This window comes from Macrobrachium rosenbergii, chromosome 55, assembly GCF_040412425.1.
Source record: "Macrobrachium rosenbergii isolate ZJJX-2024 chromosome 55, ASM4041242v1, whole genome shotgun sequence".
Classification (NCBI taxonomy): Eukaryota; Metazoa; Arthropoda; class Malacostraca; order Decapoda; family Palaemonidae; genus Macrobrachium; species Macrobrachium rosenbergii.
This window is the reverse complement of record NC_089795.1, coordinates 87,612,032-87,756,210: the sequence shown is the minus strand read 5'-3', so window position 1 is coordinate 87,756,210 and position 144,179 is coordinate 87,612,032. Positions and strand designations below refer to the sequence as shown.

Genomic DNA, 144,179 nt, shown 5'->3' with positions numbered 1-144,179 from the left:
GGAAAAATGACCCAGGAACAAAAGACAGAAAAATTAATCTGGAACAAAATACGGAAAAATGACTCAGGGACAAAAGACAGAAAATGAATCTGGAACAAAAGACAGAAAAATTACTCAGGAACAACAGAAAGGAAAATGAATCTGGAACAATGTACAGAAAAATTACTCTGGAACAAAAGAAAGAAAAATGAATCTGGAACAAAACACAGAAAGTGACTCTGGAACAAAATACGGAAAAGTGACTCTGGAACAAAATACAGAAAAATGACTCTGGAACCAAATACAGAAAACTCTTGGAGACAAAGATGAAAGCATGAACAGAATTGTGCAAAAACTCACACGGGAGAAATTAGTGCCCAATATGGCAAGAGGCTAGAGAGAGATAATGTGATGATAGGAATAACTTGGAAAGGCTACGAAGAAACAGAAAATGAAGGGGAAGGAAGTCAATGGACTGCAAAAGGAAATATTTAGGAATTCCGGTAAACAAAACTAAATATTTCCTTTCTCAATCCATTTACTTCCTTTTCCTTCATTTTCTACCTCCGAATGAGGAGTTACGACACATTACCTTAATTCACGCAATCAATAAAGATTTACGACACGAACATGTGAAAACTTAAATAGGGTGATAATTTAATTACCATCAACGTGAGACAATTACACCTGCCTAAGAAAAATACAAAATTGACAGATTTCTTCTAAAGAACCTATGATCATTCTGAACGATAATGAAAATAATAATTAAGAAGAACAAGAATGAGAAAATATGATACAAGAAAAGGCTGACCAGAGAGAGAAACGATAACCAGTAAAAAATGCCCAAGTTTCTTCGGCGCAACCGAGTTTTCTGTACAGCCGCTACAGCGTATAATCAAGGCCACCGAAAACAGATCTATCTTTCGGTAGCCTCGGTATAATGCTGTGTTCCGCGGCCCATCAAACTTTAACCACGACTCGGTGGTGGCCTATCCTCTATCGTTGCCAGATGCACGATTACGGCTAACTTTAACCTTAAATAAAATCACAACTACTCAGGCTAGAGGGCTGCAATTTGGTCTGTTTGATGACTGGAGGGTGGATGATCAACATACTCATTTGCAGCCCTCTAGCCTTAGAAGGTTTTAAGATTTGAGGGAGGACAGAAAAAGTGCGGACGGACAGACAAAGACATTTTTATCTATTTATTTATTAATTCATTAATTAAGTTTTTTTTTTCTAATAACTGATTTCTCCTTTCTTTATCTCCCATTACCTCTAAGTTACTTCTTTCAAATGAACACCATAATATTCTTTGGAAGCTTGAATCTCAAGTCGGTGGGCCCTGTGGTGGGCTTGTTCCATAAGAATAGGTTTCATCTTCTGAATAATAATAATAATAATAATAATAATAATAATAATAACAGGAATCTCAGGCTTACATCATTTTTATGTAAGCTGCTTACACAATTCTAATGTAAGCTGCTTACAAAGTACAGCGCAACATTTAAATTCACAGAGGAAAATGTATTATACTTTTGCTGATCAACTGAGGGTACTGTACAGTCTCTTAATCATTTCCAAATAATGCACAGTGAATAATCAACGAGTACATCAATTTTTTGTTTTCTGTAAAAGAAACTATTGAGATGGCTTTGTCTGTCCGTCCGCACTTTTTCAGTCCACCCTCAGATCTTAAAAACTACAGAGGCTAGAGGGCTGCAAATTGCTATGTTGATCATCCACCCTCCAATCATCAAACATACCAAACTGCAGCCTTCTATCCTCAGTAGTTTTTATTTTATTTAAGGTTAAAGTTATCCATAATCGTGCGTCTGACAACGTTTTAGGAGAGGCCACCACCTGGCCATGGTTAAAGTTTCATGGGCTGCTGCTCATATTATACCGAGACCACCGAAAGATAGATCTATTTTCGATGGCCTTGATTATACGATGTACAGAAAACTTGATTGCGCCGAAGAAACTTCGGCGCATTTTTTGCTTTTTATTACCATTAATTTTACTTTCACTAGGTTTCTTATGTTTATACTTTGAACATTGTTTTATTTAGGTTCCTGCATTATTTTCATTTTTCACTGGAGATTTCAAAAACCACAATCTGACAATAATGGAGAATCATCCTACCCCAACTACGGATAGAATTGTAATTTCACTTATTGTACATCTTCCCTTAACTATGTTATCCCCGTAAGGGGATAGTGCCGTCAGTGCACCTCGCGAGGTGTACTGCAGGCATTACTAAGGTTCTCCGCATCGTCCCTTCGGCCCCTAGTTGAAACCCCTTTCATACCTTTTACTGTACGTCCGTTCATATTCTCTTTCTTCCATCTTCCTTCCCACTGTCTCCAAACAATTGGTTCATAGTGCAACTGCGAGGTCTTCCTCCTGTTACACCTTTCAAACTTTTTACTTTCGATTTCCCTCTCAGCGCCGAATGACCTCATAGGTTCCAGCGTTAGGCCTCCTAAATCTTATGTTCCAATCCTAATTTGGGCTCCTCCATTCCTTTCACTTTTCAATTAAGTCCTTGTCGAAGTATTAAGACCAAAAGGGCTGGCTGCTTAATTCCTTCCGAACAATTAGGGAGACGGTAATTTAACCTTGTTACGCCATTTGGATCTTTCTCCTTCTTCTTCTTCTTCTTCTTCTTCTTCTTCTTCTTCTTCTTCTTCTTCTTCTTCTTCTTCTTCTTCTTCTTCTTCTTCTTCTTCTTCTTCTTCCCTTGAAGTTCCTTTGTCACCAGCTGCGAGAAAAATGTTCACGAGGAAGAGGCAACTGGGGCGAATTAGCTTTTACAAAGGGGTGACAAATTGGTTGCCCCCCATTTTTGTTTCTCACTGTTGTCTGGGATTGCAGCTCTCTTTTTAGCACCCTGACAGGTGCGAGCTTGTCCGTACGTTGTGCATACCCTCACACTCAATATATAAATATATATATATATATATATATATATATATATATATATATATATATATATATATATATATATATATATATATATATATATATATATATATATATGATAACAGGACATACTCCACTTTATACCGTCTTGTTTAGATGAGGTCCTGTCATTAATTGTATTAATCAACAGAAGAATTATGCATTTAATAAAATTATATACATATATATATATATATATATATATATATATATATATATATATATATATAAACACTGTTTGGACGAACGACCTCACATTTCTCAGATCGGAAAAAACAGATTCAATCCCGGGCAGAAAGGAGCGATAAAAGAAAACGGAGATACAAAGAAAACGGGCAACCAATTTGGCACCTTTGTAAAAGCACCTCGCTCAATTGCCACTTCCTCCTAAACATTTTTCTCGCAGCGAGTGACAAAGGAACTTCAAGAAGAAGAAGAAGAAGAAGAAGAAGAAGAAGAAAGGTCCAAATGGCGTAACAAGGTTAAATTACCTTCTCCCTAATTATTTGGGAGGAATTCCAGCAGCCAGCGCTTTTTAGTCCTGCTTCGACAAGGACTTAATTATACCGAACTTTACACTTAATCAGAATTGGATTAATGGTAACTCTAGAACAACACCTTTCAAGGAATGGAATGGAATGGAAACAAGTAAAAAGTGCGCCGAAATTTCTTCGGCGCAATCGAGTTTTCTGTACAGCCGCTACAGCTCATAATCAAGGCCACCGAAAATGGATCTATCTTTCGGTGGTCTCGGTATAATGCTGTATGAGCCGCGGTCCATCAAACTTCAACCACGGCCGGGTGGTGGCCTGGCCTTTATCGCTGCCAGACGCACGATTATGGTTAACTTTAACTTTAAATCAAATAAAAAACTACTAAGGCTAGAGGGCTGCAATTTGGTATGTTTGATGACTTGAGGGTGGATGATCAACATACCAATCTGCAGCCCTCTAGCCTCGGTAGTTTTTAAGATCTGTGGACGGACAGAAATTGTGCGGACAGAATAAAGTGCGGACGGACAGACAAAGCCGGCACAATAGTTTTCTTTTACAGAAAACTAAAAAAAAGCCGTACGCATATTTTTCTACTCAAAAGTGAACCCAACCTCACTTTACACAGAAAAACTCGATACAAACTCCCTAACCAAAAGCGAACCCAAGTTCATTTTATGCACAAAAATTTAAAAAAAACTGCACCGACCATTCAAAAACGAACCCAAGACGACTCGAAAAACACCCACACGGACGGAGAGTACGAACATGCCTTTTTCTTAAAAAAAAAAAAAAAAAAAAAAAACTCGTTGATTCGTCCGGAAGTGTAATATGCAAATCACGAACACGCACAGACGGGCTAACGAGAACGTCCCGCCGTGTCACCGGATCGGAAACAAGAGTGATTCTGCTTGGCGCAAGCAGCCTGACATCGCCCGAATTATCGGTGAAAAACCATTTTCAGAATCTCTCTCTCTCTCCCATACCACGAGTTTGAATTGAATTGACTCATGTAGAATTTAGGCCAAAGGCCAAGCACTGGGACATATGAGGTCATTCAGCGCTGAAACGGAAATTGACAGCAAAAAGGTTTGAAAGGCGTAACAGGAGGAAGACCTCAAAGCAGTTGCACAATGAATCAATTGTTAGGAGAGGGTTGAGGAAAGTAAGACGGAAGAAAGAGAATATGAAAGGAGGTACAGTAAAAGGAACGAAAGGGGTTGCAGCTAGGGGCCGAAGATACGAAGAGTAGCGACGGAATTCGCTCGTCTTCTCGTGAAAACATTAAACGCGTCATTGGGGGTTGAGGTTTGGTAGTTACAACAACAAGGAACAACGTCAATTGACTTTTGTTTCTCTGGCAGGTGACGTCATCCATATTATTATATACGTCTGTCTATTTACTCTTTTTCTAAGCGTTTCAACCTCTTTTATTTCATATTCATTATATTTTCATCATCCCATAGTTTCGTCTTTCTTTCTTTTTATTTGTGCAGATGACATCAATTCTGCAAAAGCTATACAAAATAATAGCATTCATTCCCACGACAATAACATCAGATTTAACTGTTCTCACAAAAGTAACCTGAACAAAAAATCAACTAATCATTACAATGCCACAAAACTCAATAATTAAAAACCAACAGAAAACAGGTTATTCTTCTAAACATTACGAACGTCATCTTTCAAAAAGGCAGGAGATTATTCTGGTGCAAATTACAAATGTCAAAACGTCATCTTTTTAAAAAAAAAAGGAAGGACACATCACTCCACGTAGAGAACAGAAGTAAAGAAGTAAGAAATAGGTTATAATTTCTCTCCTCCAGCAAAAGCGCTCTTAAAACCACATCTCCCGCGCCTACTCGACCTGAAGAAACCAATATCATATAAATGACGTACCCTCTACTACGTTACATACAAGATGTAATCATTCCGGGACAAGAGTCTGAGGAAACTGTTTCACATTTATATAAAAAAAACATTTACGACGCCGAGCCGCGAGAGGTAGCGATCTTGTCCGGTCAAAACATCACGTTTCGCTGGCCCTCTGGCGGCAGAAATATGCAAGCAGGCAAAATGGTGTTGGTTACGATGGGCCTGCCTTTCGCTGCCTGCGTCGTGGTTAATAGGATTCGACACCAAACATTCTCTTGGGAATAGGCCACTCGCACTGAAGGGCTTGTCCTTGGTCTCCAAGGTGGAAAGTAAAAACTATTTCAGAGGAAATTGTGTCACTCTGACAGTGTTTTTACGTGAATTGGTAGTGTTACTTTCATTTCATTTTGAAAGTGGATTTCGTCTGTTTTTTGTTGACTTTTTCGCGTCGGAATCAGGGCTAATAGACTATAGAAAAGTCAGATTACAAAGTCTAGGAGCCAATAAATCACGGCAATAGTTAAGTGTCAATTTTGAAGGCTAGAATATTATGTCAACACAAAGTCTGAAAAGTGGAATTTTTAATATTCTCTCAAAGCGATAATGAAATCATTTTGATTTCCCTGACAAAAGCGACGTCTCTCTCTCTCTCTCTCTCTCTCTCTCTCTCTCTCTCTCTCTCTCTCTCTCTCTCTCTCTCTCTATTTTATTACCAGCATTAAATACTGCTCAGCTAACAAACTAAACACACCCTACAAGACTTAATACTATTGCACGTGACAAAACCCTTTCGAGATTTAAGGAGAGAAGTCGACGAAAAATAAGAGTATATGGAATGGAATCGAATGGAATGAAATATAGAGTTTACGCCAAAGGCCAAGCGCTGGGACCTATGAGGTCATCCAGCGCTGAAATGGAAATTGAAAGGTGTAACAGGAGGGCAAACTTCGCAGTTGCACTATGGAACTACCGTGAGGAGAGGGTTAAGGAAAGTAAGATGGAAGAGAGAGAGAGAGAATGTGAACGGAGGCACAGTAAAAGGAATGAAAGGGATTGCAGCTAGGGGTCGAAGGGACGCTGCAAATAAGCATCTGAGAATGGAAAATTGCTGGAGGTATCCTGAAAAAGAATCACGACATTTAATGACTTATACAGGACTTGGGCCACGAGTGAGATCGCAAACCGTGGCTTCTACTGACTTTACAGGACTTGGGCCATGAGTGAAATCGCAAACCAAGGCTTCTACCGAATATCTGTAAGCTCTAGTTTCCAGGAATTTTTGCAGAATGTTTACAACGTAAATTTTCTACAAATTACAACCTATAACTTATCATGTAACCGAGTTTTCTGTACAGCCGCTACAGCGTATAATCAAGGCCACTGAAAATAGACCTGTCTTTCGGTGGTCTCGGTATAATGCTGTATGAGCCGCGGCCCATGAGACTTTAACCACTGGCCGGTGGTGGCCTGTCCTATATCGTTGCCAGAAGCACGATTATGACTAACTTTAACCTTAAATAAAATACAAACTACTGAGGCTAGAGGGCTGCAATTTGGTATGTTTGATGACTGGAGGGTGGATGATCAACATGCCAATTTGCAGCCCTCTAGCCTTAGTAGTTTTTAAGATATGAGGGCGGACAGAAAAAAGTGTGGACAGAATAAAGTGCGGACGGACAGATAAAGCCGGTACAATAGTTTTCTTTCACAGAAAGTTAAAAATCAGTCCATTATCCCGACATCATCACTCAAAAAAACAAAAACCTCTGTTGCTAGCATATAATTTCAAGTCGCTCATTTACTACCTGAATTCCAATTTCGATTTCTGCCTACTCAGCAATTTCAGTCTACGCTGCCCTCTAAAATAAAAAGGGAAAAAATCACTAATTCGCCTGACGAAGACCTTCAGTTTTTCCCCTCGCCGAGAGCTGAAATATTTTGCGTTCGATTTCCAGCGAAGCACATTTTCCCCTTCATTTCATATACTCGACCGCTTGGGGAAAGGTTTTCCTCTCTCTCTCTCTCTCTCTCTCTTGCTCTTTCTCTCTCTTGTTCTCTCTCTCTCCCCACTGGGGAACTCTCTCTCTCTCTCTCTCTCTCTCTCTCTCTCTGGGAAAGCTCTCTCTTCTCCTCTCTCTCTCTCTCTCTCTCTCTCTCTCTCCCTCTCTCTCTCTCTCTCAGGAAACCTTCTCTCTCTCTCTCTCTCTCTCTCTCTCTCTCTCTCTCTTTCTCTCTCTCTCTCTCTCTCTCAGGGAAAGCCTTTTCCCCTCTCTCTCTCTCTCTATCTGGGAAGTCTCTCTCTCTGGGAAAGCCTCTCTCTCTCTCTCTCTCTCTCTCTCTCTCTCTCTCTCTCTCTCTCTCTCTCTCTCTCTCTCTCTCTCTGGGAAAGTCTTCTATCTCTTTGTTCGCTCTTAGGGAAAACTCTCTCTCTCTCTCTCTCTCTCTCTCTCTCTCTCTAGGGGAAAGTCTTCTCTTTTTTTCCTCTTAAGGAAAACCTCTCTCTCTCTCTCTCTCTCTCTCCCCCCCCCAAAACAACCTTCCATACAGTGAACAGAATCAATGAGATTTACCAAGCCAATGTCCATCCCTTTTACTCTTAGATCTATCCACTTAACAGCGGCAATGTCGCCATTACTATGCACCTTTTCACTCATTTTCACTCTGAGGCATTGAGAGATTACCGTTCTTAATACAGGTGTTGTTGTCTTGTTTTTCATTGGAGCCACCCTGGATGAGAGGAAATGTCACGGTGATGTGATAAATATATAATATATATATATATATATATATATATATATATATATATATATATACATTTATATATATATATATATATATATATATATATATATATATATATATATAGCCAAAGCAATAGGAGTAAGCTTACAAATCCTTTCTTGGGTCCGAGTTTATTACCTATGTAAGTTTCTACAAATAGTAGGAGGTTGAATTAGTAAAAAAAAAAACTATCTTTATCGCTCCCAGAAGAGAGAGAGAGAGAGAGAGAGAGAGAGAGAGAGAGAGAGAGAGATCTGAAAGTATGCCCTGTTGGTGCGTTTTACTCAATTCTGTCAATGCTTTCTTTTGAAACTGAATAGGCCTAATACCATTCCACAGAATACACAACTCACACCTTCCCTTACAACATTCTTAGTTATCAAAACCGATCAATATCTGAAGATGTATTCCAGTTTCCCCCAATCTAAAGTATTTCACTGTACCAGACAGAAATTTCCATTCAAAGTATCTGGGAAAACAGCAAATTACCGTCCACATCTCGGCACCTGGAAAAGATCAAACGAACTTTCACCCACCCACGACTACGACACTCCACTGACGTGGGCCTAACAGACAAGAGGAACAGACGGCATGCCCAGTCTGACAGACAAGAGGAACAGACTGGGCCTAACAGACAAGAGGAACAGACTGGATGCCCAGTCTGACAGACAAGAGGAACAGACTGGGTCTAACAGACAAGAGGAACAGACTGGGTCTAACAGACAAGAGGAACAGACTGGGTCTGACAGACAAGAGGAACAGACTGGGCCTAACAGACAAGAGGAACAGACTGGGCCTAACAGACAAGAGGAACAGACTGGGCCTAACAGACAAGAGGAACAGACAGAATTCCATTCGTCCAAATATTATGAGACCAACGTGGAACTCCATTAGGCCTAGCCTATGTCAAATCTGTCAACGTAGCAGAACAGTTTCCAGCTATATTAGCAACCCGTGGCTGGGTTCATTTGGTAACTCCATCTTTTTCTGTTGAATGTTAAACAGACTTCCCTCTATTATTATTATTATTATTATTATTATTATTATTATTATTATTATTATTATTATTATTATTATTATTATTGAAACAGTTTCACCAGACCACTTAAGCTGATTATCAGCACTGAATGTTATAAGATCCTATTGAAAGCATATAAAACAAGTAAAAAATGCGCAGAAGTTTCTTCGGCGCAATCGAGTTTTCTGTACAGCCGCTACAGCGCATAATCAAGGCCACCGAAAATGGATCTGTCTTTCGGTGGTCTCGGTATAATGCTGTATGAGCTGCGGCCCATGAAACTTTAACCACGGCCCGGTGGTGGCCTAGCCCACGCCGTTGCCAGAAGCACGATTATGGCCAACTTTAACGTTAAATGAAATCAAAATTACTGAGGCTAGAGGGCTGCAATTTGGTATGTTTGATGATTGGAGGGTAGAAGATCAACAAACCAATTTGCAGCCCTCTAGCCTCAGTAGTTTTTAAGAACTGAAGACGGACAGAATAAAGTGCGGACGGACAGTTAAAGCCGGCACAATAGTTTTCTTTTACAGAAAACTAAAAATGTGACAAGCGTACGTTCTATACTGTTAAGCAGGACTTACAAGAATGAAGAGTAACGTAAATATTGGCTTCCAAAGCGCATGCGTCACAAAAGTGGTGGCCTTTATCTCCTTACCAAGAGAAGTCTATGAAAGAAAAGTCTTGAAAGAACCACGGATTAGAGAACAAATATACTCTTTGCCTGGCCTCCCACCGCCCCCTCAAAACCCTTTACAGCCTTTTTTAAGCTGCTAAGCAGTGTTACCGACAATACCTTTAGGTCTGTGCAGCATCACCAACAATCTATGAGGAAGTTTTAGAAATTGTTTTGAAATTTTATCATTTTATGCTTACAGAAACCACTTACAATGTGGAGACACTGAAATTTTTAGTGTCTCCACACTGAAGGGGGAGCATGAAGCTCCCAAACCGTATGTGGATTTTGTAAATATATTTATTCTCTAGTTTGCAGTTTTTTTTTTTTTTTTTTTTTCAAGGTTCAAAGTTCGATACTGATCTGTTATCATCAAACACCATAATATTCTTGGAAAGCTTGAATTTCAAGTCAGTGGCACCTGCAGTGGGCTTGTTCCATATAAATAGGGTTCATCTTCTGAATAATAATAATAATAATAATAATAATAATAATAATAATAATAATAATAATAATAATAATAATATCCCTTGGGACTATGGTATCAGAACAGATAGGGTGATACGTGCCAATAGACCAGACGAGACGTTGATTGACAAAATCAAGAAGAAAGTATCACTCATCGATGTCGCAATACCATGGGACACCAGAGTAGATGAGAAAGAAAGAGAGAAAATTGATAAGTATCAAGACATGAAAATAGAAATAAGAAGGATATGAGATATGCCAGTAGGAACTGCACCTTAATCGTGGGAACACTAGGCACGATCCCAAGATCCCTGAGAAGGAACCTGCAAAAACTAGTTGCCGAAGTAGCTCCAGGACTCACGCAGAAGAGTGTGCTACTAGTAGAAACAGCGCACATAGTGAGAAAAGTGATGGACTCCTAAGGAGGCAGGATGCAACCAGGAACCCCCACACTATAAAAACGACCCAGTCGAACGGGATGACTGTGATAGACCAAAAAAAATAAATTAATTAATAATAATAATAATAATAATAATAATAATAATAATAATAATAATATAGCATTCGAAGATAAAAGAAAACAAATAACTACGAACTCAACTTGACTCCATAAATGATCCTGAGGCTACTATATGTGATAAAGAAACCGCAAGCTTTCACTTCAAACTACCAAAATTAATTCAAAAGAAGCAGTGTCACATTACACTATGCAACTGAAGTGAGGTGAAAATATCACTTGTCCCATTTACATAAATTTACAAAAGTCATTTAGAACATACACAAAATCACCAACGGTTTTACATGAAGGAAACTGCAGAGCCCTAAAATTATTATTATTATTATTATTATTATTATTATTATTATTATTATTATTATTATTATTATTATTATTATTATTATTATTATTATTCAGAAGATGAACCCTATTCATATGGAACAAGCCCACAAGGATCATTCACTTGAAATTCAAGCTTCCAAAGAATATTATGGTGTTCATTCGAAAGAAACAACAGAAAGTAATAGGAAATTCAGAAAAAGAGATCAGTTTTTAGAAAAGAAAAATAAATTAACCAATAAATAAATAGATAAAAATGTACGTAATTTATAAAATACAAGGAGAATTGTTTTAGGGTAGCAATGCATCGCATCTTCATTTGAACTTTTGAGATTCCAGTTGCACAATATAGCAAAATAGAATAAGAAAAATATATATATAAACCTACACGACAAACCCCAAATCTCTGACCAAAAATGCAAAATGCAACGCGACAAGAGAGGCCATTGCTCACTCTCTCTCTCTCTCTCTCTCTGTCTCCGGAAGTTTCTCTCTCTCTCTCTCTCTCTCTCTCTCTCTCTCTCTCTCTCTCTCTCTTCTCTCTCTCTCTCTCTCTCTCTCTCTCTCTCTCTCTCTCTCTCTCATTCAGGGGAAAGTTTTATCTCTCCCTCTCTCTCTCTCTCTCTCTCTCTCTCTCTTTCTGGGAGTCGCTCTCTCTCTCTCATTCGGGGAAAGTTTTCTCTCTCTCTCTCTCTCTCATTCGGGGAAAGTTCTCTCTATCTCTCTCTCTCTTTCTGGAAGTCTCTGCTCTCTCTCTCACTCGGGGAAAGTTTCCTCTCTCTCATTGGGAGTCTCTTTCTCTCTCTCATTCGGGGAAAATTTCCTCTCTCTCTCTCTCTCTCTCCTCGGCCCACAAGAAGCCTCAAAACGGAAGGATCAAATCAAGGTTCATACGAAGAGGGCGGGACATGAAAGGGACCAGGGACCACAAAATCTTCCCAAAAGCTGGTGGCCCCCCCCAAGTACCCTTCGGAAGAAGCCCCGAAGGACCGGGGGGAGGAATGAAAGCAGTGATCCCCGGGGGAAATCAAGAAGAAAGACGCATATTCCAGAACGGCCCCGAAATCCTCCAAAGGGCCATAGTCAACGAGTGTTACCTTAGACGAATACGCGGACTTTTTTTCTTTCTCTCTCTCTCTCGCTTTTTCAGTTTTCTGTGAAAGAAAACTATTGTGCCGGCTTTGCCTGTCCGTCCTCACTTTATTCTGTCCGCAATTTTTTCTGTCCACACTTTTTTCCGTCCGCATTCTTTCTGTCCGCCCTCAGATCTTAAAAACTCCTCAGATTAGAGGGCTGCAAATTGGTATGTTGATCATCCACCCTCCAATCATCAAACATACCAAATTGCAGCCCTCTAGCCTCGTTAGTTTTGATTTTATTTAAGGTTAAAGTTAGCCATAATCGTGCTTCTGGCAATGATATAGGATAGGCCACCACCAAGCCATGGTTAAAGTTTCATGGGCCGCGACTCATACAGCATTATGCCGAGACCACCTAAAGATAGATCCATTTTCGGTGGCCTTGATTATACGCTGTAGCGGCTGTACAGAAAACCAGATTGCGCAGAAGAAACTTCGGCGCATTTTTTACTTGTTTTGTTTTAAATCACCATAACGACGATAAATTCATTCTATTAAAGTAAAACGTAACTCGACGTACTTAATAAATAGTGTCCTATAAAACTAAACAAAATTGAGGGAAAAATCTATAAAAAAAAAAAAAAAACTGAAGTAGTAAGTGAATAAACTTTTAATTTATCTGGAACCAAAATATTGTGTAGCGGATAAACCCTGTAGATGGACATTTAACTATACAATCAATCAGCTCTTATTATTATTATTATTATTATTATTATTATTATTATTATTATTATTATTATTATTATTATTATTATTATTATTATTATATATTTTCATTATTATTATTATCATCATCATTATCATTATTCATATTATTATTATTATTATTATTATTATTATTATTATTATTATTATTATTATTACTATTATTGTTATTATTATTACTATTATTATTATTATCATTATTCCTATTATTATTATTATTACTATTATTATTATTGTTATATATTTTTATTATTATTATTATCATTATCATTATTCCTATTACTATTATTATTATTATTATTATTATCATCATTACTATTATTATTATTATTATTATTATTATTATTATTATTATTATTATTATTATTATTATTATTATTATTATTATTATTATTATTATTATTATTATTCCAGCAGACACGTTTTTGTAAGGAACCTCTTTTTTTTCTTTCGTGTCAGACCACCAGGATTATCAATCTCGGCAGAACCATAAATAGAAACTTGGTATTCGGAATCAATTTCGAACCCGCTTTTCAAAGGGGTGACTGTCAGCAAAAGAGGAGAGAGAGAGAGAGAGAGAGAGAGAGAGAGAGAGAGAGAGAGAGAGAGAGAGAGAGGACAACCAACACCAATTTCGATAACTTGTGGAAAATAAAATTATTAATTTTTTCGTCAAAAAACCAACATGAGAGATGAGAGAGAGAGAGAGAGAGAGAGAGAGAGAGAGAGAGAGAGAGAGAGAGAGAGAGAGAGAGAGAGAGAGAGGACAACCAACACCAATTTCGATAACTTGTGGAAAATAAAATTATTCATTTTTTCGTCAAAAAACCAACATGAGAGAGAGAGAGAGAGAGAGAGAGAGAGAGAGAGAGAGAGAGAGAGAGAGAGAGAGAGAGAGAGCACAACCAACACCAATTTCGATAACTTGTGGAAAATGAAATTATTAATTTTTTCATCAAAATGACCAAGAGAGAGAGAGAGAGAGAGAGAGAGAGAGAGAGAGAGAGAGAGAGAGAGAGTATCTGGAGTAACCTCATCATACATAACCTCTAAAATATTTACACGACATTAAAACTAATGAGTCAATTAATATAGGCGCTAAAATCAACGACACAAATTTAGCAATTTCTTGAAGCGTGAGTGCTCATCGATTTACCAAGCAAAAAAAAAAAAAATTATCACCCAAGTACCAACCAAAAAAAAAAAAAAAAATGCGCAGGAGTGTCTTCGGCGCAATCGAGTTTTCTGTACAGCCGCTACAGCGTGTAATCAAGGCCACCAAAAATGGATCTATCTATCGGTGGTCTCGGTATGATGCTGTATGAGCCGCGGCCCATCAAACTTTAACCACGGCTCGGTGGTGGCCTAGCCTATATCGTTGCCAGATGCACGATTACGGCTAACTTTAACCTTCAATAGAATAAAAACTACCAAGGCTAGAGGGCTGCAATTTGGTATGTTTGATGACTGGAGGGTGGATAATCAACTTGCCAATTTGCAGCCATCTAGCCTCAGTAGCTTTTAAGATCTGAGGGCGGACAGAAAAAGTGCGGACGGACAGACAAAGCCGGCACAATAGTTTTCTTTTACAGAAAAAATAAGAAGAAAAAATCAAAATAATCTTTCGCCAAACAAGACCGAAATCGCCTCAGAGCCGTTTCACACCAGTTCGAGAATCTTGGTCTTTGCTATAGAGAGGGTTAAGGAAAGTCAGATGGAAGAAAAAGAATAAGAACGAAGATACAGTAAAAGGAATGAAAGGGGTTGCAGCTAGGTGCCGAGGGAACGCCGCTAAGAACTTTAAGTAATGCCTAGAGTGCACCGCGCGGGGTGCACTGACGGCACTACCCCCACCTACCCCGTTCGAGAACCTGGAAGACAAGGACAGATCGAGAGGGCGAACGGCCCATCGAGAATTTGCCGCTTCTGCCGAGCCAGCAAGTTACATCTACAGCCCAGGAACTAATCCAATATAAACTTACAAGTTTGCAAGAAGAGCGTACAGACACGCACACACACAGACAGACAAGTCCAGACAAAGGATAATATACAGACCGGGGATTCACTGCTTCGTATATCGTGGGATGAGCGAGTAGCCAGCCATCACGACTCTCAAGAATTCGGTTACTTCAGGTAATGTTGGATTTGGTATAAAAGAGTGGTATTTAATGTCAGAGAAAATGTTCGTATTTAACTGTTTGCGTGAGTTTCCCCTTGCTGGGTCTGTCACTACCTTGGTTCTGAGAGAGAGAGAGAGAGAGAGAGAGAGAGAGAGAGAGAGAGAGAGAGAGAGAGAGAGAGAGAGAGAGAGAGAGAGAGAGAGAATGTTTTATGCAGGGTTTCACTCCAAGAGAGAGAGAAACAATCTGAAAAAAGTGAGGGAAAATAGTTAATGGTTTCACTTAGAGAGAGAGAGAGAGAGAGAGAGAGAGAGAGAGAGAGAGAGAGAGAGAGAGAGAAACAATCTGAGAAAAAAGTTTTATGGAATGGTTTCACTCCAAGAGAGAGAGAGAAACAATCTGAAAAAGAGAGAGAAAAGAGTTAATGGTTTCAGAGAGAGAGAGAGAGAGAGAGAGAGAACATTTAATGAAGGGTTTCACTCAGAGAGAGAGAGAGAAAGATAGAGAGAAAGAGAGAGAAAACGTTTAATGAAGGGTTTCACTCAGAGAGAGAGAGAGAGAGAGAGAGAGAGAGAGAGAGAGAGAGAGAGAACATTTAATGAAGGGTTTAATGAAGAGAGAGAGAGAGAGAGAGAGAGAGAGAGAGAGAGAGAGAGAGAGAGAGAGAGAGAGAGCCCAGCAGACAGCACCGCCATCTATCGTAGATTAATCACGTTACTGCCGAGATCTAATTCAGCTGACTGAACGAAAGGGTGACGGTGGGTGCTAATACCCAAATGGGAATATTCCATACCAATACTCGCATCGGCCTTAACGGGATGGGAATCCCGTGAAAGGGTTATATGGAAGGTGGGGGGGCGTTGTCGCATGGGGAAACTTTGAAGGGAAGTGAGAGCAGTGGTGGCATATCAGAGAGAGCTGTTCGATCTGCATATTGCATTTTCTTCTAGGCCTAAAATGAAGCTTTACTGTCATAGGCAAAAATTAGAAGCTTTTCACGTTGTCAGTGTCCATTTCTGAGCAGATCAGACCAATAACAGCGTATGCCATTTATAATTTTAAAAACACACACACAAACACACAAAAACTCAAGTCAAACTTCAAATTACGACGGGCGTGAAGACCATCACATAAAAAAAAAAGTCCTAACGATGCCTAACCCTAAACGGAACTTGAAAATAAGTCTTTCATCAACTTTGTCTTCAAATAGCTTAGTTTGGAGACCGTCTTCTTAAAAGAAAAAAAAATAACAGCCTTTTACAAAAGGGTTTCGAGGCAGAGGAACGAAGATAAATGAATGCGAGGACGAGGGAAACGGAGAAAAAGTAACTTGGTCCTAAAGGTAACTACGTTCAGTAAGAATGTTTTCTCAATTGTCTGTGCACTTAAGCATAATTATCTCTTTTTTTACAAAATATTTTTTTCGTAATAACTGTTCTGGGGAAGAATAAAGACTTCATATAATTCGTTTTCAGAAAATTTTTAAATCTTTTATCGGTTGAACTGAATAGAATTTAGGCCAAAGGCCAAGCACTTAAACAATTAAAAAATAATTAGCAACTAGTTTAAGACAGTTTCCATTCCCATAATACATGAAAATATTAACCATCTCAATTTCTTGCCTACATAGCCTACTCAGTTCTGAATAGGCTAACTATAGCTAATAGCTACTGGCTACCACCTGTACAATCTTTGTATATGAAACTTCGTTTAATATTGTTTAATTTTTTGTGCCAGATAAAAAAATAATATATAAATTTACCAGTATGAAACTTAAAAAAGAAAAAAAAAGTTTACAGTAGTCCATGGAAAGCCATTTTCCATTTGACAAGTACCATACTAGTTTCGTGGCAAACTGAAGATAATTCTATAATACAAAGACTTAAAACATCAAAGACGGCTTTATACACAACGAGAGCCATGATTTACGCACCGTAATGCATTTCATATGGAAAAGCAATCTGGCTCTCTTTACCTAAGAGCAGCAGCTCTTTCAAATGGGAAGGTAAAGTTAAGGAGAAACGTTCGCTGCCAGCCTTTTAAAAAATATAAACGCCCTTTAATCATCCTAATGAACCCCAAATCCTCAAAGAGCCAAGAAAAAGAATTAATCATCTTTCTAAGAACTCGCTAAAGAATGTCCTGACACAAGGCATCAAAGAGGAGGAGTGAATGGGAACCACTAGAAACATTATCCAAAATAAGCTGGTAGCGTTCATTGCTCGAGAGAAAAAGCAATGCATGTTTTTTTTTTTTTTTTTTTTTGTATTACGACAGGTTAGGAGCCTAATAAGGTAGAATTTCCTTCTGTCTCGAATGAAATTAGTAAAAGACATTAGCGAGACTGTCAGGTGGCAAAAAAAAAAAAAATTACACTTCACTGGATGCACTGTATTAATGGCTCTATCGAGCTTTACTGCGTATGATGTGAGCGCAATTTATGCTCTCCTCCTCACACCTCCTACAATGCAGCCTTAATCTGTTCCTCAGTCTCCAAAGGCTTCCATCCAAATTCCAAAAAGAAATGGCTATTGGTTCAACCATCGAGCAAACGACCTATGGCTAAAAATTATTGTTCTCCAATTGGAAACAAATCAAGGTACAGTAGTTATTAAAAATCTTAGTAAGTTCCTCGTTGTCCTCGTTGGACGTGTCGGTAGCGTTGTCAGCTAACACTCGCTAGGCCCGAGTTCGATTCTCCAGCCGGCTAATGAGAAATTAGAGGAGTTTATTTCTGGTGATAGAAATTCATTTCTCGCTATAATGTGGTTCGGATTCCACAATAAGCTGTAGGTCCCGTTGCTAGGTAACAATTGGTTCTTAGCCACGTAAAATAAGTCTAATCCTTCGGGCCAGCCCTAGGAGAGCTGTTAATCAGCTCAGTGGTCTGGTAAAACTAAGGTATACTTAACTTTTGTTTGAGTAATACACTCCAACGGAAGGACAAAACACAAAACACGGACTTAATATTTAACCTTATAGCATAAATATTATCTAATGTTATGAGACAATGAATGTTAATTATATCAATTTATTATTCCATGGACTAATATATCCCCTTGACATATTAGTCAGGTCATGCTTGACACACATAACAACCCTAATTACCTCTAATGACTAGCTAAATTGCAAATATCATTATCAACGATGGTACTCATAGGGTTTAAAGACACACGAACAACTTAATCTTAAAATTTCAATAAACAGTTTGGGAATAACACACATACAGCACGCACACACACACACACACACACACACCATGATTGCCCAATGATTTGGCAGATATTCTACAACATACTAGAGCCTCTCAAGCAATATGGTAACAGCATTAACAAATTAATTTCAAGCACTATAAACAAATGCTGCAAAACAGCAAACAAAACATAAAAACTGATTATTTATGATATTCAAGTTTATATTTCACATTACTTAGGCCTACATTGTATATTACTGAATGAACTCAACCAAAGTAGGCTACATGCTTAATGAGCACTTACAGTACCAGACTCTCACAAAACATATTGATACCTATCCAATTACTGTAAGCGCAGGCAAAGAAATTAGTGGAATAAATGAGCTCAGACCTATTCACATGAAAAGGTTAGAAATCCATTCAAAGCAGGTTGATTTAGAGTTCACACCCTTGAAGCAATGTCAAAATAGATGAGAAATGCATTCAAATTTTAAGCTATTGAAGAAACACTGAGTCTAGTAATAATGTTATACATACATACATATATATATATATATATATATATATATATATATATATATATATATATATATATATATATATATATATATATATATATATTTTTATAGATTCAGGCCCTCTACCATCTTAATGCAAAACCTTAAGAAATATTTAACTAACTTAAGTAGAACAGAGTGTACAGGCATAGTTTTCCAGCCAAAGTGGACAGGAAATGCTTCATGCTATTGTCCTCCCCCTATGTCAAATTCCATCTCTATTATTTGCCGCTCCCTTAAGCCTTAATCGCCTTTCCTGTTTTCGACTTTGTACTGGGCAGAAAATCCCTCTATTCCAGATTGCATCAGTACAGATGAGATTAAACTGGCTCACCAACCCAGTCATGTGACCCAAGAGAGGTCGAACAATGCCCTGAGAGGGAAGCAGCAGACATGTTGGCACAGAGCTAGGGAAGAAACATCTCCTGAGAGCTGAGATAGCTCTTAACCTTGTGAAGTGGGCCAGCCCCCCAAGCCTAAGACAATGCCATACCACTAATGACTGCTGCAGTGGATACACCCATACGGAGGGCTAACTGGAAGGCATCTTTACTTGCTAACTACGAGAGTAAGCCATAATTCAAGCAGGTACGTGTCTGATGGGGGGGGGGTTGCACATTCGGTTTCACATAATTCTCTGGTCTTCCCAACTCGAAGTTTTCCTTTCTTGTAAATTTCCTACATCTGGCATTTCAGTGATTTAACGTCCCTTTCTTGATAAGTTCCATTTGCCAAATTTAATAAGTGAAATTAAGTGCCTTCTCCAACCTTAGACTTTGTTCATTTCATTTGATAGGCCTGCATGTTAATTTTAATAATCAACAGAATCTCTCTCCATTTCAGGAGACGCTTTTGCGGGACTACTATGTCCGCACTCCCTGTTCCAAGTTTGCCGAATAAGCTCCCTCTGCTGTGGAGTCTGCGTTCACATTCAACTCCGTTGCCAATGTGGGATATACTCCCCTTATAATTCAACTGACCTGGATCTAATTTCCCCTTTGTAACTAGCCGTATTTATATATGCTTTCCCCTGTAATTCATCTGTGATTAATTGTGAGCCCCTTTGTAAATTACTTGTACTTAATTTTCTATCTGTTCTTTGTGAAAATAAAACCCTAGAAGTGTATTATCCGGGTCTCACTGGCGACCTTTCCACTACATTCCCCCACTTCCATTACAAGTAACGAGTCAAGTAATAACAAGGCTAACTAAATTTTACACACTATCGCTTCCCGGGCTTGGAACTTGTAACAATATATACTGTATATATATATATGCAACTTATGATATATATATATATATATATATATATATATATAAGCAAAATACAAGTAAAAATACAAGTAAAAATGAAAATATATATATATAAATATATATATATATATATATATATATATATATATATATATATATATATATACATAAGGAAAATACAAGTAAAAATTAAACAAAAAGTATGGTCTTGGCTGGTTTCATCTATTCACCTTGGGATTTTGTCTCATTAATTTCTTATTAAGTGATACATCAAATACTGTAATATCATGACAAATGAAGCATTTTCCATCACTGTTCAAAAGACAACTACGTTTCAACCAACGGTCAAGCACCTCATTAACATAAATCTGGATGGAAATAGCTGGGAAATGGCTATTTGCTGCCTTTAATATTACAGTTTATGCAAATAACCAACTTAATATAGTTCTCTGCAGAAACATTAACAGACTCTAGGCCTAGTCAGCCATGATAAGCTGACACTATTGCTATTTTCACATTAAAGAACGGGGTTCCCGCTGCGAGAACGCCAAGGTTAGGTTAGGGTAGGCGGTTATTTTTTGAAGACCCCACGTTATAATTTATATTTTTCTTGGGTAAAACACATCAAAACGAAAAATTCTCCTCAATACATAACCTTCGCAACAGACCAAAACAATTAATCAAATTACGAATTATAAGGTAAAGCAATACTGGCCCCCCACCCACTTCCATAGCTAATATGGCAAAATTGTAACCAGTAAACAACTCTTGGTTACGTTAGGTTGGTATTTTTAGATTACGTTATGGTAGAACTAAGTCATAGGTACACGGCGGGTATTTAGCGAGAAATGGCAGTTTCTTATAGTTTTTTGGATGCTTATTTAACAATTTAACGTTAATTTACAATTTACCCTTGAAATCTACCCTACGATAAGGGGGACCCCGATGGGAATCCGGGGTTTCCATACGCGATCTTCACGAGACAAAGCACCGGTACGTCTGTTTCGAACGGTTCATATCCCGTCTGGCAAGTGCAATAACTTGTTAACGTATGGGTAACACACACCCCCTCCCCGGGCCAGTATTAAACACGGCGAAGGGACAGTCCATTTGGCCGACAACAAACAAATGCACCGCCAGTGTCAGAAGCCCTAAAAGTGTCGAAAAAACCAGTTTCCAAGGTACTGCACTTGCCGGACGGGATATGAACCGTTCGAAACAGACGTAGCCGTGCTCTGTCTTGTGAAGATCGCGTTAGGAAACCCCTTGTTGGACGGACTTCAGGGGTCAATTACATGTTAATTACAGCCGACCGTCAAAAAATAACGTTGAATTGTAAATAAGCAACCAAAATACTATAAGAAACTGACATTTCTCGCTAAATACGACGGGATATGAACAGTTCGAAACAGACGTAGCGTGCTCTTGTCTTGTGAAGATCGCGTTAGGAAACCCCTTGTTGGACGGACTTCAGGGGACAATTACATGTTAATTACAGCCGACCGCCAAAAAATAACGTTGAATTGTAAATAAGCAACCAAAATACTATAAGAAACTGCCATTTCTCGCTAAATACCCGCGGTGTATCTATTACTTAGTCGCTGGATCATTTCGAAATGGCTGGCTGGAGTCTTCAAAAAAAAAATTACCGGGTTGGCAGGCTTGGGTTAGGTTAGGTTAGGTTATTCCTATGTAACAATCAAAATTTCAAACCAGTGTAAACAAAATCTTAAAAAAAAAACTCCGGTAAGCACTAACTTATCACAGTACAGGAAAGCAGGGGATTCCAATAGGCCTAAGGCAATCATTAACCAGTCTGAGGGAGATTTACGATAAAGCAATCATTAACCAGCATGAGGGTGAATCACAACGAGGCAATCATCAACCAGTCTGAAGGAGAAGGAGACCTAATGTTAAATTACTGTTAAATACAAATCCAATGCAAATCCTACCTTCGTTGGCCACTGAAGAAGTCTTGATATTGCAAAATCTTCCAATAAAATCAACTTATACCTTGGCTGGGACCTTAAATTATCCAAAGGGTCTGAGCATATTAAGCATCCTGTCTATCATGAGTAAAATTAGGCCCTTAACTAAAATAAGCTGTATTTTGAGTGTGACCTAACCTCCATCTGTGCAGACCAGGTAAGATATAGTGGCAGTTGTACACAAGTGTTCGTCCACTGTAGATTAATTTTATAAACTTATCTTTGCAGTGAAATGGATGTCTGATATTTCAAGTAGAACTTGTTTCCCATCTGCTATTAACCTTGGCAATAATTTCAAAGTCTAAGCCAATTTAAAACGGGCCTATGGATGAATCTGGGACAAAATCAATGGATTCATAGAATTTCACGGGATAAGAGCCCCCAAAAGCTATGAAAAGACTGTACAACACTATTCTGACGCCAATTTTCGTTTGTTTATCATCTTTGGTTTATTTATATGCTAATTCACTCATTATATGCATTTTGACCATTAAGACTACGTCCAAAACATGTTCTTAACACTATAATGACAATGCCTTTAACTATTAACACATATAATACGATGGCTGCGGCCAGACTACTGAATGAATCCTTGGTAGTGAATGAATGACTAAAGTAGTTACCAAGTAGCAAATATATTTTCTCTATATTTGCGTACAATCGAAGATACATGGATTTGTTGCAATGATGAGGTGCAATCGAAACTTTAGTGAACTAAATTCCCGTCACCATTTTAGGTTATTGGCTACTTGGTCTAAATGTGCTGCCAGGATGCTAAAAGATGCTGGAAATAGTGTATGTGTGACACTGACCTAAAATGTAACCAAAAGAAGTTATGGTTACTGTTTATGCCTTATATATATATATATATATATATATATATATATATATATATATATATATATATATATATGTGTGTGTGTGTGTGTGTGTGTGTGTGTGTGTGTATATGTATATATATATATATATATATATATATATATATATATATATATATATATATATATATATATATATATATATATATTTATATACTATATACTGTATATGTAAAGGTCCACGTTAAGTGGTGTTCACACGGATCTGAAATTGTAGGCCTATGTTGTTTTTAGCACTTAAAAATCTGAAAAGTATTTAGGTTATAGGAAATAAACCAATGCAGTAACACAGGATATCTTTTTACCAATACCGACCTATCACGAAGTTCCTCTTTTGTTGTTTTGTTTTTACATTATATAAGATCCAGCTCACATTTGCAGTTCAGACTTTACTAATGATTTCTTAAAAGCCACCTTTCTGGTACCATTCGGTCATTTTGAATTTTTTGTTAGATTTCGCTCCAGGACTCAAGGTTGCCTACAGACTTTGCTTATTTCCAGAATTTAGATTCTGTTTTGTAAATTATGAATGGAGACATCGTTCTTATAGCTTTGCTAAAATAACCTAATTATACTTCGACTGTGCTGTTTTTATACTCCTGATGTGCTGATTTTCCTCACATTATTGTCATCAGATTCTCACTCCCTTTATCACTGATATTAAGAAAAATGAATGATATTAAGAAAAAGGAAGCTGCCTTTGATAAATTTATTTATTCACCCATGTCAAATCTAGATGACTATTGTTTTTTTAGAAATGGCAACATTTAACTCAAAATCATACTGACGAGGGACACTGTAGGCATTAGGCTACCCTACTATGGGTCACAAAGGAAAATGTTTTTAACAATTTTACCACTGCCAACAAAGTTGGTAGAGGCTATGCTTTTACCTGCCACTGTGTGAACATTAATTGGAAATCTCAGGAAGAGCTGAACAGAATTTGATGAAATTTAAACAACGTATTCAACAAGTGGCTGTCTGAAGATGAATCATTTTTTCGAAGAAATAGGTTGGCAGTTGAGGATTCTCCCTAAAGTTAATTATCTGGAAAATTATGCTGTGTAATAAGTGCTATTATTATCTATACTATGTCATTTTGCCCGTTCGTTTTCATAGCAATTATGCTTGATGAATTTAGTGTATTATAATAAGAACCCAACTCTTGAAACCAATCATCTTCAACGTTCAGCTCGATAAAACCATCAGTAACTCCAAAACAAACTTCTCATGAATCTTCAGTTTTTATTTTTTTTTTATCAAAGATACAATGCCCTTTAGGCAGGCGGATTAAAAGAAGGTGGTAGTGAAGGACCCTTGTCACTTCTGGTTAAGTAAGTAAGGGAAATTGCGCACTTATAAGCTTAAGTGACAATACTGTTTCCGTTAAAAGTGGCCCAGAGAGTATTTACTCAGCAACAGTGTATTCCATTTGTGGCCCTACCTGAACTTTAGGCAATGTTCATAGAACTTTAGGCCTGAAGACATTCAAAGTGCATTTGTTTTTATGTTGATTACATGAATCACTAGTTATGTAATCCGGTGGTGTAACAACAAGGAATTAAAATAGCTGATAGCGCGGGCAGACATTATCAGTGATGAAGGTCATTATGAGATTTATTGTAGGGCGTCTTTGTTTTCAAAGTTTATCGATGAATTTATCAAACTTTTTTACTATTTAAAGCTTCTTTTCACTCAGCATTTCATTCATGTCTGTTGCCATTAATCAGTATATTACTTTTTTAACAATAAATGTATCCAAAACGTGTTTCTCATAAAAAATAAACTCATGCACAGTTTTGTTATGAACATCTGCTGAACCATAATATTCTGATCACCTGACACCTTGACGCATAGACTTATCCTTGACCTTCATTCGACCCCAGTGACAGATTAATCTTTGTGGATAATTATAGCATAAAGATCAAGAATAAGGAATCACTTGTATCTTATCAGCCTGTTATCACATTAAGACTTGACCATAAACGACTGTCAGTGCTACCTTTACTTTTTGTCGCCTACCCAACTCGGTAAGTCCTGAGGCTCTTTAACTCTGTTTCCCCGCAAAATCCATGGCTACAGTTTAAAGTACATTTTATTACAGTTTACTGTTCTCAATATTATAGCGCTAATTCATGTTGCGCAACGTTAGTTATAATTGTAAAGCCAAGCAAGGATCTGGGCAGAACAAACGCATCATGTAAACAATAATTTCTAGGGATCATCTTAGGGTTGCCACCTTGAGCTCAGAAAAATACAGAACATACAGTAATTGCATAACGAGGAAAAGTTATGGCGGGCGGAGCGAGCCCTTTCAGCTGGGGCATTCTGATCTGCAGCTGACATGAAGACATGTTTCTGTTGAGGACTGGAAGATCACTTCTCAAGTTGTCAGTTATCAGTGAAGTGACAAGTCTATAGAAATTCAAAACTAAATGACATGCTGTGACACAGACAATGAAATAATATATAAAAGTATACCATCAGTTTATTTTATCAGTTCCTCGTTGGACGGGTCGATATCGTTCTCGGTAACTTTGCTGGGCCTGCGTTCGATTCTCCGACCGGCCAATGAAGAAGAAGTTATTTCTGGTGATAGAAATTCATTTCTCGCTATAATGTGGTTCGGTTTTAACCTGTAGGTCCTGTTTAGGTAACCAACTGGTTCTTAGCCACGTAAAATAAGTCTAAATCCAGCCCTAGGAGTTAATCAGCTCAGTGGTCTGGTCAAACTAAGGTATACTTAACTTTATTCCTTCAGAACTATACGAAAATGCAGGATTTATTTCACTGCTAAACTACAGCCATTGAAAAGTAACATCATAGAAATTTTCAGTGAATCAGGAAACAGGCTATCAGGGGTGGGGGCTAAGGGTAATGGTTTTGGGTGGCGAGACTGACCTCTCGTCGCTCACAATGAGTCATATTTGCCATCTTATTTTACATCGAAGGCAACCATCGACAAACACATAATTTTGCAGTCTGGGAAGATTCTGAAAAAATAAGCTCATGTAATTTTAAAATAATAACGTTCAGACATCCAAAACAGAACAAATGGCGTTCTGTATTGGTTCAATAGAGAACGCAACATCTCGCTCTCCAATACAGAACGAATCTGTATTTTCTAGATCATCATCTTCTTCTGTAGATTATGATCTTAACACCAAGCCCGTGTTATGCACTACTGTAGTCTTATTTCTAGACTAGATGATATATTTCTTGTTTTCATTTTCGGTTAATCGATGACAAATTAAGATAGACTTTAACTGTTTACAGTCTTAATGTTACTGAATAGTATTTCGAATTGACATGTACAACTTCTGTGACCTGAAACGAAAGCAATTTACAAATACTCTCTCTTATGCTATTACTAGTAGCTTATAAATGCACTATTACATAAGATGCTGTAATTACGACATAAAATTTCTACTAAATATATAAGTTATCTGTAAATTTTTATAATATTACAAATATTGTAGACACCACTACTGTCTCGCATATTTTTAATCTTAGATGTCAAGCCATGGTTCCTCATGCTGCAGTATTTCCATGCTAACCATTCCTCTAATGTCCCCATTTTCTCATTTTTTGTTTCCTATTACAAGTGCAAGCAGCTTCTATGAATTAGTGCAAAAAGTATTTTTTTTATTATCTCCTTCAAATTATGCAGTTGCTTAAAGTTACCTTTGCTCTTTCTTTCTTATAATATGGAAAAATTATATCATCTGCGGGCAGATGTACCACTGGTAAAAAGGAAACGCTTGGTTACATCCTGACCAGTTACAGTTTTAGTTTTTTTAAAGAAATTTCTGTGTTTTGGTGATTTCAAACACATTATCCACATACATCAAGGTTTCTGTTCTAGTATTTCTGATCTTTCCTGACTAATGTATTCACTTTGTATGTTACAGATTAACATAACTTTCTTATGAATATTAAACCCCTTGTAACATTTCCCTCAGTAATTATTCCTTATGTAAAACAGTTTTTAGAATCCCTTATCTTTCCGGCTTAATGTATTCACTTTGCATGTTATAGATTAACATAATTTCGGCCAAAATATTGTGCCCTATGTAACAGTTCCCTCAATCAACACCCATTTTGTAAAACAGTATCTAGAATTCTGGGGACCTCATTAAAATGAAAGAAGAAGACGCTCTTATGTAACTGTTCGAGTAAGAGCCGAGCCATAGGCAATACATACTTTCTTATCGTTCCTGCTTATTTCATTCACTTTACCTATTACAAGTGAACATTGTAGTGAAACAGATATCAAACCATATCTAACAATTCCCTCAATCATTACTCCCTTTGTAAAACAGTATCTAGGCTTCTGGGTGCCTCATTAAAAGAAGAAGATTGTTATGTAACTGTATGCGTAAGAGCCGGGCCAGAGGCAACACCAACTCGTAAGAATTGCCATAACCGAAGTAACATCTTAGCAACAGGTTCCACACGTATTACGTATTCTCTCGGCTTGTAATTATACAAATGGAAGTTGTCAGGGCCTAGAGCGCAACGTCATTGCCTGGTCCAGATATAAAACGCATTCTGCCGTAAGTCAAATTAAGGCTTTGGAACTTAGAATGAGAAATTATAAGTAAACTTTGATTTTAGGTCTCGGCTGCTTAGGGTCAACAAACCATCCTGATTTGCATGTGTCCTAGCTTTATTTGATCTTAGTTTGGCTTATTGACATCTTAATGGTGTATGACAGTGCTTTACAAATATATGACGGTTTGTATAAGCCACTAATTACCTAAAGTTAGGGATGTGTCCGGTTAATTGGACGTATTTTCGCCCCAACCTCAACAGCCGAAAACTGACGACATAATTTGCCTTTTTTTTCATTAATAATTTCCTCTAATGAACACAAGGGAATAAAGGTTATCCCCAATTTATTTATTAAATTGCTTCTTAAGTGGTAGGCCCTAACCGTTAGCTTACCTTAACCTTACTCCGTACTTTGGCTATTTATTGCTTCCTGGTAACCTTTAGCTTGGTTTAGCTTACAGCGATTTTCGCTCTCCTTTTCGGCAGTTCGCTTTTCTATCTCTTTATCATTTTCATCATATTTGCAAACATGTAGCCTATCATCTTCTACGGCCTTCCTCTCTTCACTCCTTTGTCGTGTCCTCCATTTTTAGGATTAGCAATAAGAGACCCTGTGTGAATCTTTGGTGGATAGCAAAATTTATCAGAAATTCTTCAGCAACTCCTGCCACTGTTTTTGCCGTAATTCTTGTATTATGTAGTAATATCACTGGCTCAATTAATCTTTGTGGCGTATCCTTATATTCCCCCTCCTTTTGTAATGCCCGTGTAGGCTAATCACTTATCGTGTTACCTCGTCACATGCCTTTTCAAGATCCACAAAGATTTTGGACAGCCACTTTCTTTACATGGTACTTTTCTCATATATTGGTTGCAGGGGGGTACATAGTAATGATTTCACCTGATGCATTTCCTTGGACATCATCTATCTTTACAGTAGAGCTGGATGGTACTCTAACTACGATTAAAAAATTTATCTCTAATGGTGGAAGGTAATTTTACCAAGCTAGTGATGTAAAGAGTACTTTACAGGCTTTAAAAAATCATAATCCAACAAATCCATTAGCTTTGAACATTTGAGAGAGACTTTGTAGCCCATTATCAAACACAGAGGCATGAAAGTTCATGCAGGTGTTCCTGGGTATGAACAGACAGGCAGAGTAGCAAAAGAAGCTGATGCCCAGCTGCCCACTTTTGTGTGGGCCCTAATGTCTCCCTGCAAAGTATCAAGGAATTCCTAAGATTACAGAAAAATGAACGAGATTTATATTTGTAAATTGAATTACCAATTTTGACCTTCTTGTAAGTGTGTTAGCTGTCATTTACTTTGTTCCCCTCAAAGTAGAATGTCACCAAACTTTGTTTCCCTCTCCTATTTCTCAAGTATTATCTGAAGGCCCAATTACTAGGTTCCTGTTAACACCTTGAAAGGGTAAATGTGTTTATAATGCAAAATCTTTATTACAAAAATGCTGCTCTTTAGTGCCAGGGATAACAAGAATTTCACTTCTTTTGTATTCAGATGCAATTATTAAACTTGATTATGTTGAGCAAATAGATAACAAGAATTTCACCTCTTTTGTACTCATATGCAATTATTAAACATGATGATTATGTTGAGCAAATACTATGTATTCTGACTTAAGAGTGACTGACAACCTTTTTAGGGTCCCTTGGTATTTGTTTACTTTTCAGGAATTGAATAATGGCTATTGGAGTCCTACCGCTGCTGATAGCTGCAGCTGCAGCTTTTGTGGTGGTTAAACTTTTGATGTTTGTTTTCTCAAAACCGTCTTCAGCCAACCCATTTGAAAAACGATGCACTGCAGAAATAAGGCCCAAAGTTATTGATCAGAAACAGAGAGATCAAGTTCTTAAGCAAGGTGGGTTGATTAGATTTTTTTTTTTTTTTTTGTCTAGTCTATTTGAGGGCTTTTGAAACTGTTCCTGTATAGATGACTGGCTTGGAATCTACACTTTAGCAAGATAATGATTTTAATTTCACAAGAAGAAAGTAAAGTATATCTGTAAAAGGAATACTGTGCTTGGGAAATAAAGTCCATAACTTACTTTGCTAGACTAGACATGAAATTGCACACATTTTGATATATATAACTTTATGTAACGCCTAATATAAAACGGCCCGAAAATTACGACAGTGTGACTCAAGTCTGTAAAAGGAATACTGTGCTTGGGAAATAAAGTCCATAACTTACTTTGCTAGACTAGTTGTTGCAGGAAGTATAGATTATTCAATATTAGAAATATTATTACCCTCTATGTAATAAACAGATGTATTGTAAAACAGCATTTTGCTTCTTGTGTGTAACATCTGACTACTGCATTTATATTTTTTGAACTAGTGAGATATGATAATACATTTAATTTATTGCAAAAAAGCAGATTGTTGAAACTTTGATTTCCATTGGGTTACTCTGTCATTTGGAAACTAAAGACTTAAATAAATTGTCATCACAGTAGTATGTTAATATCATTTGATATGTAATCTTGGATGAAAGCAAAGTGGCAGGTTGATTTTTAAATGAGGTAAATGAGAATACAGTACTGTATTCTTTATGGTGTATGAGATTAAGTAAAAAGAAATTGGTTTTGTTAATAAAGCAAGTGGTATCATGACTAGGTGAACTGAAAAAATGATAAATGTGAAAAGAGGAAAACCTAAATTAAAGGAGAATATATGCACTAGATGCCAAAGAAAAACCTTTCCTTACTCTTTTTAAATGCAGTTGATACACCCATAATAGGCTAAGCAATGTTTGAATGTGTGTACAATGGAGAATAATATATGTCCAAGAAATGCTTTAGACCTTTACTTCATTTGTTAAGACTTTTTTTAGTGGTGGTCTCATTATTTCATTCATAATTTGTTTTCTTGTAATTTATTATGCAGTTTTTGTAAATCAAAATGGGTTTTTGTGTGTTTGGGTGTGTTTCTGTTAACTTACTTTGTTATAAACATTTTAAAATTGGATAACTGTTTTTGTGTTACGTCACTGATGAGATTTATGTATGAGACCTTTAGATATTTAGTAAGTTGACAGTTACTGTAGCCTTTTAATACCTTTGAGCTGCGTATCTTTATGGTCCCAGGTCATCATGGCATTACGTTCTTAAGACCTTTGAATTACTTCTTTTTATCTAGGAAATTACCTCCAGTAAATATTTAACTTGCAATGTAATGCTCTCTTTTTCAATATTTCAGGGTTCAACAGAGACAAAGTCCCAGAGGGATTAGATGCAATCGTGATAGGCAGCGGGATTGGAGGTCTCGCGACAGCTGCTTTATTATCCAAAGCTGGGAAGAGAGTGCTGGTTTTGGAACAGCATGATCAGGTGAGGATTAGCCCATATTTTCCTCCCAAGAAGTAGAATGACCAGGAAGGATTGGTTCCGGGAATGGTTTTTGTGGAAAGTGCTACGTGACTACAATGTATTATTGCCAGATATTACTTTGTTGTAATGGAATGTACTTCATTTGTATGTTTTCATGATAATTGAATGTATCCATAATACTATCATGTATTTGTAAAGAGATGATGGATTAAGAAAAAGTTCTTTTCCTTTTATGCATTTTCTTATAAAAACAGTAATAGCTATTTCGGTCCATGAGCACTTTATAGATTTTATTTCTGATTTAGAGGTTTAGCTGTTTAATAATTTGGAAATTTCAAATCTTCTTTTCCTTTTATGCATTTTCTTATAAAAACAGTAATAGCTATTTCGGTCCATGAACACTTTATAGATTTTATTTCTGATTTAGAGGTTTAGCTGTTTAATAATTTGGAAATTTCAGATCTTCTTTTCCTTTTATGCATTTTCTTATAAAAACAGTAATAGCTATTTCGGTCCATGAACACTTTATAGATTTGATTTCTGATTTAGAGATTTAGCTGTTTAATAATTTGGAAATTTTAAAGTTTGTCTTGTAAACCCTTCCTTTTTTCCTTTATATACATATTTCTTTCTCTTTTCCATACTTTATTTATAGCGCAGCATCTGCAGTACATTTTGTAATGTAGAAGGTGAAGTGCAAAAAAGTATTACCCTTCAGATGATCCAGCAATCATCAATTAATTGCAGTGTTTTTGCTCATCAGTTGTAGCTTTTCTTTCTCTTCTCTCACAAGGGAAGATAATTTTGTCTGAAGAGTTGCTGCAATTATTAAGTAATTGTGTTCTGTTTTGGTAGCATCAATTACATCATTGATGATTTCACCCTCTCTCTAATGTTCGTTGAGCTTTAAAATCTTTAAACTCTTTTATTTCTTCTCAGGCTGGAGGTTGCTGTCATACTTTCATTGATAAAGGGTATGAGTTTGATGTTGGAATTCATTACATTGGTGAAATGCATTACCAGTCCGTGACTAAAACATTTGTGGATCACATCACTAATAGGCAGCTGGAATGGACACCTCTTGGTAAGATGCTAGAGAATGCAGCTGCTTTTTTCAGTTTTACATGCTGATTCTTGTATTTTTTCATCTGCTTAGTCCCACGACTTTCCTTGGTTCAGAAAACAGGTGCATTGTCCCGTAAGGGAATCATCCCTTCACTCACTGCAAATTCAGCTGTACCTTGTTATCAAGCTCTTTGCGTGAAGGAAACCCCCATTACATAAAGTCATGGTTGTATATTTATGAAAATGCAATTTACTCTAAGAAAAATTGCAGATTTTTTGTTAATTCATCTGTTTATTGTGAAAACATTATCTTGAGTATATTGCTACATCATCTGCTAGGTTAGAAATAAATAAGTATATACTGTGCTATGAAAATTGATGTTTTTCAGAGGATGACTTTGATGAAATAGTTTTTGCTGAAAAGGATAAGGAACTTCGTAGATATCCTGTCTACTCGGGGAAAGAAAATTGGTCAGCAAGCCTCAAAAAGCATTTCCCAGATGAAGCAGATAATATTGACAAGTAGGCCTTATTATTTGTTTTGTATATTTACAATTTATAGAAAATGCACTTTTAAAATTTTTATTTTAAGAACTTATTTCTGCACCAACAAGTTTTATCTTCCTCAAATATAAAATATAAATTTGTGGTCTTTGAATTACTCCCCCACTAATTCATGTATATGTCAAGGCCATTTTTCAAGATTAAGGGGGAATTAGAGCATTACCGTGTTCTGTAATGTATACATTATTTAGAATGCGTTAATTGTCCTTTTTAGTGCATGCCATTTTTTTTTTAGCCTTGGAAGATTTTAGACCTGTTAGTAGTGCCATAGCACATGTTGATTACTTGCATTTTGCATATGCTCCTAATTAGTATTCTAAATGTCATTTCTCCCAAAGATTCTTCAGCATAATGGATGACGTACGACGCAACAGCCGTACTGCAATGTTGGTAAAGTTCATTCCTCTGTGGTGTGTGAAGATCTTGCAAACAACTGGACTTATTAACTTGATCACAAATTTCTACAAATGGAATGCATTGACAGTCAAAGATGTATTGTCGGTAAGTATAGTAACAGTAGCAAATGAAGATGTTCTGTATGTTTCTTTTGTTTATACCTTATTTTATATAAATATTAAGTAATTAACATGGGCAGTGTCAGGTTGCACATGACCCTGTCATGGGAACTCAATGTCATATAAAAAGCTTTTTGAAAACAGAAAGAAAACATAATAGCCGCCCATTCCAAGGAAAGGAGTCACATAGATGGAAAAGGTCAATCGGTTGTTTGTTAACAAAACTGTTGCCAGGATATGAAAGTTTGAGACTGAGAAAAAAGCTGTACATGTATGCAACAAAGCTATTTTCTGTTTCAAACTTGTGAAGGGATTAGGTAGCACTGATGTGATGGAGATGCAATATGAAGGGTGTTGGATATGTACTTTGTAGAAGATATGTGTTAAGGGCAATAAGTTTTATGACAAAAGTAAAGCTTGTGTTAGGGTGCATAGACAAGAGAGGGACTGACTTGGTGTGAAACTAGGTCTAAAGCAAGGATGTCTTGTGATGCCATGTACATTTAATGTTTTTATGGAGTTAGTAATGAGAGAAGTGAGAGAAAGGCAGGTGATGTAGGTGCAGAAGTGATGATAAGAAAAGTGATCAAGAATGGCATATGGAATAGCTGAAGTTCGCTGGTGATATAAAGTTGATTGGCGATAGTAAAGAGAAGCTACAGAGATTTGTAAGAGTCTGAAGTGCCATAAAGCATTTTCAAGAAGAAAAATTTGAAAGTAAATGATAAAAGTAAAGTAACACATGTAAGGGTAAATCGAATCCAGGAAGATAGAAGAATGAATATGAGTTTAGGTGGTGGAGGGCCAACTATACTGTATTTTATTCACTGTGTGATAAAAATAGTTTTGAATTTATATAACTCATGTTTCTCTATATTTGTAACAGGCTATAATAGGGAATCAGGAGCTGAGAGACATTCTATGTTATAATTTTGGAGATTTTGGCACTCCCCCAAGCAAATCCGGTCTTCCCATGCAAACGCTACTTCATTCACATTTTGCTGCAGGTAAGTTTTACCTATTCACACTAATTAGTATTTCGTTAAATAATGTTGGCCTCGTGATAATATTTCAGCAGTGAATGAAATTCTAATTTGCTTAGATGCATGTGAATAATGATGATTTCCTTTTGTGACCAAATTGTTTTCATAACATTTAGTGATACAGTCAGCCCTTGACTTACACAGGATTTAATCATTAGAGTTTGATACATTGGGGGTGAAAAATAAGGGGAAAATAGATTCAAGGATATTCCAGATTAAAAACTTGAATTTACTGTAATGTATTCTGAACACTTAACAGAATCCACACGAAGTAGGTGATATGAAAGCATCATCGTCCTCATTCTCAGAATGTTGTCAAGCTGAGAACTAGGGTGTTAGTGAGTGTTAACACTGAGAGAGTGACAGAGAGAAAGATAGAGTGAATTTATATCTTCCCTCTGCAGTACGGGCATTCCCTGGTTTACGGCAGTTTATCCGTTCCCGGCGGCACACTGTAACCTGAAAAACGGCGTAAACCAGATTATAATAATATAATGAGAATGAATAAATGGCACTTACAGCGGTATAAAACCGGGTACAGAACTATGAACCCGCTGTAAAGTTGGACTGCTGCAACCCAAGACCACTGTAACCCGGGGACTGCCTGTATATTGATCAGTACAGTATTCTGTACTGAATTCTATATTTACAGTTCCTCTTCCAAGTGAGCAAACAAAAGGCGTCTGTAAATTTTGAATGAAAAAAATATGTCGCTGTTACTTGAGAGCATTTGTGTATATAAGTTTCGATTGAGATGATTGCATTAGTACTTGATATCTTTCATCTTGTCATCGCTGTATTCTTGTAAAAAGTTCCCCACTTTTTACAGGGTTAGGATCTGACAAACTTGTTGTAAGTCAGATTTAGTGTAGGGTAATTGGATAGTTAATGGACTGTGTTGTAGTAACCTGTTGTATGCAGTAGAATAGTTTACTGCAATCAGACTCCAACTCTAAATAGAAAATTTATTGTTTTGATAAATGGCAGTAGAAATAAGGGGTTGAGCATTATAAACATGGAAACCTAACAGCTAAGGTTGAATGGTCGCTGTTGTAAGTAGCTGTTAAACTATAAGTAAAAGTAACAGGTCTGTAATATGTATGAACACAAAAAAGTTAGCAATTTTTTTATGTTTCACCATAAAACCTTATACTGTTTAGTAACTTTTTTTAATCTAGTTATGTGAGACCAGCGAGATCTACTTCTAGTTGAAATTAGATTCGTTTGACAGTTAGATAGGAAACAAAATAGAATGAATGAAAAGTAACAGGCAGAAAGATGGAGTTGAGGTCAGATGTAAAGCTTTATTACTGCCTGCAAGATGCTGCATAAGGAACACTGTAGGTATTACCCCTTTATACAGTAGGCCTTACCAACATAACTGCTATATTAATTGGTATTCTGTGGTGACCCACTTGTGACCCAAGGAGTAAGTAATTTTAGCTGGTGAGATATGGATTCTTTCCAGTTGGGAGTTATCACATCTCTCAATGACCACCTCACTCATTTTAACCAGTGATGTGCTGTAGTACATTGTGACGAAGTGGATGGTAAGGTTTTAAAATGTTATGTTCATTTCTGCAAAAGTGGTTTAATTTTGTCTTATGTTTAAGGAATGTCTTTCTTTTTTTATCTTTAACATAGGTGCTAGTTATCCAGTTGGGGGAGCATCAGAGATTGCATTTCATATAATTCCAATTATTGAAGAATCTGGAGGCAAAGTTTTAGTCAGAGCTGAGGTATGTTTTCTATAATTATCACGATTCATTTTTTAAGAAAACATTTCTCGTATTATATTTATGGTTTAATCTTGAAACACAGAGTTGCAACATCTCTGGAAAACATTGGAAGATAGTGTGAGCACCATTTCTTGAATAATTTCATCATAGATTTCATTTTTATTTCTCAGGTCGAGCACATTTTATTGGACTCTGAGGGTAAAGCGTGTGGAGTACAAGTGAAAAAAGGAAGTTCATCTGTGGATGTCAATGCACCTTTGGTCATCTCAGATGCAGGTAGTACAGTATTAAAATATCTGTATAATGGGTAATGCCCACATCTGCATTTTTTAACATCCCCTAGACTCAGCCCTTATTTAACAGACAGAGAAGAATGTTAGTCTCATGGTACATGTACCTTTTTGACCCATCAATCACCCTCCTCACTTTTGATGAGTTTGTAGCACTGTTAATAGCTCTGCCCAAAATTCTGCAGCTTGTTTCGTCATTGTAGGATTGCCCTTTTTTTCCATTTTTTAACGATTACCTCATTATACATAAGGTGATTAATTATTTTTCAAACCCTTTCACTTCTCTTTTCTTGATAAGTGATGCAAGTGTGGTTTCTACTTGCTTTGCCATCTACCTGCCCCCCTGTTGATATTCCAGTTGCTGACAAGGCTGATACCAATCCATTTTGTTTATTCATTAGTCTGATAGACAGCATTTAAGGCTGTTGATAGACAGCATTTAAGGCTGTTGATCGACATAACCAAACCCACCATGCAGTAATTGTGCCTCCATCATTAACACCTTCTCCATCTTTGTCGACAGCATCAGTAGTAACCACACCTGCTGCCCAGGCTTGAGGGTATTCCATGCCAAGGACCCACCTTATTAGTGTTCACCTTCTGAAAACCCAACAACAGTCACAATTCAGGCAGAAATCCACAGCAATATATACGATTGATGGTGTTGTACTTAGTAGTGAACTAATGTTTATGACACAAAAGACAAGATTTTAGTAATATACATCAGCTTGTGCTCTTACGGAAGTCAAGAAGGCCAGAATAGATCTCTGTATGCGAGTAAAAAAACAGATGAAATTAGTTATGGAAAATAAGAAAATAAACAATGTAAATACATGTAGAAAAGAAAAGTTAAGGATTGGTTGATTGTATAGGGTTAAGCTGTTCATGCACTTATAATATTATGGATTCTTATTGAACAAGTCTGGAGGGCTGAGAAATAAAAGAATGAAATCTGAAGGGCTTATTTTAACTTTTACGACTGCTGTCTGTTGATGACCCCAAACCAAAATGAGCATTTGCTTGCATGAACTAGATCTAATTGCTTTCTCTCTAAATACTGTATAGCATTTAAATTTGAATTGTTACAGTACTGTGAAATTTTGGCAGAAATTTGTTATGCCTACAATTTTCAGTAGGTTATCCAGTATTTATTTGGTAAGTGTCATTGAAAGGTCTGACATCTTTTATATTTTCACCAGGTGTTTACAACACTTACAAGAAGTTGTTGCCCTTGGAAGTAGCATCAGCATCAAACCTGTGGCCTGTGTTTAAGAGTTGTGAGTCTGGACCTGGTTGCATGTCAGTCTTTGTGGGCCTTGATTGTTCTGCTGAAGACCTTGACATATATCACAGGAAGAATGTTTGGGCCTTTTCAGACAATGACGTTGATAAGGTAAAAAAAACTTATGTTTTTTTTTTTAAAGTTGATACTATTGACTCTATCAATAACTTTTCCCAGAAATTCTTATTTTTTGTGAGAAAATTCAAAATATTGTTCAGTTTTTCATTCCTTACTCATCAGTATAAAGCTGAAGCTACTTTTAATTCTTTGTATGCTCCTTTTTGCCTCCTATCATTCAGCTGCACAGCTGAAAATTCTCCCCCTCCCAACTTCCACCTCTGAGCCCTGTGAAAGTCCAGAAATGTGCCTCAGTAATATTTATATGCTACTTTACAATAATAACAGTAATTATCCAGTGTTTGAAAACATGTTATCCCCATAGGATGTTCTGAGATTTCCTTTCACAACTGTTTTCTTGACAGGTTTTTATTTTTTCCCTTACAGTTGGCTCTCGATTATCTTAGCATGACCCGTGAGGAAGCAGAAAATGTTGATGTACCATTAATCTTCATATCCTTTCCCTCGACGAAAGACCCCGAATGGAACAAGAAATATCCAGGTACTGTACTGTATTTCTCAAGTATTGCATTTTCAGGATTCCTACTGTGCATTAGGTAGTGCCATTTATCTTTTGTTTATAGAATAGAGTTTTGTCACTGTTTAGTTTAAATCAGCGACTTCCACCTCAGAAAAGTCTCATCACAAGAAGCTGCAGTGCTGACCTTAGATTTATTCATTCATTGGTTCATGTTTCCCTGCAGTAAGATAGTATATGGTTAGAAGTCTCTTCCATTACCTGTTATTTTAAAATGTGCCTATACCTACAGTACATGCATGTGCTTGTTTCATCATTGGATATCCATCTGTAGCATCATTGTGAGAGTGATTGTAGTAATCTTTGTTGTAAGCTGCTTTGCTGTGCCTGTTAAACTTTTATAAGCAATAGTAATAGTAATAATTATAATAAAACTATTTACTATGATGAAATGTTTATAAGTGAACATGAAATTGACAGCAATTTTATTACATATTGTTAGTTTTGTATGAGTATCACTGAAATCAAGCCATCAGCCATTTTTTGTTTTATATTGATGATTTACAAGTAAATTGTAGATCATCTCCACCATTTATTAGTAATAATTTAGTGTGTGAAACTGGCATAGATTGCTTGACCATCTTTCCCTTTTAGTCTTGTTTAGGATTATCCAGTCACCACTATTCAAAGTACATTCAATTTAAGTTTCTTCATTTGTTTTCTCCACTGTAGGGCTTTATCTTCCCTAATTCATACAACGGTTAGACAAGTTTTCCCAGACCCTTTTTGCATTTGAAGTGTGACGCCCTTTTTAAATTTTATAATTTGTCAGTGATCTGAGGCTATCGGATCTTCTGAACCCATTCCTGTTACAGGAAAGTTTAATCAAGGAACTCTTGGAGAACTTGATGTTAAGATCCCGGGGCTTACATCTTCACCCTAAATAGTCAAGGTTCTAGTTGGTCATCACAGCTGGGGGATCCTGGCAGCAGAGGATGCCAGATATGACAGGCAGATTATAGTTGTAAAGGGAAGAATTTGCCAAGACTCAGGCCTAAGTTTACCATGCAATTTTTCATTGGTGTGGTTTATATCTTCTTCATTGATTTTACATAAGGATTCTGTTTAAATCTATAATAGATTTTTTTTGTAATACTAACAGTTATCATTACAGTATTATTATTATTATTGCTATTTCTTCAAAGTTTTGCCAGTGGTATTGTTCTAAATCCAGTTATTTGTTTCCAATTGCAGGCAAAACAACCATGGCTTTAGTAACATTTATTCCATATGAATGGTTCTCAGACTGGGAGAATGAACGTGTCATGAAGAGAGGGGATGAGTACGAAAGCATTAAGAAAGTTTTTGGTTATAAAGCGATAGACCAGGCATGCAGACTGTTCCCCTCTATTAAGGTAAGTTTAATCAAATTTTTTTCTCGTAATTCGAATTTTGAAAGAGTGAGTATTGCTTTTAATGGTGACAGTGCAGTGTTAATTGTGTGCAGGTTTGAGTATCCTTTAAAGCAATACCTCATCTATTACTGGCATATTGGAAAAATGTGAAAATCTCCAGGTTGTCCCAGGAATGCATTGAGACTTTCATCTTCCATGCAGCTGGATCGAGTAGAACTTAGAAATAAATTAGTAGCACACTCTTGAGTTTGGTTATGAAATTGGTACAACGAAGTAAAGAAAGTCGGACTTGGAGAAGATTGACAAGAAATAGCAACAGTTTACAACTTTAGCACAAAAGACAGAGTGAACCAGTTTAGCAGTTTTGGGAACCCATTGATCTAGCTCACTTACTTGCCTACCACAGTTTTTTGTCCTTTGGAGAATTGTTTGAGAACACAGTGGCCTACTTGATGGGCATAACTTTATAAGTAATGGGTTTGTTATAAAACTTACTTTTCTCTCCCCATGAAGACCCATAGAGTACTTTGTTCTTATGTAAGTTTGTGTAAGCTTTGTACCATAATAGTTGATTTTTTCATAGTTGTAACTAATAATGGATTGTTTTTTTACAGGATCATATTGATTATGTATCAATTGGAACACCTGTGACAAACAAACATTACATTGCTGCACCAAAAGGGGAAATTTATGGACTAGACCACACTTCTGCAAGGTTCTCATTGTGGAATAATGCTCTGTTGAGGCCTAAGACCGATATACCAGGTGAGTCGTTTTACATCATTTTCAAATATTAAACTTCTCACACAATCTTGTATTTTGTGTGGCCATGAATTTTCAGTGCAGCTCAAAGGACTTTTCTCAGTTGATCACTTAACTTCAGTACACTACTTAAAGCATCTGCTAATCACTTCAACAATTAACAGTGGTGGAATACTCACCTATACATGGTTGGCCAAACCACACCAAAAAAAAATCAATAAAAAATCTCATATTACCTTCTGCTTGTTCATTTACATAAATTTGCACCCAGCATATGCATGTCTGTCAGTTCCAAGACATACACACATTGTAAGGTACAATTTTTAAAGAAAACTTTACAGTTAGGTACACTGGTGAAGAAGGAAATTCAGTACACTGGCAAGTATTTATTAGCAGGACTAATGTTTTCTGTGACAGAAAAAAATGCACTGTTCAATTAGCTTAGGCCATAATTAACTTGTACACAACCAGTTCATCTAAAAGACTAAGTTTATGTGCATGGAATAATTACAGGAGACTAAGGGGGGTTTATTTGCTTCACCAGGCAGGCCTTGACTCCTGGAGGAGGTTTGATTAATGTTATGCCTGTCTGAACATTTTATGCCTATTTCTGAGCCATGGTTTGACTCTTTGATGTCCTCGAAATCAGTCCCTTATCTGTTGGTTAATTATTAAGTTTCAGAAGATTCAAGCACTTACATCATGAGTCAGATGTTGATTTTTAATTTATATTTCTTTCTGGTTCTTGGAGATCCTGACATTTTCGAAATGTAACCTCCTTCTCTGATATTAGTGGATAAGCAAGTAACCCAATTTTCTCAAGACCTGCCACTCTCTCTCTCCCATCATCTGTTTTGTACAGCAATTGTAAAATAAACTTCAGGATTTTTGTAATTTACAAAGGTATTTTCAGCTTTCAACTCTTAGCAAAATCAGATGTTTTCGGGAATCAACAAAGAATTCACGTGGATAGAAATTTTTAAAATTAGTTAGCGTTAATCTCAGTTTAACAGTAAAGCAAAGGCAAATCACTACATCCAAATTATTGTTCAGTCAACCAACATTGAACTTGAAATACTGGAGCAAGGAAATAACAAAATCCAGCGTTGTCATTCTTTCTCGTCTGAGCTTAATACCTAGTCAGGATTGCGGTTTTCAGTGAAGCTTTTCTGGTGTTTCTTTCTTGTGTCTTTATGTCTATGTCTTCGTCTCTCATATTTATTGAATGCTCATTTCATAATTATTTTTGGCAGATGTTTTACAAACAGACACACTTCCAGACCTCTTGCTTAAAATTCATAAAAGATCAATGTGAACAATGCACTGTGGAAAATTAAAGGCTAAATTTCTGGAACAAATAACACTTAAATGTTGCCAGGACATTCACAGTTTAGGTGTTATTAATGTCATTTGTATTAGGAAGTTTTAACTGGACCAGTGAGAAATTTTGCCAGTTTTATGTGAGTAGTGAATATAAGAAAGGTAATACATGTAGTGCAAGCAGCTCCTATTTATGCATAATTTTTTCAGTTATTGCCTTTCATCAAGAATGTAAACGTTTTTAGGTCAGGCACTATTTACGGTATAACGTATTAAGTTTCATAAACACCAAAATAAAACAAAAACAGCTATCCAGTAAATATAATTCATATTTTGCATTTGTCTTTTTCATCTGCTAATACATGGCAAAATATTTTCAGGACTTTTCCTGACTGGACAGGATATATGTTCATGTGGATTTTCTGGAGCTCTGTGGGGAGGTTTTCTGTGTGCTGGAGCCGTCTTACAGCGGAATATTATGAATGATCTGACTGTACTCCATAGGCGTGTCAAGTTGGAGGCAGGTCTACAGAAAAAGTGTTAGAATTTATGTTGAAGTGTCTTCTCTCCCAAAAGAACTTATCACAATTCTCTTGTCCCAATAGGTGGCATTACACGTGAATTTTTTTACCAGCAGGAGCGGTGCTTTGCTCAGCAGAACAATATAACATTTCACTATCATGTTTCAAAAACTGAGAAAGAGCAAAGGCCTCACATTCACTGAACAGCATTGAATATCTCCCTAAGTTACACTTGTTGTCTTCATAGAAGGAAAAGTAAATGCAGGTGGATCAACAAAGCTTAGCTTGGACTGAAATTGTAATTTTTAATTACAAAAAAAATTAATAATACTGTATAATCATTCATATTAACAATTCATTACAAAGTATTTAGGAGCTTGAGTGAATTTTATCGTGGCTGGTGGGCTGCTGCTCCTCAAGATTTTTGAAGGGAAAATCAGTTGATTTTGATGTGCTTCTGCGCAGACACTGCAGGTGAGTCAATTCTTCTGGAAAAATTGTAGTGTAATGCCATCTTTATTAGGGCATTCCTCTGTTAGGTATTGGTTTCTGTTTTACGAATTTTAGAAAATATATGAATGCATTAGGAACCCACACACAGTGGTGGCTATCAGATGGTGTGCTAAAGTTTAGTAGTACCATATATTTTGACTTAGAGATTATAGCAAATCATGTCAAGGTGATTATTTGGGTTGCTAATAGTTTTTAATTAATATAATTTTTTTACTAAATGATGTAAGGGATTGTGAGGTTTTATTAAAAGAATCAGTTATTGTTGTCGTTATATTATTAGCTATATAGTCAATTTGATGACCAGGAGCCCAAATAGTACCAGTGTTTAATTTTAAGGAAATCTTTTATAATATATGCCTGAAGATAAATTATTTTTTCATCCTTTACTGGCTGGAGATAGAGGGCTTTAGAGATGTGATAGGGATCAGTGGTTCATATTACTGTTGTAGTAAAGATGAAGGAATCAGATATAAGCCACATGGACCCTTTTGATGTGAGTTGGATTGGATACCACATTAATCAGTAAATCTTTCAAATAACTGACATATCCTGGCATTGTAAATGTGTAAAGCTATATGTCAGGAGTATTCTGGACCCTTATCATCTACATAAAATTTATTCAGTGTACATCTTACCAATCGTAATGAGCCTCTGTCTATGGTGGACATAGATGATGAAGTCTTATATGAGTTTTTATGCATTTACTTCACTGTACAAGGCTTATGTTGTTATTTCATGTTTATTAAGGTAATTATGAATTTGGCTTCTGTTTACCCATTGTATAGAATTATGAATTATTCAAAAAATATTGGTGGCTTTCATTAACAGTAAGTTAGAAGATACTTTTGCATTTATTTAATGTTTAATATAGAATTAAAACAAATGTACTCAATTTGTTCAGTATGCATTTTTATTCAACTTCAGTAAGGCAGGAGCTATTTAATCAGCTCACTTCTTTCATAGTTCATATGCTATGCAAGGGCTTTTTAGCAAACTCAAAGCATAAAGCAGCTAAAATTTGTAATAATTCTGTATTAAAAAAGTTGAAATGAAAGCTTTTGGTGCTACTAAGTTCATTTATGCCAGTGGTGTTTTAGTAAGAAAGCTCTTCTAAATTAATTATTTATATAGCTCTTTTATAGAATTTAGTATTTGTGGTTTTAGCTAGAGGTTTCATGATGGTAAACGCACAAATTCATGTGTCAGTAACTGATGCATAATCACAAAGTTTTTGGTTGATACTTTTGTTACGTTTGATGTTCTTAACTTTTACTGTACAGTAATTGTATGCTTGGCTGTGCTTTGCTGATGTGCTATATGCATTATTTTTATATATAGGATCTAAGACTATAAATCTGTCAACCATACGCCAATAATATAGACAGTTCACATTACTGTATCTCTACAGGCTTAGGTGCATTTTAATTATTTTCCCTTTGTTATTGTTGAGAGATTAACCTGATCTTATGCCTTTTAAAGGCTATTGCTTGTACAAACAGAATTAATTTATTTTTTTGACTGAGATAAACATCCGAGTCAAAAGTTAAATAATGCAGTGTGGTTGCTGATGCTATTTGTCAGTCTTTCTGAGTTACCCGTGTATAGAAGATGAGTAGTAGCAGTTTTATTATCACTATATCTGACACCTGGTTGAATAGTAACATCAGATATGATTCTTACACAGGATATATTAATCCTTTGATCATCCGGATTAATAGAGCCAAGTCCCCATTGGGTAATGGCAAAATCCAGATAAGGGTGAGTGAAAAACTCTACTGGTGTTCAAGGGCAACTGTGTACCCTTCCTCACCTACCATTGTCAATACCACATAATCATAAGCACTCAGTATGCTTATGAACAACAACCATCACACTTTTAATTGAAGACTTTATGCAAAAGGGGATTATCTACCTTTTCCCCCATATTTGTAACAAAATGTACTTCATAAATACACTTTGAAAAAATGCAACGCCTTTTTTCCTCTCTCTTGTAAATGGCACAATTTGGTTGGTTGGTAGCCTACCTGTGTTTACCCACAGCTTACCATGGTTTTATCACCATTAATGCATTTTTATACAGCAACTTTCTTATTGTTACCTTATTGTATTACCATACACAAGATACAAAATGTGTATGCGTGAACTGTTGACCTAGGCTAGTTGTTACACTCACAGTATCCATCTGCAAAAAGTCAAATAGGCTATTACAGCTGTCTCGAAGATAAAGCTAATGGTAATGAAACTGGTATTTTACTTACTGAATCTATTTATATTGTACTGTATTATTATCATGTTATATCATGATCGTAATATGTTTAAAAAAATTATCATCTACCATAACCATTTCTGTAGGCTAGGCTGTTTACACTAGTAGTGGGCTCAGTCAGCTGATTGAGTCTACTAGTGAAAGAATTAAGAGATTCATTGTTTAGCTCCTTAAAGAAATGAATGTATTACTGGAATTATTATTTTTATTTTTATACAGTTCTGTAAAATGGCTATACAATGGTAAAATAACATACTGTATGTTAAAGTCAAATCCCTCAGAATTGCAAAACAGCTGTTTTCCAGTTCATTTGTTGACATCATACTCGATGTTGTTTTGTGTCAGTTCTTTGGCAAGTGGTTGTTATTATAAGAGATGGTTATGAATTGTTATATAGCCATAAGTTTGGTAGTCTTGTTTGAAAGCCTAGCCTAGTACAATGTACCAAAAATGAAATTTGCTTTACAAGCATATCCTAGTACTGTATGATCTACCAAAAATTAAATTCAGCCTCTAAGCATAGCCTAGTAGAGTATGATTACTGAAAATTAAATTTGTTTAGTAAGTAAAGACTATTTTTATTTTTTACTTTCATTTATTTTACAAGAAGATGGATTACTGAGAAAAAGAGGTTAGCCTTATGTTATCTGGGCTATCGAAAATGTAACTTGCATGCTACATGAATTATGTATATAATGAAATCATGTTTAGGAGATGAAATTTCAAGGGTCTACCATATCTCCTCTTTCAAATATATTCATCAGAAATTTTTTTTTTTTTTGCTTTGTTATAGTACACTAAAATGTAATTTGATTTGCTCATTTTGCCCTATCATGGAACTTTGTTTGCGTAAAGCACCCTATGTTTACATCTTTAGTGCATATGGCGTTTCTCAATGACGTCTGTCCAAAGTATTCATTGTAAGAATATTACTGTAAAGTAGTTGATCGTTTTCTGTTTCATTGGAATTAATGATTTTTCATTTCACTTCATCATATCACAGAAGCTGTACTTGTATGCCCCGTGTGTGCGTGTTTGTGTATTTACCTCTACCTGTGGCATTTCATCGTTGTTGACGTCACTGTCTCCAGTAGTGTGAGCATTCTTGTGTGTGTTTATTTGATAAGTATCACTTGCTGCCATTTTCGTTTTCATTTTCTTGATTTACTGTACTGTGCAGTATTTCATTACAAATTTAGTGAACTCTAAATATGATTAGCACACTTACCATAGAAAGAGAATACAGTACAGTCCACCATCCAAAGCAACCCCTTCTCTGAATGAGTTCCTCTACACAGCCTTACTGCCCCTCCTCTCCATGGCTCCCAGCCATCTGAATGCCCCCAGCTTTGGAAACTTCTCCGGGCCTCCCCTGGCCCCCAAATCCTTTCTCAGTCTCTTCATGAGTGTAAGCATTGTTACCAACATTCTCCTTAGGACACACAGCATTGCCAACCATCAGAGTGTGGTTTTTTTCAATTTTTAAAAACTTATATTGTATAACTTTGGGACTTGGTCCTTGGTCCGGGTGTGTCGGATAATGTCAAGTTCCGGATGAAGAAGATCTGGATAATCTAGGGATTACTAGAAAGCAGGAGATTAAGATAAAGGAACCATTAACCAGTGTCAGGGGGGGAATTACCATAAAGCAATCAATAACCAATCTGAGGGGAATTAAGAAAAAGCAGTCATTAACCAATCTGAGGGAGAATTACGATTAGGCAATCATTAACCATTCTGTGGGGAAATTACAGTAAGGCAATCATAAACCAGTCTGAGGGGGAATTGCAATAAAACAATCATTAACCAGTCTGAAGGGGAATTATGATAAAGCAATCATAAACCAGTCTGACGGGAATTACGATAAGGCAATCATTAACCAGTCGGAGGGGAATTGCGATAAAGCAATCATTAACCAGTCGGAGGGGGAATTACAATAAAGCAATACTTAGTCAGTCTGATGGGGAATCACAATAAAGCAATAATTAATCGGTCTGACGGGGAATTACGATAAAGTAATCATTAACCAGTCTGAGGGGCATTATGATGTAGCAGTCATTGACCAGTCTGATGGGATTAGGGCCTAATCAGTTATATTAACCCCTTGAGTTTAGGAGACATCAAATGACATCCATATTAACTTCATAGTGAATTCCAGGTTACATCATATGACATATTAATTTTCCCGCCAAACAATTTAAACAGAATTGGCAAAATTTTTATTTGTACAACACGAGTAGAGTATTTGTGACAAATAGGCAACTCAATTAACCACAGTCATATCCAGCAGTAGGATACCAATCCTCCATAGGAAGTGAAGGTGGAAGGTTCTGCTGCCCCCTTTTCTGATCAACCAAGCACTTCCCAGGGCGGGGATGGGGTTGGCACGCGAGGATGAAGCGCTAAATGACCCTACCTATATACAAGATCGTGATTTTAATAGTGATCAGCATGAAGGAGAAATTATTGGTGAAGAAAAGAATCCTTTGTGGTAGAGGGTCTGTTCGCAGTCAGCAACAGGAGAGGATTGGGTTCTCCCCATCGCAATCATTGTCAAGTGGACGCAGTGTTCGTATGTGTCATTTGGCACTGGCACCAGATAGTGGTTGGACTGATGGCCATAATTTTGTCCCAAATAATTTTGTGTTTTCTGGATCAGCTGGAGGGACACACGATTTTTTTAATTGAATCCAAATAGCCAAGAATCTGACAATTTTTGCAGCCCTTTGTTGTTTATAGTCATTCGATGGGCGGAGTTCGATGAAGTAGTGCATTTCGCTATAATGGTCGGATTCCACAAAACCAATTGGTATCGTAAAATAAGTCTTCAAGCCCTAGGAGAGCTGTTGCACTGCTGATTGACCTCTAATTATGGGGAAAATGAAGAAATGGGTTGATGTTTGCTTGTAAGAGATGATTGTTTTTCTTGCTTTCACTTTACTGATGCCTTGCTATTTTAAATGAGAGAGAGAATATGATTTTTTCAGTGTACTTGGGATAGCCTTCATACTTTTTTTTTTTTGTAAACTTGTAAACGTTTTTTACATGAATAGATAAATTTCAGATATACAGTTGTATTTATGTACAGTATGTTACTTTCAAAGAGAGAGAGAGATTTTTTCAGTGAATGTTGGATAGATTTTAATACATTCTTTTGTGGGTAAACATTTTTTTGTGTTTTTGTGTATAATTTTTCTTTGGATAAAAATAATAATTTAGATTATTTACTGTATACAACTGCAAACATGTAGAGTATGTTGATTTGCGTGGTGTATTATTTGAGCATGTAGGCGAAGAAGCCCACCCTGGGCCAAAGCACTTCAGCCAGCTGTGCACTGCGCACCACCTATCGCTCACTTCAGCCAGCTGTGACACCTCGTACCACCTGTCTCTCACTTCAGCCAGCTGTGATACTGCGTACCGCCTATCGCTCACTTCAGCCAGCCATGACACTGCATACCACCTATTGCTTATCATTGTGGTGAGTACAGAAAATTTTTTTTTATTTTTTCCATGTGCATGTGCATGCTACTTTCTTTGCATTCATGTGTATAGTTCTTAAATTAGCAACAGTCAATTTTAGCCCGACATAGGCCTCCCATCTAATATAGAAGCAAAATTAGGCTCTAATTAACATAAGCTGCATCTTGACTGAGTTTGACTCTACTTTTATCTGCATAGATTAGGTAAATACAGTGGCAGATGTAAATACAAGTTGGTCTCTGTAGATTAAATTTATAAACTTATCTGAGCAGTGAAATGGACATTGGACATCAGTGTCTAATGGAAACACAAAATAGGCCTACAGATTGGATTTTAACAAGTTCAATGGCTTCATTAGAAGGTCACAGGCTAAAAGCCCCAAGGCTTTGAAAAGACATGACAAAACTATTCTGACGCCCAATTATTGTTTGGTTATCATTTTTAGGTGATTCGTATGCTAATTCTTTTCCAGTGCTTTACCTATATGACCAGTATAAAAGTTATCACAGGACTTACATATGTACATTCTTTTGTATTGTTGGGAAAGCTGTTTGTAAGTACATGTTTCATTAACACCAAAGTTCTTAAGGAGATGGGGGATATCTTTCATATTATTATTATATGGCAGTACAAGATAATTTTTAGTTCTTGTAAGATTCTTTTTGTTTTGATAAAGTCTTTTTTTTTGCATTTCTAATGCATTGTTTATTACACTGTCAGGGTATTTCAATTTTGTGCCTGTATTCCTAATCTTATCTACAGTATTTCATCATGATTATGTCAGATCTACATATAGGTGATGCTCGTAAAAACATAGATGTGAACACTGATTTCTTAACCTCACCTGTTTTGACCAGAATAAAAATGCACATACAAAGAAATATTAGTAGGTTTTCTGTAAACACTGGATTTGAACCCTTTACGATTTATGTGTCTTAGCCAGTCCAAAACAGGTAGGCACCCATCCTTTTCCATTTCTGTAGTGATATATATATATATATATATATATATATATATATATATATATATATATATATATATATATATATATATATATATATATATATATATATATAAATATATATATATATATATATATATATATATATATATATATATATATATATATATATATATATATATATATATATATATATATATATATATATATATATATATATATATATATACCAATTCTAAATTAAGTGATGTTCATACACATCTAAAACTGTAGGCCTGTGTTAATTTTTAGCACAGAAAAAACTCGAGAAAGTAGACAGTAGAGTTAGACAGAATATTTTTCTAGCATTGCCAGCCAACCACAAATTTCCTCTTTTATTGTTTTGTGTTTACATTATATAAGAACCAGCCAACATTTATAATTCAGACTTCATGTTTTCCTAAAATCTTCCTTTCTGCCACCATTCAGTATTTTGGACTCGGTTTTTGTTAGACTTCTCTCCAAACCTCAAGGTTGCGTAAAGTGTTCGACTAATTGTGAAACTAATAAGATGGTCATTCTTATAGCTTAGTTAAAATAATTTAATTATACTTCGTCTTTGCTGATGTTTTTATACTTCGACTGTGATGGTTGTACTCATATTACTGTCATAAGATTCTTCTTACTTCCTTTAGGGAAGAGATCACTGTGATAAAAAAAAAAAAACAAAGATATTAAAAAAAGGAAGCTTCCTATAATTCACTCTTAACAAATCTACATGACTCTGATGTCCTAGTTATAAACTGTAACGCTTAAAAATGATAGTGATAGGAGACACTTCAGCACTACCCAGCTACGGATAAGGGAGGGAAAAGTTTTTCACTATTTTTACCACTTCCAACAAAGTTAGCAGGAGGCTACACTTTTACCTGTGACTGTGTGAATGTTAGCTGTATATCTCAAGTATGACTGAAGCAGAATTTGATGAAACTTTAAAGTTTTATTCAAAGGGTGACTATCTGAAGATAATTTTTGGAAGGTCTATGTCCCCATTTGACGAACTGTTGACACAAAGACCGTCTTCGGTCACAGTGTTTCTCCCGAGTTTAATTATCAGGAAAGGTATGCTGCATAATGAATGCTATCATTATCTATACTATATCATTTTGCATGCATGTCTGCGTTGTTTTTGATGAATTCAGTGTATCAAAATTAATATATCAAAATTAGAAGTTGGGTTCTCTTGAAGCCAATCAAAAAACCAGTTAGCTCGATAAAATCATCAGTAACTTCAAAACAAACTTCTCATAAATCTTCAGTGTTTTTTTTTCTCATCTAATATACAATGACATTTTGGCAGGTAGATTAAAAAAATTAGTCACTGCATCTTGAGTAATTAAAAGAAATCGTTCATATAAAAATGAACAATACATCCAAATAACCTTTATGGCCGTACCTGAACTTCAGAATGTTCGTGGGACTGTGGCCCTGAAGACATATCCAAAGTACATTTTTCTTTTTTTTATGTGATTACAATGAATCACAAATAACGTAAACCGGTGTAAACAGCAAGCACTTGAAATAGCTGATAGCAAGGGCTGACATTATCAGAGGTGAAGGTCATTATGAAATTTATTGTTGGGCGTCTTTGTTTTCAGTTTATCAATGGATTTATCGAACTTTTTTCCTTTTAAAAGCTTTTATCGACCAACATTTACCTTTGTTTTCAGTTTATCAATGGATTTATCGAGCTTTTGTCTTTTTGAAGCTTTTCTTGACCAACTTTTTTTTTCTACTGCAGTTAAACTGACGCAACATTCTTTTCTATATTGCCTAAGCAGTTTGTATTTTATTAACATAAAACATATCCGAAATTTTGAAGTGGGAACAAATCTAAAATATTCTTTGAAAAGTCTAGCAGAAAATGCTACCTCTCGGAAACTATTTTTGCTTACGTTTCTCATAAAAAAAAAAAAAAACATATGCACGGTTATGTTTTGAACATTGTGGAACGATATGCTGATCCCCTCGCACTTTGACACAAACTTATCAGGGACCGTCATTCGACTCCAGTGACAGGTTAACCATTGTGTTTAATTATAGCATATTGATCAAGCAAAAGGTAGTACTCATATCTTATCAGCCTGTTATCACCTTTATAAGACGGCACTGGTGACAGTCAATGTTGCCTTCACTTCTTGTCGCCTACCCAACTCGGTAAGTCCTGAAGTTCTATAAAACGCTGTTTCCCATAAAACCATGGCTGAAGTTTAAAGTATATTTTTTTTACAGTTTATATTTATAAATATTATAGGCCTAATGTATGTTTCGCACTTTTAAGATATAATTCTCTAGTAAAAAAACTTTTGACTAATGTCTTTCATTCTAATCAGCATGGCAAGGATCTGTGCAGAACAAACGCATCTTGTAAACAACGCCAATATCTAGGGTCATTTTCGTCTGTGCATTATGTTCTTAATAACACAAATCTTATCTCCAAACCAGACTATATATTTCTTGTTTTCCATTTTCGGTGAGTGAATAACAAATTTTAATATTAAAAGTTAAACTTTTTTACTGCAAGCTCTGCAACCTGAAACGAATGGTATTACGAGTGTTAAAATTTGTTGTTTGCTACTTTAAGAGCACCAGTCGATGTAGTCAATATCGTTAGATTTTTTTGCATCGATATTTTCTCTTGGGCGAAAAAAGAGCAAAAGCTACATAGGTTATGTACAAGCATAATTATTATCCAATGGTCATATTCCTGTCTCGCAGTCCCCAATATTGTGTCTTTGCGACATGTTCAATTTTTTTAAAATTAAGTACTGTATACCTTGGTTTATCCAGACCACTGAGCTGAATAACAGCTCTCCTAGGGCTGGCCCGAAGGATTAGACTTATTTTACGTGGCTAAGAACCAACTGGTTACCTAGCAACGGGACCTACAGCTTATTGTGGAATCCAAACTACATTATAGCGAGAAATGAATTTCTATCACCAGAAATAAATTCCTCTAATTCTTCATTGGCTGTCCGGAGACTCGAATATTAAATTTTGTATTTTACGTCTCCTGATTCTTTCATTTCGTTTGCTTTCATTAATCCAAAAGTCTTAATTTTGCAAGTATTGCTGTCATGTTTTTTTTTTTTATCTTAAGTTGAAGCCATGGCTCCTCTTGGGCTGACAGCTCCATATTTTCTAATTTCGTGTAGCATTATTTGCATTTTTTGCCTGTTTCCTAGTTTTTTTTTTTTTTTTTTTAGTACCATACACCTAGGTACATACACATTTCTCTAATGTTTCAATACTTTCATCGTTAACCATTTTTTTTATTTCATATTTTCTCTTTATTTCCTATCACAAGTACTACAATCTTCTATGAATTAGTGCTAAAAGTAATTTTTTATAGTCACCTATAATGTTTCTTTCTTACTACGGGAGAACATTCTATCATCCACATGCAAGTTTACCACTGGTAAAAAATAACACTTTTTAGTTCGCTATGTCACTTCTGTGTTCTGGTGATTTCAAGCGCCATTAATCTCATAAGTCAAGGCTTCTATCTTAGTATTCCATATCTTTCCTGCTTAATGTATTCACTTTGTATGCTACAGAGTAACGTGATTTTGGTTCAGATATTGTACCCTATCAAACACTTCAATTAAGATCATTACTATCGTAAAACATCATTTAGAATTCTATCGTCTAATAAAAAATGAAAGAAGAAGACATTTAACATGCAAGCGTGAGAGCCGTGCTAAAGCCAACACCAACGCTTACGAATACTATTACCGACACTACGTCTTAGCAACAGGTCCCACCCGGATTGATTGTTCCTGAATTTAGGATTGTGCAAATGGCAATTATCACGCGTAGGACGTAACGTCATCATCTGGTCCTTATACAAAAGGCATTTAGCCGTAAGTCAAATTAAGTCTGTGGAACTTAGAGTGAGATTTGATAAATATACTTTCATTTCTGGCCTTAGTTGTATACGGTTAAAACGGGCCATCCTAATTTGCAAATATGCCAACCTTATTTGATTTTAGTTTATTGGCATCCTATAGTATATGACAATGTTTAGAAATGTTTGATAAATTTGACGTATTTCCGCCCAAGAGGAACAGCCAAAAATTGACGGCTTACCTAAGCAAGTCTTAATTTTATTTTTTTTTTATTACCGGTAATTAGAATTTCCTACCCAAACGCAAGTGAGTAAATGCTGGCCTAGGTCTTTATTCCCATTTTTATTTCTTAATATGCTTCCTTCGTGGCAACCATTAGCTTATCATAACTCGAATCCCATTTTATTTATTGTTTCCTTCCTGATTATTAACCTGGTTTTGCTTGCACTGATTTTTCCCTTTGTTTTTTTGCCGTACCATTTTCCTATTATTTTAACATTTTTAAGACATGTTCTTCTGATTTCACTGTTAACGTCAGGTTCTCTGTGTGGACCCTTTCCTTAGAATTACTAATTTCAGTAATCACCAGTAAGATTATGTTGATCCTTCTTGGGTAACAACATTTAACACAGATTCTTCAGCAATTCCTGCCACTGTTTTTACCATAAGTCTTGTATGTATTATGTTGCAGTAACATCATCAGCTCAGTGGATCTTACTAGCCTAATACCCCCGCTTCTGTAATGCCCATTTAATCACTTATCTCATTACCCTGTCAAATGTCTCCTCAAGATCCATATAGGCTATATCTTGTAAAGCCACTTTCTTTACCTGTTACTTCTTTCGTACTTTGTGTTGGGTACATAGTAATGATTTTAATGTACTCCCTTGGACATTACCTAGCTTTACAACTGAGCAGTATGGTATCTAGCGACCTTTAAAAAGTTTATCATAATTCAACAAAAATGTTAATTTAAACTTTTTAGAGTGGTTTCATATCTGACACAGAGGTATGAAAGTTCAGTTTTTCCCAGTCCCAGTTCGTACAGGCATTCCAGGATTAATGAAAGGTTAATGAAAGAACTTGATGTCAAGTTACTTCCATTTTTGTGCAATGGCAATATGCCAAGTATCAAGGGGTATCTCTGTGAAATTTTAGCAATAAGATTGGAATCCTTTAGATTAAAAAAAAAAAAAAAAGACATTACTGTATGGCAATTTGGAAGAGTGAAAACATGCCTTCTAGAGCCCCTGTCCTGGGACTGTAAGGTATTTCTTAATTGAATTCCGTAATTTGACTTTCTTGTAAATGTGTTACCTGCTCTATTCCTCAAGTTGTATTTTAATGAAAATTCATTATGATACTTGTGTTTAGTGTCAGGGTAACAAAGATGTCCTTTTGTACACAGATTTAATGAATAAACCTCATTGTAAGGAGCACATATAGAGATGGTATAATCATCTATGCTGTTTTAAGTTTCAAATTGTAATGCACTGAAAACCTTTTGAAAATCTACTGGTACTGTACTTGTTTACTTTTTCAGACTGAAAAATGGCTATTGGAACACTGCTGATAGCTGCAGCTGCAGCTTTTGTGGTTGTGAAACTTCTTATGTCTGTTTTCTCAAAACCATCTTCAGCCAACCCATTTGAAAAGCGATGCACTGCAGAAATAAAGCCTAAAGTTATTGATCAGAAACAGAGAGATCAAGTTCTTAAGCAAGGTGGGTTGATTAGATTTTTTTTATGTCCTGTTGATCTGAGGGATATTGAAACTGTTATTGTATTATTAAAGTGTGTAGATGACTGGCTTGAAATCTACACTTGACCAAGATACTACATATTTTAATTTCACAAGAAGAAAGTAAAGTATCTGTAAAAGAAATACTGTGCTTTGGAAATAAGGATATTAACATACTGTGCTTTGCTAGACTAATTATTGCAGGAAGTATAGATTTCTCAATATTAGGAATGTTATTATCCACAATGTAATAAAAAGATGTAAAATAATATCAGCAACAATTAATATGATCCAATTGCTGTACATATTTTGTAAGACAGTAGTTTGTTTCATGTGTGTAGCATCTGACTATCTTCTTGTGTGTAACATCTGACTGCTGTATTTATATTTTTTAAACAAGTGAGATATGATAAAGTGATACATTTAATTTCTCTGCGAAGAAGCAGTGAGTTGAAACTTTGTTTTCCATGGGTTGGTCTACCATCTGAAAACTAGTGACTTAGAAGAAATGCTGTTACAGCAGTATGTTAAGAGTGTTTGGTAAATCAGTTTGGATGATAGTAAAGTGGCAGTTTGATTTATAAATGAGAATACATTACTGTATTCTTTAAGGATTTGCCTATACAGTAAAGCATTTCATGACTAGGTGAAGTGAAGAAATGATGACTGTGAGAAGATTAGAGTCTAAAATAGAGAATATATGCACTAAATACCAAAGGGAAAGCTTTTCTTTATTCTTTTTAAATGCAAGTGGCACAGTGAGAATAGGCTATGCAATGTTTGAATGTGCACACAGGACAGAATAATGTACGTCCCAGAAATTGTTTAGGCCTTTACTGCATTTCTTAAGTCTTTTTAGTAGTGGTCTCATTATTTTTTCATACATAATTTGCTTTCTTATAATTTATTAATCAATTCTCTTGGGAGGGACAATAGTATTTTGTAAATCAAAATGGGTGTTTGTGCATTTGGATGTTCTACTATCAACTTACTTGGATATTCATAGTGGATAACTGTTTATATGTTACATCTGTTGATGAAATTTGTGTATAAGACCTCTGTTATTTTAGTAAGTTTGGCGGTTGACAATTATTTTAGTCATTTAATCTCTTAGAGCCCTGTATCTTATGATCCCAGGTAATCGTGGCTTGTCCAGTGGTAGTTTCTTTTGTAGACTTTTGAATTACGTATTATTATTGTATTTATAAAATTACTATCAACAAATATTTAACTTGTATGTAATAGTACTGCTTTCTTCTTTAATATTTCAGGGTTCAGCAAAGATAAAGTGCCAAAGGAATTAGATGCAATAGTAATAGGCAGTGGGATTGGAGGTCTCTCAACGGCTGCCTTATTATCCAAAGCTGGAAAGAGAGTGCTGGTACTGGAACAACATGATCAAGTGAGAATTATGTCTGTGCATGTGAGACCTTGAATACTTTCTTCCTAAGAAGTAGAGTGACAGGAGGAATTGAATCCATAAAGGGTTGTTGTGGAAATTGCCATGTGGTTGGGATGCATTACTGGCAAATATTACTGCACTTTGTTGTGATGGAATGTGCTTCAGTTGTGTACCTACAAGTATTTTCATGAAAATGGAAGTTATTCATGACATAGTACAGTATATTTGTAAAGAGATTGTATTAAGAAAAAATTCATTTCATGTCTTTTTATAAAAATAGTGCTGTAATAGGCATTTCATTTCATAATTACTTTATAGATTTTGTATTTGATTTAGAGTTTCAGCTTTTTAAAATATTTGAAATGAGTCTTACTTCTCTGTTGTGATAGCACTAATATCCATGTTAGGCAGGAGGATGATAGTGTGAAAACTATAAAAGATGACTGTAATAGGATCGTTTAGAGTTAGCTGTCTTTTGAACCATCTCTTTCGGGTGATATCAACGTCGGTTTTTACGATTCAGCTTTTTCTCTGTTGTCAGCCTGCGAGGATGCATTGGAGAGTGTTACCTACTAGATTGTTTCTGGATTTTGGGTTTGTCTTTTTTTGCTTTTTGTCATTATATATGATGTCATCCAAAGGGGATAAAGACAAATTGCTTGGAGTCTGTAAGGTAAGAAGGTGGAATGCCCATCTTTACTCTTCAGTTTCCAGCCTTGAGTGTTACCAATGCAGCCCAGTGGAGATGTACCATAACGCTGTATTTGCCTCGCCCTATTTGCAAGATGTAGAGATTCATTATGAATCATGCAGAGCACTTTGGCCCCTCATTACAACAAGAGAACTCATATCCCAAACGATTAGGAAAGCTGCACTCTAGTCTTTCCTATTTACTTGGGAAATTTTTGAGAGTATGAAGGTGCCTGTTTTGAGATAGGTAAGAGCCTTTATTCATTTACTGTCTTTGCTCTGCTGGGCCTAGGCACAAGGCCTTTTGTCCAGTTTTCATCAGAGTGAGTGGTATTTCTTGCAAGGAGCCTCCAGCATCTTTCAGAAGTCTTTGCACCGTAATGAATTGGTCTTCTGGCAAAAGTACCAGCAGATGGATTCTAATCTTTAGGTAAGGAGCATCTTAATCCTGGTGGAATTTTGTCGTTTCCTTGGGAGTTGTAATTATTTTTCCTTGCACCTTTTCCCACCTCCTTTTCTTCAATGTGTGAATCAGCTATCATAATGGGGAAGTAAGATTCAGTTCAAAAATAAACATTTTTATAATAAAATTTATTTTCGAAATACTTACCTCTTTGTTATGCATTCCCCCCCCACCTCCCCACTCATGTGGTTGGAGAAAAGATTGAATGTTAAATAATAGACGCTTGAATCACTGAAAGGGATGGGTCAAAAGACGGTTTAAACTAAACGATCCTATTAATTTTTTAGTTTTCACACCATCGTCCTCCTGCCTGACACAGGAATTAAAGCTTTCATAATAGAGAGATAAATATTTGAAAAATAAATCACTATAAAATTTTATATAAACTGGAAATTTTAAACCTATATTGTAAGTCCGTCCTTTTTCTTAACTTTTTCTTATGTGTGCCAGTTCATTCTCTTTTTTCATACATTATATGGAGAGTTGCTGCATCCACAAAGTAGTTGGTCTCTTTTAAGAGCAGTAATTATACCAGCGATGAATTCAGTCTCTTTCTAACGTTCAAAGAGTTCTAAAAATCTCTAAATTGTTTTATTTCTCCTCAGGCTGGAGGTTGCTGTCATACTTTCATTGATAAAGGGTATGAGTTTGATGTTGGAATTCATTACATTGGTGAAATGCATTACCAGACCGAGATCAAAACATATTTGGATCACATCACAAACAGACAGCTGGAGTGGGCACGTCTAGGTAAGGTTTTAGAGATTTTAATGGCTGCTTTCTTCCATTTTACTTGCACGTTCTTGTATTTGCTGATGTGCTTAGTTCCATGACCTTCCTCGGTTTAGAAAACAGGTGTGTTGGTTTGTAAGAGAACAAGTTCATCAGTACCATTTTTGTTAGTCTTGCCTTGGATGTTACTGCTACTGTTATTATTGTTATTAAGCAACCTTGGGTAGAAAAGCAGATTGCCACAAGCCCAAGAACTCCAATAGGGGAAGTAGCCTAGTTCAGAAAAAAGAATTGTAAGAACAAATTACAGTAAATGAAAGCAGTTGTAGGGAAAACAATTAATTTATCAAATGAGACTCATTTCAGCACATTGTTAGAACTACTGAAGTTCCATCACCATAAAAGAAAATGGAAGACTTAGAATTAATGGCATTTCCAATACTTTTTTGAACAGGTATTAATTTCTTCCTTCTGTGCCTTCAGCTCGAGAAATTCTTTACCTTTCTCAGTCCTGTGGCTTCTTGTTAACTGTGGGGTCTATTATTATTGAGCAGAGTAATCAGACAACCATTGTCTTTTATGAGAGAATTGTCATTAGCAAATGGCATACGTAAATACATTAATTCTTGTATTGGTTTTGGGTCGTGCCTGGCAATGAAGTTTCCATTATCTTTCTTGCTTGCCTAATTAGGAAGCATTTTTGTTATTTTGCCTTTTACTCCTGTCAAATCTCTATGAAATTTTCTTATTACAATGTTAATGGAACTGGCTTTCTTTAACAATATACAAGGTTACAGAGTTTGTCATCATTGTCACCATTAGAATTCTTGCTTGTCAGGAGGATTCTAGTTTTGACTTTAATGAAGTGTAATTTATTAACTTAGATCAAAGACACCTTAATTATTTTAGATGCTCTAGCATGTTTTCATAAATTTTTCTGTATAAATAAAGAATCAAGTGAAATATTTAGTACAGTACATATATAAATCATAAAAAATGTAGGAGATTAAAGTTAGAGAAGAATGTGAGATGCATTGTCTTGAACAAAGAAAAAGTGAGTGTTCAGCAAGGCAAGATCTCCTCCCTGCACTCACCTGCATCTCGTTATGAAGCTCAATGACAGAACCAGCTTTTGCTTGATGAATCTCCCTTTACATAAATTATGGTTGGATATTTAGAGAAATGCAATTTACTCTAAGAAAAAATGCATTTTTATGTTAATTCATATGTTTACTGTGAAAAGAATATTTTTAGTCTATTTACATTTTTATGTTAAGTCATATGTTTACAGGCAGTCCCCGGTTAACAGCGGGCTCGGTTAATAGCAATCCGGTTTTACGGTGCTTGTCTAGCAACAAAATTCGGCTATTTTCGGTGCCAAAAGGCACCAATTTCCGCTATAGGTGCCGATAATTGGGTATTGGTGCCAACACATACCTAACAGAGGCACCGATAACTGAAAATCGTTGTTTTTCGGCACTGATAAGCCCATAAAACCGTCGGATTTCCGGTTAGCGGCGATTTTCGGTTATCATCACACCCTCAGAACGGAACCCCCGCCGATAACCGGGGACTGCCTGTATTGTGAAAACAGTATCTTTAGTGTATTGCTACATCATCTGTTAGGTGAGAAGTGGATTATATGTAAATACATACCACTCTAGAAAAATTTTATTTTTTTCAGAGGATGATTTTGATGAAGTAGTTTTTGCTGAAAAGGATAAGGAACTTCGTAGATATCCCGTCTACTCAGGAAAACGAAATTGGGCAAAAAGCCTCAAAAAACATTTCCCAAATGAAGCAGCCAGTATTGACAAGTATGCCTTATTATTTATGTATATTTACAATTTATAAAAAAAAATGCGCTTTTGGAATTTTTATATGAAAACTTATGGAAGAATGGGAAAGGGGTAAAATCTTTCAAGGAAGAAGAAGCAACTGGAGGAAGATGGGGCACAGAAGGAACCAGAAGGAGACTGAGCAGTGGCCATCGAAGGAGGAGAAGTTACCTCCTTCCTCTTCTGATGCTGCTTCTTGGTAAAAATCCCATATGTAAAGACCGAGGTTTTCATGTTAGGGAAAATACAAATTACTTTAAAAATAGACACCACGGGGCTCAAAGCAGGTCAACAACCGACTCTTCATGCTCACCAGTGGCTGAACCCCTATGCCACTGATTCCTTTTGTACAATTTTAATTGTTTTTTACCGGTTTCCAACTGGCATCAGATTTATCTTTATATTAAGACTATCTTTATATTAAGCTATGAAAAATACAAATTAATTATAAATTTGTCATTTCTGCCCAAAATGTTTTATCTCTCTCAAATGTACAGTATAAACTTGCAGTCTTTGAGTTGAATTGAATTGAATATAGAATTTAGGCCAAAGGCCAAGCACTGGGACCAATGAGGTCATTCAGCGCTGAAATGGAAATCGACAGTAAAAGTTTGAAGGGTGTAACAGGAGAAAAACCTCGCAGCTGCACTATGAATCAGTTGTTAGGAGAGGGAGGGAAGTAAGATGGAAGAAAAAGAATATGAAAGGAGGCACAGTAAAAGGAATGAAAGGGGTTGCAGCTAGGGGCGGAAGGCATGCTGCAAAGAACCTTAAGTAATGCCTACAGTGCATCGCATGAGGTGCACTGATGGCGGTACCCACCTATGGGGGCAGTCTTTGAGTTAACGTGCCCACTAATCCATTGATATATGAAGGCCATTTGTTTTAAGAGGTACTATAGTTTATATAATGTATACAGTATTTAGAATGTATAATTGTCCTTTGTACTGCACGCAATTTTTTTTTTTAACCATGGAGGCTTTTAGACCTGTTAGTGGTGCCAAAGCACCTTTGATTACTTGTATTTTGTATATGCTTCTAATTAGTTTTTTAAATTTCATTTCCCCCAAAGGTTCTTCGACTTAATGGATGAAGTACGAAGCTGCAGCCGTAGTGCAATGTGGGTAAAATTCATTCCTCTTTGGTGTGTGAAGATCTTAGAGACAACTGGACTTATTAACTTGTTCACAAATTTCTACAAATGGAATTCATTGACAGTCAAAGATGTGTTGTCAGTAAGTATTTTAATGAATTAAGATGTCCTGCATGTTTGTTTCAGTTACTCAGTACTACGTTAACATTTTGTAATTAACCCTCGTCACCGGGACTCATGGGCATGGGCTAGCAACAACATATCAAAATCTTTCTGAAAATGGAATGAGAAACATATTAGTCACCCATTCCAAGGAAAGCAGACATATGGGTGGAAAAAGGTACATCAATTGTCTGTTGTTTGAGACTAAGAATAAAGCCATATGTTGCATACCTGGAACTTGTGAGGACTTAAGGGAGAACTGGTAGAGAATATATATTTCGCAGAAGATAAGTGTTTGGGGAAGTTCAAAGTTTTTATGATGAAGTAAAGCTTTTGCAGACATGAGGGGGACTGGTTCGGCATAAACCTAGGTCTAAAGCAAGGACGTCTTGTGGCTCCATGTACATGTTTTTATGGATTGAGTAAAGAGAGGAAGTGAGGGAAAGGCAGGAGATATAGGTGCAGTCGTGGTAGATAAGAAAAGCGTTCAGGAATGGCATGTGGAATAACTGATGTTTGCTGGTGATATATTTTTAGTTGGCATAGCAAAGAGAAGCTACAGGACTTGCAAGAGTGTGAAATAGTTTACTGTACACTATTGCAAGAGGAAAAAGTGTAAAGTAAATAACAAGAATATGGTAACACATGTAAAGGTAGATGGAATCCAGGAAGACAGAAGAATGATTGTGGAAGAAGAAGTTTTCATTTTTATAGGTACCATATCAGGAAGTATAAACACAAAGGGTGATGATTAGGGGAAAGAAGAACTTAGTCACAAATGTGAAACAAGAAAGGTAACTGGTCTCTCCAAACACTTTGCGAGAGAAGAGTTGTGTATCTAAGAAAGCATAATATTTTTTAGGTATTAGGCAATCATTGAGCCAACTCTCCTTTATGGTAGTGAAATGTTTATGGTGAAAGTGAAGGAGAGAAAATGTTAAAAGTGTTGAAGTAAACTGTGTCTGGTACATATGTGAGGTAAATTATCTCTGTAAATATATAGCTGGCCTTTCCATTTCCTTTGTTGTATATGGTTGGTTTTAATCACTAAATGTATGATGGCTAAAATCATGTATAAATTTTCCAAAGTCAGCATAATAATTAGTATCATTACATTTTTTCCATTACATAATGAAACATCTTTGGACTGAACTTCAACAAGTGTTAACATCAGCCGCTCTTCCCTTCATAGTCAGAAACATTTAGCACTAATCCATTAGTTTTGAAACAGCATATGTACTTTAACTATGGTATAACAGGAATTGGTAGACATCATTTGATTTTGCAGATTTTTATTGTTATAAGTCTACAATGATACATTGTGATTTTTGCTGGTTGAGCAAGAGTACAATTAGTAAAGTCCGTAAAAAGAAAATTTGAACTATTATGATCAGGCTCCCAAACAGTACATATGGCAGTTGCCATACTTCCTCATTATATTTATAATGTAATAATAAGTCTAAAATACAGGTTTGCAATTTTCATCATCTCATAAACCATTGGGCATTATTGCCAGTTCGTCTTTGCTCAGCAGATTGTCTAACTTTTCATCCTTCCGTATATACAGTAGTATCATCTGAAATTTTGTGGTTAACTTCCAATAAGATTTGCATGACATTGGGAAGAGAAATTACTGTTATGATAGAAGAAAAAATTAAGGAAAATAACAGTTAGCAAGTGTAGTATGTTAATATCAAATTATAGTCTATTTCTGTAATGCTAGCAGTTGAAAAGAGAAATTGATAATGATACATCATTTAATGTACACAACATAGATGTTTGTACTGGTATACAATAAATGCCCTGAAAACTAAGCCTACAAACTACAAAGAAAATTAGGTTAGGCTAGTCTATACATAGTGGGGATTTGTAATTTTGTTTCAATTTGTCTGTGCCTGTAGCCTTGCAAAATTAATTACGTATGCTTTATACCTTCTTCCCCAAAACTGTTTATATATCAAGTTTTGTACAGTACATATGAAGAGGTTAGGAAAGTTTCTAACCATATTAAAAATTACTGTAAAAATATCATGGGCATCGTCACTACAAGTCCGTTTGTTTACACCAGAGTGACTGAACAAAATATGTAAATGGTTTTGTACTAGGCTGTGAGAAAAGTGATTTTAGGTATCCAAGGCTTGTTTATGAGTAACTACAAGTGTATTTATTGTATTTAATAGACTGTTTTATTAGGAAATGGCATCCAACACTTAAAACCATATGCAGAGGTAATACAAACTTGAGAATAGAGGAGAATTGATAAAAATGTCATACTGTAAATAAATTTTTTATTCTTACTACAATAAAAATAGTTCTGAATTTATGTAACTCACGTTTTTCTATATTCATAACAGGACTTAATAAAGGATCAGGAGCTGAGAGATATTTTGTGTTATAATTTTGGAGATTTTGGTACTCCCCCAAGCAAAGCTGGTCTTCCTATGCAATCACTCCTTCATGTGCATTTTGCAGAAGGTAAGTTTTACCCATTCATCTTAGTTGGTATTTTGTGAAATAACATTAAGTTTTTGACAATATTTCAGCAGTGAATGAAATTCTAATTTGCTTAGGTGCATGTGAGGAGTGATTTTATTTTGTTACTGAAATTTGTTTTTATAACATTTAGTGATACAATAATCACATGGGTTTGATAAAGCAGTGACGAAAATAAGTGGAAAAGTGGAATACATTAAACGTGAATTTAATGTATTCTGAACACTGCACAGAATTCACACAAATTAGGTGATATGAAAGCATACCTTGTACAGCATTCATCATAATCATTATAGATCATCATCGGCCTCACCTCTGAATGTTGTCAAGCGAGGAACTAGGGTTTTAGGAAGTTTTGACACTGAGAGTGATAGGGAGAAGAAGAGGTAGAATGAATTTATATCTACTCATTGTATTGATTAATATTCTGTACTGTATATTGTGTTTGCAGTTTCTCTCCAAAGTTAGTAAATAAAGTACAGTGGACCCCTACCTATTTGCAGTTCCGGATTGTTGGATTTTTCTGTGGAACGTATATACACATTTGTGGAAACTTTGCCTATTTGCGGTATTCTTCACAGGGAAATATTCACGAATTACTGTATTTTCATATAATTTTCAGGATTAAATGCATTCTTTGTGATAAAACTATTTAAATACTCATGTATAAGCATTTTTAGAGGGGGTTTATTGGTGTTTCAAGTATTAAAATAGGGGTGTCAAGTATTAGCTGGGTGTTGTACGCATCCCCCGCGAATACAGGGCCACGACTGTATGTAAGTTTTGAATAAATTCAAATGCTATGTTGCTACTTGAGTGTATTATGTGCATAATAGCTTGGGCTTGGATGAGTACAATACAGACAGTTCCCCACTTTTGACAGGGTTATGATCTGACAGCTGTATAAGTCAGTTTTGTCATAGGTCAGATTTAGTGTAGGGTAATTGAATAGTAAGTGTACTTTTTTGACCATCTATAGGCCCCCTTTGTACATATAATTCTTATTCAACCAAACCTTACGTGGTACTGTAGTGTACTGCAATCAAACACCAAATAGAAAACTAAACTGTTTCATCATTTTGATAAATGGTAATGAATATAAGAGGATAAATTTTGTGAACATCGAAACTCACAGCTCATCTTGAATCATCTCTCTTGTAAGTAGTTGGTCAACCATAGTAAAAGTACCAGGCTTGTAATATGTGTAAATGCAGAAGAATATTTTATTTTATTTCACAGTTACAACCTAGTATATATAATTATTTTTACTATTAGTAGTTTTGTGAGACCAGTGACACACATATTTCTAGTTGAAGTTAGATTCATTGGACAGATAGATGGTAGGAGAAAACATGGAATGAATGAAAAGTAAGAAGCAGAAAGTAATGGAGTTGGAGTCAGATAGAAAGGTTTACTACTGCCTGAAATATTCTGCTTAAGGAGCACTTTAGGTATTACCCCCATACACAGCCTTACCAACATGACTGCTTTAATTGGTATTCTATGGTGGTCCACATGTGACCCAAGGAGTAAATACTTTTAGCAGGTGAGACAAGGTTCTTTTCAGTAGGGAGGTATCGCCCATCTCTTAATGACCCCCTCACTCATTTTAACCAGTGATGTGTTGTGTAGTACAGTGTGACGAAATTGACATTAAGGTTTTAAATTATTATGTTAATTTCTGTAAAAGTGGTTTTATTTTTGTCTTATGTTTAAGGAATATCTTTTTTTCTCATATTTAAGGATTATCTTTTTGTTTTTTATCTTTAACATAGGTGCTGGCTATCCAGTTGGGGGAGCATCAGAGATTGCATTTCATATAATTCCAGTTATTGAAGAATCTGGGGGCAAAGTTTTGGTCAGAGCTGAGGTACGTTTCTGTAATTATCAAGTTTCAGTTTTTAAGAAAATATTTCTGCTATTACATTTATGGTTTAATAATCTTGAAACACAGAATTGCAACATCTTTAGAGAATATTGGAAGATGGTGTGACTACCATTGTTTTAGTAGTTTTATCCTAGATTTAATTTTTCATTTCAGGTTGAGAAAATTTTATTGGACTCTAAGGGTAAAGCATGTGGAGTAAAAGTGAAAAAAGGAACATCATCTGTAGACATCAGTGCACCTTTGGTCATTTCAGATGCAGGTAGTATTAAAATATTTACATTTTATCTATGTTGATGAACTCAAACAGAATTGAGTATTTGAGTACAAGAACTAGATATAATGGCTTTCTCTCCAAATACCGTATGTTATTTCATCTTGAAAATGTACAGTTACATGAAATTTTAGCAAGGGCTTTTGATAGCTACAATTTTCACTAGGGTATCTAGTTGTATTTATGCGACAAATGTAATTGAAAGATCTGACATTTTTTCATTTTCACCAGGTGTTTACAACACATACAAGAAGTTGTTGCCCATGGAGGTAGCTTCATCATCAAACCTGTGGCCCTTGTTAAAGAGATGTGAGTCTGGACCTGGTTGCATGTCAGTCTTTGTGGGCCTTGATTGCTCTGCTGAAGACCTTGACATATGTCACCGGAAGAATGTTTGGACCATTTCAGGCAATGACATCGATAAGGTGAAAACAATTTTTAAATGTTTTTTTTTTTATAGTAGATGCAGTTGACTATCAGTACATGGTTAGTGATATATTCCTTGACATCATATTCCTGTTGGGACACAGGTTCTTTGCTGCATCCCTTCAGCTTCCGCCTGCATCGGCTCTTAATTTTGTGTTCCATCCAATTAGTGTCTTCCCTTTGGCTGTCTACTTTCTTAAGCTTTTTCATGCTCAAATTTCTTCCCTTTATTCAAGAAAAAATAATTTAGGCCAGCTGTGCTATAGTCTAGAAGTGGTTCAAACCTGATTGTAAGTGATAATATCTGTGTACAGGTGACAAGACCCTCATGAAATATGCTTTATTCATGTGAACTAGGCAGTCATATTCAGTAGTAAATATGACGTAAGATGTTCAATAAATTTTCACAGAAATTCTCATTTGTGTGAAAATTCAGAATATGGTTCAGTTTATTATTCCTTACTCATCAGTATAAAGCTGAAACTTTACCTCTTTATATATGCTCTTTTTTTGCCTCTTACCATCCAGCAGCGCAGCTTCTTCAAATTTGTCATGCTTAATTTTCAGTCTGAGCCCTGTTAAAGTCGGGAAATGTGGTTCTGTAATATTTATAGATTACTTTACAATAATGACATTAATTATCCGGTTTTTCAGGGTGTTCTGAGATTTCCTTTCACAAATGTTTCCGTGACAGGTTTTTATTTTTTCTCTTGCAGTTGACCCTCAATTTTCTTAGCATGACCCGTGAGGAAGCAGAAAATGTTGATTTACCCTTTGTCTTCATATCCTTTCCCTCGACAAAAGACCCCGAATGGGATAAGAAGTATCCAGGTACTGTATTTTTCAAGTACATTGTCACATTTTCAGAATTCTAACTGTGCATTAGTAGTGGCGCTGTTTAGTTTAAATCCTGGACTTCCGCCTCAGAAAAGTCTTGTCACAAGAAGCTGTAAATGTTGACCATATATTTAATAAGGCTACAACTGAATTCAGACTGATCATTCAGTCCTTCATGTTTCATTGCAATAAGGTGGCTGTGTTTTCAGAAGTTTCTTCCATTACTCTGTACCTGTTATTCTAAAATATACCACTACTTACATGCATGTGTTTGTTTCATCATTGGATATTCATCTGTAGCTTCGTTATGAGAATGATTGCAGTAATCTTGGTTGTAAGCAGCTTTTCTGTGCATAAATGTTTTGTTAGTACTGTGTTTAGAAGTGGTCTTGTTGAACTTATGTAAATAATAGTAATAGTAATAATCATAACACTATTTACAATGATAAATTGATTATAGCAAAAATTAAATTGACAGCAGTTTTATTACATATACTAAGTTTTGTATGTTGTAGTACTTAAATCAGTATGGCATATCAATAATTTTTCTTTTCATTTTGATGATTTACATGTAAATTGTAAATCATCTTGACCATTTATTAATATTTTAGTTTGTGAAACTGGTGTAGATTGCTGTCTTTTGAGCTTGGCAATTTTTCCCTTTCAGTCTTGGTGAGGATAAACCAGCAAGTCACCATTATTCAAAATACATTCTGTTTAGGTTCCTTCTTTTGTTTTTGCCACTGGAGGACATTTAGCTTCCCTAATTCATACATGGGTTAGGCAAGTTTCCCCAGATCCTTTTCTTTTGTGAAGTGTGATGCTCTTTTTAAATTTTGTAATTTGTCAGTGACCTGAGGGTGTCAGATCTTCTGAACCCATTCCCATTACAGGAAAGCTTAATCAAGGGTCTGTTTGAGAAGTTGACATCAACAAGATCCTGGGGCCCACATCTTCGTCCTAAATAGCATGACTTCTTCCAGGCGGTTCTCTGCCCATGGCAGAAGTCAAGATTCTGGTTGGTCATCACAGTAGGGGATCCAGGCAGCAGAGGGTGCCAAATATGACAGCCAAATTATAGTTGTAAAGGGAAGAATTTGCCAAGACTCTGGCCCAAGTTTTACCATGCAATTTTTCATTGGCGTGGTTTGTTTCTTCTTCAGTTATTTTACATAAGGATACTGTTTAAATCTGTTGTAGATGTTGGTAATGATAATTATAATAAGTTAATGAAATAATGAGGTTAATACACCCCACCAGTATCAGAGAAACAAATAACCTGGCATATGCAGGAGCAAGACTAGTAGTAGAACTCATAGAGATACAAACACCAGCACCACCATTGCAACCAACCCAACACAAACCAAAACAGCAACTGCCTTGGAAAAGGCCTGGAAAAAGAAATCATGGTGATGAGATCTGACTTGATTAAACTGAAAAAGATGGCAGAAAAGAGGCTAAGAAGCAAGAAAACAAGGGAGGAACTGAACAAGAAATACAAAGTACAGAAGGGACTAAACAATGCAATAGAAAATATAAAACAGAGTGTTAAAGACAGAGCACATAAGATCCAACGGTACATGAACAGTAATAAAGGATACCAACAGAACAAAGTCCGGAACCAACCAGAAAAGACCATACAGCTAACTAAGAGGGGGAAGACAACCACGAGGAAATTCATGAAGCTGAACCAAGTAAGAGAGACTGGGAAAACACAAGGAGCAATCCAGTATCACACAGCAAATGTGCAACATGGATCCAGGAAGTCAAGGCAGAAGAAATGGGGAGAATAAAACAAAGATTCACCAAGATCATGACAGGCACAGACATCAACTGAAGAAAATGCCCACCTGGAAAGCCCCAAGTCCCAATGTTGTCTATGGATAAAAAACTTCAAGGCCCTACACCCGCACATAGTAAAACAACTCTAACATTGTATCACAAACCATCATGCACCCTAATGGATGACCACAGGGGGAACATCTTTAGTACAGAAAGACAAGAACAAGGGAAATATAGCAAGTAACTACAGGTCTATGACCTGCCTACCAATAATGTGGAAGTTACTAACAAGTATCATCAGTGAAAGGCTATACAACTACCTAGAGGATACACACACCATCCCCCACCAGCAGGAAGCCTGCAGAAGGAAGTGTAGGGGCATAAAAGACCAGCTCCTGATAGATAAAATGGTAATGAAGAATAGTAAGAGAAGGAGAACCAACCTAAGCTTGGCTTGGATTGACTACAAGAAAGCCTTGGACATGATGCTGCACTCATGGCTAATAGAATGCCTGAAAATATATGGGACAGAGGAAAACATCGTCAGCTTCCTAAAAAATACAATGCGCAGCTGGAATGCAGTACTTACAAGCTCTCGGATAAGACCAGCAGAGGTTAACATCAGGAGAGGAATCTTTCAAGGCGACTCACTGTCCCCACTACTCTTCGTAGTAGCCATGATTCCCATGACAAAAGTACTGCAGATGGATGCTGGGTACCAACTCAAGAAAGGAGGCAACAGAATTAACCAGCTGATGTTCATGGATGACGTCAGGCTTTATAGTAAGAGCATCAATCAGATACAGCGCAGGCGTAGTGGAGTGGATGAAGGCTGAACTCCTCACCATGGACCAAAAAAACTAGGAAACACATGACAATACACAAGGCGCCACACCCAAGAGCAAATACAGATAGACTATACATAACATGAAAGGAAGGAGGGAGGAAATGTCTACAAAGCATAGAGGATTGTGTCAACATCGAGAGCAGAGGCCTGGGGCAATACCAGAAAACCAGTGAAGACAAGTGGCTAAGGAGTGCATGGGAAGAAGGACTGATAAAAGTAGATTAAGACCCAGAAATATACGGAGACGGGAATGAAAAACAAAACAGAGGAATGGCACAGCAAACCAATGCATGGACAGTACATGAGACAGACCAAAGAACTGGCCAGCAATGAAACATGGCAATGGCTACAGTGTAGAACTCGAAAAGGAAACAGAAGGAATGCTAACAATGGAGCAAGATCAGGCCCTAAGCACCAGATATGTCCAAAGAACAATAGATGGAAATAACATCTCACCCATATGCAGGAAGTGCAGTATGAAAGACAAGACCATAAACAACATAGCAAGCGAATGTCTGGCGCATGCGCAGAACCAACACAAAAAGAGGTATGATTCAGTAGCAGAAGCCCTTCACTGGAGCCTGTGCAAGAAACATCAGCTAGCTTGCAGTATTAAGTGATATGAACACCAATCTGAGAAAGTGATAGAAAACGATCAGGCAAAGATCCTCTGGGACTATGGTATCAGAACAGATAGGGTGATATGTGCCAATAGACCAGCCTTGACGCTGATTGATAAAAGCAAGAAGACAGTATCACTCATTGATGCCACAGTACCATGGGACACCAGAGTAAATGAGAAAGAAAGAGAAAAAATTTATATCAAGACCTGAAAATAGAAATAAGAAGGATGTGAGATATACTGTACCAGTGGAAATTGTACCCATAATCATAGGAACACTAGGCATGATCCCCAGATCCCTGAAAAGGAACCTGGAAAAACTGATGCTGAAGTAGCTCCAGGACTCTTGCAGAAGAGTGTGCTATTAGAAACAGCGCACGTAGTGAGAAAAGTGATGGACTCATAAGGAGGCAGGATGCAACCTAGAATCCCGCACTATAAATACCACCCAGTCAAATCGGATGATGAGATAGACACAAAAAAATAATAATAATAATAAATTATTATTATTATTATTATTATTATTATTATTATTATTATTATTATTATTATTATTATTATTTCTCCAATAGCCAGAAGCATTGTTCTAAATCCAGTTATTTATTTCCAAACACAGGCAAAACAACCATGGCTCTAGTAACATTTCTTCCATACGAATGGTTCTCAGACTGGGAGAATGAACGTGTCATGAAGAGAGGAGATGAGTACGAAAGCGTCAAGAATGTTTTTGGTTATAAAGCTATAGACCAGGCATGCAAACTGTTTCCTTCTATTAAGGTAAGTTTTATAACAACATAGTTTTTTCCTCATCATGCAAATTATGAAAGAGTGATTGTTGCTTTTAATGGTGACAAAACAGAGTTAATTGTATGGAGGTCAGGAGTGCACCAAGACACTCACCTTCCATGCTGCTGGATCAAGTAAAGCTGAGAAACAAGTTGGTAGCATATTCTTGGCTGAGTTATGAACTGGGGTATCATTGGAGTCCTCCACAATTGCCATGTTGCCTTGCAGATTTTTAAGTGCTGAGACTCTATACAAACTTGTTGATATAAATCCAGATCAAGCAAAAAAATACAATTAAAGCTAAAATTGAAGACTGTCAATACATAAAAACAAAGAAAATTTATTAGACTGCCATGAGTAGAAAAAAAATCTGTGCAGTGCCAGTGTAAAAAAAAATCATGTAAAATAATGTCAACTAGAAAGATGAAACAACATAAGAAAACAGAAAAGTAAGGGAAGCTGTAACATATGCTTATACTGTACTAGACTAAATTAATAACCTAGCATTGATGAAAAACCAAACATCCAGTAACTAACTTGAAACAGAAACGAGCTACCTATCTTAACCACACATCCAATAACTAACTTGAAACAGAAACGAGCTACCTATCTTAACCACTCAAAAACATTTAGCTTATCAACACTACCTAACTTAATGAAGGTAAAAATAATTAGATCATTTGTGACAAAAGAGAAAACTGGTACAGTACTGAAATATCAGTAAGCGCTATCTATTGAAAAGTGACAATGCTGCCAGCAGAACACTGAATCATTGAGTAATGAGTATTAACTACTATTTTGGTAATTACCAGTGAAGTAAAAAATAAACTGGACTTGTAGAAGATTGAGCAGAAAAAGCAGTAATTTACAATATTGAATATGTTCTAGGGAATGAGCCTGTGTTAGACAAATAATTGAAGAATAAGCCAGTTTGAACCCATTGATCTGGCTGCACACACTTAGTGCTTTGCCTACCGCAGTTTTTCATCTTTTGGAGAATTGAGAACAAAAAGTAATTCAAAATGGGCCCTTGTGCGTGTTGGATAGAATTAGTCCTTGTTTATGGTTAAAAATATAATACTCTGTTTCTGTGTAAGTTTGTGCTCAAAAGCTTTATGACAAAATACAGTACATAGTTGATTTTTTCCTAGTTTTAACCAATATTTTTGTTGGCAGGCTCATATTGATTATGTATCAATTGGAACACCTGTGACAAACAAACATTACATTGCTGCACCAAAAGGGGAAATTTATGGACTAGACCACACCTCTAAAAGATTCTCACTGTGGAATAATGCACTGTTGAGGCCTAAGACTGATATACCAGGTGAGTCATTTTAGGTTATATTCATACATTAAACTTGTCTCATACAGGTTTTGATTTTGCATGACCATGCATTTTCTAGTGCAGTTTGAAGAACTTTCCTTAACTGACCACTTAACTTCAGTACAGTACTTAACAAATCGTCTGCTAATCGCTTCAACAATGCTGGGGCACTCACCTACATAGTTGACCAGACCACACCAAAAAACTTACATGACTTTCTGTTTGTTCATTTACATAGCTTTAAACACAGCATATGTACGTTTGTCAATGCCAAGATACATGAACACTTTGTAAAGTAGGATTCTTGAAGAAATGTTCACAGCTTGGTACTTTGATGAAGGAAATACAGTACACTGGTAAACATTTATTAGCAGGACAAATTTTTCTCTCTTCTTGCACAGAAAAAATAGAAATAATTAGTTCAGGTCATACCTAACATGTTTTGCACAACCAGTTCATCTAATAGACTAAGTTGATGAGCAAGGAATAATTCAAGGAGAAATAATTAAAGGAGGGGGGTTGACATACTTCACCAGGCAGGCCTTGACTCCTTGAGTGCATTTAATTGTTTTGCCTCCCCACCCTTTTTATGCCTATTTCTGGGCTGTGGTTTGACTCTTGATGTCCACAAAATGAGTCGCTTATCTGTTGGTTAATTTTTGACTTTCACAAGATTCAACTGCTTACATGACAAGTGAGACGTTGATTTTAAATTTCTATTTCTTTCTGTTTTGTGGAGACCGTGACGTTTTCATACCATGTAACCTTTGTTTTATTATTAGTATCTAAACCAGTTTCTCAACCTGGGCGCGCCCCCTAGGGCGTCAGCAATTTCTAGGGGAGGCGTGAACCTAGGGAAAATTAAAAATGAATTATATTCGTTATTTTTGTTTTAGTTTATAAAAAAGGAAAAAGTATCTAAACGTTAGTTTCGTATAGTCTACCACTCTAGTTGATGCTGGCTTACCATTATTTTGTAATTATTTTCCTCCTAATCTGGGAGGGAATTTTACTCATAGATGCAAGGGGGCCGTGGAGGGAAGGACCAGCTCTTAGAGGGGGCGTGGTAATAAAAAGGTTGAGAACCACTGATCTAAACACATAACCCAATATGATGCTGTCTTCTTATGACCGCTCTCTCTCTCTCTCTCTCTCTCTCTCTCTCTCTCTCTCTCTCTCTCTTCCATCATCTATTCTACTCAAAAATTGTATTATGAACTTCAGGCATTTTTGTAATTTACAAAGGGATTCTCAGCCTTTTCCTTTTAGCCAAATCAGGTATTTTTGGGAATCAACAAGGAACTCAGAGGAACAGAAGACATTGGCAAAATCTTACCCCCAGAGTACTTAAAATGAGATAGCATTAATCTTAGGTTAACAGTAAAACAAAGCATTAATCTTAGGTTAACAGCAAAACAAAGACAAATTACTTTCAAATCATTGTTAAATCAATCAGCATTGAACTTGAAATACTGGAGCAAGATAATAACAAAATCCAGAGCTGTCATCATCTTTTTCTCAGCTCAATCCCAAGTCAGGATCACTGTTTTCAGTGAGCATTTCCAGGTGCTCTCATCTCTATTGAACTGCTCATTTCATAGTTTTTGTGGCAGAAGTTTTACTGACTCCAGCTCCCCCTATCTTGGCTTGAAAAGGCTTTCCTGACACATCTTGCTTAAAACTTGTCACGGTCAATGTTAACAATTCAGTGAGGAAAATTAAAGGGTTAATTTTTGGAACTACAGTAATCATATCTAAATGTTGCCAGAACATTCAGTTTAGTGTTTTATTAGTGTCATTAGTATTAAGTACTTTAACTAGACCGGTGAAAAATTTTACCAGTCTTGTTTAACTAGACCAGTGAGAAATTTTGCCTGTCTTAAATGAAGAATAAATATAAGAAGGTCAACATACGTAGTGTATGCAGTTCTCAGATAAGCACATTTTTTTTTATACTGTATTTGCCTGTCATTGAGAATGTAACAAATTGCAAGTCAAGCATTATTTGCAGCTCATAGCATGAAGGAAGTTTTTTAAACACCAAATTAGAGCAAATACAGCTATAATTATAATTCATATTTTACATTTGTCTTTTTCACTGGTTTACACATGTTAAAATATTTCCAGGGCTTTTCTTGACTGGACAGGATATATGTTCAGGTGGATTTGTTGGAGCTCTGTGGGGTGGATTTCTCTGCACCGGAGCCGTTTTACAGCGGAATGTTATGAATGATCTGACAGAACTCTATACACGCATCAAGTCAGAGGCAGGTCTGGAGAAAAAGTGTTAGACTTTATGTTGAAGAGTCTTCTCACCCAAAAGAGCTTATTAGAGTTTTCTTGTCCCTAAAGGTGGCATCACACATGAATTTTTTGCCAGAAGGAGCAGTGCTTGACCAGCAGAAATCTGTAACATTTCACTATCATGCCTCAGAGATTGAGAAAGAGCAAAGCCTTCACAGTCACTGAATGACATTGGATATTCCCCTTAGTTACATTTGTTGTCTTTTTGGAAGGAAATGTAAACGCAGTTGGATCAGCAAAGCTTAGCAAGGACTGTAATTGAAATTTTGAAGCAAAAAAAATTAATAGGATACAATTCATATTAACAAGTCATTCCAAAGTATTTAGGAGCTTCAGTGAATTTTACTGTGGCCGGTGGCTTGCTGAAGGGAAAGTCAGTCAACTTTGATGAGTACAATTCTGCCTAGACACTGCAGGTGAGTTGATTCTGCTGAAAAAATTGTAACGTAATACCGTCTTTATTCATTGGTTTGTTAGGTATGGGTTTCTGTTTTACTGATTTTAGAAAATATATGAATGTATTGTGAACCCACGCATGAAATTTTACGTAGATTGTGGCAAATCATGTAAAGTTTGTTTGGGTTTGTTATAGTTTTTAATTAATATAATTCTTTAATTAAATGATCCATGGGAGAGAAAGTTTATTAAAAGAAACATTGTTGTCATTTTATTGTTCGCTATACAGTATAGTCAACTTGATGACCAAGAACACAAATACAGTAGTACCTTGTTAAAATTTAAGGAAATCTTTTATACGTAACATATGCCATATAAATTATTTTATTTTTATCCATTACTGACTGGAGATATGGGGTTTGAGAGATATGGTAGGGATTATATCCCTATAGTATTGGTTCATGTTATTGTTGTAGCAAAAATGTAGGAATCAAATAAAAGCCACATGGACACTCTTGACGCGAGTTGGGTTGGTTGCCAAATTCATCAGCAAGCCTCTTAGATGATTGACATAACCGGGCATTGTAAACATGGAGAGCTGTCAGGAGTATTCTGGGCCTTTATTTGTCTACACAAAATTTTTATTTACTGGACATCTTCCTAAACATAATAAGCTTCTGCATATGGTGGATAGAGGAGATGAACTTTTGTTTTGGTTTTTATGCATTTACTTCATTGTACAAGGCTTGTGTGGTTGTTTTATGTTTATTGAGGTGATTATGAATTTTATTTCTGTGGTTCCATTATATAGAATTATGGTGCTTTCATTAACAGTATGTTAGAAGATACTTTTGCATGCATTTAATGTTTAATATAGAATTAAAACAAATTTATGTAATTTGTTCAGTATGCATTTTGTTCAACTATAGTAAGGCAGGAGCTATTTAATCTGCTCATATCTTTTGTAGTTGATACTTTACACAAGAGTTTTTATCAAACTTAAACCATTAAGCAGTTCACATGTATAAGTATTCTGTACAGGATAAAGAAAAGTAGAAATTAAAGTTTTTGTTGCCCTGTACTAAATTCATTGATACTATAGGTGCTTATTTTAGAATTAAGGATTATTCCAAAACGATCGGTGGCTTTAATTAGTGTAATTAGCTGTAGAGGTTAAGAAACTTTTGCGTGAATTTGATGTTTAATATAGAATTGAAACAAATGTATCTTATTTGTTCAGTAAGCCTTTTTGTTCAACTGCAGTAAGGCAGGAGCTATTTAATCTGCTCACTTCTCTCACAGTTATACTTTATGCAAGAGTTTTCATCAAACTTAGAGCATAAAGCAGCCTGTATTTATAGTCATTCTGTATAAAGGAAAATTAAAGTGTAAGTTTATGGTGCTACTGAATTCATTTAGAGGTTTTTTTAGTGAGAAAGCTCCTCTTAAATGATTTGTAATTGTTCTGCTCATTATAGAAATTTGTGGTTTTAGCAAGATGATGGTAAACATGCTAATTCATCCACAACAGTAACTGATGCATAATCACAAAGTTTTTGGTGGATGCTCCTGTTATTTTTCGATGTTCGTACCATTTTATTACAATTTCTGTACTGTGAACATATGCTGGGTTGTGCTCTGCTAAAGTGCTATAATCATTATATTTTTATAGATAGGATCTAAGAATGTAAACCTGTCAGTCATATATCAATAATATAGTATACAGTAATAGACAGTTCACATTACAATATATCTACAATCTTAGGTGTATTTTAATTATTTTGCTTTGGTTATTGTTGTGTGATTAAGCTGATTGCATTTTAAAGGCTCTTGCTTGTAATAGCACCCAGTGATTTGTTTTCTTGACTGAGATAAACTTTCAGGTCAGAAGTTAAATGATGCAGTGTGATTGCAGATGCTACTTACTAGTCTTTCTGTGCTAGCCATGTACAGAAGCCTAGTGTCAGCAATTTTATTATCTCTAGATCTAACACATGGTTGAATAGTAACATCAGATAGGATTCACGTGCGGAATATATATATTTGTAAAACAATTGTTCAAAATATTTCATTGAAATATTTTTGGGAATTTTGCTTGAACTGATATTTATTTGGTTACAGAAATGTGTATTTAGTCATATTTTTGTGTATATTGTACAGTACAGTACTGCACTTGGTTTGGAATTACATGACGAATGAGACTCAGAGTTTTTCAGTAGTGGTAACCAGTTTGAAATAGATTTTGACAGCCAGAAATGTGTTTTGACAGCCAGAAATGTGCAAGATGAACAGGATTACTGGTATCTGAATAAACTGAGCAATTAGTTATGAAAGAGATAGATAACTGTCTGCATCTGTAAGGACCACATTAACCTTTGTGCTAACCTTATTCTGTGCCTGTTGGGATTATTTTCTTCAGGTGATGTCTATCTCACAGATATAGTTGTAATTCACTCAACAAGACTGGCAATAAACGTAATAGATAAAGCAAACAGAGTAGATCAAGGCAATTGAGAAACAAATCCACAGCTATGTAACTGTGCAAATATATTTAAAAATATAACTACTGTATACAGAGCCTTCAAGAATTTGTACGATTCCCCTGTTCAATTGAAAAAGAAAGTGTGCAGATTCTTGAAAGCTCTCTGTATACTGTAGTTTTATTTTTAAATATATTTGTTCAGGTACAAAACTGTAGATTTGTTTCTTGATTTGAAAACTCATGCTACTATGAGTATTTTTCAGTTTCAAACAACATGAAAAACTGCCAGAACAGGAGGACACAATTGGTACATACAGGGTACTTTATACCCTGTAAAGCAAATTAGCGTACAAAAGTTTTCAGTACTAAAAGAGGCTGTAACACAGTTATTCTACATATATTTGCTTGAATTAGCTGCATATATTGTGCTGCAATCTTGAAGTTAATAAATTGCTACAATTATGTTTAGTTTTGTTCCCCTTTCTTTAGGTTAGCTATTAAGTATAAAACAGCAATATATTGATGATACATCTGTAAATTATAGAAACTATGATCATCATAGTTAAGGATGTGATTCATAAATTTGATGGTTTAAAGAGGTAATGTACTACATTTACTTTGCTGCCTTAGGTGGTAAGAGGAATATTTGTGTGCACGTACAAATTTTTCTTTAAATACTGCATCTAAGTTTGGATTTACTGTTATTTGACTAAATCACATTCTGTCTTATTCTTATGTAAAACACTTGACACTTCCCTGTAGGGGAGTAGTGCTGTCAGTGCACCTCATGCAATGCACTGTAGGCATTACTTGAGGTTCTTTGCAGCATGCCTTCGGTCCCTAGCTGCAACCCCTTTCATTCCTTTTACTGTACCTCCTTTCATATTCTCTTTCTTCCATCTTACTTTGCACCCTCTCCTTACAATTGATTCATAGTGCAACTGCAAGGATTTCCTCCTGTTACACCTTTCAAACTTTTACTGTCAATTTCCATCTCAGTGCTGAATGACCTCATTGGTCCCAGTGCTTGGCCTTTCTATATTCTCATACTGACACTTAATTTACTCCATGTAATATGACAGGAAAGAAGGGTAGTCTCTTCACATGTACCATCTGGATCAACAGGTATTTCTTTCCCAGTAACTTCATTGTCCATGTTTTCTATTAAAATAATTTTTGTTCTCATGAGATTGCAAGCCTTCATGTTATGCAGGAGTATCTTCAGCAACTAGTGGATGGGTCATTGAAGTTTAACAAGGCACGGTAGTTAAACAGTGGTGGGTAGATAAGTTGCAGGGAGCACCCACCCACACATTTCATCGGCAGATCCTCACTTTTTCTTTACCGGATATTGCAGCACAGGTGAGTGATTTGACTCTACTGTTTTTTACAGTAAAGTTTTATAAGATCTTTTACTTTTAATGCTTTTATCCCAGTTTTGTGGACTTTGCATTTGGCTTTCACTCATTGGTAGGGAGAAATTTTTTTTCTTTTTTTCATAAGGCTTGCAACACAGCCAGAATGAGGGAACTGGGAGGAGCGCACCATTGATTGATTTGTAAGAAAAATTACTTTTATATTACAAAACATAAAAATTAAATGTCTCATGACAAATCCATTAATCATAATTGGCTTGGATAGCTGTTAGGTGGGAACACAAAATGCAGGATCCCCAGCAACGAAAAGGATCCAGTGGATTTAGAAGAGCACTTGGGGGGGCAGGAAAGATAAGGAACCAACACCAAGATGCCAAAGCAGGGTAATGTCTCGAGGGTGCAGGAGTTGCTTGTACTGATGCTGCTTTCAAAGATTCGCAGGGATCAGCAAAACATTCACGAGAGATTAAGAATTTTGAAACACCAGAAGATTACATTACTAAGATGAATAATGAATAAGCAAAGTATGAGTCAAAAATAGAAGGCATGGAGCACCAGAACACTTTCCAAAAGTCAGAAGATACCTTGCCAGTAAGCGATTGCCTTTCAATCTCTCCCTGATACTGGACAATGCCACTGGCCACTAAAATCCCTCATCGAAAGCATCGAAGTGGCCTACTTTCTTCCCAAAACAACATTTCTAATCAGCAGTTAACAGGGCCATGTAAGGCCCATTATTCTGGTACTATATGGAGAGAATTTTGCAGGCTATGAGATAATCCCTAATAAAGAAAACGATGAAGATGTGGAAACTAGAGATTGCTGATGTCATAAATATTGTCAAAAGACCTTGTAGACAAATAAATCGTGCTGAAAAAATCTTTGCCCTGAATGCATCAAGAGCTGCACTGGACTCACTATGTAGGCCATCAAAGAAATAATTAGACATCGTGATGGTGGCTGTGGAAGGGTTTCAGTGTGGGTCTTGGGAAAATTTGAGATTTATTTGGTACATCTCAACCGAGTTACTACAAAGGGCCTTGGTTGAGCTGACGATACAAAATGCTATACCAGATGAAAAAGATGAAGAAATGGTAGAAAATAGTTTCATATAATACTGCATGAGGATTGTGCCATTTCACCACTCTTATCACTACTATTTTTTATAATACAGCACTGACCCACCGCAGATTAACCAGCAGCCTATATGCAGAAATGAGAAAGCAAAAAAGGTCAAAAGAGACCATAATGTATTTCATGAAGGTCAAATCCAGAGTACCACCCATCTCCACCCCTTCCATCCATGCCACCACAGTGGCTCCAAGACCAGTCACTCTCCTAATATGGATCATCACCCAAGAAGATGAAAGTCCTCATGAGCAAGCATTACTTATGGAATAAATGATAGCAATACCATACACTTGATAAGGTTAGTCTGTTCTGTGTGTGTATATCTTCATGTGTAAGTGTTTTAAGTGTTTGACAAGAACTGCAGTGTTTGAGTTGTATCATCATTTTCAACATCATTGTACAATATCCCCAAGTCATCATTTGAAAGGCCTGGAGGGAAGTGGATAAATATTAACATTTCTGTACATACGCATAAGGTAAGTAGTGTATTTTGAAGATGATAGTACGTTTTTTTTATATAAATATAAACATATAGTATAAAAAAGCTAATTTATTATCATTGCCCCCGTTTACTGTACTGTACTATACATTAAAAGGAATGTATTGTACAGCACCGTACTGTATTGTATGTAATTTGGTAAATAGTTAACTGTTCATGTCACACAGTAGAATTTATGACCACAACACAATTATTTATATATATATATATATATATATATATATATATATATATATATATATATATATATATGTGTGTGTGTGTGTGTGTGTGTGTGTGTGTGTGTGTGTGTGTGTGTGTGTGTGTGCGCGTGTATGTTTGTATAGCTTAATTATTTCCAAAAGAAAAAAGTTTATATATATATATATATATATATATATATATATATATATATATATATATATATATATATATATGTGTGTGTGTGTGTGTGTGTGTGTGTGTGTGTGTGTGTGTGTGTGTGTGTGTGTACAGTATATAGACGCTCGCGTGTGCGCGATGTTTCGACGGTAGCACTTACCAGTGTTACATAGGCCTATACGCCTATAAAAATCTATGAAACTACTTTGCGGCGATGACTATTTTATCAGCTAAAAATTAAGATGTAACACAAGAGAGTAAAATAACCCCTAAAATACGTACTCCCAAAAATAGTCAGTAAAACTGTTATTATTATTATTTTATTATCATTATTATTATTATTATTACTAAAGGTCTCAGGTCTCTCCTCCCCATTGACCCTACCCCCTCCATTCCCAAAATTAGTAAGTAAAACTTATTATTATTATTATTATTATTATTATTATTATTATTATTATTATTATTATTAAAGGTCTTAGGTCTTTCCCCCCATTGACCCTAGCCCCTCCATTCCCAAAATTAGTAAGTAAAACTTATTATTATTATTATTATTATTATTATTATTATTATTATTATTATTATTATATTAAAGGTCTTGGGTCTTCCACACCCCCATTAACCATCCCCATCCATCCCTCCCTGCCCCCGCCTCCACACAAGGTGGCGTGCGTTTGGAACCTGGAACTTGTTGCCGTCGGAGACGTCCTGTGTTTTGGGTAAATTTCGCCATTTTAACTTCGTTTCTTCCCTTTCAACAGCGACATTTTGACTTTATATCGTGTGTTATTGTCGAGGCCCCCGCTTTAGGGTCGTGTCATTCGGGGACTTAGCTTAAAATAGGCCTAAAGTTTGGGAAGCCCGGAGGTGGGTCCACATGTTCCTTTGTTTTGGGAGGAGTTGAGCGTTAGGCCTATTAACGAAATTTCACGATAAACAGGATTCCTGCGACTTATCGTAATTTAAAAACAAATCTTATTAAGAGATATATGAAAGCAAATCATAAAAATATTTTAAAAAACACAAAAGCATACAAGGCTTACGTCTTATAGGCCTATAGGCCTAGTTAGTCTACGTGACACACGGGATTCCTTCAATTTATCATACTTTAAAAAATAATAAGAAATGTATGAAAGCAAATCATATAGAGAAATAGATTAAAAAAACACAAACAAAACGGAAATACATCTTATACACCTGGGTAGTCTTATAGGCCTATACGTCGAAGTCAGACCAGTTCAGACGAGGCGTCGGTGGCTAAGGCTAGCCGTAAAGGCCTCAGGCTATTGCATGGCAGTTGACTGTGGCTGTTTTAATTCTAGTTTCGACGTCGTCGTGTTTTAGGCCTATGCATTTACGCGTTTTTGTTGATGCATAGGCCTACTGCACCTCTTTGTTTCCCCAGATTTAGCCTGTAGCCTAGGCTATAGACCAGTCACACTGAAGACCGATACCACAGCATGGTTCCCGCCTGCCCCTGGCCAGAATATTTACCCTCGGTCGTTTTATGTTTTTGTTCATAGGCCTATTTATAGGCCTATCATTTGTTTTCTGATTTCATGATATTTGCCGATCATCTCTTTATGCTTTCGCATTTGCCCTTGAAGGGCTGGCACTGAAGCGGCTCCCATTTTTGCACATGAACTGGTAGTTACTGAACTAGAGGGCGTGGTATTGCAGTATAGTCTTCATTTTTATCTATAGGCCTATGTCACACTTAGGCCCAGTCAGAAACTGATTTTTTAAGACAGAGGACAACAGAAGTCGATTGAATGCATAGAATGAAGAGCAGCGTCATGAATTAATCCACAGGGATGCACATCATAAATTTTTCTCCCAAAGCCTAACCTAACTTAGGGGCTATGGGGCTAGGTCCTACTTGATGGGGGGGTGAAGGGAACTCCCACTTGAATTCACCTGGAGTTTTGGACATCTTAGAGTAAAACTAGAGATATGGGTAAAACTGAAGCCTACTACCGCAGCCCTCTGCTTCGTTAACTACTGGGCCAATCAAGAATGACAGACTCAGGTTCCACCGACAAAAACAAAACCTCTCCTAAAATGCCGTGTCCTGACCTAACCAGGTCTTACCTTTCTAATCTGACTTAGGGCAGCATGCCCTTGGCTGGCTTTTGAGAGGGGGCGGGGGGCTATGCCCCTCTAGAAGCCCCAAATAACGCTAATCATCAGAAGCATGGACTAAGCTTCCTCTTGAAAGTAGTGGCAGAACCTGCTCCCATCATTCTGCAGACTAATCAGTAATTGCTAGTTTATGTGCAAAACTGGGCTGCATATAGCACTAGCCATTTGGGGTTGAATGCAAAAAGCATGAAAGATGGTAAATATACACATAAAAGATAGATATAAACAAAAACCTAAACAAATGGCAGTAAATATTATGATTGGCAACTGGCGGGAACAAGGCCGCAGTAGAAATCTTCAGTTTTACAATATTTAAAATTTACCAGAAACATATAAGGAGCAATTGCAGAGTAAGGGGTCAGGGCCACTGTAACCCTAGTAGGTATTTCTGTAGGGGGGCATTTCAGAGGGAAAATGACCTAACAACCTCAGACCCCATGTCCTAACCTGCTTGGGGGGCTTCGCCCTTCCTGGACCCTCACAAGTGATTCATGACCACCTACTCTGCAAGTCTTATGTTTTAGAAGTAATGGGATGCTTTCAGAAGACCAGTAGACTTAGATGTGAGCCAGCCTCCATATTTTTATCAGTAAATATGTGACTTTCTCATATTTCCCAGGGGAAACAGTAAAAAACAAAATCATCACTGTCATTTCTGATGTAATTTCTGTGATGGCAAGGAATTAAAGTATCATGGTGTTACCCTCATGTTTCTAATATAGCTCATACTCTGAACCACAGGGTAGATGTTATGCTTCAGGCTGTGGTATGGATCTTGGTAAGCTAATGGTATGATGCATTACCAGTAACCTGAATCTTTACCAAACACATGAACCAAATGTTTTTATCTTGTGTTCATGCTTTTTTTGACCAAGTCTAGTTCATTATTATTTTGTGATACTACCGATTTTTTTTTTTTTATTTTTCCTCCTGTATATTTAACAGTGAAGGGATTTTTGAATAAGAAAAATTAGAATTTAATCCAGCAGGAGTTGCAAAATGGACCTGTGCTCAAAACACAAAGTGTCGCACCTGAAAAATATATAGTTCAGAGGTTGTACTGCGATAAGTAAGGCCTAAAATCTCACCGACATTGAGTTTAGTAGTACTACTGTATTGGTTTATTATGAAAAGTAAGGAGCAGTTTATTTAATAAGCAGGAGTAACCTTTGTCAGGGGCATGATAAACCAGCAAGAATACAAGGTTAGCCCAATCTCCTTGGCAGAGATTGATCCATCTAAGCCTAATGGGTTAAACCTTAGTTCTTGTGTCTTGGTAAAACTTGATGAGATCTTTAAGGTCTTTCCAAGATATAGTAAAAAAAAACTTTGGATATGACTAGGTTCAAGATACTCTGGGACATGTTAAGTTTTGGATAAATATTTAGTGTTAAAAGACAGTAAAGTAGACAGGGAGTCAAGGTCATACTTTTTTTGTCTCAAAGTTCTGCACAACACATAGAGGAATTGGTATTCTGCAATAGGTTAGGTTGTAAATGAATTTTTTAGCATATATTTTTTTTCGTCATAATCCAGCTTGCGACTTGCAGGTTGTATAGTGATTTTCCCTTACATCCAGCATGAGATCACCAGTCTCTGCCCCCTACACATGTAAATCTGTTTTTATATGAAAGGTTGGTTTGTTTTTGTTAAGGAATACACAGAATATCTTAAAATTCATATTCATGCATATACAAGCCATATTTCACTAGTTGATCTTCCTTTGATTCTGCTTGATGGTTTAGAAAAAAATTGGGCCAGTTACATGTTGGGTTGCTGACCAGTAACATAATTATTAATAATTGCATCAGTTGTTGATATGTATAGTTTACTCAGAGTTACTGGCTAAATAATGGTTTGTCTATTAGGGGACTATATGACCTTTTAGAAACTTAGAAATTATATATGTACAGTATATATATATAAATTATATATTTTTTTACTCAAAGAGATGCAGATGAATATTATAGATAGCGTGATGCAAAAATAGTGGTCTTATTGTATTGCAGGAAGCACATTTTCAAGTCATGACAAAAAACGCAGCTTTTCATCTGACAGTGGCCGCAATTCTAACATCTACTTGGTCGTTAGACAGCAGTCATTCAAAAACACCAACTCCAGTATGTAGTAAAGGTCTGTTTTATGAAAAACAAAACAGTGCACAAGCAAAATGTTATATGTCTTCCAGAAGTGACCGGTTTAATGGAGACAGTCAATATTATAAATTGTGTTCCAAGGAAAATGTTGCTCCCACTTCAGTTTGGTGTCATGATTCTGTAGAGTCAGGTTTGAGGTGCCATTTTCACAACTTGTATTATGACTCCAGGCATGGTGAATTTGTATTTGTTCTGGGTGCAGACTCATTGATAAGTGGCATAGATAATCTTAGGATGCTTGAGAAACTATACCTGTCTTCAGTAAATGGCCATAATGCCTTCCAAATCAGATTGTCAGTTTTGCCTGGGAAACATGTGAACATCATAAATTGTGTTGTGAAATTTGAAGGAAAAACACTGATATCAGGGCGTTTCAAACCTGATAACATTCATCATGTCTTCCATGATGACCTGTTGCCATCGTACTTTACAATAAGGGAGTTTTGTGCAGATATGGATGTTTGCAAAGAAACGTTAAATATTATTTTTACTGATGAGCATGAACGTGGAGCATACTGGGATCTGTATCAGATGTTTACCAGAAAAGTGATGAAATTACAGGATCTTAGTGTTGATGAGAATGAGTGGTATTGTTTTCAAGATACATATATAGGTTTAAATAAAATGAGTGTATGGTACCAATATGGTTTTGGTGTTTTGCAGGGCCCTGTTAAAAAACAGTTTCAAGGGGCACATTTAAGACAATTTGCTAACTTCGTGAGAGACCAATTAGGAGTTAAAATGCAATTTGAAAAGCAAAGTGGAGTTTTACTCTCCAGAAAATTAAATAGGAAGATAATTAATGAGAAAGAATTAGTTGATGCCATTCAAGGATTGCGTCTCTCTGTGAAGGATTATGAAGAGATAGCAATGAAAACAGTAACCCTGGAAGAGGGTAACTTGAAAGATGTAATTAGTGCATTTTCTGAGGCTGCATTGATTGTCGGTGTTCATGGGTCTGCACTGATAGTCGGAATGTTTCTGCCTCCGGGGTCAGTTATGGTTGAGCTGTGGCCTTATGGAATTGACCCCAGTGCAGCACCAGTCTTTAAAACAATGTGTGAACTTGATGGATTTGATGTGATTTATATTCCATGGACCAATGAAGACTTTCAAAATACTGTTTATCATCCAAGTTATCCCAGTTATTATGGTGGCCTTAGTCATTTACCAAAGGAAGAGCAGGATAAGGTTGTGAAGAGCCTCAACGCAGACAAACTTACAGGGTTGGAATGTTGTGACGGTACCGAATGGCTCTTTCGCATATATCAAGACACGAGGGTCAATGTTGGAAATGATGCAAACCTGAAAAGTATTTCAGTTTTAAAGCTGATTTCAGATGGTGTAAAAAGAGGAAAAGTACTTCTTTCTTCAAGAGCTTACAGAGACAGATATTTAAAAGACAGCAAATACCCTGGGGAGGTACGCATGTTAAGGTGTAATTTGGAGAGGGAGGAGACCTCTACAAAATTATACGCAAAGTGGATTGACCCTTGGAATGTTGAATATTTGGAATGTGAAGAATTAAATTTTGAGGTTGTAATGCAAAGCAGAGGCAGAGAGGAGTTTAAAAAGTACCGAACTCACGAAGGCACTTTTTTGAAAAAGTTGGCTTTTAATGTTGATAAATTGGATTTATGGGTGACTTGTTTATGTGATGGTTTTGAAAGTCCGACTTCATATACAGCATGTCTTTAAATACAGCATGTCTTTAATTTGTTAGCAAAACTTGTAGAGAATTGCCACTTTATTGTATGAAGTTTTGTAATTATTTTTGTACCTGTACGTATACTATGTAACATTTTTAGAAATATATATTTTGTAGAATGGTAAAGGTGTTATGATTAGCACATGAAGTTAACAGTATAATTTTTTAATATATTTTATAAAAGTTGGCTAATAATTCTACTCATGGCAGTTGAGTGCAAAGACAATTTCCACTTACAAGCTAAAGATATACAGTAGGATCATGTATCGAATAAACTGTAATTTGCAAGTATTTAGTTATCAACTATTACAATCTATAGATAGTAGCTGGTTATGGTCTGCCATACTAGAATGCTAAATTATGGGAAAATCTAGGGTGTTCAGCTTTGATCCTTGAAAGGAATCTTTTCTGTGTGATCATGCTCTAAGTTGAAAAATTTATTGAATTCGTTAAATACCTGCATCTCAGTAAGTGTCTTCAACAATGAGAGAGAAAAATTATGTGCCCAGGTATCATGAAAATCATTCGTAAGATCTTCCAAACTCTGGGATTACATTTATATCACGTCATGCAAAGATTCACATACTGTATTTGAAAGTTACCTTCTGTAGACAAATACTCAACCTGTGAGCAATATAAAGAATAATTGATTATAAACATCCTCTCCATGTAGTTGATAAGGTGTAGGGTATGAATTTTCCTCTATACTCCCTAAATCTCAGTTCTAGTTAGTTTTCTGTAAAAGAAAACTATTGTGCAGGCTTTGTCTGTCTGTCCACACTTTTTCTGTCCGCCCTCAGATCATAAAAACTACTGAGGCTAGAGGGCTGCAAATTGGTATGTTGTTCACCCACTCTCCAATCATCAAACATACCAAATTATATCCCTTTAGCCTCAGTAGTTTCTATTTTATTTAAAGGTAAATTTAGCCTTAATCATGCTTCTGGCAACAATATAGAATAGGACACCACCAAGTTTCATGCGCCGCAGCTCATACAGCATTATAACGAGACCACCAAAAGATAGATCTGTTTTCGGTTGCCTTGATTATATGCTGTAGCAGTTGTAAGGAAAAGTTGATTGCATTGTTTCTTCGGCGCATTTTTTACATGTCTCTAGGTTATATCCGGTTAAATATTTAATTTCCCATGTTGTACATCCTTTCTCCAAGTATGATTGTCCGTAAGTTTAGTACTTTGGACCCATCCATCTGAAATTTTCATAGACAGTATTTCCTGAATTTCATGAAACTCATTTAAGTGTCATTCTTGATCCCCAGAGTTTTGAGAAACGTATCTGATCTACTTGTTCCTTAGTTGTAAAAATTGGTATAAGCCATTGAGAATGTCTTGAAAGATTTTTTGAAAGTTTATCTACCCAGAAGAAATGTATTTGGTCTTCTATTCTGCCATGTTTTGAATATTGTTCCATGGTTTTGTTTCAGGTAGCTGATTTGCATCGTAAATTGTAGGATGTAAACTTGTTTGATAATGAAACCATCAATTATAGTTATCCTTAATTCACAGTGTTGAATTCCTCAGACACATTTGAAAACTGAAGCAGAATAGCCAGAAATTACTTTTCATTCTTATGCTCCTGCAACCAATTCTTCAACTTGTCAGAGATAAAAGAGGAGGGAAGCTAAAAGACTGGTGACCAGGGCAAAGAGGTACAGGAAGAATGGAATCGTATTGTCAAAACAGCAGAAAGAGAAAATTTTCAGTTTACCAAAAGTGGATAAAAAAAAAAGGATAAAAGCAAAGATTGTGTGTTGTTCATCCAACTGAAGGAATTGTTTCTTTGGATATTTTTCGTGAAGCATTACAATTACAGTACCAACTTGCGTAAAAATTTGAAATAGTTGATTTCATTTTTGATACAGCAGGATTTTGTGATTTTTCCATTAGTAAGTTTCCTATCTAGATGCTAATAGTATTCATTTACTGAAATCTTTTTTATCTGTTTAGAGTCTTGAAGCTTGTCTTTTCCATTTGATTATGCTTTAAGCTGCGAAATTTAATGAATTTGTTAAATACCTGCACCTCATTGCCATCCCTATAGATAATTGTTTCTTGTTGGTAAATCTTAAAGAGGTGATCTGGGGTGCATGCACGAACACTCCCAAGGTTAAGGTTAAAGGTCATGAGGTTCAGGCTACATCAACACCCTTGGCCTGTATGAGGAACATGGGAGAAGCCACTCTAAATTTTGCCTCATGTAGGTTACCCACAACTTTGTAAGGTTTATCACAGTGAGCTATCTTATAAATCTAGCCTGTTATTTGTCGTGTAGAATCAGCAAATCGAGCCTTCAGAAGTTGCTAGACCCCCCTCTTTGTCCTCTTCCTATAGCTATTCCTTCCTTATGAGTGTACATTTTTACCTGTTTATTGATTTATTATTTTTCCTATTTTAATAAGTTGGATCTCTTTATGTATTTCCCTTTACCTCCTCTTACTTCTTCCTAAAGAACACCATATTCTTTGGAAGCTTGAATTTCAAGTCAGTGGCGCTGTGGGCTTGTTCCATATGAATGGGTTTCATCTAATGGATAATAATAATAAAATAAAATAGTACTCTGTCACACGGGGCTCTGCCCTTTAGAATGTATGTCAAATGTTTTACCCTGCTTAATAGAAAGAGTATTAACCATGGTTTTAGCCAACTAGGAACCAGTCCAATTACATAACTCCTTGTTAATCTCAAGAACTCTGATTCCAGATCACAGTCCCTTACCAGTTTGCCTCTCCAGCAACCCCAGTTGCAGATATTTGTATCCAGAGGAGTCCCTCTTAAATAGCTAATCAAACTTGCAAATCATGTTGGTCTCCATTTTTTTTATGGGAGCAACAAAAAAATTTTTACATAAACCCATCAGATTACTGAAAGAGTCTTCCCAGCCCCTTTAGTCATGTGATGCTGGAAGGAAGGGGGATGTGTTGTCAGTGCACCTTACACTGCACTGTAGGCATTTCTGAAGGATGTCTGCAGCATCCCTTCGGCCTTTAGCTACATCCTTTTTTTGTAGCCTTTACCTCTTATCACCACATCCTCTCTTCAGCCTTACTGCCCAACCTCTGACTATTACTTCTTATTGCAACTTTGATGTTTTTTCTCAGGTTCCACTTATAGATCATTGTACTTCATATCCTTTATTTTCTGGATCTCTCTGTCTTGCTGTCCAACTACTCAAACTCCCTTTTTTCCTTCTCTTAAGCACTGAATGGCCAAAAGTACCCCGGTGCTTGGTTTGAGAACCTAATTTTCAGAAAATCAGAATTACAGTAAACCCCCCATATTTGCGTTCTCATGATTCGCAGACTCACGCATTCACGGGTATCTTTGTGGAACATATCTACCCATAATTCTTGGAAAATTCACCCATTCGCAGTATTTTTCACTGAGAAATATTCACTAATTACTGTATTTTCATATAATTTTCATGAATAAATGCACTTTTTGTGATAAAAATAAAAATGCACATTTTGTGATAAAACTTGTTTAAAATATCAAAATGGGCAGTTCTAAGTGTTTTTAGAGGGTTTTAAGTATTCCCGGATTTTAGCTATTTGCGGGGGGAGGGGGGTGCGGTATGCATCCCCTGCGAATACGGGGGTTCACTGTAATGCAATCAAGTCTTGTGGTAAGTCCAGACAAAATGGAATGACTTACCACTCTTAGTGGTGCTTGGGTTCACAGAGTGACTTACCACTGTTGGTGGTGCTTGGGTTCCCAGAAGTGTGGTCTTTGAGGGTAGTTTTCTTTTTCATTGAACTGTGTCTGTGGAGAGCCGACCGCATGTAAATTTATGGGTTTGTATTTAAACGCTTTCTGTTTCACCTAAGACGTTAATAAAAGCCAACGTGGCAGGAAGGTAATGATTAATTGGAATGCATCCATATCCTTACCCATGAGTTGAAATATGTACAACAGGTTTCTTCCTTGTTATTTGTTATGGTGGAATGTGATGGTCATGTAGCTTGGGTTTGTTTTCAGCATCACTGATCTTTGAACAGTTATAAAATTTTACAGTATGTAATGAGTATTCCAAAAGTTATAGAATGGTATATGATGTACATGAGTGCAAAGAAATAAACAAAATTTTATAGAACAGTAGATTTGCTTTCGAAGAATTGAATAGAAGGCAAAAGATATTACAAATTTTGATCTTCCTGTCCCTAAAAAGGTTTGGTTCTTATTAATGACATTGTAGGTTGCACTCTTAAGCACTCATTGGTTTCTTGAGATTATGTTTTTTTTCTATGGCTCACAGTTGTGTGGTAAAAAATTTGCTCTCGTAGTGTCTAAGCAGTTTGTATCAGAAAAGTGTGGATGTAATAAATCAGTTGTGATATTTATCCTTAAATTTCTTGCTAGTTGTATTCTGGTGTTTCTGACTGTGGCGAGTTAACTGAAAATACTTTCTTTACTGTCTTTCCTAAGATCATCTTGATTTTCGTTTACTGTACTGCTAATGTATTTGTCCCACTTCTATCACATCTTCAGCCGTTGAATTGTTAAAACTGTACCTGCTTCATTATATCTTGTCAACCTGCAGTTACACCAGAATTTATTTTTGTTCCGATGGGAATACAAACCTTCGCTCTCAGAGATGGTTACTTGATGCCAGAACACACTCCTGCTGTCTGCTGGCTTATGAATCAAAACAAACCTTTGACCCGAGATGGGAGTAGCTCATCCATTGTGATCTCAGCTGTTTAGCTGTGTGGTTTTTTGTTGACCTTTTGTTTTGCGTGGTTGAGATTTTACTGCCTACTTAAATTCTCTTAAGTACTGGGGTACTTTGTTTTGAGAACTTTTTATTATAAGTTCAGTCTGCCCTTACTGACAAACTCATTCCAACCAATGTTCTCTGGTCATTAACTCATTGTTTGTCTTGTAACCCACAGGCTGGGAATTCCAACAATGATATGCTTGTAGAAAATATACCACACTAAGCAATGTATGTGTGGACATAAGGAAAGTGCTGCACCTGTAGTAAGAGATCCTACATCGGACATTTTGGCCAGTAATTGGTGCCTTCAAGAGCTTAGAGATAATAACTTACAACCCTAAATTCCATTGACATTATGGAACTTTCGTTAGCTGCTAGTGCACTTAAATCTGCTGAATGTATGTTATTAAAGGTAGATAAAGTTTCTCACAAGCTTCAGTTCAGGACTGTTAAATGGAAGCTGTATTAGGTTCTGATTTCTTACACATATAATAAAAAGTAGTGTTCCAAAGCGTTTTGGGTAATTATCTGAGTTACTGCAGAGGTCATCCTTTCTTGCTATAAATGTTTTTATAGAGTAAGAGAAATCTAGAAATGGATTAAGCATCATTGTGTGCACATCAGATTTTCCTTATGGTTAGAAGTGTAATGAAACCCCACCACTTTGTCTCATACACACTCTCTGAATTTCTGCTGCAGTTCCCCAAATAAAATGTAAAAGTTTACTATTAAGAAAATTTCAGAATACCCCTATAAGAGCCACTCATTTTGAGTCAGGTCTAGTCAAACTACTTGGTAAAAATGGCAATCTCTGGACCAAGTTTTCATTTATGCCTTTTCTGTGATATTCCCGGTCCTCGTAATGGTGTTTGCCTTGCTACTTCTCTTATTGGCTGCATTTCTTCCTTTTTTTGGTGACAGCTTTTTTTCCCAGCCTCTGGATCCACATCTCAGCTTCATATATGATATTAATTTTGCAAATGGTGCCTTTACTTGGATATGGAACAATGACTACCCAGCCACTGCTGAATTACGCGAATGTTATGGGTACTAAAATCATGACATATACCAAAATTAAGGAAGTTATGGAACTTGAAGCAACTCACATTTTGCTTTATAAGCAAACATTTGCAAAAATCATACGATTTTATGGAAATTGAGGTAGCCATCTCCTTTAGGTTTCAGGGGTCATGAGGCTAAAGTTTATGTAATACACTACCATAACACAATGGTGTGGCAGGAAATACAAGGTAGTTAAGTTAAAGTTTGTCACATCAATCATTTTACTAGGATACCTTTACCATATAGGGATCTATTCAGTAAAAATAAGGCAGTCATAGATGGCATTGATCAAAATTGCATTTGATAGCCTCCCTAAATACAAGATAAATAAAGCCAAGTAATTGGGATGAAGAAAGGAACTTACGGCATCTAGACAACACACCTAAAAGTTTTAGAAGCAGATTTAGCTCTGAAGCCAGTTTGAGGAAAAATGTATAACCGAAACTGTTGGTAAATGTGAGAGGCTAAGGTACACTTTCATACAAAATAATGCAAGATTTGGATCCCCACAATTTAATCTCATAATATCAGTGTTTATAGATGAAGAGAGAGCAATTTGAAATTGAAAGTGAAGAACAGAAGATAGCTGGGAGGTGAAGGCAAAAAGAAGTATGTGAGGTTGAATCATCACTTTAGCATGAATTTAGGAGCCCTTGCTAAAGAGTAGGTAACAACAGATAAGGATAGAACCCAAGAAAGGCTACTGGAGATGAGGATGTTAGCAGATACTGCAGTCTGCAGATGGAAAGTGGTAATACAATACTAAGAGCTCATAAATAAACAAATTCAAAGAAACAAGAGTTAAATCAAGTTGCGATCGGGAAGTTTGATTGGTAGACCATAATGTAAGGCTCTTACTATAGCATTGATGTAAGAAAGGCAAGCTGTAGATCTTGGTTTAGAACCAATGTTGATAATCCAAAGGCAGAAAGTTTGATTGTATAGTAAGTTAAGCTAAGCAAAATTGTTAACACATAAGCAAATGTAGAAGATGAGCTATAGGACAGCCGTAGTAAAATAGGGCTTTTTCACTTATGTAGGAAGGGTACATGTAGGATTAGCTAAATAAACCAAAAACAGCAAAACACAGGAGCTTACTTGCCCACAAACTGACGAATTATACACTCCAATTCATATACTTATATTAGTCTTGAAAGGTGCAAGAGCCTTGCAGACTTTACAAACATAACTCTGGGGAGGACAATTAATTTAAGAGAGATTAAATAGGAGTGTCAGTAGTCCTGAAATAAGAATTGGTTGGAAAAGGAAAGCAAAGAATGTGGCCTTTTCACTACATAAATGGAAGTGTAGGTAGTAACAGAGAGGCTAGTTAGGACTTCCATCCATTAATTAACTTGACAGCTAGACTTCTTGCATCTTTCCAGCTTTGAGTATGAGTCAAGTTGGAGCTTTGTATTGATAGAACGTAGACTAATTCAAGATGGGTACCTTTGCATTTTATTGTTATCACTTTTAAATGTTTAAACTGAAATCTTGCAATTTTTGGGAATGTTATTTATGCTTACCTTCTATCCATGTTTTATTTATGTGGCCTAAAAAATGAAACTGTGTGGAACTTAGTGTGTTGATATTCCTTGTAAGGCATAAAGTGCACACTACTGAAAAGTACAATAGTAACTTTTTTTTTCTATTTATTTTAGGTTTAAGTAATGGCTGAGGACTGTGAGGAAACACTGCAAGAATTTGGTTTTGAAAATACAAGACATTTTCATCCAGGGTTGTGTGCTACATGCTTAAAAAGTCCATACCATGTAAAACTAAAGCATTGTGCCCAGTGTCAGTTGGTCTCGTATTGTTCCAGAGTTTGCCAGAAATCTGATTGGAAAGTTCACAGGTAAGAGTAATAATCATGAATATTAAGGCTTACAGTCAGTCTCTTGATTACATTTGTGTTCAAGTTTAACTAACATATTTTTATGAAATTATACAGTACATAAATATCAAACAAGGAGGCAGTATGGTGTTCATTCAGACTTTAAATTGGTTGGTTAATACAGTTACACTGAAGGGCTTAGATGTCTGTAAACTGAATTATTTCAATAGAGAGTTGGATTTTAAATTGAAGGGTACAGTAGCAGCCACTAGGGCAGACGGCCATTCCAACCCCATTGCCGGTCCCCAGATATTGTTAGGGTTTGAAGGCAATATGCAGAGGCCTTTCCTGCCCCCAGTGATAAATGGACAAGGGCTAATAGTTAAAGAAGCAAGCCCAGAGAGGAAAGAGAAGGGAGAGGGTAGTAGTGCTGTGGGTTGGAACTTTGAATGTGGGGAAGATGACTGGAAAAGGAAGAAAGATAGCTAATTTGATAGAGAGAAGAAGAAACATTTTGTCTGTGCAATAGAGTAGATGGAAGGGAGATAAAGTGAGAGAACTGGGCTGTTGATATAAAATGCTTTCAAGTGAAGCAAATAAGGAGGGTAGAAATGGAGAGAGGTGGTTTGTGGACGTAAAATGCTTCCTAGTGAAGCAAATAAGGAGGGTAGAAATGAGAGAGTTGGGATGCGGATATAAAATGCTTTCCAGTGAAGCAAATAAGGGTAGAAATGGAGAGAGGTGGTTTGTGGATGTAAAATGCTTCCTAGTGAAGCAAATAAGGAGGGTAGAAATGGAGAGAGCTGGGATGCGGATATAAAATGCTTTCTAGTGAAGCAAATAAGGAGGGTAGAAATGCAGCATGAATAGTTTTATCAAAAAGCCTACAAGACCACATAATGAGAGTGGAGAGGACAAGTGACAGAGTTACGGTTGTGAATCTATAATCCAAAAAGTGCCTTTGCACAATAGATTAAATTTGCACTTTGCAAATTATAGGGAGATTATAAAGACATAGGTCCATAAGTTCTTTTTCATTTTTTTGTACAAATGTGGAGTTTAAAAATTGGGATATTTCAATGTGTACAAGATATAAATGTCATTTTTGAGTGTTTTTCTCTAAATTAAAATGTAGTGAGAATTCTGAGAGATGAGCTGTGTATGTTTTCTGGTTATTATGTCATATAGAATAGTGATTTGTTTAATTAATGTTAAGTATATTGGAGTGAAACACTAACTGCTCCAAGAGTCTCGTTACTTGTTCGTTAGTTTTGCTACAATTCCCCTTTTATATTGTAATTTTTTTGCATGAGACCTATTAAGTTCTTAAACGATTGTTTCCCTTGATTTTCTTCAACAGGCAATTTTGTTTGGCAAATGCAGTGAAATTTGGAAAGAATGTCTTTTCAGAAGCCAAAACAAAAGTTACAAGTTTTAAGAGTTGGACCCAATTCAGAACATCATTGCAGTGTGCAGTATCAGTGAATCTCAAACGTGTCTTAGAACAATTTGAAAGGGAAGCTGTTTGGTTTCCTAAAGTTTGTGAGATTTGCAAGGATGCTGATCTTTCCAAACTATTTCCATGCTCCATATGTAATTCAATTTTCTACTGTTCTAAAGAACATCTTGAACAGGATATTGACCAGCATATACACTGGTGTGGTGAGTACCTTACTTGTGTCAGTGTGGATCAGTTTTTACTGCGGAGGGATTCGGCAGACGTTAGTTTCATATTAAATGTAAAGGAAAACTTTCAGCCTCTACCAGAAGATATGACACAGCTTTTGAATTCAGAGACAGGCCTCAGTCAAAAAGTGATACCAACAGATGGAAAAATGCTCAAAAAAATTTTGACAGATGTCAGTTTTGCTGATGAACTTACGGTCATAATTTTCAACATTCTGACATCAGAAAGTGTGACAGATGCTATTACACTGTTATATGCTCTAGAGAAATTCTGTATTGGAAAAGATAAGAAGAAGATCTGTGATATTACAGAGCTAAACATTCATGTGGTAGGTGCTGATGGTATGAGAGAACTCATGTCTCTGACTCGTTGGGAATATATTGCTCATCGTTTGCCAAATCTGAAGAAATTAAGAGTCTCATTCATAGGTCCAGAAGTTATTCCTGCCATAGATGATACAGTCCCAGAGGATTTTGTTTATAGTAATGGTGAATTCCCTGTTTGTGAAGAGTGTGAACAAAGTGACAGGGATTTTGAATATAGGTTCTGTAATGTGCTTTATCACCACTATGTCAAAAAGAAGCATTTTTTCAAGCCTGATGCAGTAATAGCATACAACTGTGGATTTCATGCACATTCTGGATTAGAAATGGACACATGGCCAGAGAGTCTCAAGCTGATTATCTCTGATCCTGATATTCCTCTGATATTTACATCCTTCTCCAAGGAAGAGGCTGATAAGGAACTTCAAGTTTTAAAGAATTTACAGGATGTTAGCATTACACTTCCTTCTCAGCCTAATCCATTTAAAAGTCTGAGACCTTGTCGTGACTTTAGCAGGGATAACAACTGCCATGTGTTTTATGTCAATCATTTCATTACTTGTGTTAATGGAGAGAAAATATGTAATTAGTAATATTCACATATTACAGGAATGATGAGTACAACATTGTCATGTTAAGGCAGAAAATACTGAAACATAACATAATACCACTTAAGGCAGGCAGTTAGTACCTGAGTTAGGTAACAAAGCAGAAGTACAAAAATTTACATAGTATTCTAGTTTTGTTTCAAGAAGAAATGTTTATAGTACAATAAATACTGTATCTTGTTTCTTGTACTGGTAGATTTTATTTGTTTCTTTCATGCCACAAGTTATCCTGCAAACAATATTTGGTGTTCAACAAAGCAGGTACAGTGTTCAACTTAAAATAAGGTTCTCTTTCAAACAAAACAGGTAGAATGTTAGAAGTGTAGTTTAGACTTTTAGAAGATCTGTAATAAATTTTTGTTGCATTGTCAAATGAGATTTTTTTTAGATATAATTTCAAACTTAAAAAATACTGTCTTTTTGGGAGTAGTGTTACATTTTGGCTACACTATGGTAGACCAGCTTTTCACAAAAAAAAAAAAAAAAAGGCCACATACAGCCAAATTCTAGCGCCCATATTATGTAAGTACAAAAAGGAAATGCCATTTAATTTTTGGTTTTACATTATGTTAAGAGTTCACTATGTTAGACCAGCTTTTCACACAAAGGCACATACAGCCAAGTTCTAGTGCCCATATTATGTTAGTACAAAGAGGAAATGGCATTTAGATTTTGGTTAACTATATACAGTGCAAATGAAATTGCATTTAATTTTTGGTTAACTATAAAGTACAAATGAAATTGCATTCAATTTTTGGTTAACTATACAGTGCAAATGAAGTGGCATTTAATTTTTGGTTAACTACACAGTGCAAATGAAATGGCATTTAATTTTTGGTTAACTACACAGTGCAAATGAAACTAAAGACTTTTTGAAGATGTGGCATTTATGCATGTGACCAAGTAGCACTGTAAATTTCGTATGAACTTTTATAAATATAACTTGCATTAGTTTCACTTACAAGATATTTTTATTATGTGCTTATACTGAATAGAGTTTTAAGAATCTAGTATAGATGTTTCTCACTGGTAAAATATAAGTGTACAAGCAATTTCATTTTATTAAAACTTGCCCATACAATAAGTTTATTTTATTCATGCCTAATGTCTAGCAGGTGCTGCGGGAATTCCAGGTTCTCAGTCTAAAGGAGTGTGCTAGGCACTTGCAATGGAATCTTTCATCTTTCAACATTTCAAGTCAATTTAGTTAGGTCTGGTCAACACAGAATAAGGCTGATTATGAGTAACAGGTTTTTGTATAACCAATTTGTTTTACAAAACCAAAAACGTTCATCATGTATTGGATCCCATAAATGTGTATTCAATCTTACATAATTAGTTACAAAATAAGGAAGATTAGCAGATATATATATACACTAATCAGCAAATACTGTAGAAATAATATTCAACACATCATACCTTTCCTCATTTTTATTACTTAAGCAAGGAACTCAAAACAAAATTAGTCACAAAACTAAATTGATACCTGCAATTAGTCAAGAGGCTTTACAATTCTCCTTGATACCTCAACATTGGTGTTTCTGAAACTGAAACTTGAGAAGGCAGTTAATCATATACAACTTCCTTCTCCATTAATATTTCAATTATATGGTAAAGTCTTTTCAATTCAGCTTTCTAGAAGACCAAATAAATACATATAAGGGAAATCAATCTTGCAGATGCACGATTAGGAGAGAGTTAGGATATGAAACTAATGACCTTACTAGTAAGAAGCTAATTTGATCTGGAGGGAAGGCAGAGAAAGAAAATTAAACCAGATGCCATGTATGTTAATCACAAAAAATTTGGCAGAGGTATTTGCTTACAGTACTTCAATAGTATGAAGATGAAGAAAGAATGGACATGAATTAGGCAAAATTGCGAGGAATAAGCAACCCATCAATTCAACACATATACTTACCAGCTACATAATTATGATGAGATTTTTGCAAGGGCTTTTAGATGTGATGCACCTTATAATAAAAAAAATTTCATTAATTAAATTGTTACATTCTGTTCAGTATAGTTTAGCCTAGAAACCGTAAGCCTATGGTTCTGTTACTTACCAAGAGGCCAGACCCTCAAAGCATAAGCTTTCCCTTGCTGTTATTTAAAATGTAAAGATTCCAGTGGTTCAGTCAAAACTTGACAAATTCTTGGAAAGTCTGCATCATTCTTAACCTTCAGTCATCAGTGACTCCAACCCTCTATGAATATACTCGTTAATCCTCATTATAGAAATTGAAGACCCTTCTACTGCAGCCTACTCCCCGGCATCATCTTCCAACAAATTATGTAAAAATTTATGCTAAACACCACTGCTCCAGCCCAGAGTGCTCTCAGTAGACTGCATAAATGGCAAGCACCAGTTCATGTACAGCTTTGTACTTGGAATATATTTGAAAAATCTGGTCCAGAGTTTCTCAACCTTTTTATTGCCCTGGCCCTTTCAAGCCAACTTGAGATCTCATCCCCTCCCTGCATCTTGGCTAAGTGGAGATATTTAGTGCTGTATTTTGGAAATTCAAAATATACCAATCTGACCTGTAATTTCTTTCTTTTCTGTGGCCACATCATCTAATTTTAACCTGATACTGTAATCTCACGACTCTCCAGGGGTGCCATGTGGCCTATGGTGAGAAATCCTGTCCAGTCAGCTGTACAGGGTTTTGTACTGTATTGTACATAATGCTGATAGGATTTGGGAAGCCCTGTGAGTTGAATATTTTAACTTGGTGGTTTGGTTATACTACCCAATAATATTACCTGATACTACATACCAGCTTATCAATAGCTTATTTTTCAGTTACGCTGGGTTCTTTGTTATCTATACCCGATCTGGTTGGCATCATAATGATAATCTTATTTCAAGATTTGGAGTTTTATTTAGGGACAAGAAAAAAGTCTCCAAGAAATTAATGCTGGAAATTATTGCTTAAATTTTAAGTTGCACACCTTATTTAAAGCTTTGGCAAAATTAGTACCTAAATTAGGCCTAAATGAGTTGCTTTAACTCTGTGGTCTGGTTAAACTACCTAATATAATCAGCATTTTGGTCACTGTATTCATAATATGCTTTCAAACCAAAACTAAAATATTACAAGACTTTAAATAAACAGCGATAGAGTGATGGCTTGGTATTAAAAATATATCACCAGTGTTCTTGATACTCCACTGGCTGCTTAACAATGCAAAAATCCAGTACCTTCAAAATACGAGGGTCCACGCATCCAGCATTTAAATCCTACCAATCTATATATACATATATGACAACCATAAGCTTCCATTTTCAACAACGTGGAGCTTTACCACGAAGATGACTGACATGCTAATGATGCCTAAATAGAAAGTTATTTTGGAACAAGATTTTTGTCCAATTGTGCACCCCTCCTATACATCTGAAATAAAGGATAGAGAAAATTTTCAATAAAAGTCTACAATGCATCTTCCTGAATACTTACTTAATACTAATGAATGACTACAAAAAATGAAACTTTACCCATCACAGCAAAACCAAAAAATAACCTTGAGTTACTGGTAAGTACAGTATCAATTTAACAGAATATTCACAATACCGCTCCATCCATTTGCTCCGCATTATTCCAAAAATATAGTTCAATAGTCTTAAACTAATGAGTTAGTATTGTATTCCTAAGCTGCAACACCTGTTACACAATTGGTCATTTCTGCTGCAGGTATGTCACAATTTTTCTACCATTTTTGCTTTTCTGGTATAGACATGCTGTACTTAAGAGACAATCTTTGGAGATTTGCTTTATAGTACTGTTTTTACTCGAAAGTGTTTTACCTCTGATTATCGTAAATAGACTACCTTTGGTTTAAGTGGTTTTACGATGGTAATGATAATTCTTACTTGACATTGAATTTTTGCTGGTTTCACATTTTGTATAAACAAACTCCTTTTAATGTAATTTGCGACAAAGTCAATACTGTATTATCGAAATTCATGAGGAGACAAGATGTCCTGAGATTTTCTGAGAATCGTACTCTAATTGTTGTACTTACGTCTGTTAGTACAAACCCATTAATCAACAAATAGTTTTTAACAGTGCAGAAATGTATCTAGGTACACAACAAAAAGTTCCAATATGCATGCTTAGCCATTGCTGGATCCTGAATACTACTAATTTTCATTATAATGACAGGATTTAATTTTCAATATAAAGTACTTCCATTTTGTTTTCTTGTGTGCAGTGTGGTTATAAAAATTCAGGCAGCAACCAATACGTTGATGAGTTGTTACTGTGCGTAGCTTACTGCTCATTTCATTTTTTGCAGTTTTTCCCTTGCTCAATGATGGCTTTTCTGTCATCCTAGTTTTTAGTGTCTATTTAATTGCTTTGCTTGTCTTGTTCACATAATTTCGAAAGTGGGGTTTTGCTCACTGTACTAAGCTGTTCTATGAACCTCTTGTCAGGTGCATCTCTTGTAAACTTCTTGCACTTTGGTCTTCTCTAAGCATGTCAATAAGCTCCATGCTCTCTTAGAAGTTTCCCCACCTGCCCCAGTCACTGCCCTGCCTTTAATGGCTCACGTGAATCTTGTGTCCTGTTACAGCTCGTTGATCCTGTCTTCAGCATGAAGAATCAGGTCATCATTCTCCCTCCCCTGCTTCTGAATAAACATCATAAGACCGGCCTGAACATAAATATTCCATTTTTCACTGACTACTGGTTGCATGGGCTTATTCTAATGTATCCAAGGAGGACCTCGCCCATGAAGTCCATGCCCTTTTATCCTACCTGAATTTTACAGATTATTTGGAGCTCTCTGCTATCCTTGCCCGGAAGGGGAAGGAGAAGGAGAAAAAGAAAGAGAACACCTGTCATATCCAAAACATCTTTGCTAAGATTTATCTTTGTGATGTCACTCATATGACACTGACTCATTACTCTTAACAGGGCTCCTTTTGGCCTTGGCCTTAGACATTCCCATAATTTTTTCGTGGGACTGGACTTCTGACAGCTGTCTTCCTTTCTTGGCTCTACAATATCTACTTTGTCCTCCCTACTTGGACTTATATGACTAATGGATCTGTTCATACAAGGTAAGTTTTTATAATAAAACTAATTTTTATACAAATCCATTAATCATAAACTCTCTACTGCCATCTTCCCTTCCCCTCTCCATGCATGCGGACTTTGGCACGGAAGAATGATTATTAATACTGTACAGTATTTGCAAGGATCCAAGAATAGGCTAAGTGTGGGCGCTAGAACAGCTTCCTTAGAAATGATTAACTCTGCGTACCAGGATGTCTTTTGCACAATTAAAAGACTACCTTATGAATGCATTTGTATAAATAGTAGTTGTATTGTAAATAGTTTTACTGCATTTGTCAAATGATACATGGCCACTAATAAAAAACTATTTGCACAAAGTAATATAAGGCAAAATGCTCCATATCAACACAATTCATAGGAACTTACCCCATTTTAGTGCTATTTATCAGCTTCAGATCTCATTTTCTCTATATGTTGTCTCTTAATCTCTTCACGTTCTTCTGGTGGAGGTAAATTTGGTACTATACCTGCTCTTCTACGTTGCACTCTAATATCATTCTGAAAAGTTACAGTTCCATTAAAATCAGGATACTAATGTATGATGTTGCTATTTACTCTATGGATTAAGACATAATCTGAATGTACAGTCTACAGAAAAGTTACAATCCTATGGAAATCAAAAATTCAATTTATGATTTTGCTACTAATTCTATGGATTAAGCAATACTCTGAATGTACAAAGTTTGCAAAATGTGTATTCAGCACAACAAAAAGTACACATACGTAGGGTTGCTCACTATGAAAATGGACAGAAATCCCAATGAAAAGCCTAACAATGCACTTATATTTGTGTTAATGCTATATTCAGGTAAGAAGCTGAGCTTTTGCTTGCTTACATCTTGGAGTAGTGGTGGTTAAGAAATTTCTCACAAAATTATAATTTCCAGTAATCAATTACCAAAGAATTTTCCCAAGCATAAGCTGCATATTAAATCTATTTCAAGGAAGAATAATCTATTCCCAATTGAATACTGACCACTAAAGTACCTGAGTATTAGGAATAAAAAAAAAAAACAGTGGAATGCTCACATACTGCACTTTAATCTTACCCAGAATTCCTTACACCTTTTGTAATTTTCAAAATACCAACCACACATGTTTCGGTCATAGTCATTATCTTCTAAACACTTATACGACTGATTATGTTCCTGCAAAAATAAGAAAAGTAAAACCTTTACCCTCACTAGTTACAGCAGTAATTCTTGACAAAAATAATGGATAAAAAACATCTGGAACTCTAAGTCATTATCAATATCATTAAGTCATTATCAATATCATACAAACATCAAAATCAAAAACTATTGTGCACATGCTAAGGTACAGATACCACAATGTAGAAGACAATATAATGTCATCTGATGCACTAGTTTTGCAAAGCTACAATGACTTTTACAGTATTTGGCTCTGTGGCTAAATTTTACCACGTTCTTACAGAATCTTACATTAAACCTAAACTGTATAGGGTATGGCTAATTCTCATTAACTGAATTCCTAATTCATGACTAAATGACATTAGGCAAATTAATTACTAGTGATAAGTCAGTCGAACTTCTGTTTACTCCAGCAACTGGATAAACTGCATCTTTTTTGTCGTTAACTATGGAAAAAAATGAAGCCTGTAGCTTTTCTTTATAAACATTTACATAAGCAAGGGGGCAGCTCTGTCATATTACAGTACATGATTATCATTATAGTCAGATATGGAAATCAACACACCTCTGAAATTAGACTAAGAATTCCTTAGAGACAATTGCAGTAATGAAAAAATGAGTTCTTCCTACCTTAGTGCATGGATTCTTCTCATCATGTAATAGTTTGGTGGTTCTTTCAATAAATCTCAGTCTTTCTTCTTCTGTTTTGGAAGGCTCACGAACAACCCCTGAGAACATTATGTATCCACCTTAATTGTAATCTGAAAAAAAAATTAAAAATAAACTACTGGCATATATTAAAGAGTAGTGAAGAACTTTTCAGGCATAAATCTGATGCTACTTATTGAAATATAAGCAATACAGTATACCTACCAAATATCAATTAGGAATTAAGAGACTTCTAATGGCAATTTTTACATATAACATTTTATTAAGTTAAACTTCATTGATCACTGAAGTTAAAATACATGAAATTGTACCTAAAGAGATGACACTTTTACATAAAAATAATGCTTGCTGCCAACTGAAATTCGTACTGGTACAATACATGAAACCACTGGCTATGTGAATACTATATTCCTCTTAATTTTGCCAGCAAATCTGCAAAAGATGCAAGTGGCTACAACTCCATATCGCTTATGAAATTTTGTGGGATTTTCTTTCTCTGCTAGAAAAATCATCAACAAAAGTGGGTTTACCAAAGAAGGTTGAAGAAAACTACCCTCTCAGTTGATTGCAGCCAGTTTTGCTGAGCAACTATTACATAAGGTTGACAGGATTAGGTAACTATTACTGACAGGTAGGTAACTTCAGACATCATATTACATACAATGACTTGAGCAAGGAAGTGATCATACATCCAATGTTCTTCAACTATGAGCTGTGCAATATTATTTATTACTGTAATTGTTAATAAGAAGTTGTACACAATATACAGTATCAGTACATATTTCTAGCTAATATATAATGAGATTTATTTACTGCCATATGGTTTATTTACTGTGACAGAACTGTATTCAATTCTTCCTCTCATCTTCATACCTCAGCTTGCCCATAAAGTTTAAGACCCTATGGCTCATTCCATAAAGGAATGAGTACATTACAAATAAGAATACTACTACTACTAATAACTAAAAAGAGTAAGGGACTTCTCACACCTAACATTTATAAGAGCCTGTAATAAAAGGAAGAAGGATTGTGATATGACATACCTTACAAAACTATAAGGCCAAAGTGGAAAGATCAGTATGGAAAAGTGTGTTTAACAAGAATTTGTAACAGATGCATAAGATATGTGCTTCTCTGGGCAGTGGAGGCAAAGGGTACTTGAAAAGAAAATAACGATTCTTCTAATTAAGTATACCTTAGTTTTACCAGACCACTGAGCTGATTAACAGCTCTCCTAGGGCTGGCCCGAAGGATTAGACTTATTTTACGTGGCTAAGAACCAACTGGTTACTTAGCAATGGGACCTACAGCTTATTGTGGAATCTGAACCACATTATAGCGAGAAATGAATTTCTATCACCAGAAATAAATTCCTTTAACTCTTCATCAGCCGGCCGGAGACTCAACCTTGGGCCTACCGAGTGCTAGGCCACAGCTCTACCGACTAGCCCAACGAAGAGCTATAATAAAGGTGACAACAAAATATTGGTAACATGGCTAGATTATACTAAGACCATACGACAAATGAGGTGGTAGTAGAGTGCAAAATTGGATGAAATCTCAAGACTGACAATTTAGTCTCACAATATGAAGGAGATAGCTCAAATAAAAATATCCTGAGTTATGTTATTTCCCATATAATAGATCTTCCTGGTATTCAATTATATTTTCACCTTCATTATGTCTCATTTGGAGATCTGTGAGTTAGTTAATATTTCATAACTGGAATGGAACAATGGCAACCAACAGGACCTCCAGTTTTCCCTTTTCTGTAAATTCTTTTTTATCCACTACATATGTCTAGTAGATTAGGCTATGGTATTTGGTTAAGTTAGGACTGCTATCATATATTGGGTATCATGTCAATTTGGATTAGCAAACGGTATCCTGTTAGGAAGAAATTGCCTAACCTAGAAATGACTGCATTAGGCTCACCCTTGGTCTATTATGGTTTGAAATAGCACAGCCTTTTTACACAATTCTTTTATGAGGTAGGCTCTTTAATTCCTCGTCAACACCCAATTTAATATTAGGAGTAGTTAAATACAGGTCACTTTGGCATTTTTTCCACGGGGAATATAGGTGCACCTGAATAATAAGTTATTTACTGATGATACGATTTCTTACATAATTTTCTAAGTCGATTTTTACTTTTTCAAGGGAGCTTCATTCAAAGTTCTTGGATTTTAGGAGGTTATAAGTGTTGACAGGTGATGTGCTAGGCTTATTCATGAGGGATTAGCCTACTGGAGCTTCTTGTAATTTTGTAACAAAATAATTATGTAGCATTTTCAACCAATTAAAACTTTATCAATTCTTATGCCAAAATAAGCAAATGTTTTCTGACACCTCTAAGTTTTCAACACCCATATTAAGTATGGTAAAAGTATGTTTCCGGTCCAAACTCCAATTCCACACGAGGGCTCGTACTAAGCGATTCACCTACACTGTCTCGCAGCGTTTAGTACTAACCCCGGGGGGGTCAAATGTATTTCACCGTGTTCAGTACTAGCCCCTGGGGGATCAAATGCCCCTTCAGATGTCCATAGGTGCACTGTGAAAATTTGAAACTTGTAAAAAATCCTTCAATTATTTACATATAATTTCTTTTATATTGTGATTGATATTAGTTTGCAAAAACTATGAATATGGAATATTTTTTTTTCATTTTTTTATGAAGAATCGAAAGATGAAATAAAAAATCGAGTGGGGATGTTTGGACTGGAAAGGAACATCATCCTTAGGATTACAAGAACCGCTTTGCACAGCCTAAGTACTGCAGAACCTTAAGTAATGCCTATAGTACGCCGCGTGAGGCACACTGACGGCAATATCAACCCACGGGGAATTACTAATACTGAGACACAGGGTACGTACAGAATAGCATTAGTTATGGCGGAGGGTCTGGTCAGCCGGGTACGGACCCAGACACCAAGATTAAAGCTAGTAGGTTAACCTACATATCCCCTTAACTGTCCAAATAAATACATTCCGGATGATTTAAAACAACCTGAACTTAAACCTAAAATATTCCTCGACTGGATTCTCCATTATGAAAATATATGGCCTCGACCGAACGTCCTCCATAACTACTGTCTTAAACATGAGCTCGAAAATCACAAGGTTTAACATTTCGTCGCAATCTACAATCACCACGCTTTGTTTTACAATCATCCTTCCTCGGAGTAATTTAAAACAATCACGGTAAACGTTTGGCGACTCGAAATCGTTGCTGCTTACCATAAAATACAGGGAAAAGGGTCTTTGGAATCCTGGCTGTCTCTCGTGTCACTCCCGAATCAGCTGGTGCGGGTTTGTTTGGGCAAGCTCCGGATTCCCTTTGGGGAGCTTTACGCTCATTCAATTTTATGTTTAAAACAGTACATTTGCGTTATATTTTAACGAAAATAATTGCTACATTAATACTTTAGCTTTTTTAAAGCGTTAAAAATGTGATATATATAAACATATGCATAATAACATTTAATAACCAATGTCTTACTATAGCTGCCCTTCGTATTCTTCGCCGTTGTGTTTTTATGAGACCAGCAATGTTTGCGGGACAATTATTATGGCAATGTTTTTTATTTATGCGTAATTGGCGTAGATTTATTTTCAAGTTCATTCGGATGTGGTTTAATAATATAAATTTATATTTTTTCTGACTTAACATCATTAGATCAACAATGGCGATGATTTACTATATAATGTAGCTTTTTATATAACTAACAGGAAAATCAACCCCACGTCCTGGTGTAGTTCAATTCTTAAGGAAAAATTTTAAAAAATAATATATAGGCCTTGAAGAAGTGAAAAAAGGGTCATTCGATACAAAAGGTAACAAGATCTGTATATGGTATGAATTAAAGTCATACAACATATAAAACGGAGGTTTATGTAAATTCCACAACCTAGTGGAAGACAAATGTGTCACCAAAGCAAATAATAATAAGACAGCAACTCCGAAAATAATTAAAAGAACTTGTGGACTGGGATGTATTATGATGATGATTTATGGAAATTTGGCTATAAATCTACGCACTGGGGCACTCAACTACTCAATACTTAACACAATGAAAGAGAGAGATTTGAAGTGGTTGGACAGCAAGATGAATGAAAGGATGTGGAAGGAAAAGAATATAGAATTTAGGCCAAAGGCCAAGCACTGGGACCTATGGGGTCATTCACCACTGAATTGGAAATTGACAGTAGGAAGGTTTGAATGGTGTAACAGGAGGAAAACCTCAGTTGCACTATGAAACAATTGTTAGAAGGTGGATAGCAAGATGAAAGTGTATGAATGGCAGTACAGTAAAAGGAATGAAAGTTGGACCGAAGGGACGCTGCAAAGAACCTTAAGTTATGCCTACAGTGCACCACGTGAGGACTGACAGCAACAGAGGCAAAGTAAAAGGCTAAAAAGGTGTATCTAGGGGCCAGAGGGATACTGCAAACAACCTTTAGTAATGCCTACAGTGCACCTTGTGAGGTGCACTGATGTCAATACCGGCTGCAGAGGATTGGGACATATTTTACTTTCCTCTGATAGAAAGAACTTTCTTTAACTTAACAGAACATTTAAGCTGATCATAATAAAAGAAATATGGACCCATGGGATTACAGTAGAGCATTTTCAGCAATAAACTAACCACTGATAATTCACAACTGCATCAGAACTGTTAGTTTAACCAGACCTCCTAGTTGAAGTTCTTGATTCTCAGTGGACTGATTAAGATTGTTTTATTTTACCTATTATATATACAGTGCAGTAATGAAACAGTTTCCTAACATCATCATCATTGTCTCTAATGCTATGTGCACAGATGGGTCTCTGAAATTGCACCACTCATTTCTTCCTTCTGTCTCTCTTCCTCATATTTCCTCACACCTCCAGCCTCTTACTTCTAGTTCTTATCCAAGTAGGTTTGGTCTTCCTATTCTATTGGTGTCAACAGAAGCCCAAATGATATAAAATACTGCATATGTACTGCTGTATTCTCATCCAGGTGGTGATAAGGGAATGTCCAAGCCATTTCCATTTCTTCATTCTTATTCAGCAAAGTCCCTCAGTAAAGTAAGGGCAATTTTTTTCTTATAAACCTGATAATAAGATAACCTTAAAAAATAACAATTCTAACAAATTTCTTAAAACATTATCCGAAGACTTTTTAATGTGTTGATTGAGTGACTCATGAAACACAAATGGCAGCTAAAGCAGTGTTACATGGCATTATTAATCCAATATCCATAGGTCAAGAAAGCCTGACTAATTCAAAAACAAGACTACTACTCAGTTTCCGTTAGTTGTAGGATCTGGGTTATGTAACAATGCACTGATCCTAAAGATCTCTGTCTGGGAAAAAAAAGAGGGATCTTGTGGGTGCAGACAAGATGGCAATCCACTCATGCTCTACCTGGCTGAAAACTCAGTTGGTTCCTACTTCTCAAGCTTCTGCTTTGACTATTTATAGGTATCTCCAAGAGACAAAGGAGCTTCTTAAAGCCTTTTCTGGGTTTTCAGTTCAGTAAGAAAACTAGATAACCACTCATTCAGTACTGTCATTGATGATAAGCACTAAACACTAAGAAACTGATGCCAAAATTTGAAAAAGTACAAAAATATATAGAAAACTTTTCAAATACTGAACAACAACTATCAATGTAAAGAAGTGTAATTCTCAGGATAAATGAGTATAAGTACAATTACTGTACAGTACTCATAATTTGAAGCCACCATGAACCCAGCATACCAGATTCAAACGCCAGCAATTTAAAGTATCTGTTAATCTATAAAACCGCTTTTATTATTTTGAGAAATGAAAAATAGTGGAAAAGAATGATGAATTAGCTTGCAAATGATGAAAGGAAGGTTAGAAAAGAGCTCGAAAATAATAATCATGGAGAGAAGAGAGCAGCTAAGAAATTCTTCACAAAGCCTTAAAAAAGTGAGGAAAGTGACTGAAGAGTACTTAAGGATCCAAGCAGTGCATGCATAATGAGACTAATTTTCTTCTTATGTCTGTCTGGTGAAAGAATGTTGAGTCATGGGACTTTCAATACTGCAAATTTTGGTACACACATACAATACACGATTGAAGGCATTGTGATGAAGCAAATATGAACTATCAGAGAGAAACAGTTTCAGTATGGGATCCCAAATGGTTTATGAGCACAGACCCAATAAACAATTAAAATTCAGTTATTTACACTATACAGAAATGGAATGCATAAATACACTTTATAGAAGAAGCACCAAAATAATCAATTTTATTGAAAATAGACTTATACCAGAACTTTTGAAATATATATCACTACATTATATTTACTAATAAGTTATCAATTACAGCCTAGTTCTTTTCTTACAATTATAATTTAATACAGCCATCACTTTTGTACTTCATAATACTATACAAACTTCGGGTTAAAATGTCTTATGAAAACAGGTCTCAAAATACTTCGGCGAAAAGTGAAATAAGACTTCAGCACCCACAATCTTAAAAGTATCAGGGATGAGCATTAACACTGCCTCTTACTAGCAGCTGCATGACTAGATCAAAATATCAAACTTCAAAAGTATCAATTCAATCTCTGATACTTTTCATTAACTTTTCCTCAGCATTAATGTCAAGTGAAAAGAAATATGTACCTATACCTAGGAATACTCACTGCTCACATTACAAGCTTCTCAAAAGTAACCCAAGAGGGAGTTATTAAAATTAAAATCAACATTAACCTTCGCAAACCCACTTAGCATAAGAGGAAATAAAAGAAGTGCTCTGTAAAACATCTAATTGGTTTGCACAAAAAAGATCTGCTTTCCGACAGAACTCCTCACTTAACTTACAACTTAAAAACACATTACGTTTAGGATAAAATATGAAGTACTATTTCAGGCCTATAGTGTTCTTGACTCTGCATGTAAATTTACAGAGGTGACCTATGGATAACATAATTTAAATCTTAAAACACTGAAGTGCTGCAGCAGGATTATAGTCAGCATGTACTGTATATACATAATTTTAAAAACTTACTTAAAAATAACATTCTTCTTTTCTTTATCTTTAACCTTAGGCTTGCAATTTCACACAATTTTTTCAGATTTCTTTGGATAAAGATGAATAACTACTTCTCCACTACTTGGCAGGATGAAAAGTTTTACTTATTCAGACCACAATTATACACTTGTACATATTAAAGGATAAACTTATCACTTACACTAGAAATTCTCACTGACTACTCATATTCCAATCATAAAGCTTTGCCATTTGTGTCACATTACCTATCAAAGTTGCCAAATTTACAAAACAGTAAATATTGTACACACATAAAATACATTAAATAAACATTTACATGAACTTTACATACTCTCAATGAATACTTACATTAACATATACCCATGAATATTCACATTAAAATATAAAACACTCACTCACCAAGTAGTTCATTAAGTTACAAAACAAATAATATTGTAAACATCTACAGTACATCAACAATCTATTCTTTTGTATGAGTATAAAAGGCCTCCACTAAGACAAAACTTTGCAAAATGTTGAAAAAAAAAAAAGATAATTTGACTTGGTGTGCACACAGAACTATTGTACTGTATATGCCAGCTTCCAAGTTTACCTAGAATACAAATCAATCCTGTGGATTATGAAGAGTTTATTCTTCATGACCATAACTGACAGAATGTCACCCATCCTTTAACATTTTCTTTAATTTTATGAGTTTATCACTTACTTGCTTAATAACATGTTTTTATATTCAGTAACATGGAAATGTTTCTCCTTTTGGTATCTACCATTTGACCAGTCACAATCTTGTATTGCTATTCAAAGCCAAAGTCAGTCTGATGATCAAGTGGAATTAGAACCAACCTTGTAGAGTGAAATGAACTCTTGCCTGCAGGATTAATGCAGCAGAGTGGCTGGCTCCTCACTGGCCTGACTTTGACTCCCACCTAATGATAGCTACCAATACAAGACCAGTGCTGTACCTCTGAGTTGTACCACATACAGTATTGCTAATAACCTTAAAAATATGAAACATTCATACAAAAAATGAAAGCTGTCAGCAAGGGCACATATTTAATAAACACTATAGTGCACACATTACAGGAATAGTATATTAAAAAAGAGAAATATAATGGAAGAGATACTGAACAATGTATTTATTCATAAAACCTTGGCAATCACATTACTATGTGCTCAAATCAAGACCAGCAGTAATCTCTAGTCTCAGTCTTTCATTCATAAAAAAAACCATTCTTGCAACACCCATAGCCACCACGCCCCTCAAATATCCATTTTCTGACCACTTCGTATTTCATGAGCAATCCAAACTGACAAGAACTCTCTAAAGGATGCTTCTTAAACCAGAGTTAGTTAAAATGCAAACAATGTCCAGTGTATTCAGGTTCTTTATAAGGTCATACTTCATAGCTCAATATTTCTATCTTTATTGCTTACCGTTAACTACTTAGCAATCACAGGCAGGATTCAAATGAGATAACAGCAACTTTTTTACCTTAGGCACTAGGCAAAAAGTAAGGTGCCATTTTAAGAGCTTTGCCCAAATTTGAATTTCCATGTATTCTATTTTCAATATGTATGTACATGTTACCTTCTGTAGCAATTATGTTGGCTTGGTTTTTGTAATTGCCATTCTGCTTTTTGCTCTGTGCTTGTCAAGCACTCATGACTGGTTTTAATAGTGCTGGATTGGTTTATATTTTGTACTCATTAGTGTTGGCATAATGGTGGCACAAAAAGCAGAAGAGGTTAAAAGGGAACCTAGGAAAATTAAAAAAGGAAAGCCCAGGAACAATCAGAATACCAAGTGACTTAACAAGAGCAGCAAGAGAGCCAGTTATCCATGAGTTTACTTGTATACATGAATATCTGATAAAGGAAGAGGTAGGCCCATGATGGGAAAAACCATACAATATTGGTTTAGCTGATGAACTCGGACATTTGAAAGCTCTCTAGCACCAGAAAATTGGCAGATCTACCCACTACAAGCTTACACCTTAAGTTCAGCTTAGATGAATCCAGTTGCTTGGTTTGGGATGTGCTGTTTCCATCAGCCCTTAGCACAGTATCTGGGACATTCAGAAACTTGAATCCTATATAAATAGCAATACAGATATAACATGAATGACAGGGTTATTATGAACAAAGTTGTTTCAACATGAAAATTTTTTTTCATACTAACCCAGCAACAATATTCACAGTATCCAACCATGCATACCTCACAACTGAATGTGGTGTCTACATGATAAATGAGGTGATATGTGAATGGATGTCTGAGGGTTCAGGTGGCACTAGCATCAACAGAAAATTATTCTCTTCTTTGTTGATGAACAAAAGACAGTAAATTTGGGGATTATCACAGACTGTAATGTGAACGTAATATAGCCGATAGGTTCCTATAAAAAACTAGCTTTATGCTATAAAAATTTTGTGATTATTATATCTTTATGCTACAGTATTACTAACACATTTTCAATATTACTTCTCCACTGCAGAGCATCTCAGTCAAGAGCATTGAAATTATGCCCAACCATATTTTCAGAATATACTGGTCATGCTACAAGGGGAAAGCAGCATTATTTTTCTGTATAAAAATAACTGGAAGGGACTGAAATAGTGGTCAGAACCATTACAAAGAATTAAATGGATCTCAGAAAATATGCTCTTTCAAAATTCTCTAACATGCATTATGAACCATTACCTAGGTATCAAGAGAAGTCAACACATAAAGCTGGCCTCTTGGTCTTAATACATGAGATGCTACAAAGAGAACACACTTGTAACCATCTTCCTACTTGCTTCTCTGTAAGTTTAAATTGCACTGCAAAACATCATTATTTCTAGTTTCTAAAATACATTCCTTTTCTACTTCATAAATAAAATGATTGATCAATTCTAAATCACAGGTTTGGAATGTTTTGTGAAATTCTGGGAACAGTCAGCAGTATGAAAACCACATCTTGCTTGGAGAGCAAACCACAAAGTTCTAGAGTAATAGATAATACAGTAGAGAATTATCTTAATTAACCCTTTGAGTTTTCAGTGATGTGAAATCATATCTATATAAAAACAAATATTTTAAAGTCAAATAAAATTGGGATGAGATCTGGAGTGTTGGAGGATGGGTCAGCTCTATCTTCCATGTACATAAGTAAAGGTTGTTCAAAGAGCATTATCATTAAACTAGTCCAAAATTGAAAAGAATAAAAAACCTTGATTATTTTTACTTATTTTTCCTTAAATTTTTTATCCCAATAACAGACAATATATATATATATATATATATATATATATATATATATATATATATATATATATATATATATATATATATATATATATATATATATATATATATATACTGTATATATATATATATATATATATATATATATATATATATATATATATATATATATATATATATATATATATATATATATATATATATATATATATATATATATATATATATATATATATATGTGTGTGTGTGTGTGTGTGTGTGTGTGTGTGTATCAACTGAAAGGAAATTAATCATACTTTTAAGTGCTTCAAAATTAATTTGTAAATGTCCACTACATTTTTTTTTAAATTTGATAAAAAGTACTAAAATTTCAATGCATCAACCTAACTAAAGGTAGTAATTTTATTGCCTTACATGTTTAAAGACCCCACAATCAAGTACAATTATTTGGCTTATAAATTTGAACATAGCAATAATACCATAATTCTGTCAAGAAACAAATTTACAGTAGGTGATCAAAGACAATTACTTTAAAGTTCATAAGTAATAAGCCAGAACAGAGTGTTTTGCACAAATGAGTTTTGTACCCACCAAAATCTTGAAGGGTTAAAAGATAAATACATTAACAAAGTTACATTCCATCAGTTAACGCTACAACGATTTCCAGTTTCTCATAAAATTTTATAGCTACCTCCTCTAAGAGAGAAGGATAAAGTGAAGGATGAATATCTTTCATTTTGTTACAATGTTAATCAAACTTAAGGAGAAAATAAATTTCATCTAGCTATGTAATCTGGATATCTGTTTTCTCAATAGTGAATACCATAATTCTAAAACATTCATTTTCACGTCATTTCTACCAGATAAGACTGATGTTACAATTCACAGAGAAAGGAGGTTGACCATCCTCAGAGTCTCACTCAATGCCATTCCCTATTCAACCCATATCTAACCCAATATCTGGTCTTGAAATTTGTATAAGACGGAAAAAGCTCCAGCAGGTGTCACCATCCTGTTGTGATCATTGATTCTGGGAATCAGGCTGCTAGTATCATGAATTGCTACTGCCTCCAATCATGAATAAAACCTCATGTACCAAGAATCTAGCATTAATTCCAGGTCACCCCTCCAACGACTAAAGACCAATGTTAGCAAATATGTCCCTAGCTATTATTGGTGATCACACTTCCAAATGATCCAATTCCTGTACAAACTCCCATGTTGCTTAACTTTAGTGATCAGAAGACCAGCAGTGATTAGAGGAACTTCTTCAAATCTGTCTCTGTTCCCTATGCTACATAAGCAGATAACATCATGATCTGCAATTCTTTCTTTCTTGCAGTTGTGCTTTTTCAGGACTTCTTGTTTGGGAAAGGAGCTGGTTTTTCATCTAGATGAAGACTAGTGATACTGGACAAGATCTAAAAGATGCACCAGTGGGCACACATACTTTTACCAACAACCACAGAAGTTGAGCTACCAGGCTTCAATCATGCAAAGTTAACAAGACCCCAGGGCAGCTGATTACTGGACTGGTGACCTCAAAGTGGCTTAGGAAGACTATTCCCTTCTTCAGTTTCAACTGCTAGGCTTGGTAATCAATCCTATGAATATTTTTCTTTGAACAGGAAGAATACATTCACATCAGTCAACGGCATCTGGCTTGCATGCATAAAGTTTTTGACTCCAGCCTCTGCAGCCAGCCTTCGCTGACTGGCAGTTAATTGGTTGTCCTTCAGGCAAGCCCCATGAGAGACTAGAAATGCAACACAGTATTCTCATTAAACTTGTTCATAATAATAATAATAATAATAATAATAATAATAATAATAATAATAATAATAATAATAATAATAATAATAATAATAATAATAATAATAATAATAATGTAGCCTATGTAATATGTGGCAAAGGTAAAATTAACATAATCCTCACAGACCAGTCAGTCACACACACAAAAGCATAACTTGCAACCATGTGTGAGCTGGACAAAAATATTCTGGCAACATGAAGCACAAAAGTGACTGACAGGATTACATCAGCTTAAGAATGTCAAATGGTAATGACAATCCTCGAATGCCCAGATAAGTCCTATTGGAGATGCCAGTGTCAGTTAACAATGTGAACTTAAGATTTGTGGTACTACCTACCAGGAAAACTGATCTCCAGATACATACAGTATTTGTATTAACATTATCAACTGAAAATTTATGGTACAATCACCCAAGGATACTAGTTTCCAGACACATTTTTGTATCTAATTTATTTTTTCCCTAAAAGATAACTGGCCAAGCACTAATAAAGCCATCAGTTTTGTGCAGCATATGCCTGACAGGCATATACTGCAGTAAACTTTTCCCTTCAATGCATTTTCTTAAGAATAAAAGCTACTAAACTCATTATAAAAATACATGTAGTCCCTTTTAATAAGCTCAACATTTCACTTGAAATATTTACTTGAGGATGGACCTTATAAATATTGTATTGTCACTTTCATTTAAAATCAATATGATATACTAACTTCATAAAACATTTTGAAAGACTAGATTTGAATGTTGATGCCTAGGTGGTTGACCCGTCTTCTTTTCTTGGCAATTTCACAGACATTGTGGTGTGGGATGACTTTTATTCTTTTGATCTGCAAACTGCACAGATAAGTTTCAGATATGTCTCTGCAACCTTCCACATTAAGTACTCTCAGCCTTTTACAGTACTCAATGACCTGTTGAGATTTAATGAAAAGAAAGTTATCATGTACTAACCAATGGTCTTAATAAAAAAGCAGTCACATTAATCAAACAATTCCATTTACTATAAATTTATTACTAGGTACTTTTATTCCGAGAAGTTTAAATAATGTGGCAAGGAGATGAAGAGGTTCCTTCCTATCAAATGTGATATACACAATCCTGACTTAGAAAAATCTGTACATGACAGAAGACAACAATAATTGGGCATGTATAAATCACTTCCTTCAAAAGAGTGAAAAGCAAAATAAAACGTACAAATAAAACAACTGAGGTTTTCAAAAATATCTCCTAGATATAAATTATATAAATGTTTCCTTGAAAAAATCTTAAACATATAATGTTCCTTTTATCAAGCTACTTTTAACAAAGCCTACTTTCTCTGGTAAAGGACCATGTGTCGAGAGGCCAAGCAACCACTCCGCTGTTTCACTTTTCCTTCATTGAATTTGCCTTTATTTATACATTCATGCTCCATATCTTCGTGAATCAGTTATGCATAGCCTACTTTGTATTTAAGTGTGAATTCCAGGCTTACATACGAAAGTAGGAGCATCCTAAGATGCAAGCACAGGCAATTAGGTAAATTAACATGAATTTTTTCCACTGGTACAAGACAGAAGAGAACACAAAAGATCCTCCCAAAACCGAGGTTATGAAAAGTAAAAGCATACATAAAAAAATTGCTTACAAACAACACTAAAATGTGTTTATATACATACCAAAATGCATTTAAACACCACTATTATCTGTTCTGAAAATAATCCAGAACAATCATTAAAGCACAAGAACTGATGAAGAACAAGAAAGCTTATAAAAAAAAAAAACCTCTGAACTACTTATCTAGCACTCAAAAACCCTCAGCACATACTACTGTATCTTACAAACCTGGGTAAAAAATTCTCCCTTCACCTAATTTCCAAATTAACGTAAAGCACTGGATGAAAACATCAAATATGTGAAGATGGGTGAATGAATGACTGGTTTGTGAGTGAACTGAATGAAAAAAGTAATCCAAATTAATACAGTCTGAGGGAAAAGACTGTAGGCTAAGAACAAGTCAGTCAACAGACAATAGGCGATTTAATTTGCCACTGGGAGACCGGAGAAAACCATACGCATCTGTGACAACCTGCTTAGAATAACACGCCTTCTTTTTTTCACTTTGGATGGAAATTCATCCAAACTCACAAATAGGATATATATACAAGTAATGGGTTTCTTGTGAAACAAATACAACTTTTATAACTTTCTGTATTCAAATTTTTTAGACTGAAGTTCTAACACTTGAAAAACATGAGATATTAACTGATCATACCTGTTTAATACCATTTTCACTAACACGCCAACAGTGTGACACATCCAGAACTTCCAGCTCGGGGCAGCCATGAGCTACGAAATATAGTGTATTATCTGAAACTGCCTCTACTCTGGCCAATCTAACTTCCTTCAGTCCTGGGAACTTCATGAAGAAATTCTTGAAGGTTTCATCATCAACATCCCAACAGCCTCTTGCATCAATTTTTTGTAGTCTTGACTGAAAATATCAAATACAGTTAGTAATACACCCTTCTAATAGTGCACAAAGATTTTTATCTATTCAGTGACAACCACTGCTGAGTGACTCATCTACTCCACTGACAAAAATATCTAATCCAAGTCCTTACAGCAGCAAAAAATTGATAAAAAAAAAAATAAAGCATCTCTGTCACTAAAAACAGGACTACGTACATGAATGAACATCTGTGGCAAGTGGGAAGTACATCATTCGGCCACCTTAAAAGAATGGCATTGCCTAACCAAAAAGAAAGAAGTCTTTTCACACCTTCCTGAAAGCTAAAGAAAGTTGTTTCACAACAAACAATCAATCAATATTTGGCCACACAATACACCTGGAAAGAAGTCTGGGTTAAAGGAACAACAAGTAATGTATGTAGTATCCAAGGTAGTGTACTTGGTCATGCTGATTTGCATCAGAGAAGGAATGAGGGCTATGAAAGGCTAGTTGCATAGCCCTCTAGTAAGCACACAGCGTAAATAATAACTGCAATAATGGTCACCTGCTGCTGCTAACCAATCATAAATTATTTTACAGATGGAGCTACACCTTTACAATTTTTCTGGGGTACAGGATCAAAACTCTATTTGAAGAAAAGCAACAATGTGGATAAAAGTAGTATTGTGTCAATTGAATCCCAAAATATTACCAGATGCAACGTGATGACCTGCCATCCACCTCTTGTTAGCCAAGGTGAGTCCGCAAGAGAGAGGCTGGTGAGTTTCTTGCAGTTCACAACAGCACTCTGAATATATGGGAAAATTCACTTTAAGTTAGCAAGAGATAACTATGGTGTACAGTATAATTGAGACATTGGTATAAAACATGAAAAATATTGTTCTAAAAAACTGAAATTCTTTATCTCTGTAGCTGGCTAGGATAAACCATATACAAGGTCTTTGTGCCTCTTGAACAAACAGTGAAAATACTTAAGGAAGATGTTTCAATACCAAATTTTTAAAGCATCACTTTAAAGTTATTTCAAAGATAAACTGGGTACTGGGTACATACCTAAAATTTCAAACATTCTTCTGGAATGAGCAACCAAGGTATACCTTACATACGAACAGGATAATTAAACTATGCTGTAAGTACAAAATTATCATGTTTGTTTTACCTGCAAAGCTGCTCCATTGAGACCTTCACAGCCATTGAGATTCACTGAGAGAAGATTACGGTTGTTAAGGAAGAGCTGAACTAAAGAATCATCCACTATCCAACCACAGTTGGCGACAGATATCCAACGCAAGCACTTACACGGCACAGTCAGCTGTAGACAAAGAAAAACAAGTATTAACTAAGAAATTCAATCAAATATAGCAAACATTATAACAATCAGCATATTTCTCAAATACTAAGCATTACTTAAGTTTCTTTCTCATGTCTTTGATGCAATTAGTATAGTCATCCAAACCCAGTACTGTACTGGAATCTGTATCATTTATGCTTTCTTTTAAATACAGCAGCAATCTTCTTTTTTCCAAGTACACATCAACAACAATAACAAAACAAGAATACTATATCTTGAATCATTTTAACTGAGAATTTTTTTGAAAGAGCAAAAGTTTGTACTTGCACATGCAATTGGTCACAGTTTGTCTTGTTTTACCAGCAGTGAGAGAAGCAATACAATCATTTTCTTCCTGATACTCCCTTCATCTACAAGTCATCCATCACCTAGAGATGTAGTCTTCCAGAATCATGTTCATATACTTCTAACTTCAATGGTTAGTTGGTGTCTACTCTTTTCCACAACTTTTCAAATACAGTGTAAACCACCTGTGTTACTCTCTGGGTGTTTCACTGATACAGTAACCCTTGAGATCACTTGGTATCTGACTCATACAAAAACCTTCTGTGCTCTTCTGGATCCATCAGATTTTAACAAAAAATCTGGGACTCCTCAGCTTCTAGACCTCTTCCTAAACTGCAATTTGGCACAACATGATCAATCAATGGAGTGGTGATGAAACAAAATGAAGTTTTGTAACAAAAAAGTTTCAAACACGCCCATCATTTATATATGGATTACCCACCTCCCATCCCCTCATTATCACTTTTTAGTATCACTTATACAAAAAGTTAGGAGAGCAATGAGTTCCTAATGAAAGGTCTATAATTCACGCACATGAGCAATCACTATTCTTCTGTTGGATAGATGTCTATGGACAGAGCTGAGACTGTGCATGTGGGTACAGTATCATGTCTGAGTTTGTATGAAAAAGTTTGTTTTACAAAATGCAAACTTAATATTTCTAACACACTTCTAAGCTCATACCATCAAGAATTTTACTTACAGGAAATTAACATTCAAGAAAGAGTCAAACCATACCTTTTGGAACACTTCATTTGTCATTTTACATTTTGACAAATCTAAATTAGTACATGACGCCATGTAGTGGATGTGAAGTTCACGAAATCCTTGACAAACACTCCGTAAACGACAGAGGTCCATAGCAGATAATCTTGGAAATATATGTCGGAAAATAACATCATCCCAGGGCAAATCAGTAAGCTGCAATGATTCCTTTTTTTTCTCTCCTCCTTCCACTGCAAACAAAGGAAAAAACAATAACAATAATATGGAACATAACAAAACAAATACTGTGCTGCACTATTTTATTTACAGCAAAGGTAAGCAGTGAGGGTGACCTATCCTATTACCATAATCCAGGTAGAACTGTTTCTAATACAAATATGAATACTAAGCATATACTGTAACTATTATACTCCCATAAATAATTTTTTAGGATGTAAAGATTTTACTGATTTTAAATACAGATAACTGTACAGTGCTGTATAAGTGATTTTTACAGCATTCAAGACAAAGTTTATCACTATAGTATAGTGATTTTTACAGCATTCAAGACAAAGTTTATCACTACATTATAGTGATTTTTACAGCATTCAAGACAAAGTTTAAAAAAAATGTTAAAAAACAGGCAAAAGTAAATCAATGCAAAAGAATACACAGAATCTCCTTTAGTTGTTTAGTGCTTTACTCATAATGCAAAACAATGAATAATGTCCCATCATTAAAGTAGAAAATAAAAAATAATATAATGACAAAATAAGTGTATTAGGAGAAAACAACTTGCAGGAAACATGGCTAAAGAAAACCTCTTCATCAGAGCTGTACCGCACTGTATGTGACTCTGATGAATACGTATTTATTTCCACTGTAAATAACTGGTTATACCATACAGCCTACTAACTGGGGTTTCCCAGTGGAGGTCCCGATATATACTTTGGGAAGTTAACCAAACGTTTCGATGGAATGGAAGTGAATATCAAATTCGCTAGAATCACATCAAAATGATAAGAAAATGGCCAGATTTAACCGTTTTTGAAGGAATGGCGACAATTTAAGCAGATTTTTGTTTTTCATGGCAACCTACATGACTTGTCGAACTACTAAATCAAAATCATCAAATATGACACATGCACGACAATTTGATCATTGACTGGCAAGAGTTTGACATCTCTAACACAAGATGAAGGTTCAACAAAAAGATTTACCTACTTTGGCTAATTCTCTGTTGTAATGTTAATGAAATTTATCAGCGTCACACATAATGAGCGATCTGTTGAGGCCTAATACAACAAATTACTTTTTGTGGATCTTTTCTTTTGAAAGGTTTCCTTCAGCAATAATTAATGGCACGTCCTCTCCATTTTAATAATATCTATAAAATTTAGCTACAGAAACGTGTAATACCCATATAAAAAATCTAAATTACTTTCAAAATTATTTTCTTTAAATTATTATCCTGTAACTCCTATATTTTACGCCATGATCGTTTATTCAATCACAGTGTATTGAAGGAAACGCTCCCTGAAAACATTCACATGGTTTAGATATGAAAATAACATTAGATAGCGTACTAAACTTTCTACCTCTAATCGTGTCTTTGATAAAGCCAGGCTGTTACTCAAGAGGTCTCTCCAGTTCGTTTTATCTCCTTACTGTACTGTACAATGTACAATATTGCATTCATTAGTGAATAAGGTGTATATATATATACTGTATATATAAATCACACATTACCACAGGTGAAAAATAAGAGACGGGGTGTAGGTCCTGACCGGTTTCGACTTTATTTCCAAGCCATTGACGAAGGACTGATACAGAGTATAAGAGGTCACAAATATATATACTACAGGAACAGTACAGACGAACATACACAACCGTTAGAGACTACGTATCCACCCACCGGTCAGTGTCGAGGTAGGAGTGGCCTTCAAAACTCATTTGGCTAAAAATCACAATATACTCTCAGGGGACAATACTGAAAAACATACCGACCTTAGGCGACCTCAGATCCACACCTGACAGATGTCAGGGAGGCGGAGTTTGGAAACTCATTAGCACTACTGCCCCTGTACTGTGTTTACAAATATGATAATCCTATATTCATACATCTCTAGTGCCTGCCTTAAAATCTAAACAATGTACAAATTTCTTTTGATATTAAAGGATCAAGTTTATACATCCCTTGACTGATATTCATATTATGGTTGTAACTTTCTTTTATAAAGCTAGATTCAATGATACTCCTTTCCAGTTCATTATTAAGAATATACAATCCTTCTTGCCCCTTTCCAGTTGATAGCATGAGTGTTTTCACCAACATGTACAAAAATACCGCTGTTCCCCTGTGCATATCTCACACATTTCTTATGCTGTTCAATTCTTTTTTCCAGTGCTTTCCCCGTTTGGCCAATATAAAAGTTGTCACAAGACTTACATGGAATTTTATATACACACCTTTTAGTATTGTCAGGGAAGTTCTTGATAAGTACATTTTTCATTGTTTTATTGTTCTTAAATGCGACATTAACACCAAAATTCTTAAGAAGATGGGGGATATCTTTCATATTATTATTATAAGGCAGTACAATCAAATTTTTTGTGTGTGTAAGGTTCTTTTTGGTTTTGATACATAGTCTTTTATGCCGCATCAAGTGCGCTGTTTAATACACTGTCAGGATATTTCAATCTCTTGCCTGCATTCCTAATCTTATCTATTTCCTCATCAATAAATTCAGGGCTACATACCCGCAATGCTCTTAAAAACATAGATGAAAACACTGATTTTTTAACCTTATTGCTTTGTCCGGAATAGAAATGCACATAAGAAGAAATATTAGTGGGTTTTCTATACACACTATATTTAAACCCACTACTATTTCTTCGTATGAGGACATCCAAAAAGGGTAAGCACCCATCATTTTCCATTTCCATAGTGAATTTAATTGATGGTACTAATTGATTTAACTTGACAAAAAAGTTATTTGCATCTTGGTTCCCTGGCCATACACAAATTATGTCGTCAACATACCTAAACCACGTTACATTGCGTGGGATTATGTTGCTTAATATTTTCTTTTCAAAAAATTCCATGTATATGTTACTTAACACTGGGGATAGAGGGTTTCCCAATTGCCATGCCAAAATTTTGTGAGTAAAATTTACCATTAAATTCAAATTTACATTCTTTCACGCATAATTTAATGAGTTCAGTTAAAGTACTTTTTGAAAATGGGATATCCAGCTGTGTATTCTCTAATAATTCAGATTAAAAACTCCATCAGATCATCAACTGGCACCTTTGTGAACAGTGATACATCAAAACTTACAAGCCTGGATGCACTATTAATCTGTACACTATTTAGTTTGTTTATCAGGTCCACATTATTCGTGATATTAGCATTTGAGATGGTACCTACTAATGGGTTGAGAATATCTACTAGTTACTTCGCTAGCTTGTAAGATGTGGAACCAACTGAACTGATAGTTGGCCTGGCAGGAAAGTTTGTTTTGTGAGTTTTTATTGTACCATACATGTATGGTAGCGATGGAGAGGTCACACAACTTTATAAGGCTTTCGTTACCTTTTAACAGGTTTTTCACTTTCCTATTGAAACCACTGTTCACATTGTCTAACGGGTTCTTATTTAATTCTTTATATGTGCTATCATCACCCAAAATATTTTCCATTTTCTCTATGTATTCACTTTTATTTAAAATTACAAGAGCGCCTGATTTATCTGCTTTTGTCATATGTATATTTTTATCTTTTTTCAGTTCAGCTCTCCTAGGCCTGGCCCGAAGGATTAGATTTATTTTACATGTATAAGAACCAATTGGTTACCTAGCAATTGGACCTACAGCTTATTGTGGAATCCGAACCACATTATAGCGAGAAATGAATTTCTATCACCAAAAATAAATTCCTCTAATTCTAGAGAGAGAGAGAGAGAACAAAATTGTTTCGAGAGTCAGGTCAAGTCTCCATCATAGATAAAATATAAAGAGAATTTTTTTTTGTCTGTGAAAATGCATATTAAATAATTTTTATATCTTAGAGCTTTATTATAATTAAGATTTGATTCAAATGACTTCAGAATGTCCAGGGTAAGAAACGTCCCAAAAGTTGATCAGTCTTTTCAATAGAGATAATTTCTGTGATTGACATCTTCAACAGAAAGGACGAAAAGAAGAAATTCTCTCCTATGCAGGAAGATGGTAACGAATCAATCAACATCAATCATTTCCTGATGATGGCGGTTTTCATTAACAAGAAAGGTACTTGAAAAGTAAAGGAAGAAAGAAAGAAAAACAAAGACATTTTTTTTTCGGTGAGCACCACTTATAAAAATTAGTTTCCAAAATTTCTTTTCTTGTTCGATCTGCAAAAAGACACTCTCTCTCTCTCTCAAGACTTTATGCTGTCCTCCTCTCTCTCTCTCTCTCTCTCAAGACTTTATGCTGTCCTCTCTCTCTCTCTCTCTCTCGTCTGTTGAACAAAGAACTAAGAGAGACAAAGGAAACTGGGGAGGAATTTATTGATGTGTCTTTATGGAGGCATAAAATTCGGAACGGGGGAAGGAGGAGGGGGGCATGTTCCTTCAGGTCCTACAAGGACCCTTTCGGCAAATCTCACGAATGGCCCAATGGCTTCCTCTGTCACTGCCCCTATTTCTTGTTATTTTTCTTTCCTTTCGATTCATACCCTAATCCAATCTCGGTGATTGAGTCGACAAGTTTTTGCAGTGGCTTTTCGTTCTCTCTCTCTCTCTCTCTCTCTCTCTCCGGTTCTTCATTGGAGGGGTGGCTAGAGCTCTCGGCTAGCACGCTGTTGGCCCAGCGTTCGAGTCTCTGGCTGGCCAGTGAAGAATTAGAAGAATTTATTTCTGGTGATAGAAGAAGTTCATTTCTCGTCATAATGTGGTTCGGATTCCACAATAAGCTGTAGGTTCCGTTGCTAGGTAACCAATTGGCTCTTAGCCACGTAAAATAAGTCTAATCCTTCGGGCCAGCCCTAGGAGAGCTTAATCAACTCAGTGGTCTGGTTAAACTAAGATATACTTAACTTTCTCTCTCTCTCTCTCTCTCTCTCTCTCTCTCTCTCTCTCTCTCTCTCTCTCTCTCGATAAAAGGGGGCGGCGAGCGGCTGTAATAAAATTGCACTAGTCTTTTGTCGACTACAATATGGTAATAATATGTTATCCCTTCCAAGTGCAATCCTGCGCAGTCCATTACCTGATAAACAGGGTTATGTATTAGTAAATGCAAGCGAGGACATGGGCGCAGCGTGCATGCAAAGACAGACACAAACATATATACGTATGTATATATATATATATATATATATATATATATATATAATATATATACAAGTATATGACTTAAGGAAACCCAGAACAGACACTGGAAGTGGACAGACTACAGACAGTGTGAGAATGATGGTTGATCTATTCACGGAAAATATGAGATGTATATTATATATGAGGTCTCAGGAAAGAAAATTCTTCAGAGTGAAACTGAAAGCCGCAAACCTGCATACACAGCCTAACCTGAATAGACAGCTTAGATTGGATAGACACCCTAACCTGAATGGACATCCTAACCTGAATAGACATCCTAACCTGAATAAACACCCTGTCCTGAATAGACATTCTAACCTGAACAGACATCCTAACCTGAATAGACACCCTGACCTGAATAGACATCTTAACCTGAATAGACATCCTAACCTCAATAGACAGCTTAGCCTGGATAGACACCCTAACCTGAATAGACATCCTAACCTGAATAGACATCCTAACCTGAATAGACATCCTAATCTGAAGACATCCTAAACTGAATAAACATCCTAATCTGAACAGACATCCTAACCTGAATAGACATCCTAACCTGAACAAACATCCTAACCTTGATAGACACCCTGACCTAAATAAACACCCTGACCTGAATAGACATCCTAACCTGAACAGACATCCTAACCTCAATAGACAGCTTAGCCTGGATAGACACCCTAACCTGAATAGACAACCTAACCTGAAGACATCCTAACCTGAATAAACATCCTAATCTGAATAGACATCCTAACCTGAATAGACATCCTAATCTGAAGACATCCTAACCTGAATAAACATCCTAATCTGAACAAACATCCTAACCTGAACAGACATCCTAACCTTAATAGACTGCTTAACCTGAATAGACATCCTAACCTGAATAGACACCCTGACCTGAATAAACACCCTGACCTGAATAGACATCCTATCTAGCCTGAATAGACATCCTAACCTCAATAGACTGCTTAACCTGAATAGTCATCCTAACCTGAATAGACATCCTAATCTGAAGACATCCAAACCTGAATAAGCATCCTAATCTGAACAGACATCCTAATCTGAAGACATCCTAACCTGAATAAACATCCTAATCTGAACAGACATCCTAACCTGAATAGACATCCTAACCTCAGTAGACTGCTTAACCTGAATAGTCATCCTAACCTGAATAGACATCCTAACCTGAACAGACATCCTAACCTGAATAGACACTCTGACCTGAATAAACACCCTGCCCTGAATAGACATCCTAACCTCAATAGACTGCTTAACCTGAATAGACATCCTAACCTGAATAGACATCTTCACCTGAATAGACAGCCTAGCCTGAATAGACAGCTTAGATTGGATAGACAGCATAACCTGAATAGACATTATAACTTGGATAGATTCAGGGACGTAACCAGAAATTTATTAAGGAGCGGCAACAAGCCCCTACAGCTGGGGGGTTTGTGTATTTTACCAATTTTAGAGGCATTTTGATGCACATGAAATGTATATTTTTGACATATCCAAGAAGCAGTATTAAGTGCTTCATCCCCTCGTGGAATAATAATAATAATAATGGAAAGAGAAACACACAAGATTCTTGTGTATAACTTGTTTACTGGTAAATATTTACATATTACTTTGATCTCGAGCACGTTCAGGTCCTAACTGTGACCCTTTTTCAAGAGATGAGGTGGTCAGGCTGGTTCAAGGCCCAGCAATCATCTCTTGAAAAAGGGTCACAGTTAGGACCTGAACGTGCTCGAGATCAAAGTATAATATGTAAATATTTACCAGTAAACAAGTTATACACAAGAATCTTGTGGGGTTTCTCTTTCCATCTTCAGAAGAAAACTGAAAGAAGTTTTTGTTTGGTTCAATAATAATAATAATAATAATTTTTGCTATTTTCCCTTACGATTAAAGAGACTATCTCATTACACATCACTTTCACAGATTTAAAGAATGATAAAAACATTTATCGAAAACTTATGCCATTCACCTGCAATCATTCCGTGAAGAGAGCACCAGTTCCATTAGAGCTCCAAACTGAAATTATCAAATTGCTAGGTACAGAGGAGGAGAAATGGATGCTGGATTCATTAAAAGCTATATGGGAAGAGGAAGAAACGCCAAGGGACTGAGAGGAGAGTCTAATGGTATATTTATGCAGGCAGAAGGGAGATGCCATGGAGTTCGGTAACCTCAGAGGAATTAAACTAACAGGGCATGGATTGAAAGTTTTAGAGAGGATACTGGATGAGAGATGAAGAGAAATTGTAAAGATCGGGAAACAGCACGATGGATTCATGAGAGGAAGAGGAACGGTGGAGGTCATCTTCATAGTAAGACAGCTACATGAAAAGAGGCTAGAGGGAAACCAGGAGCTTTATTGTGCATTTATAGACATGGAGAAAGGAGAAGTGGCGTTTTGGTGTTTGAGGAAGAGGAAAGACCCAGAAAAGTTGACAAGGCTGATCGAGACGGTATGTCAGAGAACGAGCACAAAAGTAATATTAGCAGTTGAGAAAACAGAAAACTTTGAAGTTAGTGTTGGATTACACCATTTTTGTTTGTGCTGGTCATGGATGTGTTGAGATCAGGAATGAAGTGCTGTGGGAATTGTTCTACGCTGTTGATCTGGTCATTATTGCTGAGGATGAGGAGGACCTACAGAGAAGGGCTGGAGAGTGGCAGGAGTCTTTAGAGAACCTGTTAGAGGAAGAAGATCGAGAGGAAGACGGAGAATTATGTGGCGAGATAAAGTGAAGGAAGATAGGGAGAGAAGAGGTTTGGTGGAGGATGATGCCTTGGATAGAAGGCAGTGGAGAAGACGCATCAGGCCACCGACCCCTCTCTCTCTCTCTCAGCCAGAATCCTTCACGTCTTCAGTTTATTACTATACTAACGCGAGGTCTTCTGAAGCCCCGATGAAGCTGGATTCGGGGCCAAGATCCTTCACATATAACACTAACAAGAGGTCCTGTGAAGCTCCTCGAAGCTGGACTTGAAGCCTGAATCTTTCTCCTCCTCCTACCCGTCTTCAGAAATCACCAGAGGGCATATTCAAAAACTAAGGTATACATCAACCACCAAGAGTTGTTAAGCAAAGGGTCGACGCACTTGAAAGCTGCAGTTCAGGAAACAAGGTTGGGATTGGGGAAAAGAAAGTTTGCCAGTGCGAACAGGGCAGAGATCCCGTGGATAAGAGAAACAGAAAGAAGGGAACACGATCCTCATGAATCAAGCATTAGTAACTTTGCTCCTGCTCATTATTTTGCCCCTCTTAAAGTGGTGACCAGGAACTACTCCACGCCCCTAACGGACTAAATACGGCGCTGTAACAAGCGTTCGGGCGTGCTGACTCTCGTCGGCTAATCACCACTCCAATTAAGAGGGCAATAGTGAGCATGGACGTAGAGTTTCCTGTGCAAGTATGTGTAAATGTGTATGTGAGTGAGTGGTATGTGAGCGCGCTCAATTGTTTGTGTGTATGCAAGGGGTGTATGTGAGGGGTGGATAGGTAGGTAGGAAGGAGGGAGAGGGTAGGATAGGTAGGTAGGAGGAGGAGGGTGGGTGTAAGAGTATGCAAGATTTTGTGAGTACTTGAAGTGTTCCTATTCATTTCTGAATTTTTTTTCCTCATCCTTGTTTCTAACCCATATTATTCTATTTGTCTGAGCCGAGATGAGCCGCCGACAACACCTTGAGACACGCAACGGGCGGGAAGGGCGAGCGACCAGCAGTTGGGGGGCTGCTGGCCGCTCCACCCGACCCGCCACACCACCGATACGACCAAGACAAGAGGAGCTGCCGCCGACACCTGGAGACGCGCAACGGGGGGAAGGGCGGCGACCAGCAGTTGGGGGCTGCTGGCGCTCCACCCAACCCGCCACACCACCGATACGACCGAGCCAAGAGGAGCCGCCGCCGACATCTGGAGACGCGCAACGGGCGGGAAGGGCGGCGACCAGCAGTTGGGGCTGCTGGCGCTCCACCCAACCCGCCACACCACCCGTACGACCAAGCCAATAGGAGCCGCCGCCGACATCTGGAGACGCGCAACGGGCGGGAAGGGCGAGCGACCAGCAGTTGGGGGCTGCTGGCGCTCCACCCAAACCCGCCACACCACCGATACGACCGAGCCAATAGGAGCCGCCGCCGACACCTGGAGACGCGCAACAGGCGGGAAGGGCGGCGACCAGCAGTTGGGGGCTGCTGGCGCTCCACCCAACCCGCCACACCACCGATCGACCGAGCCAAGAGGAGCCGCCGCCGACATCTGGAGACGCCGCAACGGGCGGGAAGGGCGGCGACCAGCAGTTGGGGGCTGCTGGCCGCTCCACCCAACCCGCCACACCACCGATACGACCGAGCCAAGAGGAGGAGCCGCCGCCGACACATCTGGAGACGCGCGCAACGGGCGGGAAGGGCGCGGCGACCAGCAGTTGGGGGCTGCTGGCGCTCCACCCAACCCGCCACACCACCGATACGACCGAGCCAAGAGGAGCCGCCGCCGACATCTGGAGACGCGCAACGGCGGGAAGGGCGGCGACCAGCAGTTGGGGGCTGCTGGCCGCTCCACCCGACCCGCCACACCACCGATACGACCAAGCCAAGAGGAGCCGCCGCCGACATCTGGAGACGCGCAACGGGCGGAAGGGCGGCGACCAGCAGTTGGGGGCTGCTGGCGCTCCACCCGACCCGCCACACCACCGATACGACCAAGCCAAGAGGAGCCGCCGCCGACATCTGGAGACGCGCAACGGGTGGGAAGGGCGGCGACCAGCAGTTGGGGGCTGCTGGCCGCTCCACCCAACCCGCCACACCACCGATCGACCGAGCCAAGAGGAGCCGCCGCCGACATCTGGAGACGCGCAACGGGCGGGAAGGGCGGCGACCAGCAGTTGGGGGCTGCTGGCGCTCCACCCAACCCGCCACACCACCGATACGACCAAGCCAGAGGAGCCGCCGCCGACACCTGGAGACGCGCAACGGGCGGGAAGGGCGGCGACCAGCAGTTGGGGCTGCTGGCCGCTCCACCCAACCCGCCACACCACCGATCGACCAAGCCAAGAGGAGCCGCCGCCGACACCTGGAGACGCGCAACGGGCGGGAAGGGCGGCGACCAGCAGTTGGGGGCTGCTGGCGCTCCACCCAACCCGCCACACCACCGATACGACCAAGCCAAGAGGAGCCGCCGCCGACATCTGGAGGCGGCAACGGGCGGGAAGGGCGGCGACCAGCAGTTGGGGGCTGCTGGCGCTCCACCCAACCCGCCACACCACCGATACGACCGAGCCAAGAGGAGCCGCCGCCGACATCTGGAGACGAGCAACGGGCGGGAAGGGCGGCGACCAGCAGTTGGGGCTGCTGGCGCTCCACCCGACCCGCCACACCACCGATACGACCGAGCCAAGAGGAGCCGCCGCCCGACATCTGGAGACGCGCAACGGGCGGGAAGGGCGGCGACCAGCAGTTGGGGGCTGCTGGCGCTCCACCCAACCCGCCACACCACCGATACGACCAAGCCAAGAGGAGCGCCGCCGCCGACACCTGGAGACGCGCGCAACGGGCGGGAAGGGCGGCGACCAGCAGTTGGGGCTGCTGGCCGCTCCACCCAACCCGCCACCACCACCGATCGACCAAGCCAAGAGGAGCCGCCGCCGACACCTGGAGACGCGCAACGGGCGGGAAGGGCGAGCGACCAGCAGTTGGGGGCTGCTGGCGCTCCACCCGACCCGCCACACCACCCGTCACGACCCGAGCCAAGAGGAGCCGCCGCCGACATCTGGAGACGCGCAACGGGCGGGAAGGGCGGCGACCAGCAGTTGGGGGCTGCTGGCGCTCCACCCGACCCGCCACACCACCGATACGACCAAGCCAAGAGGAGCCGCCGCCGACATCTGGAGACGCCGCAACGGGCGGGAAGGGCGGCGACCAGCAGTTGGGGGCTGCTGGCCGCTCCACCCGACCCGCCACACCACCGATACGACCAAGCCAAGAGGAGCCGCCGCCGACATCTGGAGACGCGCAACGGGCGGGAAGGGCGGCGACCAGCAGTTGGGGGCTGCTGGCGCTCCACCCGACCCGCCACACCACCGATACGACCGAGCCAAGAGGAGCCGCCGCCGACATCTGGAGACGCGCAACGGGCGGGAAGGGCGGCGACCAGCAGTTGGGGGCTGCTGGCGCTCCACCCGACCCGCCACACCACCGATACGACCAAGCCAAGAGGAGCCGCCGCCGACACCTGGAGACGCGCAACGGGGGGGAAGGGCGGCGACCAGCAGTTGGGGGCTGCTGGCGCTCCACCCGACCCGCCACACCACCGATACGACCAAGCCAAGAGGAGCCGCCGCCGACACCTGGAGACGAAGCAACGGGCGGGAAGGGCGGCGACCAGCAGTTGGGGGCTGCTGGCCGCTCCACCCGACCCGCCACACCACCGATACGACCGAGCCAAGAGGAGCCGCCGCCGACATCTGGAGACGCGCAACGGGCGGGAAGGGCGGCGACCAGCAGTTGGGGGCTGCTGGCGCTCCACCCGACCCGCCACACCACCGATACGACCAAGCCAAGAGGAGCCGCCGCCGACACCTGGAGACGCGCAACGGGCGGGAAGGGCGGCGACCAGCAGTTGGGGGCTGCTGGCGCTCCACCCGACCCGCCACACCACCGATACGACCGAGCCAAGAGGAGCCGCCGCCGACATCTGGAGACGCGCAACGGGCGGGAAGGGCGGCGACCAGCAGTTGGGGGCTGCTGGCGCTCCACCCAACCCGCCACACCACCCGACGACGACCAAGCCAAGAGGAGCCGCCGCCGACACCTGGAGACGCGCAACGGGCGGGAAGGAGCGGCGACCAGCAGTTGGGGGCTGCTGGCGCTCCACCCAACCCGCCACACCACCGATACGACCCGAGCCAAGAGGAGCCGCCGCCGACACCTGGAGACGGCAAGCGGGTGGGAAGGGCGGCGACCAGCAGTTGGGGGCTGCTGGCGCTCCACCCGACCCGCCACACCACCCCGACCGAGCCAAGAGGAGCCGCCGCCGACATCTGGAGACGCGCAACGGGCGGGAAGGGCGAGCGACCAGCAGTTGGGGCTGCTGGCGCTCCACCCAACCCGCCACACCACCGATCGACCAAGCCAAGAGGAGCCGCCGCCGACACCTGGAGAGCGCAGCAACGGCGGGAAGGGCGGCGACCAGCAGTTGGGGGCTGCTGGCGCTCCACCCAACCCGCCACACCACCGATACGACCAAGCCAAGAGGAGCCGCCGCCGACACCTGGAGACGCCGCAACGGGCGGGAAGGGCGGCGACCAGCAGTTGGGGGCTGCTGGCGCTCCACCCGACCCGCCACACCACCGATCACGACCAAGCCAAGAGGAGCCGCCGCCGACACCTGGAGACGCGCAACGGGCGGGAAGGGCGGCGACCAGCAGTTGGGGGCTGCTGGCCGCTCCACCCGACCCTCCACACCACCGATACGACCGAGCCAAGAGGAGCCGCCGCCGACATCTGGAGACGCGCAACGGGCGGGAAGGGCGGCGACCAGCAGTTGGGGGCTGCTGGCGCTCCACCCGACCCGCCACACCACCGATACGACCAAGCCAAGAGGAGCCGCCGCCGACATCTGGAGACGCGCAACGGGGGGAAGGGCGGCGACCAGCAGTTGGGGCTGCTGGCGCTCCACCCAACCCGCCACACCACCGATACGACCAAGCCAAGAGGAGCCGCCGCCGACACCTGGAGACGCGCAACGGGCGGGAAGGGCGGCGACCAGCAGTTGGGGCTGCTGGCCGCTCCACCCAACCCGCCACACCACCGATACGACCAAGCCAAGAGGAGCCGCCGCCCGACACCTGGAGACACGCAACGGGCGGGAAGGGCGGCGACCAGCAGTTGGGGGCTGCTGGCGCTCCACCCGACCCGCCACACCACCGATACGACCGAGCCAAGAGGAGCGCCGCCCGACATCTGGAGACGCGCAACGGGCGGGGAAGGGCGGCGACCAGCAGTTGGGGCTGCTGGCGCTCCACCCGACCCGCCACACCACCGTCGACCAAGCCAAGAGGAGCCGCCGCCGACATCTGGAGACGCGCAACGGGCGGGAAGGGCGGCGACCAGCAGTTGGGGGCTGCTGGCGCTCCACCCGACCCGCCACACCACCGATACGACCAAGCCAAGAGGAGCCGCCGCCGACACCTGGAGACGCGCAACGGGCGGGAAGGGCGGCGACCAGCAGTTGGGGGCTGCTGGCCGCTCCACCCGACCCGCCACACCACCGATACGACCGAGCCAAGAGGAGCCGCCGCCGACATCTGGAGACGCGCAACGGGCGGGAAGGGCGGCGACCAGCAGTTGGGGGCTGCTGGCCGCTCCACCCGACCCGCCACACCACCGATCGACCAAGCCAAGAGGAGCCGCCGCCGACATCTGGACGCGCAACGGCGGGAAGGGCGAGGCGGCGACCAGCAGTTGGGGGCTGCTGGCGCTCCACCCGACCCGCCACACCACCGATACGACCGAGCCAAGAGGAGCCGCCGCCGACACCTGGAGACGCGCAACGGGCGGGAAGGGCGGCGACCAGCAGTTGGGGGCTGCTGGCGCTCCACCCAACCCGCCACACCACCGATACGACCGAGCCAAGAGGAGCCGCCGCCGACATCTGGAGACGCGCAACGGGCGGGAAGGGCGGCGACCAGCAGTTGGGGGCTGCTGGCGCTCCACCCGACCCGCCACACCACCGATACGACCAAGCCAAGAGGAGCCGCCGCCGACATCTGGAGACGCGCAACGGGCGGGAAGGGCGGCGACCAGCAGTTGGGGGCTGCTGGCGCTCCACCCGACCCGCCACACCACCGATACGACCAAGCCAAGAGGAGCCGCCGCCGACATCTGGAGACGCGCAACGGGCGGGAAGGGCGGCGACCAGCAGTTGGGGGCTGCTGGCGCTCCACCCGACCCGCCACACCACCGATACGACCAAGCCAAGAGGAGCCGCCGCCGACACCTGGAGACGCGCAACGGGCGGGAAGGGCGGCGACCAGCAGTTGGGGGCTGCTGGCCGCTCCACCCGACCCGCCACACCACCGATACGACCGAGCCAAGAGGAGCCGCCGCCGACATCTGGAGGACGCAACGGGCGGGAAGGGCGGCGACCAGCAGTTGGGGGCTGCTGGCGCTCCACCCAACCCGCCACACCACCGATACGACCAAGCCAAGAGGAGCCGCCGCCGACACCTGGAGACGCAGCGCAACGGGCGGGAAGGGCGGCGACCAGCAGTTGGGGGCTGCTGGCGCTCCACCCAACCCGCCACACCACCGATACGACCAAGCCAAGAGGAGCCGCCGCCCGACACCTGGAGGCGCGCAACGGGCGGGAAGGGCGGCGACCAGCAGTTGGGGGCTGCTGGCGCTCCACCCGACCCGCCACACCACCCGATACGACCGAGCCAAGAGGAGCCGCCGCCGACATCTGGAGACGCGCAACGGCGGGAAGGGCGGCGACCAGCAGTTGGGGGCTGCTGGCGCTCCACCCAACCCGCCACACCACCGATACGACCAAGCCAAGAGGAGCCGCCGCCGACACCTGGAGACGCGCAACGGGCGGGAAGGGCGGCGACCAGCAGTTGGGGGCTGCTGGCGCTCCACCCGACCCGCCACACCACCGATACGACCAAGCCAAGAGGAGCCGCCGCCGACACCTGGAGACGCGCAACGGGCGGGAAGGGCGGCGACCAGCAGTTGGGGGCTGCTGGCGCTCCACCCAACCCGCCACACCACCGATCGACCGAGCCAGAGGAGCCGCCGCCCGACATCTGGAGACGCGCAACGGGCGGGAAGGGCGGCGACCAGCAGTTGGGGGCTGCTGGCGCTCCACCCGACCCGCCACACCACCGATACGACCAAGCCAAGAGGAGCCGCCGCCGACACCTGGAGACGCGCAACGGGCGGGAAGGGCGGCGACCAGCAGTTGGGGCTGCTGGCGCTCCACCCAACCCGCCACACCACCGATACGACTGAGCCAAGAGGAGCCGCCGCCGACATCTGGAGACGCGCAACGGCGGGGAAGGGCGGCGACCAGCAGTTGGGGGCTGCTGGCCGCTCCACCCGACCCGCCACACCACCGATACGACCGAGCCAAGAGGAGCCGCCGCCCGACATCTGGAGACGCGCAACGGGCGGGAAGGGCGAGCGACCAGCAGTTGGGGGCTGCTGGGCGCTCCACCCGACCCGCCACACCACCGATACGACCAAGCCAAGAGGAGCCGCCGCCGACACCTGGAGAGACGCGCAACAGGCGGGAAGGGCGGCGACCAGCAGTTGGGGGCTGCTGGCGCTCCACCCGACCCGCCACACCACCGATACGACCGAGCCAAGAGGAGCCGCCGCCGACATCTGGAGACAGCGCAACGGGCGGGAAGGGCGGCGACCAGCAGTTGGGGGCTGCTGGCGCTCCACCCGACCGCCACACCACCGATACGACCGAGCCAAGAGGAGCCGCCGCCCGACACCTGGAGACGCGCAACGGGCGGGAAGGGCGGCGACCAGCAGTTGGGGGCTGCTGGCGCTCCACCCGACCCGCCACACCACCCGATACGACCGAGCCAAGAGGAGCCGCCGCCGACATCTGGAGACGCGCAACGGGCGGGAAGGGCGGCGACCAGCAGTTGGGGGCTGCTGGCCGCTCCACCCGACCCGCCACACCACCGATACGACCAAGCCAAGAGGAGCCGCCGCCGACACCTGGAGACGCGCAACGGGCGGGAAGGGCGGCGACCAGCAGTTGGGGGCTGCTGGCGCTCCACCCGACCCGCCACACCACCGATACGACCGAGCCAAGAGGAGCCGCCGCCGACATCTGGAGACGCGCAACGGGCGGGAAGGGCGGCGACCAGCAGTTGGGGGCTGCTGGCGCTCCACCCGACCCGCCACACCACCGATACGACCGAGCCAAGAGGAGCCGCCGCCGACATCTGGAGACGCGCAACGGGCGGGAAGGGCGAGCGACCAGCAGTTGGGGGCTGCTGGCGCTCCACCCGACCCGCCACACCACCGATACGACCGAGCCAAGAGGAGCCGCCGCCCGACATCTGGAGACGCGCAGCGGGCGGGAAGGCGGCGCGACCAGCAGTTGGGGGCTGCTGGCGCTCCACCGACCCGCCACACCACCGATCGACCGAGCCAAGAGGGCCGCCGCCGACACCTGGAGGCAGCGCAACGGGCGGGAAGGGCGGCGACCAGCAGTTGGGGGCTGCTGGCGCTCCACCCGACCCGCCACACCACCGATACGACCGAGCCAAGAGGAGCCGCCGCCGACATCTGGAGACGCGCAACGGGCGGGAAGGGCGGCGACCAGCAGTTGGGGGCTGCTGGCGCTCCACCCGACCCGCCACACCACCCGATACGACCGAGCCAAGAGGAGCCGCCGCCGCCGACATCTGGAGACGCGCAGCGGGCGGGAAGGGCGGCGACCAGCAGTTGGGGGCTGCTGGCGCTCCACCCGACCCGCCACACCACCGATACGACCGAGCCAAGAGGAGCCGCCGCCGACATCTGGAGACGCGCAACGGGCGGGAAGGGCGGCGACCAGCAGTTGGGGGCTGCTGGCGCTCCACCCGACCGCCACACCACCGATACGACCAAGCCAAGAGGAGCCGCCGCCGACATCTGGAGACGCGCAACGGGCGGGAAGGGCGGCGACCAGCAGTTGGGGCTGCTGGCGCTCCACCCGACCCGCCACACCACCGATACGACCGAGCCAAGAGGAGCCGCCGCCGACATCTGGAGACGCGCAACGGGCGGGAAGGGCGGCGACCAGCAGTTGGGGGCTGCTGGGCGCTCCACCCGACCCGCCACACCACCGATACGACCGAGCCAAGAGGAGCCGCCGCCGACATCTGGAGACGCAGCGCAACGGGCGGGAAGGGCGGCGACCAGCAGTTGGGGCTGCTGGCGCTCCACCCGACCCGCCACACCACCGTCACGACCGAGCCAAGAGGAGCCGCCGCCGACACCTGGAGACGCGCAACGGGCGGGAAGGGCGGCGACCAGCAGTTGGGGCTGCTGGCGCTCCACCCGACCCGCCACACCACCGATACGACCGAGCCAAGAGGAGCCGCCGCCGACATCTGGAGACGCGCAACGGGCGGGAAGGGCGGCGACCAGCAGTTGGGGGCTGCTGGCGCTCCACCCGACCCGCCACACCACCGATACGACCGAGCCAAGAGGGAGCCGCCGCCGACACCTGGAGACGCGCAACGGGCGGGAAGGGCGGCGACCAGCAGTTGGGGGCTGCTGGCGCTCCACCCGACCCGCCACACCACCGATACGACCGAGCCAAGAGGAGCCGCCGCCGACATCTGGAGACGCGCAACGGCGGGAAGGGCGGCGACCAGCAGTTGGGGGCTGCTGGCCGCTCCACCCGACCCGCCACACCACCGATACGACCGAGCCAAGAGGAGCCGCCGCCGACATCTGGAGACGCGCAATGGGCGGGAAGGGCGGCGACCAGCAGTTGGGGGCTGCTGGCCGCTCCACCCGACCCGCCACACCACCGATACGACCGAGCCAAGAGGAGCCGCCGCCGACATCTGGAGACGCGCAACGGGCGGGAAGGGCGGCGACCAGCAGTTGGGGGCTGCTGGCGCTCCACCCGACCTGCCACACCACCGAGTCACGACCGAGCCAAGAGGAGCCGCCGCCGACATCTGGAGACGCGCAACGGGCGGGAAGGGCGGCGACCAGCAGTTGGGGGCTGCTGGCGCTCCACCCGACCCGCCACACCACCGATACGACCAAGCCAAGAGGAGCCGCCGCCGACACCTGGAGGCGCGCAGCGGGCGGGAAGGGCGAGCGACCAGCAGTTGGGGCTGCTGGCGCTCCACCCGACCCGCCACACCACCGATACGACCGAGCCAAGAGGAGCCGCCGCCGACACCTGGAGACGCGCAACGGGCGGGAAGGGCGGCGACCAGCAGTTGGGGGCTGCTGGCGCTCCACCCGACCCGCCACACCACCGATACTCGACGGAGCCAAGAGGAGCCGCCGCCCGACACCTGGAGGCGCGCAACGGGCGGGAAGGGCGGCGACCAGCAGTTGGGGCTGCTGGCCGCTCCACCCGACCCGCCACACCACCGATACGACCGAGCCAAGAGGAGCCGCCGCCGACATCTGGAGACAGCGCAAACGGGCGGGAAGGGCGGCGACCAGCAGTTGGGGGCTGCTGGCGCTCCACCCGACCCGCCACACCACCGATACGACCGAGCCAAGAGGAGCCGCCGCCGACACCTGGAGACGCGCAACGGGCGGGAAGGGCGGCGACCAGCAGTTGGGGGCTGCTGGCGCTCCACCCGACCCAGCCACACCACCGATACGACCGAGCCAAGAGGAGCCGCCGCCGACATCTGGAGACGCGCAACGGGCGGGAAGGGCGGCGACCAGCAGTTGGGGGCTGCTGGCGCTCCACCCGACCCGCCACACCACCGATACGACCGAGCCAAGAGGAGCCGCCGCCGACACCTGGAGACGCGCAACGGGCGGGAAGGGCGGCGACCAGCAGTTGGGGGCTGCTGGCGCTCCACCCGACCCGCCACACCACCGATACGACCCGAGCCAAGAGGAGCCGCCGCCGACATCTGGAGACGCGCAACAGGAGGGGAAGGGCGGCGACCAGCAGTTGGGGGCTGCTGGCGCTCCACCCGACCCGCCACACCACCGATACGACCGAGCCAAGAGGAGCCGCCGCCGACACCTGGAGACGCGCAACGGGCGGGAAGGGCGGCGACCAGCAGTTGGGGCTGCTGGCGCTCCACCCGACCCGCCACACCACCCGATACGACCGAGCCAAGAGGAGCCGCCGCCGACATCTGGAGACAAGCAACGGGCGGGAGGGTGGCGACCAGCAGTTGGGGGCTGCTGGCGCTCCACCCGACCCGCCACACCACCGATACGACCAAGCCAAGAGGAGCTGGACAGAGACGCGCAACGGGCGGGAAGGGCGAGCGACCAGCAGTTGGGGGCTGCTGGCGCTCCACCCGACCCGCCACACCACCGATCGACCGAGCCAAGAGGCCGCCGCCGCCGACACCTGGAGACGCGCAGCGGGCGGGAAGGGCGGCGACCAGCAGTTGGGGGCTGCTGGCCGCTCCACCCGACCCGCCACACCACCGATACGACCGAGCCAAGAGGAGCCGCCGCCGACATCTGGAGACGCGCAACGGGCGGGAAGGGCGGCGACCAGCAGTTGGGGGCTGCTGGCGCTCCACCCGACCCGCCACACCACCGATACGACCGAGCCAGAGGAGGCCGCCGCCGACATCTGGAGACAGCGCAACGGGCGGGAAGGGCGGCGACCAGCAGTTGGGGCTGCTGGCGCTCCACCCGACCCGCCACACCACCGATACGACCAAGCCAAGAGGAGCCGCCGCCAACACCTGGAGACGCGCAACAGGCGGGAAGGGCGGCGACCAGCAGTTGGGGGCTGCTGGCGCTCCACCCGACCTGCCACACCACCGATACGACCGAGCCAAGAGGAGCCGCCGCCGACATCTGGAGACGCGCAAGCGGGCGGGAAGGGCGGCGACCAGCAGTTGGGGCTGCTGGCCGCTCCACCCGACCCGCCACACCACCGATACGACCGAGCCAGAGGAGCCGCCGCCGACATCTGGAGACGCGCAAAGGGCGGGAAGGGCGGCGACCAGCAGTTGGGGGCTGCTGGCCGCTCCACCCGACCCGCCACACCACCGATACGACCGAGCCAAGAGGAGCCGCCGCCGACACCTGGAGACGCGCAACAGGCGGGAAGGGCGAGCGACCAGCAGTTGGGGGCTGCTGGCCGCTCCACCCGACCCGCCACACCACCGATACGACCGAGCCAAGAGGAGCCGCCGCCGACATCTGGAGACGCGCAACGGGCGGGAAGGGCGGCGACCAGCAGTTGGGGGCTGCTGGCGCTCCACCCGACCCGCCACACCACCGATACGACCGAGCCAAGAGGAGCCGCCGCCGACACCTGGAGACGGCGCAACGGGCGGGAAGGGCGGCGACCAGCAGTTGGGGGCTGCTGGCCGCTCCACCCGACCCGCCACACCACCGATACGACCGAGCCAAGAGGAGCCGCCGCCGACATCTGGAGACGCGCAACAGGCGGGAAGGGCGGCGACCAGCAGTTGGGGGCTGCTGGCGCTCCACCCGACCCGCCACACCACCGATCACGACGGAGCCAAGAGGAGCCGCCGCCGACACCTGGAGACGCGCAACGGGCGGGAAGGGCGGCGACCAGCAGTTGGGGGCTGCTGGCGCTCCACCCGACCCGCCACACCACCGATCGACCGAGCCAAGAGGAGCCGCCGCCGACATCTGGAGATGCGCAACGGGCGGGAAGGGTGAGCGACCAGCAGTTTGGGGCTGCTGGCGCTCCACCCGACCCGCCACACCACCGATACGACCAAGCCAAGAGGAGCCGCCGCCGACATCTGGAGACGCGCAACGGGCGGGAAGGGCGGCGACCAGCAGTTGGGGGCTGCTGGCGCTCCACCGACCTGCCACACCACCGATACGACCGAGCCAAGAGGAGCCGCCGCCGACATCTGGAGACGCGCAGCGGGCGGGAAGGGCGGCGACCAGCAGTTGGGGGCTGCTGGCCGCTCCACCCGACCCGCCACACCACCGATACGACCGAGCCAGAGGAGCCGCCGCCGACATCTGGAGACGGCGCAACGGGCGGGAAGGGCGGCGACCAGCAGTTGGGGCTGCTGGCGCTCCACCCGACCCGCCACACCACCGATACGACCGAGCCAAGAGGAGCCGCCGCCGACATCTGGAGACGCGCAACGGGCGGGAAGGGCGGCGACCAGCAGTTGGGGGCTGCTGGCGCTCCACCCGACCCGCCACACCACCGATACGACCGAGCCAAGAGGAGCCGCCGCCGACCTCTGGAGGCGCGCAGCGGGCGGGAAGGGCGGCGACCAGCAGTTGGGGGCTGCTGGCCGCTCCACCCGACCCGCCACACCACCGATACGACCGAGCCAAGAGGAGCCGCCGCCGACATCTGGACGCGCGCAACGGGCGGGAAGGGCGGCGACCAGCAGTTGGGGGCTGCTGGCGCTCCACCCGACCCGCCACACCACCGATACGACCGAGCCAAGAGGAGCCGCCGCCGACATCTGGAGACGCGCAACGGGCGGGAAGGGCGGCGACCAGCAGTTGGGGGCTGCTGGCGCTCCACCCGACCCGCCACACCACCCGATCGACCGAGCCAAGAGGAGCCGCCGCCGACATCTGGAGACGCGCAGCGGGCGGGAAGGGCGGCGACCAGCAGTTGGGGGCTGCTGGCGCTCCACCCGACCCGCCACACCACCGATACGACCAAGCCAAGAGGAGCCGCCACCGACACCTGGAGACGCGCAACAGGCGGGAAGGGGGAGCGACCAGCAGTTGGGGGCTGCTGGCGCTCCACCCGACCCGCCACACCACCGATACGACCGAGCCAAGAGGAGCGCCGCCGACATCTGGAGACGCGCAACGGGCGGGAAGGGCGGCGACCAGCAGTTGGGGCTGCTGGGCGCTCCACCCGACCTGCCACACCACCCGATACGACCGAGCCAAGAGGAGCGCCGCCCAACACCTGGAGACGCGCAACGGGCGGGAAGGGCGGCGACCAGCAGTTGGGGCTGCTGGCCGCTCCACCCGACCTGCAACACCACCGATACGACCGAGCCAAGAGGAGCCGCCGCCGACATCTGGAGGCGCGCAACGGGCGGGAAGGGCGGCGACCAGCAGTTGGGGGCTGCTGGCGCTCCACCCGACCCGCCCACCACCGATACGACCAAGCCAAGAGGAGCCGCCGCCGACACCTGGAGACGCGCAGCGGGCGGGAAGGGCGGCGACCAGCAGTTGGGGGCTGCTGGCGCTCCACCCGACCCGCCACACCACCGATACGACCGAGCCAGGAGGAGCCGCCGCCGACATCTCTGGAGACGCGCAACGGGCGGGAAGGGCGAGCGACCAGCAGTTGGGGGCTGCTGGCGCTCCACCCGACCCGCCACACCACCGATACGACCGAGCCAAGAGGAGCCGCCGCCGACATCTGGAGACGCGCAACGGGCGGGAAGGGCGGCGACCAGCAGTTGGGGGCTGCTGGCGCTCCACCCGACCTGCCACACCACCGATACGACCGAGCCAAGAGGAGCCGCCGCCGACATCTGGAGGCGCGCAACGGGCGGGAAGGGCGGCGACCAGCAGTTGGGGGCTGCTGGCGCTCCACCCGACCCGCCACACCACCGATACGACCGAGCCAAGAGGAGCGCGCCGCCGACACCTGGAGAGCGCAGCGGGCGGGAAGGGCGGCGACCAGCAGTTGGGGGCTGCTGGCGCTCCACCCGACCCGCCACACCACCGATACGACCGAGCCAAGAGGAGGAGCCGCCGACATCTGGAGACGCGCAACGGGCAGGAAGGGCGGCGACCAGCAGTTGGGGGCTGCTGGCCGCTCCACCCGACCCGCCACACCACCGATACGACCGAGCCAAGAGGAGCCGCCGCCGACATCTGGAGACGCGCGCAATGGGCGGGAAGGGCGGCGACCAGCAGTTGGGGGCTGCTGGCCGCTCCACCCGACCCGCCACACCACCGATACGACCGAGCCAAGAGGAGCCGCCGACACCTCTGGAGACGCGCAACGGGCGGGAAGGGCGGCGACCAGCAGTTGGGGGCTGCTGGCGCTCCACCCGACCCGCCACACCACCACCGACGACCGAGCCAAGAGGAGCCGCCGCCGACATCTGGAGACGCGCAACGGGCG

The 144,179-nt window shown here is 39.5% G+C and overlaps 6 protein-coding genes across 12 annotated transcripts in view; 4 read left to right on the top strand and 2 right to left on the bottom strand.

Moving 5' to 3' along the window:
* The first annotated feature begins 24,932 nt into the window (after positions 1-24,932).
* On the top strand, positions 24,933-44,258 carry LOC136835621 (all-trans-retinol 13,14-reductase-like). 2 transcript variants are annotated; one of them, XM_067099388.1, is made up of 14 exons: positions 24,933-24,951; positions 29,171-29,358; positions 30,699-30,829; positions 31,769-31,913; positions 32,284-32,416; positions 32,797-32,959; positions 33,860-33,980; positions 35,661-35,755; positions 35,926-36,031; positions 37,245-37,438; positions 37,832-37,946; positions 39,177-39,337; positions 39,952-40,102; positions 41,800-44,258. In XM_067099388.1, the coding sequence occupies exons 2-14, from the start codon at positions 29,181-29,183 to the stop codon at positions 41,961-41,963; spliced, it is 1,857 nt and encodes a 618-aa protein (XP_066955489.1). In that variant the 5' UTR covers positions 24,933-24,951; positions 29,171-29,180; the 3' UTR covers positions 41,964-44,258. The 2 variants fall into 2 exon arrangements, with proteins under 2 accessions (XP_066955489.1, XP_066955488.1); XM_067099387.1 differs by lacking the exon at positions 24,933-24,951 and adding an exon at positions 27,091-27,477.
* A 6,857-nt stretch (positions 44,259-51,115) lies between these two features.
* LOC136835620 (all-trans-retinol 13,14-reductase-like) lies at positions 51,116-78,093 on the top strand. Of its 2 annotated transcripts, none has more exons than XM_067099386.1 (14): positions 51,116-51,359; positions 54,594-54,773; positions 56,062-56,192; positions 57,951-58,095; positions 59,762-59,894; positions 60,988-61,150; positions 63,525-63,645; positions 65,439-65,533; positions 65,705-65,810; positions 66,054-66,247; positions 66,965-67,079; positions 70,953-71,113; positions 72,299-72,449; positions 74,577-78,093. In XM_067099386.1, the coding sequence occupies exons 2-14, from the start codon at positions 54,602-54,604 to the stop codon at positions 74,738-74,740; spliced, it is 1,851 nt and encodes a 616-aa protein (XP_066955487.1). In that variant the 5' UTR covers positions 51,116-51,359; positions 54,594-54,601; the 3' UTR covers positions 74,741-78,093. The 2 variants fall into 2 exon arrangements, with proteins under 2 accessions (XP_066955487.1, XP_066955486.1); XM_067099385.1 differs by lacking the exon at positions 51,116-51,359 and adding an exon at positions 52,891-53,065.
* A 3,541-nt stretch (positions 78,094-81,634) lies between these two features.
* LOC136835617 (putative protein MSS51 homolog, mitochondrial) lies at positions 81,635-98,329 on the top strand. Of its 2 annotated transcripts, none has more exons than XM_067099382.1 (3): positions 81,635-81,713; positions 94,458-94,651; positions 95,991-98,329. In XM_067099382.1, exons 2-3 carry the CDS (start codon positions 94,467-94,469, stop codon positions 97,228-97,230), a joined length of 1,425 nt encoding a protein of 474 aa, XP_066955483.1. In that variant the 5' UTR covers positions 81,635-81,713; positions 94,458-94,466; the 3' UTR covers positions 97,231-98,329. The 2 variants fall into 2 exon arrangements, with proteins under 2 accessions (XP_066955483.1, XP_066955484.1); XM_067099383.1 differs by having other exon boundaries at positions 81,653-81,861.
* Positions 85,164-86,990, top strand: LOC136835868 (protein O-linked-mannose beta-1,4-N-acetylglucosaminyltransferase 2-like). Its single transcript, XM_067099712.1, has one exon. The coding sequence runs from the start codon at positions 85,164-85,166 to the stop codon at positions 86,988-86,990; it is 1,827 nt and encodes a 608-aa protein (XP_066955813.1).
* A 335-nt stretch (positions 98,330-98,664) lies between the features above and the next one.
* Positions 98,665-107,531, bottom strand: LOC136835618 (coiled-coil-helix-coiled-coil-helix domain-containing protein 7). Its single transcript, XM_067099384.1, has 5 exons — positions 107,393-107,531; positions 104,114-104,244; positions 103,382-103,480; positions 102,699-102,830; positions 98,665-100,646 (listed from the first exon to the last, which is right to left on the bottom strand). Exons 2-4 carry the CDS (start codon positions 104,219-104,221, stop codon positions 102,711-102,713), a joined length of 327 nt encoding a protein of 108 aa, XP_066955485.1. The 5' UTR covers positions 104,222-104,244; positions 107,393-107,531; the 3' UTR covers positions 98,665-100,646; positions 102,699-102,710.
* A 7,142-nt stretch (positions 107,532-114,673) lies between these two features.
* Positions 114,674-144,179, bottom strand: part of LOC136835616 (F-box/LRR-repeat protein 15-like) — a 47,795-nt gene continuing 18,289 nt past the window's right edge. The window contains exons 1-7 of one of the 4 annotated variants that reach the window (XM_067099379.1): positions 122,259-122,371; positions 121,068-121,285; positions 119,853-120,005; positions 119,385-119,480; positions 118,496-118,714; positions 116,952-117,152; positions 114,674-116,186 (exon numbers count right to left, since the gene is read on the bottom strand). In XM_067099379.1, coding sequence (XP_066955480.1) covers positions 116,973-117,152; positions 118,496-118,714; positions 119,385-119,480; positions 119,853-120,005; positions 121,068-121,285; position 122,259 — 867 coding nt within the window. In that variant the 5' untranslated portion in view covers positions 122,260-122,371 and the 3' untranslated portion in view covers positions 114,674-116,186; positions 116,952-116,972. Of the gene's footprint in view, positions 116,187-116,288; positions 117,153-118,495; positions 118,715-119,384; positions 119,481-119,852; positions 120,006-121,067; positions 121,286-122,254; positions 122,372-144,179 lie in introns of those variants that run through there. The other 3 variants (XM_067099378.1, XM_067099381.1, XM_067099380.1) reach the window with 3 other exon arrangements.

Coding starts and splice junctions, on each gene's coding strand:
- LOC136835621 (XM_067099388.1), top strand. CDS start 29,181: ATGGCTATTGGAGTCCTACCGCTGCTGATAGCTGCAGCTGCAGCTTTT. Junction 36,032..37,244: donor TTTGGTCATCTCAGATGCAG/GTAGTACAGTAT, acceptor TATTTTCACCAG/GTGTTTACAACACTTACAAG. Junction 40,103..41,799: donor GCCTAAGACCGATATACCAG/GTGAGTCGTTTT, acceptor AAATATTTTCAG/GACTTTTCCTGACTGGACAG.
- LOC136835620 (XM_067099386.1), top strand. CDS start 54,602: ATGGCTATTGGAACACTGCTGATAGCTGCAGCTGCAGCTTTTGTGGTT. Junction 56,193..57,950: donor TACTGGAACAACATGATCAA/GTGAGAATTATG, acceptor ATTTCTCCTCAG/GCTGGAGGTTGCTGTCATAC. Junction 71,114..72,298: donor AACTGTTTCCTTCTATTAAG/GTAAGTTTTATA, acceptor TTTTGTTGGCAG/GCTCATATTGATTATGTATC.
- LOC136835868 (XM_067099712.1), top strand. CDS start 85,164: ATGACAAAAAACGCAGCTTTTCATCTGACAGTGGCCGCAATTCTAACA.
- LOC136835617 (XM_067099382.1), top strand. CDS start 94,467: ATGGCTGAGGACTGTGAGGAAACACTGCAAGAATTTGGTTTTGAAAAT. Junction 94,652..95,990: donor TCTGATTGGAAAGTTCACAG/GTAAGAGTAATA, acceptor TTTCTTCAACAG/GCAATTTTGTTTGGCAAATG.
- LOC136835618 (XM_067099384.1), bottom strand. CDS start 104,221: ATGTTCTCAGGGGTTGTTCGTGAGCCTTCCAAAACAGAAGAAGAAAGA. Junction 103,481..104,113: donor AGAAGAATCCATGCACTAAG/GTAGGAAGAACT, acceptor TTATTTTTGCAG/GAACATAATCAGTCGTATAA. Junction 102,831..103,381: donor AAAGGTGTAAGGAATTCTGG/GTAAGATTAAAG, acceptor GTAACTTTTCAG/AATGATATTAGAGTGCAACG.